Here is a 139,715-nt window from a genome sequence, read left to right on the forward strand (position 1 = left end):
AGGCCAAGCCTTTGCTGGTCCACATAATTGGAAGTCAAAGGTAAACCTACAATCATTGAGACCCCCCCTGCCCTCCTATTGTACACTCTGGCCTGTCACCTTGGCAGCAGAAAGTTCATGATGATTGTGCTTTTAATCAACCTGACCTGACACAGCAGTAAGCCAATTAAATGACACACACACACACACACACACACACACACACACACACACACACACACACACAAATTTGAAGCAATTTCACTGACTTACCATTACTCCACTGTGGCGTGATGTCCTTGAATAATTTTTTTGGGTGTGTATTCTGACAAGCACCCCCCCTCAATCGTCTGCTAAGGTCTTGTATCACGATGCTTCATAATTCTCTTCAATCATATACTCATGTCTGGGGAATCATTGCTGACAAAGCATCCTTTGATTCCAGCTCTGTTCAGTAATTCCAGGTAGGGGAAAGGAACATCAGATCAACGTGAATATGCAAGCACAGCATTTAATGACTCATCACGTTATTATGCAGTATATGTCAGTATCTATGCCCCTAAATCTTAAACATGTTTGCTACAATAATCCCCTTACAAGTCACTCATTACTCCAAGGATAAAGACAAGTTAAATAGATACTCACTGATGCACTAAGGATCACTCTTCTTCCTACTTCCTAAATTTCCTCTGTCATGGTGAAATGTATTTAATGTAGTTTCATAGGTTTTTCCAGTACAAAGCTTCCAATGTTACTCATTCCAGCTCTGCAAACCCCTGAAGGAAAAGGATAGTTGGTTAACAGGAGACGTGGGAGGCACAAACGGTACATTATCTATTTCGGTATTATCTATTTCCAGACATTCATAGTCCTAGATATTGGTGAGAAGACCACCATTTTAGACAAAGGGACATTTTTCTAAAACATGCGGTTCCCTTACCCTCCGCTCTTCAGTTCACCAGAATGAAGTGAACTTCTTCCCAAGTCCAGACAAAGCTTTGAGAACAAGAATAGGAGAGAGGAGAATATAAGAAAACAACCTAACCTAAGGAAGTGGCCAGAATTTCCAGTATTATATATATTACATTTTTGCCAAGGTAAGTCCTTTTACACTTTTGACACATTTGACACATTTGAACCAAAAGATAATCTGTAATTCATCAGTATGTATTCATGGCATTACCATCTCCCAGTTTTCCAGCCTGTTCCGCTGCCCCGCCTTGTAGAATTTTGCTGAGAACCGTATCCCCTTCAGCGGGCACCTGTCCTGCTGCAGCACTGCCAATACCTCCAGGTTTGCTACCGATCCCAACAGGGGCCGCCTTGGAGCCTGCCAACAACAAAACACATGGCTGTGACATGTTTGCTTGTGTGTGGTTTTATGTAATGGCGGAAGTGAATACTTACCGATGCCTGTGAGGGGTGGTGTAGCTATTTTGGGAGGCTGAGCTGCTGTTGAGACTGATGGTGTCGGCTTTACTCCTGTAGGAACTGCTGCAGGCGTAGCCTCAGTTTTTGCCTAGCAGAGCGAGACAGGGACAAATTTAGAGTTATGCATGGTTTTATTATTTTAGTGTTAGAATCCAAGTTACTTTAATGTGGATTACATTCTATATGTTCCTGTCAAAATAAGTATCCCTGTAATATTCTGTGTCCTAAGATTATTTCGATGATCAAAAGTGAATTTTTGATGGAGACAGATTATTAAATCAAACAGCAACAGCTTTCTTGTAGAAATAACAGCATTTTCAAGACTTCTTCCATAGACTTCTGAAGTTGCAGATCCTTTGGTTGGTGAAAAAAAACAAACGAACAGCAAGTACATTTTGTCCATGCAGGCACAGTAGTACGTAGTCTACTAACCACTGCGGCAGCTGGTGGCCCTGCTGCAGGCCCTCCTACTGGCTGGCGTCCTGGTGGTGGAGTTTGACCAGATCTGGGCAGCTGCTGTGCAGACGCTGGTCCTGCTGTGGCTGTTGGGGGCTGGTTGCTCTGCGAGAGCTGGCTGTGTTGTGGTGGTTGTTGCTGCTGCTGTTGTGCACTCTGCTGATGATGCTGTTGGGCCTGCTGAGTTCCATCCAGTGGCTCAGAGCCTGGATGTCTCACTGACTGGGCATGACCGCCTGAGCGCTGTTGCCCTCCATGGCCCTGAGGTGGATGCTGCTGCTGTTGTGGTGGTGGCTGCTGCTGCTGCTGTTGTGGTTGCTGCGGTTGCTGCTGCTGCTGCGACGGCTGCTGCGGCTGCTGCTGCTGCTGCTGCTGCTGCTGCTGCTGCTGCTGCTGCGGCTGCTGCTGTTGCTGCTGCGGTGGCGGCTTAGACGCTGCAGAGGGATCCTGTCTCCTGGAGGACGTGCGATCTCCCTGTGGCCTCTGGCTCCTTCCCCCAGTGCCATGGTGGTGGCCAGACACTGTTTCACGAGAGAAGTCGCCTGAGTTTCGGGGGCTTCCCTGGGAGGTACGTGAGTCTGGGCCACCTCTCCTCTGTGCAGATGAGGTGCCTCTACCCTCGGGGCGGCCAGATGGGTCTTTGGGATGTGTCCTGGTCGAACGGGAGGACCTGGGATCCTCTGCAGCATGTCTTGAAGAGCTATGTCTTCCAGTGCTGCCAGCATGGTGACGGTGGTCCCGCGGTGATGTGGAGGAGGAGTGCCGTTGGTTGTACTCATCCTGGGCGGAGTATTCCTCAGGAGGTTCATCATAATCGTGGTATGTGTGTTTACTACGCCTACCTGTCGATGAGTGACTTCCACTACCATGATGTCTTGAGCGATCAGAACGGGCCTCTCGTGGCTTTTCAAACCAGTCAGTCTCCTCTTGGCCCAAATGATAGGCTTTTTGAAACCAAAACAAAGATTATCAGTCAATTCTTCATACAGTAATAGGTGGTGAGGAGTACCATGCAGATTGAAGCCATGCAATGTCAAACGGAAAAAAGTGATCCACATCCTTGAGCCATGCACATTTTTTGCCATGCAACAAAAACCTAGTTTTACATCACAAGATACAACGTCACGATTAAAAATGCATGCATGCAAAACAGGCATATTTGATTTCCTTTAGAAGAGGGAATATTAGGTTGGATATATCGCATGTAAAGAAATAAAGCAAGGGTGATTCCACACTTGACATGCAGTCTCTTTTCAGTGCAGATTGATGGAGGGACGAGCACATCTCAAGTAGCATAAATTATTCAGCACCAGTTACCTTCACTGTCAGATACAGCACAGTGCATGTCATCCACAAGGTAAGGGTCATCTGGCTTATAGACATGACTCCTTGGCAGGTCTTTCTTGTGGTGGTCCTGCACATCTGGCAGAGAATGACTGGATCCATACTGGTTCCTCACATCATGGGCCTCTGATATGCCAGGGCCTCCTCCCATGCCAACCGGCTTCCCCACAGGGCTCTGTGGGCTCTCCTCCTCAGAATTCTGGTTGCGCATGGGAGGCCTTCCATTCCGGTTGTTTCTCTGAGACCGCTCCATGGCGTCCCTCTCATAAGATTTACTCCTGTGGCCTGTGGAATCCCTCGAGGAAATCTTGTCCATACCGTATCCAGTCGACCTGGACCTACCAGAGCTGTACATGCGGTCCTCCTCCTCAAGGCCCTCACGACTGGTGCTGTAATATTTCTGTTGGTCATAAGTGTTCTTCTTCATCCCATATGAACCATCATCTTGAAGCCTCTTGGTCCTTGACACAACTGTGCAGCTGCCACCTGTCGACGTTGTCATTGTGTAAGAAGCAAGGTCAGACTCCACATCACGTGCTTCCTCAATAGGGGAGAATTTAGAAATCTTCTGCTCCATTCCCTGCTTTCTGTGCTTACTACGTTTGGAGGAGACTACCGCAGGGGCAAGATTCTTGGAGGAGACTTTGTGAGTGCCAGAACCACTCCGTGTTGTGTGTTTGTAATCATCATAGTAATATGAAGATCCTCCACTCACTGTGGTGCTGGGGCCCTGGTAGCCTGTTGGGCCTGTAGGTCTACCATAAGCATCCACAGGCTCATCTTCAGGCCGGCCATAAGCAGTAGCACGTGCAGGTCCATTCTCACCGCCATAACGACCTCCCACAGGATGACCTAATGCATCTGTGGGTTGGCTAGTGCTGTCTTTTGTCAACTCACTTATGTCATCAATCATAACGTAGTTCCTGGGGATATTCTGCTCCAGGTTAGAGGTGTAGAGTCCATCTGCTGCATAAGCAGAGGTGGGGCTGTCAACAGAGTGATTCAGGCCAGGCTCAGGGGGTCGGTATTGCCCATATGCATTGCTGTAGACTGAGCCAAAGCTATTATCTGGAACTGATGTGGCCACTGACACGGCTGGGTTGCTGATCACCTCATAATTGGTGGGGAGTTTTTGCTCAAGGTCAGCCAGAGAGGTTTGCCGAGGTCTTTGGTGAACTGTAAGAATATCTGCCTGTGGTGGGTATGGGAGGCCAGGCTGGTAAGTGCTGTGGCTGGGGTAAGGAAGGCTCTGACCTGGCATAGGCTGACTAGGTGGATGGAAGCCTTGGTGACCATGCTGCTGCATACCAAGGTCTGGCTGATATGAGGACTGTGAATAAATTCGGGAGGTGTAGGATCCCTGGGTCTGGTAGCCAGGGCCGGGTGGGGGGTGGGGCTGGAATGTACCTGGCTGGGGTGCAGAGGATGAAGGGTACTGAGGAGGCTGGAAACCAATCTGTTGGTAAGCAGAGCCTGGCTGTTGTGGTGCTGTTTGGCTTTGGGGGTATGGGTAGGACATGTAAGATGAGGTTGATGGATACTGGGATGTTGCATTGATGTCATTGGTAAATTGGCTCAATGGTGCAGTGCTGGGCCTTGTCAGCAGACCATTAGCATCAAAGGTTGCTGTTGCAGCTGCCATTCGGAGGTTATTGAGCTCACTATCTGACATGTAGTCCCGTGCATCACCCATACATCGCAAATAAGCGAGTTCCCTCCTCTCTCTATCCTTCACCATGGTCTCCTTGCGCTGAGTGATGCCAAGCTCCAAATAACGCAACTTGGCATCAATCTCTTTTTCCTCCTCCTCCAGTTCAGCCTGCTGCTTACGCAGCTTAGATGACTCTTGTTCAACTGCTTTCAGCTCACTTAGTAGCCCTGCCTTGGTGACTCCCTGGTTAGGCCTGGGTAGGACCCTCTGGGGCATGCCAGGAGAGCTGTACATTTGAGCTGGAGTAACAATGGGGAGTGGACTCTCTTCTGGTGGGGGGCTGGGGAGCGTCCTCTTTACCTTTCTCATGAGAGAGTTCTGCTGCTGCAGGGAAACCATCTGCTAGGAGAGAGAAACAAAGATCAGCAAATGCTGAACTATAAACAGAATGTGTTTATGCAAATTAGACTCATTACTGTACACTGGGAACTTATAGAGAGGCTGCGATTTTCTTCATCCATAAACCATAGTAGAGAGCTGTGCAATTCAATCCACTGTCAGGCTGCCTCATGATAGTTAACAATGTATTACTATTACTTCATAATCGGTTCACATCACACAACAACAACAACACATGATTTAAATCCATTGAGGAAAATGCTGAACACTGAAGCCAAAGATACTAAATTACTTTTCCACTTCATTTTCTGTATTAGAGGTAGGTCACTGTGTGTTAATGCACTTCTGTAAAATGATAATCTTGCAAACAATATGTATTTGGGAAAACAGTTAACCCATGGTAGTGGAGAAACTTCGAGTGATTCTAAACTGTCTAAACAAAACAAAACTATGCAAAACATAGTCAACACATAATCAAACAGCAACATCTCAAATATTGAGCAAATATGTACCATTGCCAAACATGAGCTTGATCAAGCACTGTTTGTAAATATGCAATATATGAATATCAAAGTGAAACAAATAATACTGAAATACACTGCAAAATGTACTTTTGGTAGATAAGATGAAAGTTTATTATCCCGAGGGAAATATAGGTAAGTGTAGCATCAAATCTTTTTTTCCATATTGCTAATTTCATATTGCTAATTTCCATATGAATGTAATAAAGAAGATATGCACTTTTAGAAATATACAAGATTTTCTCTTAGCAAATTTGATAAATTATTCACAATAAATTACATTTAAGAATTTTTTTTAAATTGCCATTACTTACAAATGAGCTGTTTTGAGAAGTTCCATGGTGCCTTTAATTAGTATCCATGAGAGAGCACTAAAGCTTAGTGTTACTGCTACAGAGTATAGCTGAAATCTGAGCTCTGTTTGTTCCGAAAGCACAATTTTACACTAAGAGCCAAGCAATGTTAATTTACTTTGACCAGCTGCTAACAATCAGGAAGACAACAAAGCAATGCAAGTATTTCTCTACATAGTGTGTCCCTCTGGCATGTCTAAAGGGTTTGACAGATATAGAAGACGTGACAGAGAGCGAGGGAGAGAGCGAGGGAGAGAGAGAGAGAGAGAGAGAGAGAGAGAGAGAGAGACAGAGAGACAGAGAGACAGAGAGAGAGCTAGAGAGAGAGAGTATAATAAGGAAAAAATAAATAGGGGGAAAAAAAGCAGAAAGGGATGATGGGAAATGCTTTCCTGCCTTTGCCAGCTGCTCTCAGGAGAACATTCTGTCACTCCCTCAGTGCCAGATTCTGTGTGATTATTTGTCTCTCTCCACATAAAGCGTATCCTAAAAAATTGTTTTATATTTTACACTCTCATACAATAAAGAGACAACTAGTTCATTGTCTCGAAAAAAGTTCATTATTTCTGACACTTGTGAAATAATTATTAATTTAAAAGCTACCTATTGCTTTTTAATCTAAATTAAATCTAATAAAAATCCCAGAGCATTATTTGATTATATTTCACAATGCCCAGTTAAAAAAACAACTATGAGTCATAGACTGTCCGGAAAAACTTCAAGTTATGTTGTGTTTTAGATTTTGAAAAAATTAAGAGGTGTCAGGTGTCAGGAGACACTGGCTAACGAGCTGATGGTTTTCAGGGAAATGCAACATTTTAAGTACATGAATAACCAGGGTTACGATAGCCAGAAGAATAACTGACGATTATTTATCTAATAAATTATGAATAAAATAAGTAGCTCATACCTGACTGTTGGACATAGCTTGTTGATATGGAGAGAACCTGTTCTTCACAGGGTCTTCTGACGTGGGACTAAGAGGTTTAGGATCCGACATGGAGCGCTGGACACTTTTTATGGGTCTTGGCAGTGTCTGGTGGCGCTGAGGTGATTCAGCAGTAAAGGCCTTCTGCTGGGGTGTGACATGTGCCTTGTTAAGTTTCTCTTGGGAGGCAAATGTTGTCTCCAGCATGCGATGAGGAGATAGTGGGGATACTGGTGAGTACAGAACCTGGGGAGATTTGGGGGTCTGGCGGCACAGAGATTCATTTTGTTGCTGTGGATAGCCAATTTCCAGGGGATCTGGTTTCCTCCTCTCAAACTTGGCAACTCCTTGGAGTCTAGTAGAGGATGGATCACATGTGTTAGCACCCACCATATGTAGACTTGTGGAGTATGGACTGATTGTTGTAGGTACACAAAGCTGAGGGGCAACCACACCCTGAGATTGGGCCTCTGGTTCTGTCTGACAAGCCAAACTCTCTCCTTTCTGGGTCCTCTCAGGGGCTGCTATATAATGCAATAGGTCAACCTTCGAAGTCTCTGCCATAGTTATGTGGATGGCAGGTGATACTCTGCCAAGCTGGTCAGGCTCTGTCTGGCATGATGAATCATTAATGGTTTGAATAGCTATACTTGCAGAAGATACTTTTGACGACCCATCTGGTTTATTCTCAACCGTAGATTCAGAGTGCTTGGATCCTCGTGAACGCCTGCGGCGTACTGGTTGCTGGTCCCATTCACCCTGATCTTCCTCATCTGTCTGCACACTGCAGTCTGCAATTCGTCTTGTTCTCCTGCGCCTGTTCATAAATCTATCCTCCCCGTCTTCATCATCTGTTTGCACACAACTGTCTGCAATCCTCTTTACTGAGTCTTCCTCTTCACCATCCCTTAGCCGGGGCATGGAATTCTGCTTTTTCATTAGCTTAGGATCAGCCTGTTTGTCACTGTTTCTCAAAGACATTTCAGAAGAAGAACTATGAATGGGCCTAGCAGCCACCACTGCTTGGACCACCTGTCCATCCTGCCAAAACTGAACACTTTGTCCATCTTGCTGAATTACTCTTCCACTCTGATCACATATAATAAACCCTTGAGGGCTCCCACCTCCAACAACTACACCTTGCATAGCACCCTGTGCTGATGTTGCTGCTGCAACTGCTGCTGATGCTGCTGCTGCCTCTGCTGCTACTGCTGCTGCCTCTGCTGCTGCTGTCTTTTGCCTTTTTTGCTCCTCCAACTGCTGCTGTAGCTGATGCTGCAAAGACTGAATCTGTTCAAGTTGCATTCGCTGTTGGGCCAATTGTTCCCTTTGCATAATGAGCTGAGTCTCTCGCTCCGCTTGCTGTTGTTGTATGACTTGCTGTTTAATTGTTTGCAGCTCTTGAATCTCACGCTGGACAAGTAGTTGTTCTTTTTCCCTGTGTCGCTGGAGCTCCATACGATCTCTTTCAAGTTCATCTTGAAGTCGCAACTGCCGTAATTTCTCAAGTTCAACTCGCTCTCTTTCTACTTGCAACATGTGCTCTTGTTGCTGACTCAGCCTCTCTTCTTCATTACCTTTTGGTACATCCATTGGAGGGGAAAGTTTGGAGGTTGGTGCTGCTATAGCAGTGATGTGGGGGGCTGTTGGTAGCTGGGCTTGTGGCAGTACTGTCAGTGGTTGAGAGTGAGGGATGGGTTGGACTTGAAGCTGGGTATGAGTCAATGACAAAGGTTCAGTTTGGGGAGGAAACTGCTGAGACTGCATTTGGGCCTGCATTGGCTGGATAGAAGGCTGGCAGAGAGCTTGGGGGAGGGATGTGGCACTCTTTGAGGTAATATGAGTGTGGTCTTGTTGTTCTGCAGCTGTTTGCATTCCAGATGCTAATACATTTTGTGCCCCTACATTTTCTACAGACTGATTTGGTTGTATGGTTGCAGATGTATGTACAGCATCACTTGTTAAAGACCTGCCAAGGTACACAGGAGTGTCCTGCAGTGAGCTGCTTGTAGCAGATACACTTTCTGGTGGTGGAACCGAAGTAGGATATTGGTTTGAAGGGGGGTAGGGGTATGGTCCCTGTGTTGACAGGGTCATTCTAGGAGTCACTTGAGGCAACCTGGTAAGGCTAACTAATGGTACAGGAGTTACACTGGTAGGATATGGTCTATATATTCCTCTTGGCATTGGTCGCAACACAGAGGAAGGCTGGGTTGTAATTGGCAAGGTAGAGGCTATCGGAGTGTTTATAGTGGAATATATCATGCCATCACCTCCTCTCATAGTAGCAGGGTATAAGGCGCGTATACTTGCTTGTCTAGCATTTATTAGGTTAGTTAGGGTTTGGCCATTTGCTGTTGGTCTTCCATCAGGGCCATAGAGTAGATTTGCTCTCACTGTTGCTAGGCTTTGCTGTAGATTTAGCCTACCTAAAGATCCACCCCTCCCTGCCCCATATGGTATATATTCAGGATTATTTCCATACCGGCTTCCAAACTGGTCCACTGAATTAAGAGCTGCACACATTCGACTAATCTCCCTGGCAGTAGTTGCACTGTACTGTGCCAGATTAGAATCCTGTGATCCTGTGATCCCGTATTCAGAATTTATATTTGACATGGAGCCATATCGACGCATGGGTAATGGAGAACCTGAAATGTCTCCTTGGTGACGCAAGTCAGTGTAAGATCCATACTGTGCTCCGATACCAAGGTATCCACCATCATAAGCCTGATTCAAACTGTCAACTTCAGTTGCCATACCCGCATGGACATTAGTCTGATAGTGCTGTGGACCAGCATCAGTTATGGAGGGAAGATTAGTTTCCGACATTGAAGACTGCATTCTTCCTGAGGGAAGTAAGGGTGGTTGGTAGGTTGTATGCTCCTCTGATTGTCCTTGTGTAGCTGGTGCTTGATGTTGCTGCTGTTGCCCGGTATTGTAGTTTGGTGGATGGGGAGGGTGGGCAACCTGAGTGTCGGAGGCTGGGATTTTTTCAGATGATGCTGTTGGAGTCTTCTGCGTGACTGACCCTGAACAAGAACCAGCAAAGGGTAATTTGTAAACGACATCACAACAAGCCACTTGGTTTTCTGGTTTTATCTGCCCAGTAAGATCCAGGACATGGGGAGTAGGAAGAGGGTCCTCACGCTTTACCAATTGAGTCATTGTGCCCCCTTGGGATGTACTATTCTCTTCAAGTTGCACCACCATGACATGGGGCCTACCTGTGGACAGGTTCATTGCTGTGGGCTTATTCTTTAGCTCTATAGCCGATCCACCATAGGTCTCATGAGGGGAATTCAAAACCTGAGCCACAGACTCTGACTGTGGAGTCAGTAGGGGCACTCTTGGAATGGCACTAGCAGTCACAACAGGCTGGGCACCGATTGTCTGACTCACTACAAGGTCTTTTTTCAACAGCAATGGCTGCACCTGATTAGCCAAGTTGTAACGAGCAAAAGAGGATTGTTGTTGATGTTGCTGAAGCTGCTCCTCAAGGAGCTGCTGCTGATGCAGGAGCTTCTGCTGTTGTAACTGCAGCTGTTGCTGTTGTATACCCAGGTTTTCAAGGCAGGCATCAATTTTAGGTATAGATGGGTCTGAAATTGGTGGCTTATTCTGGGTTAAACACACAGGTGCTCCAAGCTGGCCCAGATCTACACGATTTTGCTTAGGATCTCCATATATCACTGGTTGCTTGGTTTGGGACATGAACATAGAGCCTGCAACTGTGACACTAACTGTGGTTGGTGTTGATACAGACACATGTGGTTGCTCTTGTGCATTCAGGTTCATGATAAGAGGTTGCACAGCTGTATGACGACCAGATGACTGCTCTGTTCCAAAAGAGTATCTCCTTGTGTCAGATGCCAGGGAGGTTAGGTCCATCCCATGATCTGTCATTATAATTGGGGCAGCTCTCGGTGGAGCTCTCAAATCCACCACATTACTGCTTGAATGCGTTTGCCCCTGTCCGACAACATTTGAAGTGCCTGGAACATTTGAGATTTTACACAGAGATATATTTTCCATAGGCAGTGATCCACCACTATGAGTGGTTGTTGTCACTGTGCTCATACCAACATTTACTTTTTCTACCTTTTGAGTCTTATGCAAGGAATGCTTAGGAGAATGCTGTGGGGACGTTGGGGAACCTGTCAAAGAGGGATGTGAGCTATACAAGGTTTTACAGTTGCCCTGTGTAGGTGATGACAAAGGAGAAGTGGATGAATTTACAGTGAGGGGCTTGGCAGGACTAGTTGTTTCAGAACCCAGTGTTATCACCATTATTGGTGAATCTTGAGAGGACTGTTGTCGAGTGAGACGTGGTGAATTTGCCCTATGAGGTGCATGAGCTCCATGAGATGTTGCAGCAGATGGACCACCAGGCAATGATGGCAGATGTCGACCACTAGTAACACCACTGGGCCGCACCGGTGACGCGTGTGTCGGGCTTTGTGCTGGAGAAGTACTAGGGGAGACTGGGGGGCTAGGACCTTTGAAAAGGGAGAAGACTTTGGAAGTGAGTGAAGATGCTCCAGCTTCCGGGGATGCTGTCTGTGCTTGTCTCTGGGAGCCTGTTCTGGTGGTGGTAGGCACAGCACTACCCGTTTGTCGAGTTGTGGCAGTCTGACTAACTTGGCCTTTAGTTGTGGCAACCCCAACAACACCTTCAATTTTGGCACTCTGTGTCATCATCCTGTTCTGGGTTTCTTTTGATAAATGCTGTGCTGCATGAATTCCTGGGATTCTAGGGTCACTTCCAGTTGTGGAGAAAGTCATAGGTGCACTGATCTGGGTGGGGCTTGAGCCAGGGGTTAAGACAGTTCCTGCTTCCAGATGATGTGTACCATCAGGCAGAGGGGCACCTTTGTGCTGACTGCTAGTTGGTTGTCCTTGCTTCTGCATGAGCTGTGCTTTTCGCATCATCTCCTCATAGACTTCCTCTGCACTTTTTAGTGTTTTATCAGGTGGTGATATTGCTGATGTCTTTTCTGTAGGAGAGTAGAGTGAAGTGAAGGTAGGAAGGTTATATTCATTTCCTGTCTTGTACAGCTTTCCACCAATCATCTCAAACCCTTCTGCCTCAGAGTCCATGGAAGGTGAATATTCAGAACATGATGACCTGTGAAGTTCCTCCATCTCTGCTGCCTGTCTCAGCTCTTCTGTTGGAGATGCATCCTCAATTGGGGAAAGGTTACTAGGAGGAGTTTTGGATCTTTCCCTGCGCCTCTGTGCACGTAGCTCCTCTTTATCTCTCTTTGTTTTCCGAGCTGTGCTTCGAATCCTCTGTTGCTCTAGATCTCTCATCTGTTCCTGTTCTCTAAGTAGCTCTTCCTCCTCTCTTAGTTCATCTTCTTCAGATGAGTCCTCAATAGTGGGTAGCAGTGGTCCATGGGACCGGTGTCGAGCCTTCCTCTGCTGTTTTGCCTCCTCTAGTCTCGCCCTACGACTAGGGCTGCTGTCACTGTCATCTTCCATAGAGGATACAGATGTGGGGGATGTTCCAGAGGTGTAGCTGGGAGTGGTGGCAGGTAATGTGGATGAATATTCCCCCTTGGACCTCTCCTCTGGAGAACCAGTAAGGCTCTCCATCTCCAGCTCTGGTTCTCTTAGGTCATGCTCAGTACTGACCTCCATGTCCCGATTATAGCTGTTGGTGTTGTTCAGCTCAATGGTCTTAAATCGACGAAGGCCTCCTTGGGAAGCCATTGAAACATCCTCCTCTTCATTTGCTTTATAAGCACCTTCTGTTGCCTTAGTGTCCTCCTCAAAACTACTAGAATGTTGAGAAAGTCGCCGTCTCTCCTTCCCCAAATCTCCAGTTGTTTTATGTATCCTTTTAGTTTTCTGGTTACCATATTCTTCTTGTTCTTCTTCATCTGCGCTCATCTCCAGAATTTGCCTCCTCATGAACTCCTCATCTGAAACATCTTTATGTGACTTCTTCTGTCTGAGGGGCAATGGTGATAGACCACTTTCACTGCTGTCTTCAACATAGTCATGGCGCAGTTTGCAGCTGAGGTCATCCTCTGATTCTTCCCTTGCTGCATCATCATCAGGATTATACTCCCGTTCATGTCCAACAGACAGTGAATGTGGCCTCTGTTTCGGGTCTAAGGTAGCCTTTGACTCCAGTAGAGGCTTCATGGAGCTCTCCAGCTGTGTGATTTCAGAGGAGATAGAAGAACCTCGTTCATTGAGCTTGATTCCCTCCTCACGGATGTGGCCTATGATCTCCCCCTGAGAGCTAGATATCCCATCAGAGGAGTAGCCAGTATCACTTAAACTCTGTGTACTTGATTTTTTGCAGTCCTGAGGAAAGAAAGGAAGAAAAAGGATAAGGTCAGAAACAAGAAAATTCATGGCAAGCTATTACAAGCCTCAGTGCACACCTTGTATGTGACTACTTCACACGATTCATCAGCAGTGACATTTCAATGAGCATTTCTTGCAGATAATAGGGATTCAAATTAAAGCACTAGACCTAACACAGACGTTATACAGTCCCTAGTACTGAGATATTGGCAAATCATTACATTGTGAAGAACAAAATCTTACTCAAAGCATCCAATATATATAATATAGAACAACTCAAAAGTAAAATCAACCCAAAACGTTTTTATGGTAGGTGATTTGGTTGTAGATATTGCAGAGCTTTAACTTTGCCTGCAGTTATTATGCAGCAATATACAGTATCTATAATTGATGAAAAGGTGACAAAATTTATTTCAGGGTTGTATATTACTTTACAAAAATCACAACAAGAATACACTGATCAGAATTTTGGTGGTGACTTGCATATTTATAAATGGGATTTGTTTTGAATTTGTATTCTTTCTTCCTACACTTTTATTATTTGGGTTTGGGTTGATTTTGCATTCATATTATGTACACACAAATGGATAAATAAACGGATACAGAAAGTGAATATAACAGACAGTTGAACAACATTAACAGACAAATGTGGTTTGTTTACATGCTCGATAGCCATCTTTGATGCATTCTCCCTTGCATTCTTCGAACCGTTGAAGAATAAAGAGAATTCATGAACATGCTCAGAATGTTACAAATGCATACAAATAAAATAAATGAGTATAAAATAAGGTGTCAAAATGGGGCAACAGGCTGATGAGAGGGGGCCATTGGGACAACAAAAGATGTAAATATGGTGATGATGATGATCATGAAGATGGGGGGAGGGTTAGGATGAACATGGGGATTATATAAAATATTTTACTCAAAAAAGATAGACGCTAAAAATTAACTGACAACTGGATAAAAATGATGATGTGGTGGAGATAATGAGAAGTGAGAAGATCAAGAAGTAGGACAACAACAAGACTTTGAAAGTAATACAAACGCAATGATGACAAAGTAAGTGCAATAATTATGACGTGATGAAGAATTCAAGCAGAAACGAAAAGAGATGGAGATTATAAACAAGATGATGGGGATGATGATGATGATGATGATGATGATGATGAGAAATGGATACAATTATTAGAATGGAACGATAAATCAAATTGATGATTCAAGAGTAACAGGTGAAGGCGAAGAAGTTGCAGGTAGCTCACTTCGAGGTGTCTTGACTTCTGCATATCTTCAGCTATCTTCATGTCTGTCTCTGAAAGTGCCTTCTTTGGTGTGGTCTTGATGTCTTCTTTTTGAGATTTCGTTGGGACTTTAGTCTTCTCCTGGCTCTGCTGCTGTTTGCGGGTCTGGTTGTTACCTGAGGGTTTAGACTGGGGAGGTGTTGTTTTCAAAGGGGTGGGAGAAGCCTTGGCATGGTTCAGGGCTACTTTACCAGGTGTAGATGATGTCTTGTTGCCAGAGGGATGTGAGGCTCCCTTAGTCTGACCAGTGATCTGAGCAGACCCCTTTGTCTGAGATGGCCCTTTGGCCTGGCTAGCGCCCTTCATTTGATTAACAGACTGAGCGGGGCCTTTATTTTGAGCATGCGACTGGTTAGGACCTTTTATCTGACCAGGTCCCTTACTCTGAGGAGTGGGTTGTGTTGGACCCTTTGTTTGAGAAAAGGGTTGGGCAGAACCCTTGGTTTGAGGGGAAGTTTGACTGAGCCCCTTGATTTGAGATGGTGGTCCAGCCTGTTTCACAGGAGAGAGAGGGCCACTTACTTGGGGACCCGTTGGTTTCTGTAGCTGCTGAGGACCGGTTGGCCTAGGCCCTGAAAGCTGATTGGGCCCTTTCTGCTGAGGTGCTAGTTGATTGACTGGAGCAGGTGGGCGGGGGGATCCCACTGGTTGTGTAGCAGGGGAAGGAGTATCTCCCAAGCCTCCTGACAGAGCTCTCTGGGTCTGGCAGTTTAAACACAGCCATTCTTTCTTCTGAAAAACAAGAACCAAAAAAATAGTTATTTAGGTTTAAAAAATATTCATGAAACAACAAATTGTTTTTTGCAACAAACTAATTAATTATGCAATGAACACCAGCAAGAACACCATCAAACCAAAAAGATTCCCTGGGGTCGTTTGAAGTTCTTCTACAGTATATAGTACTGCAGTCTTATAGCTATTACATGGACTTGATGTGATCAAAGGTGATGTGGTTGGTCTCTGCTATCAAGTACACAGGGCCAGCAATAACAACAAATCAAATCATTTAATTATGAGTGATCTGACATCTAAATACACAAAAGGATTGTAAGCATTGGTTTTTGCTGATATTGACAGTGGAACACGTCATTTATCTGGTCTGTCAATGAGGTAATAATGGAAAGTTACAGAACCATAAATGAATACATAAATTCTAAAATGTGTGCTTCATTAGCATGAAATGCCAAGGTATAATAAGTGGGTATTTGAAATCCTCTTACAACATACATCATCTCAAGGCCTAATCGTTTCAATATTAAGCAGTTTCAAAGAGACAACACAGAGAAACGGTGCTATGTGAGAAAAAATGAACACGATTGACTTGGAGGAGTCCAACTACCATAAGACCTTGAGAGTCGCACCAATATGCAGGATTTGTCCTTTGACAAATGTCCTCACTGAGCCCCATCTTAGGCAGTGGTTATAGATCCTGATGCTGCTAAAAATCGAGACAAAAACCTATCAAAGACAGGATATTAGTATGAACAGATTCAATTTCAAGTCTATGCAGCAGATCAATGAGACTGCTCAATGGAATGAAATGGTTATATTACAGGTTATGAAAGCTGAAATGAGAGGTGGTGGAACCATGTTTGTAACCCAGCCCTCGGTTTCTATGATAATCATCTGTGGCTCAGGCCCGGAGATGTGGCATTCTTGTGTCGCAGTCTCATACAATAAAACAAATCACCTCATAAAAACCTCTATTGCTGATTATCATCTGTCCAATAAATACTTTCTTTCATTGATGCCATACTTCAAAAGCGCAAATACAGTCCCAGAAACAGCTGATGAATAAACACAATGCAGGTGTTTGATGATGGTATCAGAGGACATCTTTACTGCAGTCTAACAACTCATTCAAGATCCCAGTGAGGGTCACAAACATGTTATTTACTTTTTCATTATTTTTTCATTTCCCCTCAGATTGCAGCCATCACATATAATCAAATATATATCTGTCAAGGATAATCAAGTATTTTTCACTTTTCTTTCAAAAATTCACACATGGAAGTCACAAGGACATAATTGACTCAGGAAGGAAAACCCACATCATGAGCAGGAGAAGAGAGATGGACAATCTACAGATGCCAGAGGCCGGCATTTGACAAACAAGTCTTCAGTGATAAGGCCAGACTGCAAGCCACAGCATGCCTTCTTTTCATCTTAATGCCAACTGTGTGTCGAGAACTTGATCAGGTTCTGTGAGTGCAAGATTGATTATTTGTTCCTCTGCAGGCAGAGCTCATTGTGTGGGCTTTCTTAAACAAAAACCTTTTTTTGTGGTTGCTGGCTCAATGTGTACAGTCAATGCAGAAACTCACGGGCCGCTTCTACTAATCTTTCCACAGAAGCTGATTTTTGGATACAAAGGAATGCACGACAGTTGATGGTGTGAGTGGTGTGGGTGGCGGGGTAAAAAAACAAAATTCAAAACCTAAGAGCTAAAACTGAGTGATAAAATGATGAGGGAGGTTGAAAAAGAGGAAGGAGAAGACAGAAAGTGGTGGGTTGTGGTGGGATGGGTGGTGATGATGTGGAGGCGGAGAACAGCGAGGAAGAAGAAAAGTGAGGAGGAAGGTGATGCTCACAACCAATGTAACATTAATTACTGCATACTAATAACATTGCCAAAAAGTCTGTTCGGAAAGTTCTGAAACAGGCTCATATGGTGTAATTTTTGTAATTGTTTAGTTCAACTCACAACAATATAAGTCAAGTCATCAAGAATACAACGCTTTTTAAATAGTTTTTGATATTTCTTCAAGACACTAAGCAGCAGATTTCAACAACTACATTCACATATTCAAATAAAGCTTTTGTACAGAGTTGCTCCATCTTATGACTGTTAATGTTTATGGATAAGTAAATATTTCTGGGTTACATTGCCTTTACACTGCAATGGCAATATCTACTTTTGATACAGGCAGTCTACATCACTGTCAATCTGTGTATAATAGAGCAGAACATTAATTAATTCAGAACTCATGTAGTGTTTATTCAGCTGAGTTCATGGCAACATAGAGCAATGTCACTAAATGATGTATTACAGAATATTTATGTCGCCCTTATGCCACATGAATGATCAAATATGCAGCTCATGCAAATTATGAAACAGCATAATTCTATATGCAGAGACATTCTGAGCATCCGCTTACTGTGTAAGATAAAGTTATATGGTAGAAACCAAACATATACCACAGCTCACTAAAGAAGTTACATTATAATTACTGAACTGATTATTTTTAGTGATGCTATTTTTTGGAGTTCAAGATAAAACGCTTCATCATCGTGGCCAAATCCTGCAGGAATCTGTCGTCTCAAGTGAAACAACAACGTGCGGATGGAGCCAAACAAAACAGCCTCGATTTGTTTGCATCTCTCTCAATTGCTCTACTGAGAAGCTATATATAAATGGGTACAGTACTCCGAGAAGTACTAGAACTACCATCTGTGCTGGTCCTTTCATGTGTAAAAAATCGTTTGCAGAAAAAATAAGTATAACCAAATGCACACACTTTTATAAACATATGCATGCATGCATAAGATAAGACATTGTTCTAAAAAAAGAACAACCCCAAACTCAAGAACATCCTTGCCCCTGAACTCTGGCCTCCCAGCTAACACTTTAAAACAGACAGTATTATTTAAGCATGTCCATAAAAGAAACACCTAAAGAAGATATTTTACGAAACAGAGCAGCTTTCTTCCTGCCATGCCGGCCTTGCCAAACTCCCCTCTTTGCTCCTGAATCAGCACAACATCCCTGCATGGGTGAACGGCAGAGAGGACCAAGGCCAAATCGGAGCTGGTAGCATCAAATTATTCATGTAGAGTACTTTTGCTCGTACAGCAGCGAGCAACGTGGGCTGTGCTTTCCACCACCACCCACACTGTGTGCAAAAAATCTGGTCTGTGTACACGACTGAAAAACAGGCAAACCCTCCACTTTGCCACTGTCTTCTAAAGAACAGCAGTTAACAGCTCTGTGATAAAAATACAAAAGAAGCTAAAGAAAAAAATAAGAAAGCAATTTAATTAAAGCTGAAAACAATTATTTACTCTTTCTGTTCTCGTCTTACTGCAGCACAAAATCAATCGACAGAGGCGGTCTCTCTCGAACATGTTACAGATGCACATTGGCTACTGTGTGAGGACTGAACCTGCATCACTCACAGACCTGCTGGCCTCAGCATTTATTGTCACCAACCAAAAGCAAAGCAAAGCAAACCAAATCACCAACCGCAAATTTGATATGTGATCTCTTGAGTTTTCTCTACGACCAGATGAAGCGTACAGTACAGAGCTGTTTCATCAACTATACTATGGTGTTTCAGAAGCTTATCCAAGGTCAGTGTGTATCTGTGAGAAAAAATAATTCCACAGAAAAAGAACGTGTGTCATTTAAAGTCAACAACCATTATGTAATACTTGTGTTATCTTTACATCATATTTTACAGCAGCAAATAATGCCATAATTAAACTGTAAAAGAAAAGTTAATCATGTATGGTGTGCATTTAGCATATAGCATGCTTCTTGTTTTTGTAACCTGTATATGTGCACAGATCTTGAACCAAGATGAGCAAATAAAATAGCAACTTCTAAGGATTTTTGGATTATAAGTTTGTTGCGTACTTCAGAAGGTGAAGGTGATTCTGACAAGAGAGACAAAAGTGAATACTGTGTCAGTGGTAATGTCCATAACCGGAAAAGCTACCCTTTCACTGTCAGAGTAATGAGAGATTGAACACGGCAGGTTACCACAAGGAAAAGGTCAGAGAGATTGATCCTATTCTCACAGATTGATCACGCTCTCAGCGGAGCTCGCTGAGACATTACAGCCCTGATCGTTCACATTGTTAAGTGTGGGTCTGTGTTCACATGAATACAGTCACAAGACAATGCAAGTCTGTGCAGGATTTGTTTCATATTTAAAACTAAATGTGGTACAGCCTCCTTTATAGCATTGTCAACAAATTAACTATCCTGAATGTAAAGTCCTTATAACAGACAAAACTAAAATAAAAAGACAGTGAAACAACAACAACTGAACAACTACAGTGAAAGACAGAGTAGAGGTGCTCAATCTGACCATCCTGGTGGTTTGTTATAAAAATCCACCATCATCCATCTACAACCACCACTAACATGACCTGCTTCATATTTATGTGGCATGTTATGTACTGGTCTAACTATGCATCTGTCTCTATTTGTAAATGTTAAAGACAAAAAGTCTGAAAATCGGATGTAAAAAGAAGCCAAATGCTTAGAGGCAGCAGATGGCAAACTCCAGGCTATAAAGGGTGTTCTTGAAGAAAAAAATAACAATGATATTAAAAAAAAAGGAGCCGACAGCTTTTGACTTCAGGCAAATATGCACAGAGCAGGAAAAGTATTAATAGGAAAATATTTATTTGAAACGGGAGTAATGAACACTCGAAGTGTGACTAGATGAGTCTACATTCACATACTAGTCAATCAGTATAAGACTACACACAAGATATAAAATCAACAAACACATTTCTGTCTGTTACGATTATCTAAGACAGTGGTTCTAACACTGTGGTATGTGTTCCGTCAGAGGTACTTGCAGCCCTTCCTGGTGGCCTACAAGATAACTGTAGACATTTTTAAATCTTTGGAAATTCTGTTATTGTGGCAAATTATTCAGTTACGATACAAAAAGTGGGAGAAAAACTTGAATATACTATTTAACTAACTAACTAACTAACTAACTAACTAACTATTTAATTAAGAATGAAATCACTGTTAATAGTGCATATAGTATACATAATGGTGTTCTGTACGGCAAATATGATGTATTTGTGTTGTTTTATGGTGAGGTGGCACCATTGGTTTGAGTAACGACCGTTCAACAGATCAATTTTCCAAAACAAGTCACTGCTGTCCTGGCTTTCCTTGTAATAACGCGACATACGTTAGTCACCTCTGCAAATTTTAATTCAGCCATCAGGCTTTGAAATGCCTCTGTGCACATCACATATAAATAATCGTATCAACACATTATACTCTATGTGTTGTGCTGCAGTTATTTAATGAAATGTAAATGCCAATGATTCTTCTATGTGAGGAAGAGTCATAAATATACCGTACACTCCGTGGATGTTTTATTCTTTACGCAGCATGGATAATAGTCACATTACCTCTGGCCTTATTGTATTGAGCAATAGATGATAGTTATGTGACACTTTGTCTTTCTAAAAATCCTTTGTGCACGTATTGTACCTCTCCACTGTATGTTCAGCTCTGAACACTGAGCCCAGCTCCTTCTCAGGAAAAGCTTTAACACTTCCTACCCATAGAGGGAGCCAGAGAGAGAAGAATTTCACAGAGAGAAGTGCAACCCTGTGGGAGCATACACACCCACACATGCACACCATAACATGAGCGCGCAGGACAGAAAAACAAACTGCACACATGGGATGTCAGATTCAGGCACCATGTATATATTATATTTATATTATTGCATAGGGGTGGGCTGCATATCAATAATCTTTAACCCTTTCAATAGCTGTCTTAGCGCTCATATATAACAAATATCAAGTCATATATGTTACACCCAGTAGGCCCCTGATCCAGTTTACCTCTGCACACACATAGATGTGAACGCACATACACGTGTCAGTATATCTAAATATGTTGATCACCTAAGCCATTGTTACTGACAATGTTACCTACGCAACTTCACTCTTGCCCTCTCACTGTCAGTCAACTCAGCAAGACTCTGGCTCCCACAAGGTTTCTCTGTCAGAAACCAGAGCACCAAGCTGTGAGCAAGAAATGTCAGCTGTCATTAAATGCATCATATACTTCAGGTGCAAGGTAAAATGATCAAAAGCAGCATAACGTTTCATTGTGAAGTCAAAATATAGCACGGAATTACTGTTAATGTGCCACATTAAATATCACCTATTGTAAGGGGTAATTAAAGCCATACAAATAGAATTTTTCATCAATGCACAGCTACAATAAACATACACACTCCATACGTCATCCTTCATAAGTAATCCTATCAATCCTTTGCTGATTTAACTACAGTTTTACTTCTAATGGACAAACTCAATCTATTCTGCCTATAATGTGATAACTTTCCTATCCAAACAGCTTCAGACTGAACCCACCTGGCTATAAAACGTGCAATAAAAGTGATGCAGCAACCATGTCCAACGTTCAAGGTACGGACAAACAACTCCAATAGAGGATAACAACAAAGGCAGAAATCATAATAATAATACTTCAAGTTGTGGGTCTCACAGAGATTAATGAGGCGCACAACAGGGGAGGTCATAATTAATTAGCAAGGTCAGGGGAGCAGAGGGTCAGAGTGAATTATTAACTACCACACACACACACACACACATGCTGCCTGTTCTGAACAGGTGAGAACAGAGTGAGAATTACGTTAAGGGTGAACTTAAGGTGAGTGGGGAATTGTGTCATGCATGAGTTCGTGGCTTTCTCTCTATCTCATACACACACACACACACACACACACACACACACACACACACACACACGTATATTATATTATATTATATTATATTATATTATATTACTCACAAACCAGTCATATGTTATGTAGAAGTCATATAAGATATCATTTTGGTTGAAGAGAATAGCTTTTCATTTCTACATTCACCTCACTCTACTCTCTTAAGTTGACATGACCAAGACTCAATCCAACAACTACTTGGCGAATACATTAATGGGATTCAGACTTTAGTTTCTGCCAAAGTAGCAATAAATGCTCATCACATAATCCCATAGCTGTAACTGACATTGTCATTCACTTCAACCCTTGCATGGCATTTTGGCATCGTAAAATGACAAACAGATCATTAAATGTTGCTGATTAAAAGGGATTCATCCCTGCATTAATGATGGAGAATCTAGCTACTTTGTGACTGTTCGCTGTACTTAAAGCGCTTCATATCCCTCCACTGTTGCTCACAGTAAGTGAACAGTAGTTAAAGACGAGCAGGAGCACACTGCAAAGCGCGGGAGAGAGTACCAGGCTACTGCCACGCCATGCTGCGGCTGTGACAGGCTCGTAAAAGTCAGCAGGTATATATAGGTTAATCCTTTGGGACTCCTTCAATAGGTGCCACGTGGTCTGGCCTGTGGATTAGAGAGAAAATGAAGGATCATCCACCGCGCAAGCAGGACTCAACCAGAGTCACTCATTCACAGATCAGTGTCCCCTCTACTCAAGATAAGTGTACCAATTACAGTTTGATTGTTTTCACCTCACCCTTGTGTGTTTTCACATAGAGCAGCACAACCAGCAGGAGATAGAAACAGTAATTTATGAGTGGTGGTTGATATTTTTAGCCTTCTCTACAACAAACAACAACAATAATCCAAACAAAGTTGAATTAAACACATTTAGCAACAACACTGTTGTGAACTGGAGGAGGATCATTATCACTCGGACCAGCTGGGACAGATCACATGTCTCACTTTACTGTCCAGTTAAGCACAGCAGCTGTCTGTATGTGAAATAATTGCTTTGTCAGGCTGGACTTGGGTTATCCATTAGAGTGTGTTGCTACAGGACAGCTGTGTGTCATCTGCCATTAAGTGTGTCTCCGCTGTCACTCCTGGGGCTGAATGGCCGAGGTCGGGTAACGTTTCTTCTTTTTATTTACTGATTCTGTCTGTTTCTGTTTGTTTGTTACACACATTACCTGCCTCAGTGTGCAGCTTCAAAAAGGATCCCACAAGACCTTTTTGTCATAACGCTTTTAGTTCTGACACAGATATGAACAAAAATCATACCCAGTCATTTGTACTGTTAAATCAGGTGATGTCAATGTGCCATGCAGGAGCCATTTTTGTAGCTTATTCTATCGGAGGCTGCACGGAGCTGAAACATATCCCAGGATCCATTAGAGGGCAGAGCAATCACCTACTTGTTTCTCAACTACAGTGAAGGGTCCAAGGCTGTGGTTGGTAAAATGAAAATGTTGTAATTCTTTCTCTTGTGAAGGATATTGGTTGTATAGTTAAGGCTCCATAACCCGACACCAGGTCCTAACCATAACTGTAACCCTGATGTTTGAGTATTCATCAGTTTTCTTAACTAAATTAATGTTTATCTTCCTCCATATTGGCTGTGGAAAAATGATGCAGTGCACTGATTCATAAGTGATGCTAGTCACCAGTGTATCACAGGACTGTAAAGGATGTGAGACAAACACATTCACACCTTTGTCTAACCTGCATGTGTTTGGACAGGAGGAATCCAGCATAGGCACTGGGCACATGTGCACAAACACGCTGGAGTAATGTATGTTTTGTAATGTTAAAGTGCAATTAATGTACTTACATCACTAATGGATCACTTTTAATACATTTTAAAGTAAAGTATAAAGTACAGGTAAAATATGAAATATATCAAATTTAGACATTGGTTGTGTATACTTGCACATAATTGCAGTATACTGTGTGTTGTGTATATAGTGGTTAAACATACAGTGTTGTATTTTATGATTCTGACTACACAGATTTAGATGAATTGAATTTCAAACATACTAAGGAATACTGTTTGACATATACACCATATACATCCACACAGACAAAGGCTATCTTTAGTGTATTATACATTGTTATGTAAATAACTGTAAGAGCATTGTAATGTGTGGGGTGTGTTCTCTTTGTGTCTGCGTGTGTTTCCTCTGCATTCTCCTGTAGGTGAGTGTTTGTGACACACACTGGCATAGGTTCCTGCCGCCCCATTATGTTGCACAGGATTGGATTGGGTGGATTAATCTTTATGGGACATTCTACAGTGGCAGTTGTGGAATAAATTCCCTCCACACCCCCTACCCAACCACCTTCATCGCTCAAAGGGCTGAAATCTTTACAAGAAGATGGGAACAATCCAATATCCGGCTTCACACACTTCAGGAATTCTAAGATAGCATTCAAAGGAGGGCTAAAGCTGATTCATAGTTTTTTAGGTCAGTCATTTTGCCTAACACTGCCTCTGATTTGCCCTGGAAATATGTGGGATGTGCTGCAGTGTTTAGTCTTCTGCAGTCTGGCTATAAGACAGCAGCATTCTGCTCAGCTTAGTGTATCAGTGAAAGCACCTGCAGTGTCTCTGTTAATGCACTGACTATCTCTATAACTCCAACACTTAGATTCTCAAGCTACCTGCCTCCTTAATTGCACTTCATTGTCATATTTCCTGCCTCGTTCTGCCTTTCTCCACTGTTGAAGTCTTTAATCAAAATACAGGCTTCATTTCAGATTACATTAGTAAGATTACATTCCTCTGTGGCTAAATGAGATTTAGTCAAATATATGCACTCGTCAGCATCAGTGTGGTTTGTCAGAGGGGGATAGAAACATGGAAAGATACAGGAAAAAAAGGCCGCAGCAAAAGCAACTTTAATATCTAGGCCTATCCGTATTCCCAAAACGTTAAATGAGCTACAGCCAAACTTTTTTTACTCTGGACTTGGCAGCTAATATCAAAACAAGCCTTGTGTTTGGTAGCATATGTCTATCTCCAGGACAAGTTAATCAGCCTGTCTACTCGGCCCTATTTCATTTTAGATGAGTTTCTCAACACTCCAGCCAAACAAATCTGCAGCAAGCAGCCAAACAAACACAATGAACGCAACTCACATTTATCTTTCAGACAAGTTAGTCAAGCCGTGCTCTATCACACATGTAAGGGCAGTTGGGTTACTTAAATGAATTAAGTTTGGACAAACAACTTTACAGAAAGAAGTCCAGCCGAAATGGCCTAACTGCTGCATTCATCTTCCAGACAGCTTGTTTGCTGCGGCTGATTCAAAGCATACATGTTTAAACTGGGTAAGTGAGTCTGAAAAGCCGCAGAGCATCATCAACTTTGACTTGTTTGCATGGAATGAATAAGTAGGAAATTCGACAACAGGAAAATACATTTATTTTAGATGCATTTTTAGAAGGAAATGACAAACCGTTATTAATATTCAATGCCCGATCAGTGACATTTCATGGATAGAGTGCGGATATTAGGACGAGCTGGGCGCAGCTGTTGTGGGCAAACTCTTGTTTTCTCGTTTGTTGATGTTTCAAGCAACAACTCATCTAGATGTAAATGACTTTCCACTGATCATAAAAGCTACATTAACTTGGTTGAGGGCTATCTGAGCCATTTACGGGGCTGAGATGTCTGTGAAACACATTCAATCTCCCTTTCTGGTCATTCAACCCATTATAGCTATTAATTGAAGGAATGGAATTAGAGTTATATGTTTTCTTTAAGGAGAGATTCTCAGCTAGTAGATTTATCAGATGTTGCTGTGGTACCAAAATATTAGATTATGAAGTGAGTGCAGAATTGTCATGTAAAACAACCAGTTAAGAAAAGCTCTACGTACACCATATGTGGGTTTGTTTATACGAATGTGACTAAGTGAGGCCATTAAGAGTTGTTTCAAAGTGATTACTCCTCCTTGGATTGTTGTGTCATGGCCCCAGCATCAACCTGCACTGGGAATGGAGCCCTGGCGTCTTTACTAATGGAGGCAGTGGGAGGACTGTCTCTCTGAGAGCCATCACCCTCACGCTGCTTTTTTTCCTATTGTTGTCCAATTGTGCCCACTGAGCAGCAGAGCCTGACTCTCAGATCTGATCATCATGTCTGCTGCTGCCTGACAGCTGCAGTGTTGAGAAGATTAGTAAGGGGTTAAATGTAATATCTGAGCCATGGTGTTTTTCATCTTTCATTTTGACTCTCAGTCTCCCGCTCTCTCATTACAGCTCTCCATCTTGCTGACTGGGCTTTCGTTGCACCGCCGGACAACCACAAGTCTCCATTCTAAAAAAAAATCTCACATTTGTGAAGCCGGCATTGTAGTATTGCAGTCTCTAAGCATAGCACACACTCAACTAACCCCCTCCGTCTTTCTTAATGCCAGCATTAGGGAGCAGTCGGATGCCTGGGGTGCTCTGGGGACGAAAGAGCAGGAGAGACGATGAGGCGAATGAAATGATGTGTTGAGACAGGAAGGCTCAGTCACAGGGGTTGGAGGACCGCGCTGCCCCACCTCTGCAGCTCCGACTGCAAGGATGGACATGGCACTTTCGCTGCCCCTGGAGCAGGGCTAAACCTTGTTAGCATAGCCACCAGGCTTTGAGGATGATGAGTTCTGAAGAGGTGATTAAGTCGATGCTCAGGTCCCTTGCAGATTTCAAAGCACGCATTACTAGAAGAGGAAAGCCAATTGAAGAAAGAAGAAGAAGGGGAGAAAGAACTGCAGGGGCAATACCTGCTCAATATGGTCACTGTGACTGTGAGATAGTCGTCCATCAAAAGAGCTGATATTGCTGTTGGGCCAGGCAGAGCTCTGAGCAGGTTCAGCTTGACCTCAAAGACATCTTGTGTAAGAATACTTAGTGTGCACAGTGTAATAAGGCTCAGACTGTGCAATGTCAAAGGTCAGGCAGTCATTGCAAATGTTCATATTTGAAATTTTCTTTCCTAAATCAACTTGGGAATCGAAGAAGGCATAGCTGGTGCCATATCTCAACATTTGAGATATTTTTCAGAATGTATCCTCTGTTGTGTCTTGAGAGTTTAACACCGAATCCATTGGATGATACTTTGTTGATATTGCAGCGTTGATGAAAGAGAGACAGGGTGGAGATTTTGGAAAAATGCTATGCTCAAACTGGACGTACAAATCTTCAGGTACAAGATGTATATCAAATTTTACATTCATACACATGACCTTATGTAATAACTAGTTTAAAATATTAATTGAGAAGTAGCAGCAGCCGTTGCATAAACGTCATGGCATTTCCCCCTGAAATGAGGTGGGGGCAGGACAAAATGATAATACTTAAGTAAAGTAAAAGAACCTCCAAATGAGCTTTCAACCCCTTTAAAATACACTATAGATGAGACGGGTGTGTGAGCCTACACGCTTGCTTTCCAAACACAAAGGACCCAGAGAGAAGTGAGTGAGAGTAGAGCGTTTGAGCCTTCAAACCAGTGAGCCATCTGTGCCGTCTGTCACATTAATCTCAAACAGGTCTGTCATCGCTGTACATCACATCATCTTCCTACTGTCAAAATTGCAGCGCTGGTCGCAGCTCAAATCTGATGGCTGAGTATCAGCGGTGCGGCGACTATAGTATAGATTTCCCTTCAGTAATTGAAACTTTGTGTATTTCAGTGAAACCCTTTGTTTCCCCATCACAGTCTCTCCGCCGCTAAGGCTGTTATCAGATGGAGCCAAGACGCCATTGTCTCCGTTTAATCATCCAGCACGGCTTACTATTCTCACATGGCACTTATTTGTGTGGGTGGCTCTTTACAGTGGTGTGTTGGGGTTAAGCACTATACTCAAGGGGATCAAACACTCCCTCAACATGGATTAACAACACTCTCAACTATTAGATCCTTACACAACACCCTCTCTACACACCTCCCATGACATCTTTCTCCTCCTGTCTCTCCTTCTCGCTCTCTCTCTGTTAAACAGAATGCAGGATGCCTCGTGAGGGCCGAGCGCACCATGTTGCAATGTCAACTGTGCAAGCAAATCAAGCCAGATGTAATTGCCAATTCGATCAATGTGTCCAATAGCAAATAGCCCCTAACGAAGGCATGCAGACGGAGGAAAGCAAACGAGGGAGGGGGAGCAGTGAACCTTGCTAGGAGGAGAGCAGCCCAGGTGGAGAAACAAAGAACCAAACAATGATAATGGCTTACAAAAGAGTCCAAATTAAAGGCAGATACATTCAGAGAATTTAAATGAAGTAAATAATCCTATCCTATCAATCCTATCTGTGTGTTGACATAAGATTACTTGAATTCCAATGCACCCAATCCGTCTGTAACCCCCAGCATTATGTTTTATGTTGGCATGTGTTGTGATGCAAATGAAGGACCGGTGCGCCTGAACCTGTTTGTATAAGCACATTAAGCACATGAACTGAAAAGGAATACGGAGGTATATTAAAACGCAGCGAGCAGCTTGATTGAGCTGGGTGGGTGTTTGGATCTGTGATGGTGTAGCGTAATCACTTTGGGAGAGGCCAGGCTCAGCATAGCAGGCTTGGATGCGTGATGCCGGTAGCCATCTGGCTTTGGATGGGACTCCTGAGGGAGACGCAGGCTGGTGCCAACCTTCAGAAACACTTCCAGCGTGTTTGAGAATGTTCTGACATGTTCATCATACAGTAACTCTGCATTAGATCTGCAAGTGTGCGACTGAAGAGCTGTGACATGTTCGCAGGTTCTGTGCATGTTATGTCAGGTATTTGATCAACTGCCTTATACATTCTTTAAGATTATTCTCCATGCAGGATTGCTAAAATGCAAGTTGATGTAATCGGTGCCAGTGCCACATTTTTGAGCTTATTGCTATGGAGTTGCTTCAGGTGAGTTCGAGGAAATGTTTTAAAAATAGATACATTTAAAGGGCAAGTTTCATTCTACACAATGAGAGATCAGCTATTCTTCACAATCACCTTTTTCTCCTGCCTGTTATTACATCATGTGTTCTTTGCACACACACACACACCTGAGAGACACTAGCATCTTTTCAGGCATTATTACAGATTTTTAAAAGGTCCCTCTCTCTTTCTTTCTCTCTCTCTCTCTCTCTCTCTCAGCCGTAACCTGTAAGACGTCCAAGGCCTGCTTGCAGGAAACCAGGCCAGTAAGCATCAGCCAGAGCTTATTAAACTGAAGCTTCTCTGATCCATCTCAGTATTCAAAGAAGATAAGAGGGAGTCAGAAGCTGAAGAAGCACAGAAAAGAACAAATGTCTTATCTGTTATGAGCTGCCAGAGGATTCTTAAGGATATATTAGACATGGATAGTATAAGGCTTGAAAATGGCTGATATGGGTGACGCAATACGATATCCGTTTCAACAAATATGCGTTCTGTTCGATCAACGACACCATCGACAAGCTCGAAACCTCACGGCGATCACAATTTTCTGAATCAATTGTATTATGACATTAGATCCTGAAAACTACATGAGACGCCACATACAATACAAACAGGCTCACACACAGTTCTGCACATACTGTACATCATCACGCCATCTTTGTCCGACGTAAGGCATCAAACACAGCACTCTTACTGTTCCACACTGCATGAACTATTTATAATGTTCTCCCTCGTTGAATTATTGATGAGCTATGTTTTCTGTTTCTCCTGCACGTTTTTGAACAGTTTGATGAGAAACTCAGTCCTCTTCACTAATGATCCACTCAGGGCCTCCATCTCATTATAAACAGTAAGATGCCCGCTTATATCATAACATCTTACAGAGTCACATCAAACCTGCCCAACCGTGGGAACAAAAATTCAGGCATATGGGAAAACTCATAATGGCAATATTACATCACAATGAGACTGCTGAGAGCCGTAACCTCACATGATGTGTCAAGCACACCTCTAACTATATTTATAGTCAAGACAGAGCTAAGGTAGAGTACGCTGCAATAACCCGTCTTAACTGTAGGAAAGAGATTGGAGAACGAGAACTGACATGTTGAGTAAATCAGATTGAGCAGCGAACACTGCAGTAAAAACATTTTATGTTCTATTTAAAACCAAACTGCGGAGACTACAACATCGAAAGGATGATTTCTACATTATCGAGAGGCAGAATGGAGGAGGCATGTTTACAGAGTACCTTACATGGTTTTCTGTACTAATTGATGTGAAAATTTCTGCCACATAACAAACAGTTGGCCTCCTCTCACTCATTATCTCTGATTCTCACTCTCTCCACCTCCTCCGTCTCAATTTATCACCTCTTTCCTCTCCCTCCTCCAATGTTCTTTGACTCATTTTCACTCATGCTCACCCGTGTCTCATCACAGATTAAAAAGGGGGCTGAATATTTTTTGTGAAACAGCATAGCCTAATTTGCTTCTATGTCATGTCTATATTATGCCACTCATATCATTCCTGCTGTTACACAAGATTCACAAGTTAGATGGTAAACGACACATGTAAACAGTGTAATTTCAACAAAAAAAGATAATGTACATAATGTGTATTCAGCTGTATGATGATGTCCTGTTTAGCTTAGTAAAGACAGTATTCTTGGTGGGATGTTGTCGTTATTAGCATAAGATTGCAGTGTTTGTGACAATGTCTCCCATACCTGTCTGTTGTCCAAAAGTAAAGTAATCTGACAATGGCGTCAGATTTCCTCCGTTTTGATAAAATGTGTGTGATGTGGGAAATATGTTATGTAGCATTCCTGGAATGATAGATTTTTCAGTTTGAACATACCAGTAACTGAAAGTAAAAGACATTACTCAGGCACTGCATTCAGTTTCGCAAAACCTACAGGCAGACAGATATATTCACCAATTTTACAAAGTGATTTCTCAGAATATAACCCTTTAAACCTGAAAAAATTGATTGTTTGGTTGCTGAGTAAAGATTCAACTCAAAAGACTTTCAGACCCAGATGCTCTCTAAGAACACACAGTGGAAAAGACCAGCACCAACAATTCAGACATGATTAGTCATCTTGCCCTAATGAAAAGAGAGAGGGTTGATGACAACAACGCCTGCAACAGGAAAAGATGGAGAGAAAGCAGAAATGGAGGAACCGCAATGTTTTTAGAGCGATTAGGCTAAGGATGAGGAGTAATATGCCAAAAAGCGGTGAAAATGAAGCTGAAAAAAGCTCATTTCAAAATACAAAAGGCACATGTCCAAATGGTTCTCACCCACTCTGCTGCGACCAACCTGCCAACTGAAACGGAATAAAAACAAAAGCCTTCACAGGTTTGAAGCGAACGCAGCTTACTTGCAGCCAGCGGAGCAGAAATACAGCACAACTAATAACTGAGTCTGTCATGAAAACAGCAGTCTGAAAGTTTTCGGGGACTCTCAGCATCTCTGAGCCAACCATGAAAGGGATGTCTGACAAACAAATTATCTTTCTGTTTCCATAGCGATCTATGAATGGCCTGTGCTCGTGCCTTTGACAACCAGATGCCTAGGAAGACAAGGCTTGCCCATAAAAAGCCAGAGCTCTGTAGAAAGCCTGTTATTACTGCTATCATTCAATTGGACTTGATTTGCATAATTAAACTTTGTTATTGCCTGGCTGTAGAAGGCATTGCAAGCCCCCTGCTGGATTCCCACCATGACGGTGGACAAGAGGGCGCTTAAAGGAGCTATTGGACTCAGCCGACCTCTGGACGAGACTGATTAATATTAAGAGCATCCATTAAATATGACTTGCTAAGACTCGGTTTCCCATATTAGCCAAATAATTGTGTGCAGCCAGAGGGTAGACTTCTCACTAAAGAGGTGAGTCACAGTCAGGGCTTAAGCCTGCTTCCTAAAAGACCATGACCACCACAGACAAAGACCACCTGACTGAGAATCACAGTGAGACAGAGAAGAAAAAGCTCACTTCTACGCACGTCCATAATCTAATAACTGATATCTGAATTAATTCAGAATCACTCAGCAAATGTCATGTAACCAATAACTGGTAGTTAGCAGTTATATTATGTACATATTAATAACAGAATGAATAATACCTGATTGAAAATTCCATCATACTGAGTTGCTACCAGGAATCTTCATGACTTCATGATTACATCACCATTTTTTAAACCCTCAAGAAAAATAGTATATCAAATTACTTGAGCATACCATTTTTTTCTATTGCTTAACTTCAGGGTACGCACAATCTTAACTATTATGTACAAAATAACAAAGCAATTTGTTGCATTTGATTGTATTTATTGGAGCGCCTCAAAGGGTCTTGTTTGTTGGTTTGTTTGTTTGTTATGCACTGATCAGAATCAGAATTGCTTTATTCATTAGCTGGTAAATTTAGAACAATCTGGCATTCCGTTCCTAGAAAACTTAGTATTACCTTTGATACGGTTCTTGATTCTTAATTATTCTTCAGCTTCTTGTTGATTATTCATTAAAGAGTTAGTTCATTGTTTGTCCCATCGAGAACTTGGAAACGACTCAGCTCCCTTGTGCTGGATGACAATACTTGATGAACCACTATTCAAAATTACACGGAAAAAACAGAACCAGTACAGAAGTAAATGAATCTTAAAGACTTTTATGAACAGTGCAAACAGAAGCAGTTGTGGGCCATATGATAACTTCTTCAGCCAAATGCTTGATTTGTGCCAACAGAGATACCCTGTGAACTCTAGGTTTTCAATCCAAAACCAGGCAGCCAGACATCAACACAACCCACTCAGATACACTGTGACACAGCATTTTTCACAGAAACACGTCAATAAATAATTTCATTTAGTGAATCTGTGGTCTGCAATTCTTTGTACGCTGACACTCAACCACTTCCTTGCACAGCTGAAAGACAAACAAATGAATTTAGATTCTTACCTCGACTAAGTGTGGAGTTGGGTTGAATCCACACATGTTGCACACTTGGGAGTGGCACTGGGTGCAGGTGTTGTAATTGGGTTGTTCTGCTGCGTTGCCTATGTTGAGGGCTGTCTTACAGAGTGGACAACAAGATTTGGGCTTGGAGGGGGCATCTGAATGAGTTTGCTGTTGTTGCTGCTGAGGTGGAGCTCGGGGACCCTGCTGGGCTGGTTGAGGTCCTGAAGGTTTACCTGCTCCAGGCCCTGGACCTTGAGGGCCTCCTGGTTTAGGGGCTGGTTTGGGGGGCTGTTGCTGGGGTTGAGTAGTCTCAGATATGAGTGTGCTTGCCTGGTTAAGGAGAGAAGCACCAAAGCCAAACAACTTCCCAAAAGTCTGCTCTGGGGGTGGAGGCTGTCTTGAAGGAGAGCTCCCTGCACTGCGTGTCTGGTCCTGCCGGGGATGCTGGGCTTGGTGGGCAGGGGAGCTGCGGGACAGATCGGGCTGGGACGGGGCCTTGGCCATGCCGGGGAGAGGGACGGCCCCAGGAGGGAGCTTGATTTGATGCTGACCTGGGCCAGCTGGGCCAGTCTGTTTGGTCTGTGCTTGAGGTTGTGTTTGAGGAGAAGGCTGTGTCTGGGGCGCTGGAGTCGCAGCATCAGGTGTGGGTTCTGGTTTGGCTGCGTGAGAAGGGGAGTGTATCTGTTGCTGACTCTTAGAGCGAGGTGTGGTCATGTCCATCCCCAATGCTCTCTGCATCTGACAGTTCAGACAGAGCCACTCCTGCACCTAGGAAGAGGAAAGACAGAAAGGCAAAACGATCATCATACAACTTTCACTGCAGTGTAAATGACAATGATATCCTGAGTCAATCATGTGTACGGATTAATAATAAATGAAAATTATTTATTTAGCTTTAGTTTCCAGATTGTTTTCACAGGCCAGAGAAATGCATGTAAGGTGAACAAAACACTCTGAACTGTCCATGGTTATGACTGTGAACATTAGTCTGCTGGTCTGTTTATGTGACAGATTGACTGCCGTGCTTCCTGGACAATGAAAATTATTACAGTCCACCTAGTGCATGCTGGGAGTGGCTCCAGCCTGCTCTGATGAACAAATGAACCAATAAGTGTGCATTAAATGTCTCGTTTGGGCCTTTATGTACCTCTTTATTAGCCCATATTGATAAACATGATGAGCAATAAACAATTTTGTAGAAAACAAATGAGGAACATGGACTTATTCTGTAAACAAGGCTGCCCCTTATATTTCAATGGCCCCTCACTTCTTCTTCTTCTTCTTCTTCTGTGTATTTCTTCCTTATTTTCTGTTACATTCCAACTCATTACACGCTGTGTTCCCTCCTCATTTAAATCCACCCACCTACCCCGCCCCCCTTCTTTCTCCTGCTGTTGTCATTTCCTTAATGTCTTCCCTCCTCACTTGCTTTCTGCTCCGTATAGGAATATAGGAGAGTGAAAATCAGAGGCCCTAGTGACAGCACATGACCATATGTGGTAATTGGCATCCTGGTGCTTTGACAGCTGCCACAATACTGTAGTTGTCTTGGATTCTTGGCCATTACATAAAGCCTTAATGCAGTACAAATGCCTTGAGAGAAAGGTAATGCAGAGGTTGGGGCAGGGTTGTAGTACTGGGACACAAAAGCAAGGTGGGAGTGGCGACCACTGGCTTTTACCATAGATTCTGTGGGGTTAAAATCACTTTGTCTGCCGTGGTGTGAGGTTGATTCATAAAGACTCTGTTTGGCTTTTGTCTGGAGCATTTAGTACTCAGAGAGCTGTGAAAGCTGAAATGCAGCAAAGATACGGCCTCTTCGCTTCTAATAAGGAATCAAATATCTCTGCAAGCCTGTGGCCACGGGAGACTGACTCACACACAAACCTGCACACTAGAAAGCTCACACACACACTTAACAGAACGCACTCATGCACATACAAAGGCACACACGTCCACCATTTATGCGCTCTATCAACAGAATTCATACATATATTATGATCCTTCTGTCATTCGTTTAAGATTGATGAAGTACAATAGTGTCCAACTGTACAATACTACACAACTTCAACAAGAGTAACATCAATATTAACAGTAATGTTAAGGTTCACAAAATACTTGTCCACATGATTGATCATTGCAGCTTGTCAATCACATAGTGGATCTTACATCAGTATCTTCTCAAATCAGTGTATGTCTCTTTAAATATCGTGGAAAAAAACCCGTACACATCCTCCAACCGTTAAAATGTAAATTTTAAGGGCTGGCCTTTCATTTGAAAATGGGCAGAGCACTTTAATGTGTGATCCATCTGACTGCCTTACGGTAAGTCTCTCAGTGAGTCAGTCAGTATATAGACAGAGCAGGCTCAGCAGCAGCTTAGCCTCGTATCTGGCTTGCTGCCAACCGTGTATACAAGAAGTGATGAGCCCATGGTTTTCACTGTCAGTCATGGGAACCTGAGAGGCTCGGAGCAGAGGTGAACCCTGGGGACAGTCAGCGTAATGTGGACAGTGAAATAAAGAGCAACCAGCCAATTACCACTTTAAGAGGCTCACAAGCAGGAACTCCTCTTTATCATTAGCATTAGAGCGTTATCCCTTTTTTCCTCTCGCAAAATTGATTTCTGGATTCATCGTGTTAGTACATTGGAAGAAACAAGAAAAACAACAAAATTATCTGGGGAAGGGCGAGCTGCTATTTATCAGTTTCATCATGTCTCAGCTTGCCTCTGCCTCATCTCTCCATCTCGTCCCTCTCTGTATACCCCTTGTTATGAGGCAATCATGTGGATCTTTATGAAATTTGATCTGTATCAGCAAGAATACAAGCACGCAGCGGACTCCCAGACTCCAGCTCAGCTCTTCCATCATGTCTCTGTTGCACCCTCCATCTTGTCCTCCTTCGACCATGCTTTACTTCTCCTCCTTAGCAGCGTCTGTCAGATTACTCGTCCTCACGCTCTTCCTCCATCTGCATCTCATCCTCACATTTTTCCATGGCACTCATCCAGCCGATGAATCCCTGCTAGGTATGTGTGCAAATTGGAACAATGCACATGAAAGGTCATGAGCTGGGACCGGAGCCCACAGCTCTGCAAGAACACAGCAGGGCCACAGGAAGCTCGAGCACAGTGGCTTCATGGGGAACAACAGCTTTCTGCCAAAAATAGCATCTTTTAGGAGCAAGGATCCATAGAGTATTGGATATTGGATACGGATCAAATAATGACAGAAAGGCACACACACACACACACGCGCACACACACACACACACACACACACACACACACACACACGCACGCACACGCACACACACACACACACACACACACGCATGCACACACACGCACATTGCGCTTATGAGACATTTATTCCATTGATCTTAGTACTGAAAATACTGTCTAACGGCTGCAGCATCTTGCAGAATGATACAAAGCATTCAGTTCATAAATGATTGAGTTGCTCATATCTTATCAAAAAAAAACAAGTACTTAGGGCTTTACACTTCATATTTGAGTACATACTACTGACAATGGTGATATCCATCCTCATCCACCTATTCTGTGCAGGGTCAAGGGAGACTGAAGGCTAAGGGTTGTTACAGCTCTGGCCTTGACCCTAAGTAGTCCTTGCTTGCGTGTTTGTTTGCTGTCTATTTTAATCTGATGATGACATCCATTCTGTCCTTTGACAGCTGGGTTCTCTGAGGGAACAGGAACCGCAGGGGTTTACGCAAAGTTTACGCAAAGCAGGAATATGTTCAAAAGGACATGAGCCAGCACAGGTGAAAGAAAACCATGAAGAGGTCCTGCTGGTGCTTATGGCTTATGCCCGTGAAGCTCCAGGGAGAACAAACCCATCGAATTAGCCCCAAGTTCAAAGAAACAATGAGGAAGAAGGTTTTTTTTCCACACACACATTAACGTGTTAGAAGATGTAACTGTACACTCAGCACATCACACAGGTGCACAGAGTTTGCCCCTCGTCTTGTTGCAGATTTTAGCAGGAGACCTTTTGCAGTCCATCATTGCCCAAGTTCGCTGGGTAAGCAGCACAGAGACAGGATCATATAAATAGTTGAACAGACATAGAAAGAAGCTCCATGTCACAGATCACAATGCAGTATCACCATGCAGCATGTAGAGCAGCTGAGCACTGCAGTTTTCAAATCAGGGTGCTTGGCATGCAGCAGTTTGTCAATTCCTTGCAAACTGGGTTAAAGGCATTGAAATTCTTCCCCGTGCAGTTTTGCCCACCAGGGAACTGAGTTCAAAAAGAGAAATACTGGTTGATATTATTAGCAGTTGTGGGGAAAATAGTGGTTAATATCCCATTTAAGCGGCCTTTATTGAATGTCTCTCAGCTGGTGTGCTGTGCAGTGACAGACACCGCAGGAGAACAACAATATGACTAAGACTGAAGAAGAAAGTACTGGAGCGTGGCGATGTCACGTAAACCTGTAGGCAAGTGAAAAATGGCAATTATAGAATCATCTAGACTTCTGATTGGTGACAAACCAAGCAGATAATGAAAAACTCTGAACATTCCAGTAGCACAATATACTGTATATGACACTGCACTTATTTATTTGATTCTATTTCATGTCATGCTACAGTTACTATAAAAATTAAGCCAACCATTTCCTTACTGCATAACAATCAAAAGCCTTTCACGACTACACTCCCAGGTCAACAATGTCAGGCGGAGGTCCAGTCAGCCAGAATGTGTCAATGTTAAATAATCTGCACTGAAAGCAGGAGAACAGCGTGTCATGTGATACACCATGTCTGCATCGGGCTAACAGTTCTATCATCAGGCATCAGAGCGTTGCAGCAACTCAATCGTGATGCAGCCCACAGGAAACAAGTCTCAATACTTCAAAAGACCCGTCTGCTCTCACTGTGTGATCTAATGCACTGCAATACAGCAGACCTGCATCAAATAGGTCAACACATTTGTGAAATTTGTCAGCGTGGATGCTGGTCTGTGATGTTAGAGGCGATATCTCTACATAATAACATACACGATCACATCCTGGCCACATATAAGGATATACAGTATGTCACCAGAAACACAATTTGACATGCTTAACAAGAACGTCCCTACCAAGAGTTTCATTTCAAGGGTTTCTGTATTAGATTGCAGCGGTTCACAATCCATCCCCTTTAGTTTTTGTTGTAGTAAAAGTGCCAAATAATAAAACAGGTCCAATAACAACAGAAAAGAACATGTGCAGTCCTAATCAAATCAAAACCAAATTGTTTAGCTCAATATCTCGTACAATGTCTCAAAGGGCTTCACGGGCCCACAAGACTAGACCGATCCAATTTAAAGAGAGACAAACTCTCCACGAAACGGCCAGATGTGCAATGAGGAACCGCAGGTGGGAAAATACAATAATACAGGGAAAAAATACAAAAGTACAACAAGGGATGAATAACATAATTCCTGAGAGAGAGAGAGAGAGAGAGAGAGAGAGAGAGAGAGAGAGAGAGAGAGAGAGAGAGAGAGAGTCAGCTGGATTTCAAACACTTATATGAAGGCTAATCAGAGTGATGAGACGTAAGCACATCTGACTAGAAAGAGAAAGCAGTACAGAAAAAAAACACACATTTATCCACACAAATCTCTTAAATACATCAGACAGGGATATAGAATATAAAAATGAAGCCTGTCGACACCCAAACAATGTGTCCAAAATGCAATATGGTTAACTGCATTTCCGTCTTGCCTAATACATTTTAAAGAGAGACGGAATGATTGCCTTATTATAATACTCAGTCAGGGTGACTGTCAGTGTGTCTCTCTCGTCTAATTGTATTATGGAAGCTATAGAAAAATAGATGAAAGACACTCATGTGAACCATCTAAAGTTTCACACAGGATGACAAGATAAGACGGCTGCTATTATTCCTTCCTGGAGAGCACCACTCCCTCACTCCCTCACTCGCTCCCTCACTCCCTCACTCACTCCCTCACTCCCTCACTCCCTCACTCTCTCACTCCCTCGCCCCCTCGTTCACAGTGAGTTCAGACTTTATGTTAGGAGTAATGAGTTACTGGGTAATAATTGAACCAGTGTCCCAGATTTAGTTTCTGGCAGTTCTCTGAGAAAAATATATTGGTATATGCAAAACTCAGCAGCATGTAGTGTCTCAGCTGGATTCTTGACCCAGTTCAATCTGCCCACTTAGAGTCCCGGATCTGTGATTACAGTCCATTGCTCTGTGCTGAAACAATACCACCCCAACACATTTTATATAGTGATAAAACATGCTGTATGAAGTGTTTCTGTCTTTATGTTGCTTTTTCATATTTGTATTAAATGACTCAAAGTGAAGAAGCTTTAGGTTTAAATAATAAGCCATGTTAATTCATTCTATTGTAATACACTTCAGAATTAAGGTCATTAAATAAAATAGCTTAAGTCATCTCTGAAACTATTCCTGTATATTGATCTAAAATATTTTCTGTACCATATGGAAAACAACATTTCTGAGGTGGCAAAACTACAGAGAAGTGTACTGACTGGAAACTACTTTCTTGAATTGGTGGTGAAACAACATATAGAACACTTATCTTGATGCATTCATCCATTCATCTATTCATGTTTTTACACACAGAACATCAGTCTGAAGACAGGAAGGCATGTCAGCATTTCAGAACCAATAAAATAAAACAGAGCAGAAACTGTCACTATTCACTCAATCATCCGACTTAGACTTGACAGAACCCAAACAATATTCCTCGACGCTTTCGTGAGGTTCATGCCATTCTCCTCCAACATTCACACCGTTTGAAACAGATCTCTGACTCAAGCTCATATACATCTGTATCAACCTCATTGTCTTACTCTCTATCAAAGCTGGATGTCATGGAATATCTTGTGTCACATAATGTTAAATTATGGAGGGATTAGAAATGTCTAATATTAAATATCTGTATCAGTAAAATTACATTATGAACTACACACAAATTCAGATGTATAATAAATGTGATATGTAATTTCCACCTACATGTATTCTTCTTTGCTGACTTGATTGACTTTGACCCTGAATTCTGACTGTGGCCACTTGTATAACAATATACACAGAAATAAGACTATTTTACTGATGACTGAACTCCATCATGCTTAAAGGCCTACAGTGTAATCAGAGTGTAAGGTTAGACGCTCTGGGAATTAGAGCCCACAGATCTAACAAAGTCACCTTTGAATTCACTTCACAAGATGTCATATACTGTATATACAGCCTATATGCAGTATACTGTACGGTGCATTGTATATATGACACCACGCTCGTTTATAATAGCTCCAGAAAATCAATGATGGGCCCCTTGGGTTTTGACTTCAACAGAAGTGGACAGACAGAAGGCATATAAAGAATTTACCACAGGCAGATACAAGCCAATCCAAATCCAAAATGTACTATTACAATTCAGTTTAAGACCCTATGTGAACACAGCATCCATGTGAGATAAAGCACCAGTGTGGCTCGGTTCATACTGTTATCTTGCAGCTACACATGTTCTGTTGTTTATTGGGACTAAAATATAATCTGACTAACTGACCCACAGAGTGAGTCATATATCTGCTGGACACTGCTAATAAAAACCTCTCTCAAAAAAGATTGCTCCTGGAAAACTATTTACAGAATACAATTCATAGTTGTAAAATTACACTTAGTGACTAACATTAATCGTAAAATACAGTATTTGGAAAAAGTATTCATATCATGTAAGAATAATGAATTTAATGAATAGTAGGTGGTAATGTTTTGGGATAGATTGTTGGATTTGTTGCTGAATTAATCTGTAGCCACCTCTGCCTAATATGTGTCAGTTAAAGGAAGGAGGTGCAAAGTTTTTGTGCAGAGTAATTTGGGTGGTTTGTTGAAACTACTCGTCTTGGGCTTATTGGTTAAATGAATAAGCAGCAGCTGTAAGGTGCTCTTCAAAGACAGCATAAAAAAGCCTGCATTTCATGACTTGTTCAGAAGAGAGGGTGTTTTGGCAATGCTCAAATCATTACCATGGAACAGTTTCTGTTTTTGTATCAAGAGTGTGTTGGTAGCCGCATTTAGGATGCCTTAAAATTCTGGAGCAAAGAGCAGAATCACTGTAGTGTCTCTCTCTCAGTCACTCTCTCTTAACATTATATATCCCTGAATAGAATCTAATCCTGAATAGGACAAACAATGCCAAAATGGAATAAGGTTATACGTCGCATAATATCCCTGCATTTATGCATAGATAAACTCAGAACTTGCTGCAACTCCTTTTGAATAAGATGAACGTCTCCTATCAAACGTCTCGACCAAGCTGCCGTCTCTTTACTGTTTCTTACCCTCTCATCAATTCACTATTGGTTTTTAAGGCAAGAGTCAGACTAAAGGTGGGGCTTTCATCTAAAGGGAATCATTTTTCATCCTCTGTATCATCTGTTCACCTCTCTCCTTCCCTCTGCCTCTCCCTCTCCCTCTCCCTCTCCCTCTCTCTCTCGGCTGTTGGCCATCATTACAGGCAGAGAGAGGGTGGAATCTATAAAAAGAAATTGAACCAATTATAAAGCAGATGTTCTCCTGTACGATGGAGGGAGCTCACTGTTGGGGGGTCTGGGGGTGTCCGTGTTGCTTTTATTTGACTGATCTTTCATTCTCTGTTGTTTCATTCTCTGCTTCTGTCGATGTGATTCTTTGACTCTCACTTCCTGAAACGCCTTGATCATTGTTTTCAGGGAGCTATTGAATATGGTGTTGTGTTACATCATACTGTGTCACATATACATTGCATGTATGCACACAGATACTGTTTTATTGTATCGATGTATGACAAAAGTCTTATTTCTTGCTTTATACACAACACTTTATCTTCCAAATGATTTATTGACAAGCATGAAATTCAACTCTGCCATAAAATATCCATTTGTTGCTCACTTTTAATCTCTCCAAATTACATTTACATCTTGGTGCCGTAACACATCTACATCTTTGATAGTTATTGCAATTGTATAAAATATTATATATATAACAAACCTATTGTAGATAATCAGAAATGTACATCATCAGACAATCAAAGTGTGGCTTCTTGATACATCTTATCAAACTGCCACAACTTGCTCTTTTGATTCTGTTCTGAAGATACCATTAGTGATTTTACGGTGAACAAGCATAATCTAAGTATATAAAAAATATGGCATAGCCTTTAGTTATCATTGCGTAAAATCAGCATTGAGAAGATTCTGCAAATCCTCTTGATTAACAGATTCTGCAGTTATTATCCCTATAATCTGTGAAAATTCTATCATAATTTGTAAACAGGCACACAATGTAGGATGTAAACCCTCACCGGGTTTGTGATATCATCAAGAAACTAATCCTGGAATTGCAATGAATGAACCATTTTCATTTTCACCAGGATACGCCACAGGTTGGCTTTTCTGTCACCACACTCAGACGCAGCTTGTTTGTCATTAATCTCGTGTAATATTCATTCTCAAAGGCTATCCAAGAGATTTTCATCAGGAACATAGTAATGAAATCATAGATATTTAACTTACAGAGCTCAGGATCTGCACAGAGTGGAGGCGCTAATGGCTACGATGATCAACAGTATGATTACACACAGCACAGGAAAGTGCTTCTCTTCAGGATGACGGACTTGAAAATCTCAGCCTGGCTAATAAGAAGTTCATGGAGGTCAGAGAGGAAATGTATAACACTTTCCTGGTCTTGGTAATTCTAGTCATCATCTTCATCATTATCGTCACCGTGGTTGGCAACATCATCGCTTTTCGCCTTTCGCTGATGGGCGATAACGCTGTATTAGATACGCTGCACTGAGGCACAGGCTGGATCCATGCTAAGTAGGTTAGGGGGTAAATCTTTGGGTCTCAAGAGGCAGAGAGTTTTCACTCCCCCGTCTCTCTCACTCTGTCGGGATCTGACAAGCTCACCAAGGCTCCGCTGAAAAACGCCCATAACATCAACCTCTGCATTTCTCTCAGCTGCCATCACTCACTGCCATCGTCTATTCTTCTCCACTTTGGTCTGCTCGTTCTGTTCGAGTCCGTCCATTTCCCCTCTCCTTTCATCTCCTCCGTCTTTCCTTTTTCCAACTTTTGATGAGTTTCATCCAACACTGCACTCTCATCTCATCCTCCTCACATACACACACAAGGAGTTTCTGAGGTCAATACCAATCAATTTTTGTGTCAAATATATCTAGAAGTGCAGCCTATAAAACCTTTGTGCGCTGTAATTTCATTTTCTGTATCTGCCAGCACATGCCCCAATCCCTAGTATACAGTTTACTGTATGATAAGCCAATATTGGCAGATAATATCAGTATGCCGTAGGTGTCAGCTATAATACGCGAACACGTTGTTCAACATTTTTACGTTCACATCTGTAAAGCTAAAGATGTATTCCTGAAACACTATCCATTAAGTCACCTTATAGCTCCTTTATGCAGTTTGCATCATGACTCACTGAAGTAGATGTTAAGCTTCTGTGACATTAGGCACCGCCTCATGTGACTCACATTAACAGTCGCTTTGGATAAAAGCGTCTGCCAAATGATCGTAATGTAATGTAATGTAACAGTGATGAGTGCTGAGTTGTTCAGATGAATCTTAATAATGGTGAATGTATACATATAATCAGAGTTCCTACAAAAGGTTATGGTTTGGAAGAATTCAATGGCTCCATGTATTCTGTTCAAGTGCAAATGTACATTTACTGTGTGAAAACATAGTTCTTGTCTCCAGATCATTCAGATGGGAGTGATAGTACATTTCTGGGTCACTTTGAGTAGAGCTGATCGCCCAATTCACTACGCGAGCCATTCAGATTTTCGATCACATTCAGCCAAGAACGAGAGGAATCATTACTCACAAATGACAATGAGGAATAATAACTACAAGAACGCAGTAATAAAAGAACAGGACTGTACACACTTTGTCCAGATATACACACTCACTGTAAGAGGCCGATCATTTCTGTTATGGCTAACTTGCACATACAGAACCCACACTTCTGTCCTCCTGATTAATGTAAATCCAATAATTACTCCTCTTTTGAGTTCTTTTTGGCCTTCACCAACTCCCGAGATTAATCTGTGTCTCTTTTTTTTGCTGGATGTTCCACTCCCTTTACCAGCAAGCTAAATCACGTCAGTTAATCACAGCATTTTAATGAAAACAGCTGCCATCTACTGCTGGGATCAGGGATGATGAGAGCGGCTGAGACAACTACACAGTCACTACACCTACAATGTTTTTTTTACATGATGCTTGATCAAAGTTTTAACTTGCATATGAACGCTGTGTGTGGATTTGGGTGGCATAAGGTTGGCAGTGAGCTTGAACTACAGAACTGTGAGACAACTTCAAGGGACCTTTACACATTAACCAGTTATTTAATTAATGTCAATATTCAAATGTAGAGTAATGCAGTTTGATAGAAATCATAGAGAGAACTTTTCCCTTTGCAGATAAATTACTTTGGTATGCTACGTGTCAATGTGTGTGTAAAAGTGCGCTGCGTACCTCTGTGAGGTGTGGGTTAGGGTTGAAGCCACACTGGTTGCACACCATGCAGCGACACTGTGTGCACGTGTTGAATTTCTTGTCGTCCCCGGTGACCGTTAAGTCAGCGGTTTTGCAGACAGGACACAGTTTACTGCTGGGCATGGGTGCGATTTGAGGCACAGAGTAGGGGGAAGTGGGGACGCTGCCTCGGTCCGGGGACACAGAAGGGGACCTCCCTGTCCTGTTGCCCCCCACATCCACCTGCAGACTCTTCCTGGACACATGACCCTGGCCCTGCTCTCCTTGATGCGTCGCAGACTGTGGGGTGTCATGGGAGGCCAGCCTGTCTCCAGTCCCATGACTGCTCTGGACCCCTGGTTTGGGTCCTGGATCTGTTAGAGGTGGCCTGCAAAAGATGGCAGAGAGAAGAGACGTTGAATCAGGTGGATATCAGACCCCAATATTTAACTGATTTAACTGGAAGACCATCAACTCTTAATTCCAGGCATCAAAGTGCTTCATTTTTGAGTATTGAATGCTTTGCACTGAGAGTTGGCATTGAAAATCTGGCCTGATTCTTGGGTAAATGTTTCCTGGATTATATCACTATTCATCTATATTTACATTGCATTTTATAAGAGCAAATGTCTGTGACTGAGTCAAGAGAATACACTCCTGAATTCATTTGGTATCAGTATAGAAACTCAAATTACTTGGTGACAGCTATAAAACAGCACCTAGATATATCTATTATATGAAACAACATAATTAACTGTCAAAGCTCCTCAGACAGCTGCACTTGGCGACTACTTATGTATCACTTTGGGTTATACTTTGTTAGACTGACAAACACATGAAAGTTTCTGTGCCTTACTTCCTTCATCCATTAATAGACACAATTCCATCCTGTATGGATCAGGCTGTCTAATTAAATGCACAATAAGTTCAAGGCGGAACACAAATTAATTCTATTGTATATAATTATATTAGTTGTGATAAATATAGCAGACACGCATTTATGTATACTTGGGCACAACATTTCAATGGGTCTATTCAACGCATTCACTCAGCCAGCATTCAAATCAGCAGAAACACTTGTCATAACCTCTTGAGGCAATTGAAGTAAGAGTGTGAAAGTGGAACAACTCAGTTAGTGAGTGAGTTAGTGAAAGAGGAAAATGATGAATTGGAAGGGACATAAGTCTTTTTTTCCCCCCTGAATGTTGTTTTCACCTGCCGATTCTGTAGGTCACATTGAATTTACAACATGCAGCCAATCAGGGCCAACATCATACAGAGTACAATTCAAATTATCAGCATATTTCCTAAGCAGAGTTGTATACTAGTAAGGACTGCAATAAAGCAGCAGTGCTTCTTTGTATATCTTTCCCCATTTGAGCAACGTAATTCTCTTCAGAGATGCACTAAATCCAAATACTCCTATAAGATTTTATTGTTGTCTGTGGTGATATCAGACTACTCAAAACGTTGGCCGACAGAGAGGCAAATGTTGAATATTTTATATTGCCTCGATCAGTTTCTGTGAAGTGCTCCTTGTGGCTTGTTTTCACTCTTTGAAGCTGCTCTGCTGGCCTCAGTGAAGCGAGTGGTGTGAAAGGCAGGTTATGTTTCACACAACGCTATTGTAAACTTTTGCTTTTCTTACTAATTACTCTCAGGCTTTAGTGCCCACAGTTAACAGAATGGAGGAGGTCCACTGTCACAACATCTTCGACCTTGTTTTGTCATGCCTTTCATTTTCACACAGTATCTCAACAGCATTCACCGTGAGAACGATGGGAATAAATGAGAAAATAAAAGAATGAAAAATAGAGGATGTTAGCAACTGTGAGTCACTCCTGCTACTGCACAACTCTGACCTCATTCTTCTCTCCACAGGACCCCTGTGTTCACTGTAGTGAGCACATCAGGAGCTGTACTTTTGAAGCCCTCAAGGGAATATTAATTTAACACAACAAGGCTAAGCTGCTGAACATCGATTCACACAATAGACAACTAAAGTCTCAACCTAATCAGTTGTCCTCTTAAGATAAAGGGTGTTTTCACAAAAACATTATGAGTGAATAGCAAAGAGTCTTCCGTGATTCTGTGAAGATTCGAAAAGCGTTTCAACTAGAAGCCACCTTTCGGAAAGTTTCTTAAGATGTTTCCATCAATCGGCTAACAGGATTCCCCTGAGAGCAACTTGAGGCTTTGTGTCTAAAGTACTACAAACCTCTTCATATTTCACAAAGTGTAAAGTGAAGTGCTTTAAGCTGTCTTTTCCCCTGTGGAACTTTTTGTCACAACGAAGCAGAGAGGTAGTTAGAGTTTCCACATAGACTCAATTACAAATGTGACAATATCCCCACATAAGAAAGTTAACCGCACAGATTAACACAACAGCTGCAGGACAACACCAAACTTTACAAGACGCTCCGTGAATAGTATGCATACAAGGACACAGTGAAAGAAATACACAGGGGAGATTATCAACCAGAACAGATGTGTCCCGGTAAGGCATGACAAGCTGAAAGTGTCTCAAAAAGCTGAGTAAAGAGACATCTACAAATTACTGTAAATATTGCAGTTTTTGTACTTTATGACACAGCAGTATACAGATGAGTGTATGACTGCTTTAATGAGCTTCAATGAGGCTTTAAGAACAAACAACGTATTTCCCTTTCGGTAAAGCACTTTCTGTTTTTAAGGGCCAGTGATTTGTGCAAGCTTGAGCGTTTCTTTTGCAAAACCTAATGTTCAAATCCATTTCTGGCATGAAGGAGACGAAAAAGTATTCTTCAAAGAACAAATCAGAGGTAAGGCGGGTAACATCTGAGCCACAGATCGTTGCTCTAATAGCTTCAATTCTCTTAAGAGGAGCCGGCACACAATAGTCTTAATAATTGCAATGATAATCTGAAGTCATCAATAGCATGTGAATACACAAATCGAAGCTGACCCAGTGTGGAAATCGCTGGTAAATACAATACTGACTGCAAAAATAAATACTCTTTAGTCATATAACTTAAATATAAAGTGTTTCTCAGGGCCATTTGGTGGATAAAAGTTTGCTGAAAACTCCTGATAGCGCTGTTACTTTATTTTACAGGCTTCATTATTACAGACCTGACCTATCTACATCAACACACCCACACTGGAGACATGTTTCTCTTCATTTATACATCTGTCGGCAGGAAATGAGCACTGGCGGTACAGAATATAGAGGGGGGGAAAAAACAACACCAAAACAACACAGCAGCTGTTGTTTAAAGGGCAACAAATAAAGGTGCTAAAAGCGTAACTCTGAAATCTCAGTTTATAAACGCTGGACTAGGATGGTTAGGACGGTGATTTTTCATAACGATTCTGCCGTCTCAGTAATCACTGCACAGGCAAAGCCATAATGATTTTTCTCCAAAGGAAATTAGGATAATTTTCATTTAAATTCCAAACAGTTTTCAGGTTTATTTAATTAGTTGTGTCATGTTTTGGTTGGTGGATACATCAGACAGGTTGGTTTGTTGTATGTATGCTCATTATAAGCTTCTACCAGCGAGCTCGGAAAACAACAAATGGGACTTGTCATATTGTCATACTCAAGTAATTTCCTCTAAATAACCACCAGAACATAGCACCTGCATTTGAAAGATAGTTTTGTGCTGAAGTGGGGTTTTGTGCTGCATTCAATCAGATAAAAGGAGAAACAATATGTCAGATGTGTCATTAATGTAATCACTTTGAACGGTTGGACAAAACCTCTTATTAAGCTGTGATAGATAGACTCAAGTTACAGCTGTTGTGTATGGATAAAAAGGGATTGGCAAGCTCTTCACTTTCTACTATGAACTAAGCTGAATATATTGTTCAAATGCAAATGGGGAAGATGTTATTCTGACTGATCTAAACCTCCTACATGCCGAGGTGACACGAGTACACACCAAATGCAGAACCTGATTCCAGCACAGTGATTACCAAAACAGCACACAGACAGCCAGATACTTTCTAGGTTTGGTTTCTCCCGAATGTTCAGGTGTCGTGCATTTCAGGCGCTCAGATGTGCAGAAGGTCATGACAGCATGTCTGCCACTGTGGTAACCGTGCCTACGCTGCCAAAGAACACACGCAGTACGGCACAGGGGACGTGAGCACAGATCAGCTCCAGCCAGAGCTTGTTGTAGACCACATTAGCCTAAGTATACGCGAGATGGACTGACTGTCGTCTGGATGCATTAAAAACAATGGGGGAGGGGTGTGTAGTAGTGTTTCAGCCACGTATAAATACATTCAGTGAGAGCGTTTCACATATAACTTTCATCCTCTAGCCTCTCTCCGCCAAAGTCTACACAAGGAAACAGTAATAGCAAAATTCAATAAAAACTAAATAAGATCAAAAGCTTTTACCTTTATATTTCACAATAACGTCCACTTTTGGAATGAGACAACAGAGCTATCAAACTCTCTTTGGTAGCAATTCATTTTCTGTAATTTATTGTTTTCATGCTGTCACAAGAAATAATAAACACAGTTTGTGCATTGTAATTGTTTGAACTGTGATGGAGATTTGGCATCTGTAGGCTGCACACAGACAAACAAGACACTGCTTTAGTTATCTGAATAAATTGGACTGCAATTGGTGTTAAGTCTGCTATTCAACTAGCTTATCTTTGAGAAGATCAGTATCCATTATTGATTATGACTAAATGTGTATGCAAACTTGATGTACTAGCATTTACATCACCACATTATTCATATTTTGGAAAAGAACAGATTGGTTCTTCATTAAATGTCATACACTCCAAAGACCAAACAGAGAAGCTGTCAGAGATTCGGAACATATCCCATTACGTGATAGAGCAAGTCCAGATCTTTATTAAATTAGCTGTTAATTCTGCTCTTATCTGAACAATGGGACAACAATCAGAAAAAAGCAGCCGAGCTAAACATGAACTGATGCCATTACAGCCTGTGCTCCACACATGGCAGCCTTATGAATGCCTGTCGCTTATGCTATTCTGCTTTCTGTCATTATGCAAGCAGAAGGGTAGGTCCACTCCCTTAGAATGGGGGATCCCTGCGTGGGTTAAGAGTTTGCTCTTTGATTGTTCTGAACAAATTATGCCCGGGCCCAACTTAGGTCAAGCAATACCAATATGGAATATGGTCATATATAGCATATTATGTCTCTGTGTATGTTTATCGACAAACTCATAACATCCTGCAACTTATTTTGAGTAATATCTCCAATCAAAGGTCTCCGCCTAGTCACGTCTTACCCTCTCAACAATTGGTTACGACTTTTTAAGGCCAGAGTCAGAGTAAAGGTGGGGCTATCATCTTAAAAGAGAACCATTTTTCATTCGCCATACGAGATACTCCGTCTCTCTCTGTCTTGCTCGCTCTCTCTCTTTATCCCTCTGTCTCTTGCCCTTTTTCTGTGTCTCTTAGTACACTTATTCTCACAGCACGAGTCATCACTTTATGACACACCTTAAGGTGGATACCACAGAACTCGACAATTACAGAGTCATGAGTTTACATGTGAAAATGTTCAAAACGTACCGACAGAGCTAAACATGCATAAGGAGGAGGAATTATTTTGTATTCACAGCAGCATATTGTTTACAACACAGCCTCACCATAGCTCATCATGTACGTATCTAAAATACAACAATGAAATTAATCAAGCAAGGGGGCAGTGAAAAAGCAGAGAATCTATGTTTTTCTAAATAGTAGCCTTAGAGAAAAGATTAGCAGCAAGAGGAAGTCAGACAATTTGGCTGGCAGGCTGATTGTGTGGCACTGAAAGAGTAAGAAGGTGTGGCACATTTAGAATCCTGCTGTGCTGCATATAGAATCCTGCTAATCTGGTATTTAACGTCAAAATGTGGAAATAATATGGAAGGGCAAATCCTGCTCTATAATGGATGTGTGGTTTAACATTAAGATTATGGACTATTGATTTAGTAATATTGTCAACCCACGTCGCCTTGTTACAGGCCAGTGGCGGAGTTTACAAATGTAAGTGTCGAACACAACACAGTGTAGATGTCTCTGGGCTCAGCGTCTGGGTCTCTTTTTGAAGTGATGCATCGCCCAGTTTCTACATGGAATTACCATTTTCTCTTCAGCTGATAGTGGTGGGGGAAAAAAATCTACTGCACATATTGATTTGGGATGGGAGCTGATGACTGATACAGCTGTGGTATTTCTGTTATAGTCTTCATGCTTGTCAAACCTCACAGTGATGCTGGTGATATCTGAAGGGAGCACTGTCATCCTATATAACGCCGCCACAAAAATACATATTTCCTCACTATGAGATGGTGATTGTAAAGAATGACTGTATTAACTGGTATTCATTTAATTGTACTGTGTTGAGAAAATTGATCTGCCATAGACTCGTCGGAAAAGCATTACACCTCCCATTCCTTATTTCTATTTCCAGATTCTTATTCTCACCTGCAGATACTGTAATATTGGTATTTCTGGGATCCATCTGTGCGTATTGCTATTAACTGGTCGTTGCCACACTAATGGGAAAAAGGGGTTCAGATCATTCTTGACACTCAAAGATGCCTCAGGACAGACGGGTGAATAAATTCCAATTCATATATTCGAAAGCTATATTTACGCGATATTGACTCCATCGTAAGCCACGCATATTTAAATCGAGTTCTATCCAAACTGACATCGATGAATTGCGTTGAAATGTCAAAAAGCAAACATTGATCTTAAAGGGGGTAGTGAATTGTGTCAACAAAGATATTGAAATAAATAATTAAGCGACCATTCAAGTCTACCTCCACGCAGTCGGATGATCCTATAGCACGGCTCAGCCTCGTACAGATAGTCGGGGCACGGCAGGCTAGCATGGAGCTTCAGTGATTTAGCTATGTGTACGGGTTTGCGGAGAAGCCTTGGATATTGCGGCTACCTGTTAATCCCCGGGCCGCCTCCAGCCCCGCTGCCTCCCCCGGCCGCTCCATTGCTGGGCTTGATGAGCTGTCCAGAGTCCGGTGGTGCTGAAATGGAAGCCGGAGCCCCCGCTGCAGGCACGGCGGCGCCGGGCTGTCCCGCCTGTGCCTCCCCCTCCTGACTGCCCTCGTTCCCCATCGCCTCGGGATAGAACTCGACGGAGAGTAAACGCTGTTGTAGGTGTTTCTACAGCTGTAATAAAAACTCCGCTGAAACTCAACGCTGCTCCCCTTCCGCCATCATCACCTACAATTCAGCATCCTGCACGGAGCACGCGCGCTGACGAAGGGCTGAGGGAGCGCGCTGACGCAATGGGTGGGATCAGAGGAGGCCCGTACGTGCGCGTGCACTGGCCTCATTTCTCTGTAGTCACCAAGCAAATACCGTAGCACATGACTGTACTCCACTGGGACTCCTGATGTATTCCGTCTTTCTCTACCACAGTATGTTTGTTCTTATACCTAAATGGTGTTATGGGCACAAGGAGAGGAACATAAGAAACACTGGGGGAAACAATTGATGATGAAAAAATAGAAGGTATGAATGAATAAGGCCAGAAAATTAGGTATGGGGGGAGCAAAGATGGACGAGATTAAAGATGGGCCTTAAAGTCGAAATATAACCTTGAAATGTATGTTAAGTGCAGTACTTGAGTTGACATACTTAGTTACTTTCAACTTCTGGAGATAAATGTCTGGGTGTTTTCTGCAAGAAAGAATTCAATTTGATAAGCAGATGGCTGTGTGGCTGAGGAGAAAATTTGGTTTGGCTAATGGGTTGTGGAAATGATGTCTTCCTAGTTTAAAACCCCCACCTGTACCTCAAATGCATCTTTTTCAAAGTGTTGCCTGATAAATAATAAGAAATATATCAGACTGTATTACACAACGGGTTTACCATTAAACTAATGCATTATCTTCCACAAGTATACCAATACAAAAGCACTAATAGCACTAAGGAACTTTGTTAAATATTGAGTGATGTTTTTATTCATGTGAATAAATATTTACGGCAAAGCTCCAGCGCTGTACAGTGGATCCAGAGCATATTTTATTGTTAATGTCAGTCTACCTACAGCAGAGTGCCTATTACACCCTCCTACCCCCACTCATCTCTGAATCGCTGCTCTCCCTAGTGTACACTCACTGGTACTACATTAACACGCCTGTGTTTATTTAATGAGATAGATTTCTTAAACGTTGTTGCACTGCAGTGTGGACTCCAACACAGTCAATTTACTGAATCCTAATTCAACCCGGCAAATATAAGAGAGCGAGATATTTTTTATTAAGTTTATTATGGAATGAATTGGCAAGAAGAAGGAATCAAGCGCTGTACAGAGGTGATGTTGAGCTGACCAACAAATACATATGTACAAAACACACAACTGCGCACACCCGCATTACCTCCATTGTCACATCCATTTCACGTACAAAAATAACATAAGAGCTTGTTATTCATATACAACAAGAGATCATACTTGCAATGACATACCACTCAAAAACAAAATCATCCATGACATTACACTGAGTTTAAAATTGTCCATTTTGTCAAAACGTGGAGGCGGGGGTGGGGGTACGGCTGGGGAATTGTAACTTGTGTAGTGATGTAAACAAAAATAATGACTTAGTCTAACCCTGACCACAAGACTGTAAAGAAAATCCTCCCATGAGAATAAATCCCCCAGAAGGCAAAAAAAAACATTCAGGTGCATTAATGGGACCAAGCGTTTTTCATATTTACAAACTAATTAGCAGATGCAAAGGAAGAAGGAACTTTACAATGAGGTTAAAATGGCAGTAGATACAGTATATACAGATATGATAAAAGAATTGACTTAACACAAATGTATGAAGACGAGGAGCCTCTGACTAAAATACAGTTAAGTGTTTATATACTGACTTAATGTGAGCATTTCGGCACTGCGGCAGCTTCTTTATTTCTCTGCAGCGATTGCTTGGTGGCTCACAGTGGTAAAGGAGAGGAGTAATAAAAAGATTGTTAGTAATCACTGGCGTTTGGCTTTGTAAGGTCGGGAGCGTTTCCTGCGATCGGGCTTCCTCTGTTTGTGCAAGCGGCCGATGCTCACGCCCTGCCGGCGACGGACTGAAATGTTTTGTTCCACAAGGCTGGCCAACATACCTGCAGACGACAACCAGTATAAATATGTAAATACTAATGCAGACCTTCAGGTCATCTTTAATGGATCGTTAGACGGCACAACAACATCCACAACAACAACCACAGACTATAACCATAGACTTTATCTTTATCACACCTTGAGATTTGGGGCCGTGTTATATGTAAAATAAAAACTTAGGATGAAGTTGTGACAAAGGGGCAAATACATTATGTTGAAAAGATTTACCTTCTTGGGCCAACATTGATATGAAGGTGCAGATGAACTCATCATAATTATGTGTCCTCCTCTGATCATCAATCTGAACATATGGAAACATAATTATAAACCAAAAAAACTCAACTCATCAAGGAAACTGAAATTGCTCTACTGTAGTAAGTAAACAAAATGTACCTTGTATTTCTTCCTCTTTTCCACTTCCTCCTTTAGAGACACCTCGTAATTGGCAATATCAGCTTCTACGCACTTGAGCAGAGCAAGCAATTCCTGCAAGAGACAGAATAAAATTACCAGCGTTGCCACAGTTTTTTACTACATGCACTATTTTTAGTAGTGTACAGACTCAGCAACTCACTAATTGGCAGTATGTGCTAAAATAACTTCGGGCACTGTGATTCTCAGAAACTCTAGACAGGCTGTTAAGGATAACAGGTACATAAATGCAAAAAAAACACACCGACATGTTTGGACTTACTTTTGGAGAGTACTTATCTCCAGCAGGTTTGTTGTCTCCTGCAGTTTCCACAGCGCTGCGCTTTTCCTTGGTAGCCTTCGCGTCTGCACCATCTCTGTTCTCCTCTACCTTCACCTCCGCAGATGGCCCCTCGTCCCCCTCATTACCTCCATCCTTTTCTCCTGCTGCCAGAGCTATTTGATCTTTGTCCTTTATCTTCTCAGGAGTGCAGGGCTGCTTAATGCCATCTGTAGCCAAATCTACAACACATGAAACAATCACAATCAATCTATCAAAATTACCAAAAGAAAATCTATTATTGATATAGTACATAAAGTTCTTTATGTCTGGTGAGTGATGTGTGAATCCCAAAAGTTAACTGATAAGCTCTTACTTCAGCAGAAGCTTTTAAACCACTGTTGTAAATAATATTGCTGACAGTGATGATCTTGTGTACTCACCAGATGGTGGGAGAGCATAAATGACACCATCCTCCTGCAGGTGTAACAAGGCAATGCTGACAGAAGGACCCAGTTCTCTTACAGCTCGATTGTGTCTGGAGTCTAGCCTCAACAACTCATCTTCTCCAAAGAGCACACGAGACAGATGGGACGCAACCGGACTGGAGGGCCGCGTGGCAGCTTGGGAGCGAGCTGGTGAGCGCAGCGGGGAGTTGAAAGCGCTGCCAATCTCAGAAGCGGTGTCGGTGCTTTCGTTGCTGGGTGTGGGGGATGGCTGTGAAGCGGATGTGATACAAATGCCACCGGTGCGGCCTTCGGTGCGTACAGACAAGGGTGTATTTAGCGCATCTTTCTTTTGGGCCTCCTTCTTTAGTTTCTCAGCAAGAACGCTGAGGGCAATCTGGCTCTCCATTCCACCTGCCACCCGTCCGGATCGGGTACGCAGACTCGCCTTCCGTCGAAACCTTAACATAGATTAAAGCATCAAACTTTACCTCAGCTGAATGGATTAAAGCACTAATTCAGGCGTTCAGCTCACGTTGGCGAGGTCACAGTGGTAAATGCGTGCTAACCTGTTGGATGTGCCTGCAGAACTGGTTACTTCTTCATCATCGTCTTCATAATCCTCATCATCAGAGTACGGGGCTTTCGGAGGAACCGGAATCCGGGATCTGCCAACTCCAGCAGCAAGGTCTTCCTCTTCCTGTCAATCAAAGTCAAAATCAAAGAAAAATGTTTTTGGCTACTGAAATGACCGTCTTGCAAACATAAGAAGGAAAAGCATTAAACCCCTCCAGTCTGCTGGATTTGCTCTACTTCACACAGACACACACGCAGACGGAGAGCGAGAGGGATCATGCAAAGCAAACTGATTTTAAAGTCAGATTCGTGAGAGATGGAGAGCAGGATGAGATTTGTTCTACTTGCTAGAATAGCAATGTGTTCTCGCTGCATATCGTTTTGGCTCTACTGCCTGACAGATCAAATGAATTACCATGGAAACAAAATTAGTGTGAGGAAAAAGATGCATTTTGAAGGAAAAATGCCAGAAACACAGTTTATGCTAAGTCATGATATTTTGCAAGTAGCCATGTAATAAATATGTGTGTTTCACCTTTTTATCCTTGTTGTTCTGTTTTCTTGCATGAATTTTGTGAATTATCTGTTGATTGACACGGTCAAATATATTGTTTATTAAAATATTTATATTATATAATGTCACCAATATTATTTGCCAGTCTCTAATTTTCTTTTTGTTGTTAAATGTTTTATTGAAGGCATTTGACATGATAATGAGCATGCAGTTATAACACACTTTGGAGATTTTTTTTATACAGAGAGAGGGGAAGGAGAAAAAGAAAGAGAAAAAGGAAAGAAATATTAATAAGACCTAGGAAATGTGATACACATGTGAACTTAATGCATAGGGAGACGAAGCAACAGTGTCTCTAATTATGTTGGCGAGCATCAAACATAGTGTGTAGTACCTAATGCCCTTTCTGAGCTGGGACATACTGACTCTGTCTCCCTTCTTACCTGCATCGGGGACTTGGCATAATTGTGGTTGTCCAGGAAGGCAGGCAGACGTTGGACAACAGGACTAGAGACTTGCTGAGGACCTCCAGTTGGTTGTTTTCCCATGCCTTTAGTGTTGCCTGCAGGGCTAGAGACCGTCTGGGCTTGACCTGTTAAATCATCCACTGAATCAAAAAACAAGTCATATGACAGGAATGTAAGAGGCGTACTTTCCCAAAAGGCTGGGGAACAGAGCCAGTTTCAGTACCTGAAGAGGCTTTATTGGCCCCCGGGGTTGTAATTGGTTCGGTGTCTACCTCTTTCTTGACACTGGCCGAGCCATCATCAGGAGCAGACGACTCCTGCTGCTTTTTGTCCTGAACAAGCTCAGGCTGCGTGAGCCGAATCATCTGGAGGTTTGAAAAATATTTAAGTGACACTTCAAAACAATCAATGACACGACAGTCATCTAGACACAGGGACATTTCATTAACTACAACTAAAGATCCACCAACACCATACCAACTGTGGCAAAAGTGTTCCTTTCAGTACTCAAATAGTTTACATGGATTATTTTAGTTTTAACATGATGTAACAATTTAATTCACATTCCTACCTAGTTCCTATAGCTCCACAATTTCATTACATAATCACACCATTTCCTCGTCAGTGGGAAGTGTGAAATTGAATGCTTTGCTCAGAAACACCCACAGATGCCCTAACCAACTCTTCTATGACTACAGAGTTGTGAAACACATTTTCTCATGACTCCTGCTGGTTGCTGACCTTCTGCAGACCCTCCAGGACAGTCTGTCGATTCCTCTTTAGAATTTCCAGTTTGGACTCGTACTTCATCCTGCGGTCAGGCACCACTGCCATTAGGTTGAAGCGGATATCATGATAAGGCTCACTGAAAAAGAGAGGAACAGCAACATGAGGCTTTGAAACATCCCCCTGATCCCACTGGAAGTTCCTATTGCACACCCGGCAATGGAGGGGGAATCTCTCATGGAATTGCCTCTCCTGAGGTTTCTTCCTTTTTCCTTATACATCAAGGTTTTCCTGTCTTCTTAGAGAGCTTTGGACGGCGTGAATTTCCTGATGTCGTGGGCCTGTAAAGCCCTTTGAGACATTGTATGTGCTACTGGACAATATAAATAAACTTGACTTAACTTAAAAGTCTGGACAAGCTGTTAAACTCTGAGTAAATAACTGGTTATGGACTCACCCTGCAGTGGCCAGTCCAATCCTCTCCATGATAACCCGTCGAGCCTTATCAGTCCATTCCTCCTCCTCTCCCCAAGGCCCTGGAATATAGAGCAATGTTCAACCTCAAGTGCAGTCGACTCACAGCAAAGGTAAGCAAAATGCATTATAACAATGTTTGAGACCTAAGAAATGTTGAATAGTAAGCACAATTGCAAGTAAAATGCTGTTAAAATGTTTCTTTAAAAGCGCTGTTTGCTTCTATACAAGTATGGAGTCTTACCATGGTCGATGGGATAAGCCTTGAGTCCATCAAGCTCAAAGAGACGGTCTTTAATGGGCACATAGCTGACAAAATGAAATGCTTCCATAGTCCGCACTGCACTGATCCCATTCTGTTTCTCTGGCAGGTGCCGAGGTTCCGGTCTCCATAGAAAAACCAAAAGAAATCATAAATATTGATGACTGCACAAAGCCTGCTGTCTGTATTTTAGTATAGTTAACCAATCACATTTCTCAAAAATATTTAATGGAACCAGATCCAACATTTGAAGAATAGGAGCTGCGGACTGTGACCTACCGGGCATGGCTATTATGTGCTCTGGCCAGTTCTGGAGCATTTCCTATTGCATAACCTTTACTCTGAAAAATATAAAAAAGGCAGTGATAGATAGATGATAAGACAAATGGATGGAGAATGAGCTGTTAATAAACATTGGGATGTGTTTGAGGTGCAATAAACAAATGAAAGTTTGGAAATACTGATACTGATACAGCTAACAGGAGGAAACAGACCCCAATGGGGCGGTCATGGGCAAGCTATCTATGGCTGCAGGATCCAATTCTGTTGTTGGAGACACCTGTCGAGGGCTACGAGCAGAACACATGGGGAAAAACCCCTGGAGTCTGCGAGAGTGCTGGCAAAAGATGACTCAAAAACTACGGGAAATAAGAGACAGTCCCAACATCAGCAGAAGACAACAAGCAGGGGTGCGCCTGTGGTTGCATGGGCTTGAAGATTCACCAAGGAAGGAAAATGTGATTCATTAACCCGTACTTCTTATAAAGTCGGCCAAATCAGTTGAGTGCTGCTCAGTGACTGAATGCAAATCAAAGCTTACAGAGCATCAGAGCACCTGTCATGGAGGTGGAAAACTGAAGCCCAGAGATGTCCAGCACAGTACAAGGATCCCAACAACCGCCAAGACCTCTAACAGCCAATCTTCGGATTACCAATTTATCTGTAGTTAACCGGTCCGTACATTTCAAATATTTGTAACCTCCAATTCTAATTACCTTGTTCAATCAATTAATATGAAACCAAAGTATGACTCCACTGGAGAATATGATGAAAAACAACATTTTGTAAGTGCATGAGTGAGGGCAAAAGCGGGGAGAAACAGAGAAACACCTTACCTCTGGGCTAAAGCCTTTTGTAAAAGCCTTAATGCGACTGAGGGTGGTGCCGAGCTCGACGCCGCTGCAGTTCAGAAGCACACTCAGCAGTGCATGGGTGGCACAGGAATTTGGTATCAACTGGATAGGAAAACGTATCAACAGCAAACAAGTCCTCATCAGCCAAAATATGAATCACTACTTAGTGTGCAATTAAAAATACACACAGCCATTCTGAAGGGCTTGGAGGAGCAACATTTCTAAATATTTTTAAGGAACTAGTGGGGTGAACGCTTCAACATTCTGTGACAGCGGTGTACAGTTCAAAGGTCAAATCTGAACTGCGAATTGTGAATGACTCAAGATTTCAAACACGCCTATAAGAAATTTGTCCAAACGTGCCTTTAAAAACAGACTCTTTAACAACGACTCTTACCTGATGAGCAAAGAACATATCATTTACTATGTCCTCATCGATGACAGAGGTCTCATCCACCAAAGTGTTTACTTTCCTCCTGGATCGGCGTTCCTCAATCCACTTGAACAAGAAGATGAAGCCATAGACAGGGCTGAGGAAACAAAGGTGGTCTATTAAAGCCACACAATTGTATCCACTAATGGCAAAGATCCAAAATAAGTACAATAATGTTGTCAGTCAGTAAGTAAGTACACAGTGTGACCAAATTAAAATTGTCCATCTCAAACAACTTAGAGCCTTGGGTACCTCTGGAACTTCATAGTTATAATCACTGAGATCAAATGGGGAAAAGGTGACTTCAACAATACCACAGCTCAGAACTTATCAATCATGCATCACACGTACCTTTGACATTTGCTCTGGAGATCATATATTTCCTCTACCTGGACACCTTTGACACCTACAGAGCGTGCACACGCACACACACAAGACACACACACATTTTCAAAAGGCGTAACAAAGCCCACAAGACTCCCAACAGGCTTTTATGATGAGCCCCAGCAAGGTTTCAATGGGTGCAATATCAACATTTCACGCGTCAGCTCTTATGTAATATATAATCTCAAATTGGGCAACTACTCACCAAAGTCTTCCACCAGCAGAGTGAACAGTCCTGAAAGGCAAAATCCTTTGTTTTACACACGAAAAGCGTAATTGTTTCTGCTAACATAGCTCCAAATGTTGCTCTCTATTTACTGTTGGGTAATGCTGCCATTTACTAACTAAATGGCGATTAAAACATCATCTACATAGCACTCTGTCATAGCTCTTTTGTTCAATTGATGGAACAGTAGATTCGGGAGTGTTAATATAATAAGACCTGCCGCTTTCGTAGCTAAACTATCCGGCGGAAGCTAACGTTAGCTGTGCTGTCAGTCCTGGCGACATTTCTCACCTGGGTCACTCTCGAGTTCCAGCCAGCCTTTGTTCATCTTTGCATCTGTGCACAGTTTTCTATGTTGTATTTAAGATGTTTTCCAGTCCATATCCAAATCAGGCGCTACAATATGCTGCGATAACGCGGCACCCATTCACGAAACACTGTGGAAAGCTCAAGATAAACACAAAGACGACGTGGACGCATAGACTGTGCGTCATCAAGACTCGACGTGCGGCCGAACAAAACAGTCCTACCTGCAACTTGTTGTCACAGACTGGATAAAGCGCACAGTGAATGACAAAATAAACAAACGACTGATAAATATAAGATATATATTTAGATAGATGTCAAAATAATATAATTATCTTGTCTCAAAAAGTACTGATTTGTATTTCTTGAAGCTATTGAACATGCAGAAATAATGTAGTTGTACTGTGGTGCCCGTTTCGTGTACTGGCTTGGTCAGTTACATATGTATGCGATAAATATCGCAATACTGCTTGGAGGAATATATATGTATGAATACAATCATAATACAATAATAATAATGATAATGATAAAACTAGTAATTATAATTGTTTTTTATATAGTAAAGTCAAATCAGAATTCAAACTACATTCTTGAGGGATAGTGAAACATGAAGGCTTCAGTTGATTTATTTCAAATTTGTATTTTATTGCCGCTATTCTACGTATATTCCACTCAAACTTCAGATGGAAGCTAAAGTTTGAAGGGTTAATAGGATTTTTATCCTCCGGAACCTTAGTCCAACTAACCAATTCTCAACGTTTGCAGGGACGGTGTTTATGGTCACACTGGAAAATTAGTAGCGTTTACCAGTTCATTTACACAATTACTGCATGTACTAATAGATGAACAAGCATTGTAGACATACAAAGTGAGGTTTCTTGAAGGGAATATCGCAGCCATACATTAAGGTAAGACCCGAAACAGCTTGGTGGATTGAGTTGAGCTAACGCGCCTTAGCTAGCCTGTGCTGTTAGCCCTGTTGTAACTTAGCTAACGTTAGCAACGCGTTACCCATACAATATTTAGATTGTTATCTAGTTACGACAGCCAACGATCCAATCTGTCACTAAAGGAAAGCATATTGCCTGTCAGCCAAGAACCAGTCCGCCACACGTTTTACAGCATTTCGTGAACAATGGACGCTACGTGGGTTTGGCAGTGGAAATTGCGTTCATTGTTGTGCAAATACCGAGCGTAGCGCCGTTGGTCTGAGCCAGAGAAATGTTTGTATTTATTTTCGGTTATCGGTTAGCCGGTGTAGGTTATACAACCGTACATGTGCGTTGCTCATTTTACGTTTAACACTCGGTAAGAACGTCCCAAAACAGACGAGTTGCGTAGAGGTAGCTTTTGGCTGCACGCTAGCTCTCCATCCTCTTCTAACAAGACAATTGAGAGAAAGAAATCCCTCCGTGTCTGTGTTTAATTATTCGGTCGGTGTTAATGCATTCATACAGAACGAACACTGTGGATTTCTGCCTCGCTGTTTCAGAACAATCGACTGTGTTGCAGTGTATAGACAATACAGAGTCTGTGGATAGTAAACGTCACGTGTATTAAAACTGATCATATTTCTTGTATGTTTTGTTGTTGTTGGTGTGGCGATGATTGTTAGTTGGCGCCATGTTGTGGTCCATTCCCATATCCAAATTTATATCTGCTTTAACAGTTGCCAATAACGTTCATAAGTGATATACTGTCGTTGTTAATTGAAGGTCGTTGTTGTTGTTGAAAGGCTCCTGATGAAGGTCTGTAGGTAATACTCTAAAAGCCCCATGGACACCATGTCTGAAGAGGCAATTTCAGAAAGTGACTTGGAGCCCAGCCTGAACAGCGAAGAAGAGTATGACGAAGAAGAGGAAGAAGAAGAAGATGAGGACGAGGAGGAAAACGAGGATGAAAATGATGGAGATGATGAAGATGATGCTGTTGGTAAGTGCAGATGTGGGGCTATTACTGTTAACTATTATTCAAAACCCTGTGAAATTGCAATATTCATCATAACTTTATTTCTTCTGAGGATTTTATTAATTTTATTGGCAATTAAGTCTGCCAATGAATAAGCTTTAAAAATGCAAAATAGTTGTGTGCACTGACCAAACCCTTAAGTACAAGGATGGACATAGAACCTAGAAAGTGAGAAGATTTTGATAAATCCTCATCATCTTTAATCAAATGGGTTTATATCTTATTAGTTGTCAAGATCTCATGCTGTGACAGAATTTGGCAACATTCTGCTAGTTTCTCATTCACACATGAAATCAGTGAGCTTCATATCTCAAAATAATGATGTAATATTATTTTGTCGCATTGGTTAAATTGAGAGGTGTTTAATTATAGTATTCCAATCTCACCATGTATTTTCCCTTGTCCCCATAGAGCGACCTGAAAGTGCCCAAGGTAGGGCAGAATCGGCTCAGGATGGTGGGGACTCCAATTCCTCTACCTCCAGAGAGGCTTCCCCTGGCCCTTCATCTCAGCCTGCTTCCAGGCCCCCCTCCAGAGCTCCCTCCAGACCCCCCTCGCGCTCTCAGTCTCCAGGAAGCCCAGAGAGCACGAGCCAGAGCAAGCCGCCGTCCAGCAAAACAAAGAAACAAAAGGCCTCTAAATCACTCAAATCCTCCAAGTCCTCCAAAGGTTCTAAACCTCCCAAGCCATCTAAGCCTACACACATGAGGAAGAATATCAGGTACATTCACTTATTTGATATTTACTCTCAGGTGTATTGTTTAATAAACATTTGACTAAACTTTGTAACGTGACCCATTTCCTCACCCATACAGAAAGCTTCTGAAAGAAGATCAGCTGGAGGCTGGAACCAAGGCTGCTCAGCAGGAAGAGATGGAGAGACTGAAACGTCTGGAGCAGCAGAGGAAAGACTTCCCTACACCAGCCCCTAGTGTATCAGACTGTCAATTAGGTAACTGTCACTCTGTCAATAAAGCACTTCCAGATGATGCTTTTCCTTATATTCTCCTTGATATTTCTGTTTATGGTCTTTTGAAAGGTTTTGCTTTCTATCCTAACTTTCCTACCTTCTCAGCAGCAGAAACTGCTTCAATTTTAGGGGAGGTCTCTCAGTTGGTACCTGGTCTCCTGAGCAAGCACGATGTGATCTGTCTGGACAGCAGTGGCGATGACGAGGAAAAAGAGGAGGCCAGCCTACCTTTGCTAGCCGTCAGAGATGGTAAGACAGTTGATAATACTGTGAAAGCTCTTTGCGCTTTGCTCGAAAATATACAAAGGAACGTGCACAGTTTCCAGTTGTTCTCATTACATCACTGTTACAGATGTAATTGAGCTCAGTTCTGGGGACGAGGACGCGCTGCAAATAAGCAGCGAGTCAGCTGACGAGGAAGCGGATGGGACCGCCGGCTCAGAGGAGAGCAGTGGGGCACATATCAACGATGATCTGAACCTGCCTGATGCCCAGGGCAGGGTGCTGGTCAATATCAACCACCCTGCAGAGGAGACTGACATTTATCTCGCTCCGCAACTGGCCAGAGCAGTGAAACCTCACCAGGTACGCTTACTTAAATGCCATTCACATTGTCAGTTATATGGATTTGTCCACACTAAACAATTGAGATTAAAGCCAGCTCGGGTTCTCAATGTTTGTCAGGTTGGTCTGCTAGATTTCTAACCAACATTCTTCTCCTCTCTTAGGTCGGAGGAATCCGGTTTCTGTACGATAACCTGATTGAGTCTCTGGAGAGATATAAGACCAGTAGTGGCTTTGGCTGCATCCTTGCTCACAGCATGGGGTTGGGCAAGACCCTGCAGATCATTTCCTTCATAGACATCCTACTGAGGAATACAGAGGCCCACACTGTGTTAGCCATTGTCCCTGTGAGTCATCGATGTCTATGTGTTGTGTCATTGGACGGTTTACACGTGGATGTATGCTGATCTTTGGTGAAATTTAACCACCAACTCTTTTACCTCAACTTGGCAGGTGAACACACTTCAGAACTGGCTGGCAGAGTTTAATCTTTGGCTTCCATCCCAAGAGGCCATTTCCCCTGACACTGACCCTGCACTTCTCACCGGCCGCAACTTCAAAGTTCACATTCTCAACGATGAGCACAAGTAAGTAGAGTGTCATATTGTGTGTCTATGTGTGTCAAGGGTTAGGCACTCATTAGCAAACATTTGAACTGTCAATCATACCGCCTGTGTTACCTGCAGAACAACAATGGCCAGAGCCAAGGTTGTTGAGGACTGGTCCAGAGATGGTGGAGTGTTGCTCATGGGGTATGAGATGTACCGCCTGCTGTCCATGAAGAAGAGCTTTGTCATGGGGAAGAAGAGGAAGTCCAAGAAACCTGCAGGACCAATCATCATTGACTTGGATGAAGAAGACAGACAGCAGGAACTCATGAACGGTCAGCAGAATCTATTAGTTTTAGGAAACCACATGCATACTGTACATTTCAAAGTTGCTGTGAATTCACACTTCCTTCCCTTCTTTGTTTTTTTAATGCAGGTATCGAAAAAGCCATTGCCCGGCCTGGGCCGGATGTGGTGATCTGTGATGAGGGTCACCGTATTAAGAACTACCACGCAAGCACATCACAGGCTCTAAAGAACATCCGCTCACGGCGCAGAGTGGTTCTGACGGGTTATCCCTTGCAAAACAACCTCATTGAGTACTGGTGCATGGTGGACTTTGTTAGGCCTGACTTCTTGGGAACCCGGCAAGAGTTCAGCAACATGTTTGAGCGGCCCATTCTGAATGGACAGTGTGTTGACAGCACACCTCAAGACGTGCGCCTCATGCGCTACCGCAGCCATGTTCTCCACAGCCTGCTGGAGGGTTTCGTTCAGAGGTAAGCTTACTGCCAAGGTCTGAATTTAGAAGTGAGATGTCGTGAAAGAAAACCACACTCGCCTCTCCTGTGTGGATTGTTCTGACTCTGTGCTTTTCTGGGTTGCAGACGTGGCCATGATGTGCTCAGAGATCATCTTCCTTTCAAGGGGGAACACGTTATCTTGGTGCGACTCTCTCCCGTCCAGAGGGCACTGTATACCGAGTTTATGAAACGTTTCAGAGAAGCTGGCAACAGCGGTTGGCTCGGTCTCAACCCTCTCAAAGCCTTCTGTGTGTGCTGCAAGGTGAGGCTGTTTTGTAATTGCATCCTTTTGGGTCATGTTATGCTGATAGGATATTTGATATAGGCGCCCACACATTTGCACCACAGAGATCCAGTTTTGGATTGTGGGTAAGGATTCGACATGGGAAGTGTGATATTGGCTGTGAGAGCACAGCAAAATTGTAAATCGCTCTGGAAATAATGACAAAACATTCTGCTTCTGTACGACTTAAGTGAGAACAATTTTGTTTCCACATCCCTCCAGATTTGGAATCACCCAGATGTCCTTTACGAGGCCCTGCAGAAGGAGAATCAGGCTAATGAGCAGGACCTGGACCTTGATGACATCACTTCAGCCAGTAACCCCCGCTGCACTGGTGGCCTTAAAGCCAAAGTAGCCGACTCGAGCAACAGCAAAGTCAACAACAACCTGCCAGCGCTTAATCCCTCACAGGAAAGAGCCAATCAAGTCATCACATATGAGTGGGTATGTCAGAACCGTAGACCAGCATTGGGAAAAGCCGTTTCTCTTTCATATCCATCACAATATCCATGTTAACTTCTATCCACACCATACAGCTGATGGTGGCACCAACCTGAGTCTGAAGTAGTCTCTTGTCAAACCAATGTCCTTCACCAACCTTTCTCGTTTGTCTCAGGCAAATGACATAATGTCAAACTACCATACAGGAGTTCTTGAGAACTCAGCCAAGATGCTTCTCCTCTTCCATTTGATTGATGAGAGTGTTAGCAGACGAGACAAGATTTTGGTCTTTAGGTAAGTCATTCAGCCAATTAATCATGTTTACTGGAGCTTTCTGAGCCTTTACAACAAGAAAATTGCAATGGAAAATGACACCGCTGTCTATTCTTACAATTTATGAAATGCATAAACTTGTATAACCCAATGTTCTCACACAGATATGCAATTTAATGAAGCACTAACCTTGTATATCCAAAATGTTTCCTGTTATAAATGTTATCACAAACTAGATATTGCAGATACATATTATATCCTTTCACTCCCCACGCTCACCCACAGCTACTCACCTGACCCCTACCTCCCTTCACCCTGAGCTGTGCCCATAACATATCTCCCTACTCCTTGTCTGTTCCTCCCAGAAATTGAGACAAAAAGATCAAGAAAAACAAAGATTGACTTCAATTCTTTGTTCACCTTCAGACGAATAATTTCCATGACAAAAATTATCTAATTTTTAAAAGAATTTCTTCTTTCAATCTTGTTGTAAGCCACATGTGATTTACTGTATATGATGATGTGACTATTTAAAGGTTGACTGATTGTTATTCATGTCATACTTCATCGCACCAATCTGTGTAATTCCTCATTTATGCGTTCCTGTTGTGTTCCCCATTAGCCAGAGCTTGTCCACCCTGTCTGTCATTGAGGACTTCTTATCGCAGAGACCCATGCCAGCAGCTGTAGTTTCCCCTGACAGCCCCAACCAGAACTGGGTCCGCAATCTCAACTACTACAGTAAGTCATCTCTCTAACCAGCTTACCGAGAAACCCCTACTGTGTTGTTGTCTTTATTGCGTTCAGTAGCCACGGCTGTGATGTGTAGCCACAGATCTCCCTATTCGCTTTTGTAATTTACACAGTCCTCTTGAAATGACATCAATTTATCTGCCAAAAATGTCATAAACACATACACCGAGTGAGATATGTGTATAGATCCAGATAATGGAACAGCTGTATTGAAAGTCTTTATTTAAGGGCAAGAAGAAATACACAAAACACTCCCACATTGAGACACCTGAACACCTGTGTGAACTTAACTATACAACCTGAACTATACATCAATTCTGAAGATGTATACACTTCTACCAAATCATTTTTCATTTTTTGTTTGATGCCCCCGCAGTTCCCACTGTTTGTATTTTCTTATTATGTCCCCTTGTGGAATACTTTGAGTGATTTGACTGTTTTTCAAATCTCTGTCTGTAGGACTGGATGGGAGTACATCTGCCTCAGAAAGAGAACGCCTTATCAATCAGTTTAATGACCCAGAGAACATCTCAACATGGGTCTTCCTGCTCTCTACCAGGTAGCTGTCTCAGCTCTTTATTCATTACAGTATTTCTCCCAATTTCACACACACACACAGACACACACACAGACACACACACACACACAGACACACACACACACACAGTAGGTGGTAGTGGTAGGTTTAATTTCCGGTGTTCCTCACAGAGCGGGCTGCTTGGGGGTAAACCTAATCGGAGCGAACCGTGTAGTTGTGTTCGACGCGTCCTGGAACCCGTGTCACGATGCCCAAGCAGTGTGCCGGGTGTATCGCTACGGTCAGAGGAAACCCTGCTACATATACCGCCTCGTCTGTGACTTCACTTTGGAGAAGAAGATCTATGACAGACAAGTCTCCAAACAGGGGATGTCCGGTAAGAAACTATGTGCTTGTTTGCATGTGCATGTCACAAGCAAGGCGTCTGTGAAGTGACTGTGTAGTAATGGAATACTCATACTGTGTTATTTAGGCTAGCAAAATTGAAAAGAATACAGAAAATGATCTGATAGCAGAAATCCCAGCTGTGACTTACCATCAAACAGTCAAGTTCAGTGTAACTATAACTACATTTGCAAATCAAAACAACCAAACAGAGGCAAACATTGGACCTTGGTCGCTTCCAGAAACACTGGTGGATGCTGCATGGAACAGATACACAGGACATTTTTTGGAGACATTACCCAAAACATAATTGCTAAACTAGCTTTTCAGGTTTTAGGAGGTTTTGACTACACACACGTAGTCAAAATGCAAAATGTATCGGTAAGATTGTGTAGCTTCTTTGCTATATAAGAAATCCAGCCAATCTGAAATGTGTTTTGTTTTGTTTGCAGACCGCGTGGTTGATGACCTGAACCCAGTGCTGAACTTCACTCGTAAAGAGGTGGAGTCACTGCTGCACTTCGTAGAGGAGGAGCCCGATGCTGAAAAACTCTTACATGACTCGAGAGAAGATCTGGAAGCAGTGATTCATCAAGCCTGTCAGCTTTACCCACACCTCATCACCAAGGTACAGGAGCATATGCCCAGTGTAGCTCAGTAGTGAGCAAAGACGGTTAGATGTTGAGTGGCATGTCAGAGTTCTACCTGTCTCTCACAGCAAAACTCACCATTGAACTGTGAATAAGATTTTCAAATGATTCCTTTTTCCATTTGTTCCAATAGCAACCTTTCCATCACGAGTCTCTGCTTGTAGACCGGAAGGAGTCCAAACTTACCAAAGCAGAGAAAAGAGCTGCCAAGAAGAGCTATGAAGATGAGAAGCGAGCCTCTGTGCCCTATTCTCGCCCATCATATGCCCACTATTACCCAAACAGTGATCAAACGCTCAGCAATATACCAGCATTTAGCCAACGCAGCTGGTGGGTACAGTTATCATGTTATATTTTAAGCTTTGATAAGGCTGTACAAAAGAATTACATCTCATTTCAAAACTTGTCTTAGAGTACAAGTGTGACCATCTGATGATTTTGATATTTCCAGGCGTCCCATAGCCCGTCCAGATGAGAAGCCTGTGGCAAGTGTCAGGCCCATCCAGTCCACCCCAATCCCGATGATGCCCCGGCAGGTCGGTATGGGCATTCCCGGTAGCCTTCCTTTGAACTTCCTGCAGAAAGCTGGGGTTCACGTACAGAGGATCGTCACCACAACTGGTACGAACTTCTGTGCTCCTGTTACACTCCAGTCTCTTTATTCCATGCTGGTGTGGAAATGAAATACTTTTTAAATATTTCGTGTATGACTCATTGTGGATTTTCTCCATCTACAGATATTTTGATTCCAGGAGCAAACAGTGCAACAGATGTACAAGCCCGAATTAGTGCAGGAGAGAGCATCCATGTTATCAGAGGCTCCAAAGGTAAGGGCAGCAACACAATAGATTGCCTGCATACATTCAGTGCACCGTTTCATTGCTTCATGCTATGTTCAACACAGGTACCTACATTAGGACAAATGATGGAAGGATATTTGCTATTCGTTCGGGAAAGATCAGTAGGCCAGCAGCTGGGTTGTCTGTTACTTCAAGAGGTAAAGTGCATTCTGTGCAATGCCTCTCAAAATGTTGTGTGTGCCGTTTTTTGTCAATACAACTTTTAATACCTTGATTTCACGATTGCATTCCTCTTCCTTCCACAGACGTCCAGGCTTCCCTTATACACCCGATCAGTAACGGCTGTTCATCCCCTGGGGAGCAGCAGCAACACTCTCCAAACGATGAGCAACAAGCCTCCTCTCCGTTAAGCTCTGAGATTCTACGAGAGCTCAGCCACTACACGTCACCCACAGGTAACACGGGAGATGACCTACCGTCACCTCCAGACATGTCCGTTGTCCCAGCAGGGGACGAAGGCAGTTCACAGAATAGTCAGACTGGCGACCTCGGTGGTCAATTTACCAATGACCTCTTAAGCTCAGCTTTACAGATGCGTGGCAACAAGCGCAAGAGTACTGAAAGCCATGGAAACACGCAGTTAGGAGGCAAACGCACTTCTGCTGCGGGACGTTTCCCTGGTATGTCCATGGGCCTCAACTTTCCTTCTGTGGGTCTGAACTCTTCATCCCTACTGGGCAACCTAGGGCACATGAGTCACCCGCTTTTGATGGGCAGCGGCGGCGGCGGTGGATCGTCATTCCTTCAGACACCAGGACAAACAATGTCTGACATACAAACCTTGTTCCCGTCAGCTACAGGGAACGGACACCTTCCTCCCTCTTCCTCCTCCTCCTCCTCATCTCTGTCCTCTGTTTTCTCCTCTGCGACTTCCACCATTCCCATGTCATCTCCCCCCTCGGCAGCAACTTCTTCTTCCCTGGCTTCAGGTTCTCTGCCTCCGTACATGATGAATCCCAACATGGCTGGTCTTCTGTCTTCAGGCTTCCCTCTCAACTACAGTCAGTCCCTGATCCCCGAGTCCAGGATGTTCTCTGCCCCTCTTCTCTCTGGCTCTGGGGGATTATCAGCGCCTAGCCCCAGCTCTGCAGCATCCGGCTTCCTCTCTCATTTTAACAATCCCACCTCCAGCCTTTTGGGGGCAGCTCTGACCCAACCTGACAGACATCAGATGGCAGAGAATGGGGGTAGCAGCTCTGATGACGATGTTATAGAGGTGACAGGACAGTAGAGACTCAAAGAGACTAGGAAGGCCAGTTCACACAGCTTCATGGTTAACCTGAAGTACATTAGGGATGGGAATGATGACATGTTTATATGAGTAACTGAACTGAAACCCAGAAAACATCAGGGAATCCTAATCCTAATGGAAAATCATTCTGTTCGGCAGAAAATAAATTTTAATTGTCAAACTAGGTGATGATCCCTTTTCAACTGTTTTACCTCTTACTCAAAAGATAAATGACATTTGAAAATAGATGCATATCAAATTGGTAGTGAATATCATCCTAGCAATCATTTGTGATTTGCATTCATTTTAAGCATTCTATCTTAAATTGCTTCATCGTTTCAGTGTTGGCAATTTGGTGTGTGGTTTATTTCTATTTCAAAGTTAGTCTTTGGTTTATTCTTTATATTGCATATCAAAACACCAACCACAATCTACATAATATGAAAACCTAGAAATAAAGTGTTTATCCAAATGAGTGAGGAGACAATGAAGTGGATGAAGGCTGTGATTTGTTTTAATTTAAGCAGGTTACATGATCTGATTCAATCTGAATTCCCATTCCTAATGATTTTATTTGAGTTCACACATACTGAGACACTCGTGTCTCATCCAAGTGAGAGAGTTAAGCTGTACCTTAATAGATTTATGAAGTCAGAGTAACAAATCCGTATGCTGAATGTCCCACAATTGTTCAGCTGGAACAACAGAGGCAACACAAGACTTTTTTGATATAGGGACCAGCTTAATCTTTCATGGGGGCTTCCCAAAACAAAGCCTCTCTGTTACATTTTTAAGTTCGAATGGAGAAATTTCATAAAAATCTGCTTCCAGTTGGATTTTCTCACAATATATTGCTGTGAAACTAATGAATTGTGTAGAATTGTCGTGTGAAAGAGACGAAGTCCAGTGCTTAAGATCAATTTTCTCTTCTGATCCAACAAAACTGGAAAACTAGCACAATCGAAAGGGACTGGAAATGCTTATGGAATGTTTTGTTATCTTTCCAAATTCACTTGACAATATATTTAGAGAGAATCCTTCAAGGATCAACTTTGAACTATTAAGCTGTCGAAGCATATTTTAGTCAGTAGCAGTTTGATAGATATTGTAGCGTCCCCTGTTGAAAAGGATTCTATGTGTGTTACTATAATGAATATGCTGATACTTTGTAAATAGTGATCATTATTATTGTTTATATTACACGTCAATACTGTGCATTCTGCAGGTTTTAGGTCAAGGAAAATGGTTTATTATTACAACTATAATCATGACGCCGGAGGAACAAATTTCGAGAGTCCTTCAACTAAAATGAATGTACTTTCACTCTAGCCTTTGATAACACAGGGGTTAGGACAAGGAATTGGACTTTTTGTTGTTTTATTTTTTAGCCTTAAATATCACAAAGGGGTCTTGAGTCTTGGTGTTCTGTCGGCAGTTTAAAGAACTACTGAGAATTTAGCCGGTTGGTGTCAAATGCATAACACAGGTTCAGTTTAAATAAGATGCTATTTCATTTGCAAAAAGTTTGTTGCATCTTTTTGTTGTACCTTACGTCATCAGTGTCCCCTCCACCTGTTCTTATAACACAGCTGCCCACATACAGCCTACAAGCAGGCTTTGAATGATTTTTGTCCAAAATCATTTTTATAAGGGCAGAAACCGTCGCATTCTTGCAGTCTTTTGATTGAATAATTCCATAGGTCAATGTAGTCCAAACCAGTCATCTGATCAGCTTTTCATTACAACCACCGAGGACTGTGAGGCAGAAGCAGGTCCGGTTGTGTGGTGGCCTTACCAAACTGACAGTGCCATTATGTAGTAGCGTTTCTCTGCGGTACATCTTTAAATGGGTGCAGTGTGAGTAGCTTCTGTCGGTCGTGTCAGTGTAGGTCTGCGGTGATTAGGGAGTTTAGATCTTCGCCGTTCTCTGTAGCCCTGTGTTTCATTGTTGTGATGACACATCAAAGTATTTAGATTTATAGGAGAGTCCTTTTCCTCCATTGATAAATAGACTAGATGCAAAGGTTATTTACTGTAAGGAAGCACTGGGTAATCTGAAACAACAGATCATAAGAAAGCCAGAAAAACTTTTTTTTCCCAAATGTTTGTGAACTAAGCAACGCCCCCCCAAAAAAGTCATTTGCTACTGGTCCTTCCTGTTTTGGATTAGTTTTCTCCCCCTAACAATGGATGTCCTGATTTGAAAAAGGATCAAGTCTCTTTCTGAGCTGTATGTACATGGTGCATCATACCTGAGCCCTAAGTTAGAAAAGTCTCCCATTGGAATCCTGGCATGGACATGATTTGTAAACAACCCCTGTCTGTCTGTCTCTCTTGTCAGTCATCTCTGTTTCATGGGCATATGTTTTTTTTATAACTTCTTGTTGGTGTTTGCTCACTTGGCAGTTTCCCCCTTTATTTCAATGTAAGTGTCTCTGAAATCTATTTATTTATGATGGAAAATATATTCTGTTTTTTGTAATTACATTTTTTAACCTTTTTGTTCACTTTGACCCATTGGTGGCTGATTCAGTAAAACTTTCGTACATGCAGCCTAGACTGAAGCAGAATGACTGTGTAATCAATGTTATTTTAACAATAAAACACTCTTCTATTGCAGTGTAAATACTTCTGAAATACTTTTATTTAGAATCTGTCACTCAACTAGCTAAGTCTTCATTCAAAGGCAGCATCATTTATCAAAAGGATGGACAAAATAAATAACCTGAATGAGTTTCTTGCATTTTCGGAAGGAAAAGCCTCCAAACAAATGATCCACACATGTGTGAAACCAGATCAGAGTCGTGTACAAATTGGTTCACTTGCATATGACTGAGCTTTACAAAAGAACAGAGGAACGATTTGGCTGAAGTGTCGTGCAGATATTAATGCCTTCAGCAGGACTGTAGGCGTTTTTTAGCCATGTAAGCACTGGAGACTTGGTTCATGACAGCGAGAGCGCTGAGAGCTGGGCAGAGTGCTGACAGGTACCAGCTGTAGTCCCTGACAGACGTTGTGAACCACGTGGAGCAGAGGCCCAGACACAGGCTGATGCTGCCCAGCAGGTATGTGACGAGTCCAGATGCTGCGTGGTAGCGTTTGAGTTTGGCGAGGGACCAGCCCTTAGCGAGGGAGTGGTAGATGAGAGGCAAAGCTGCCACAGACTGCACCGAAACCACACACACGGTGATCAGGCCCAGCAGACCGTGCCAGGAGGTGAAGTGGGCTTTGCCATTTAGGTGCTTGTTGTAGAAGATAGCTGCCAGGCCCAGGAGCGCACAGCACAGAGCCAGGGACTGCAGGATCCAGTGAAGTCGGACCTTAGTCTTGTGTAGACACTTTCTGATGGGAGAGCCATGCCGTGAGAAGATAAGGATGGCCTCTGTCATCAGCAGGGAGAACTGGTGGGAGGAGAAAATGAAATCTGGAGGGGATTGTTTGAACTTTTTGTAGGTTTGCTGTTTTAATTTGAACATTTTACACTTACAGCCAGTGTCATGAAGAAAGGGTGCCACGAAAACAAACCTGAAATGAAAGAGGTTATACAGTCATCGGAGAGGGCTGACACAGACATGGAAATGTATGAGAGGAACGGACACTCACTCGATCCCGGCCATGACATAACTGCCATGAACACCGTGAAGCCGATGCAGACACAGTGGGTCAATACCGAGGAGCCTATTCGGGCACAGCCGTAGATCCGAGCCTCGGATTCGGTCTCTTTGTTGTGAACCATGTGGAAGGTGTGTGGATGCTGTCGGGACTGAAAACACACCGTCACCTAAAGTGACCCCTTAGTCACAGCTAAGTCTTATCAGCAGCGGAACTAATGAAAGACTTTCTGCGTTACTCTATTAAACTTCTGGCTGTTTTAAAGCGGAAGCATTTACATTTAATCAAAAGCTTCCAACTGCCACACGTGCACGAAACTCTAGCTTGAAAGAATCATACATATAAGAGTTGTCCATAATAACAATTCCTCGTACATTACCGCTTTTCTAGTTGTGTCGCCAGACTTCTGGTCTGGGTCTGTCAACATAAAAGCGTTTTCAATCCACTCCCCCTATAAACTATGGAGGAACCCCTAAGGTCACGGTGGAATTTCTACATGTTAAATTGCGACAAGTTTAATGCGTTTGAAAGCTGGTGTTCGCTCATTAAGTTGTACTGGGCAAATGGGTTAATGTTTCCTGCTTTTATTTTGAAGCCGGAACTCATGACCGGATGTCTTCTTTTATGCTAATTCTTGCCAATGTGGTTGAAAGCTCCCAGCTGACGTGGAAAGTTGTTACTTATCCCCTGAGGTACTGAGAGGAAAGGAGAGATGATTCGTGGACGGATTGGTAGATGAACTGATGCCTGAAGCTGTCAGCACAAGTAGCATGTTTATGGATGAAATGTCAAGGAACAATAATAATAATAATAACAAGGATGAGTATGAATTCGAAGTCATTATAGTAATGGTTATTAGACGATGTGATATCGTTCAGTCTACCATCCATCCAACATCTCAATGGACACTCAGTCCTTGTTGCTCGCTGCTAATTGTGCTCAAATTCCTCTCTAATAGGCCTGTGACTCCACAATAACAAACACCCACATGACAAACGAGATCATTCAGGTCTCCCTCTCTCTCTCTTTTACCCTCCTTTTCATCATTAATGAAATTTATAATTTATACTTTTACTTATACGTTTTATTTTCTTTTTAGTAGAATATACTGCAGTCTTGACTTGAGTAGCGGGTTTGTGGCCGAATAAACATCCCCTCTGTACAACTAACACTAACACTTACAACTGTGTAAATATGGCCTGTCTTTGTTTGATTTTCCCAGAGAAACCACAGAGCAGCTTTCTGTCAGGGGAGGAAATCACTTATGGTGGATAAGGAATGCTAAAATATAAAACCAGAATGGTAATGACTAATGTGACTCAATTTGACAATGTATTTTTGTCAGTTTCTGGTTTCTGATATCCACAAATGCATTTATAACCTATAATGGTTCCTCAACAACAGACAAATGAAAACAAATAGAAATATCTCTTGGGATATGTTGCTGAAATATTTCGTCTGTATTTCACCACCATGTGACCCCTGGCCAAAGATAAGGGCTCAGGTTGGAACTCATAGTTCTGTCCTTCACACTCCCTTCCTGTAAGATCTTGCTGTACTCTTTTCAGGGGGGAAAGCCTCATAAAACCTGGCTGCTAATTAAAGAAAGTGATACTGGTACTTATTCTGAAGACTCGTGATATTCCAACATTCATGCATGACATAACACTGAGTCACTATAAGACACCATATTTCAGCCTGGAGCCTTGGCTGAGTCCATATGGCCCTTAATTAAAGATTAAAGCCTGTATTTACTACAAACTGAGATACCCATTTGTGTAAAAGGAGATATTCTTCTTCAATTTTGAAAAGTAGTCTATCAATCATATAATACAATATAATATATAATCAAGATATGACACTTTATTGGACTGTGATAATTCCTCTTTAACAGTGTCACACACTAACAGACTATGTCGTTTACATTCATTTTGGACCAACATTATATTCATTACATCTTGTTTTTCCCCTCCGCTGTGTGATCCGTGATCTCTGGATGGCGGATTAGACGCTAATCCACCTCAGTCTGAGTCTCTATGGTCATGCGCAAATTGAAGAGTGAGCGGTCCCGTTTGTGGGCGGACGGCTCGGAATTATCTCAACGACTAACTGCTTTCACTCTCATCTGTGATAAAGTGGTGCCGGTAAACCAAACAAGGTAAGGTTTGTAACGGTTATTTGTTTAAATCTTTGCTCCACTTGTTTAGTCTAAATAGCGATTGTTCGCTCTGTCGTCACTGCCTGTGAGTTTTCGTCCCGTTTCAGACTGCGGGATTAACTTCGACTGTCCCGTTAATGGCTGTGATGCATTTGATAAACTACAGCAAATGCATATCGAGACCAGATCAACCAAACATGCAGGTTTACGGGGAAATATCCCACCCGATACAGACACTAAACATATGGAATGTACGTTTACTGGGCGCTCCTGGTCACAATGTGCTCTTGTGTGAATAACTGGTGACCCACTTGGCCAATAGAGCCCCGGCTTGTTCATATTCTAGTCACAATGCAGCTCCACAGCCAAACTCATGAAACTTGGTTTAGATGCACCTGTAAACATTTTGCCACATTCAACCTACTAACATGCAAAGAGTTTTGTTTTTTTAATCAGTTTTATTTTTCATGGCCCTACAGTGTTTGCATATCAAGTGCATCCTGCATGATCTATTTCATCCTCTTTTGGTCTAACAGGATGTTAAACATGTTAAAATTAGACTGGAGGATTTGACTCTTTGCATGGTGTCAGAGTTCTCAGTTACTCAGATTTTACGTGAAAGCTCCTTTTTGTCAGAAACATGCAGCTTTTATATCACTGTCATTACCAGCTTTCACAGGATTACACATATAATTGTATGTGAATACTGGCCTGAGATAAAGGTTAATCTTTAGTTTTTCCATTTGTGAAGCCCAGACTGGAAAGATGCGGATATTATAGTTTATGATTGAATGAATTGAACTTCATTTAAAGATGGTAAATTGTTGTTTATTATGTTGAGTAAGGGCAAACCTTGTTAATGCTCTGCAAATATCATCTATTGTTACAGCTCCAAAGGACTTGGTGGTCACCTGTTTATCTACACACACTAGCCCCATTACATATGTGGAGGTGCACACTATGTTGCTCAGGACCAACCAAGCAAATCCATGAGCAGGAAGTGCTCACTTGAGATGTCAGGCTCCGTATCAGGGACAGGATGGCCAAATGTGAGCTGATCGAACTAAAGGACCTCAGTGTAAATGATCCTATTGAGCTGGCGGCCCCTGTGACCCGCACAGCCACACCACCCATAAAGCCAGTCCAGCCCAGCCAGTCCCATGTGGTCCGTCTGATTGGAGACAGCGTCAGCATCGAGACACCTTCCTGTCATAAAGGAGCTGCTGCTGTGGGACATGATTTCCAGCCTTACAGTTATACTCATCTTACCTGGTGTGACCTGTGCGGAGAATTCATCTGGGGACTTTATAAGCAATGTTTACGCTGCACCAGTAAGTGCACATGAATCAATGTTATTTGGAAGTGTGTCCATGTTAACCATACTAAGTACTTCAGTACATGTAGAGTGTGCCAGTGTATGGATTCACTTAAAAATTAGTTTTCAGTGTTCAGAGGAAAACTGCAGAGATTAAAAAACATACCCCCAAATTAAAGCCTAAATTTGCTATGCAACCCCAAAATCCTTTCAACCTACAGCTCCATGAGCTTTGACAAAGTCATCACTTTCCATTTGATAAAATGCAGGATGCTCATGTTATGTTTTCCATGTACGAGACTTGTTATCACAGAGTATTTGCCAATGTGTAGGAAGCTCTGTGGAGCTTCATGTTTGAACAGTGGGGGCCTGGGAACATTTATGTTATCCCTATCATTTGACCTCAGGCATTCCTGTGGTAAGTTAGGGGCTCCGTTCAGTGAAGACAGAGGCTGTGGTAACACAATGAAAGAAGTAAATGATAAGATCTCTGAATAAAAAGGTTGACTGGTGTGTTCTGAACCTAAAACATCAGGGAGTGGTCATGTGCTGTGATCATTTTGTGAAATGAATGTTATTTCTTAGATGTTTTTGTACATTGTTCATTTAAACATTTAGAGTAAATGGGTGTAACCTAGTTCCAGGGGTTCCCAAGGCTCTGTGAGTTGTACAAGATGGTCAAACAAGGTAATCATTACCTACCTCTTAGTTGTTACCCACTGTTGTGGCTTTGAAATAGGTTATGCATTCTGTTCAGTTTACCCCTCAGGCTTTGACCTCTGAATATGAGTTCTAGGGAGCTGTGACAAAATCTCTTCCTCTCTTGTTGGAAAAGTATGTTGCAGGTGAAAGAGATTGTGCTGAAAAATGAATCAGTGTAACACCTCTGAGTTTAATGATCCTCTGCTGGGTTCAGAACTTATCAAGCAACACTTGTTTGTTTTTTATTGACCACAGAATGCATGACTACCCCTCACTCTCTCTGTTTCAGACTGCAGGTATACATGTCACTACCGCTGTGAACCATTCATCCAACTGGACTGCCACACAGAGGAACGTTTAATAGACCTGACAGGTTTGACTGAGGAGCCCATAGAGTCAGACACAAATGTGGTGAGAACCAATATTGAAGATATACAGATTAATGTAAAGGTTTCATTTGTCTTTCTGTCATTTTTTGTCACTTTCTGCCTGTGCTGATATTGTGTGTGGGTAGGAGAAAGCAGATGGATGCTACCAGATTGTCCACTGCTATCCACAGAGTGTCAGTGTGCCATCTGTCCTCGGAGACACTGATTTTATTACCGTCTCAAATGTCAATTGATCTATACAGCAAGTAATTTAGGAGAGAGCTGAGGGGAGAGGGGGTTACTTAACAACATCACAATAAAACAGCTATTCAGGCTCAGTCAAGGGCCGAGCCAAAACTGATCAAATACTGAAGTTAATATGCAACACACGTGAAGAATTTCATACGACATCTTTACAAAAACATAACCAACAGCATCAGCTGTCAATTCTGTTCACTTAAGATGAATAAAAAATCGATCAGGCTGACAGCAGTTTGACCCTTTCAACACCTTAGATTTATTGGCAGGGAGGAGCAAATGCAAATGCTGGTATATAAAGAGCTTTCATAGGAGTCTGTGTTCTCCAGACAGAGGAGAGAGAGAGAGACGCAGGAGAGTGTGTAATGTTATGGATGACAATTTCTGACACGCAACCACAGAGATCATTTGTTGTCAGGCGATGTGAGAAATCTGAAAAGGAGATGACTCGGGGAAGTACAGCCAGCAGTACATTCTGCAGTCAGGGAGGCGGCGGCTCAGAGCTGGAGTTATTTTTCACTGCGTATACATCTTTCTTTCAAAAGGTCAGGAGGTCAACGGTAAGGCTTTGTCGTAGCTCAGCATTCCAACAGACACACAGCTGTTTGCACTTTCTTTTTGGTGGAAGATAGTTTTGTTTGGCTTTTGACTGTGTTTGTTGCCTGGCAGTCATTTTCTCTTTGAATCATATCTTTAGAAGCTAAGTTTGAAGACATCATCTGTGGTCCTTCTGCTTTTCAGGATGAACAGATTGATTTGGGTAAACAGCAGCTGACTGTTGGTGAGATTCAGCAAAAGGTTAAGGACTATAATGCTCAGATCAACAGTAATCTCTACATGGTGGTTGTGAGTAAATAATAAAACCTTTTTCTCTGAAGATTCATGCTTAAACTTTTCACAATTTTGAGAATATTATATTATTTAAAACCAATTCTCTTCCCACCCTATGGCACATCTGTCTGCAGAGTAAAGACGGGTCCTACACTGGCTTCATCAAGGTCCATTTTAAGCTCGTTCGACCGATCTCCCTCCCGTCTCCTCAGGCTGTGTGCTCCACAGAGGAGGGAGATCAGCGGTGTGGTCCGATGAAACGCCGGACCTCATTCTACCTCCCCAAAGACGCCGCCAAGCACCTGCACATAAGCTCGAAAACACGGGTACGGGAAGTAATCGAAGCTCTGCTCAACAAGTTCACAGTGGTGGACAACCCAGCAAAGTTTGCCTTGTTTGAGCGCAGCGAGCGACAAAGTCAAGGTAAAAATCTTATATGCTGTTGAATTACATTAAAATGGAGGTATTACACAACCTAAAGTACTGATTGTTGTTTCCCTCAGTGTACCTGCGCAAACTCTCTGATGATGAGTGTCCCCTCTTCCTGCGCCTCTGTGCTGGCCCCAATGAAAAACTCCTGAGTCTGGTTTTAAAAGAGAACGAAACAGGGGATGTTAATGTAAGTTTTGTATTTGTCACAGAAAGTGAGGAATTGTTTGTACTGTATATGGAAATCTGTTTAATTTGAAATGGCTCTCCTCCACAGTGGCACGCATTTAGTTTTCCAGAGTTGTGCAACTTCCTACGAATCCTGAAGCGGGAGGAAGAAGAGCACGTGCGGCAGATAGTAAAGCGCTATGCTGTTGCTAGAGACAAGATGAAGCAAGCCATGGAAAGGATTACTACCCCTGGTTAACCAGAGACATGGGAGTCCACACACTGAAATATGGAGAAGAACTATCGGCTATTTTAAACAATGTCATGGTTGGATAAGGAATTTTACAGTAGGATAAAAGGGAAGGAAAAAGCTCAGATAGTAAACATATTTGAGAAGAAGAAATAAGCTTAATCCTGTTGATTGATTGATTGATTGATTGATTGTGAACTTACTGTCAATATTGTGACTTTTCTGTAAAAAGATTCATGATTGGATGGAAGTGACTGAACATACAAATTTGAGATCATCAAGGATTTAGTTTGATGCAACTTACTGGGGTAAACTCACGCTGCTTCATTTGATTATTTATAGTGGTTTAAAAAACACTCTTGAGTCCTGCTGGTCATTTTTTTTATTGTCCCCCATCAAAGAGCAGTTTTACTCATATTCTGTGAAGCTGTTTGTATTTTGGCACTTAAATGAACATGTTTGGTGAAGTTGAAATGTGAAACAAATTATCTAATAAACTCATAATTATAAACCAAAGTTTGTTTGTAGTGATCATGTGTTCATTTTGAATAAGTAATTATTTTGAGAGTGTGTGTTAGACTAACAATAGATGGTCCACATTCAAGATAAAGTAACACTTTCATATATTTTTTTGTATATATTTTATATATTTTTTAAAAATTGAACTTCATGATATTGGGAATATAATACTTTAGATAGAATATAATACTATAGATTTTAATATAATATATAATATAGATTTTCGCTACTTGAGTAGCGCAGTTAGCAAATATAACCTCATGGCATTACACCTGACAAACCATCTGATCTAAAAACCTAGACTGAAGACAACATTTTTATAGTGCTATATGCAAGAAATATTAAAGAAACACAAACCATGATTAAATGTGGAGGTTGTGAGAAGAAGGCAGTGTTCTGGTGATATTAAGTTTATGGGAATTTAAATCGATTACTGAAACTAGAGAAACTAAAAAACACGGACAATGAAGGGCACAGTCAATTCCACAAGATGGCAGTATTGCAACATTAAAGACAGCCAGCTGCTGGGAAAGCACGATGAAGGCGAGTTATATTTTTATTAAGATTTTATTGAGTGACGACATGGAATTACGTAGAAAAATGATATTGCTATTCACCAGAACGGAATAAATAAACAAATCATAGACATACAGATGGAACATTATAGAACATATAGCACACATTTGGATATGTTTTTGTAGAGGCCAAAAATAACAATGATTGTGCGCAGCTGTAATGTTTATAGATACCTACGAAAAATAATGTAAAAAATAGTTTGTTTCAATATTGAAATGTGTCCATTAGAATGGCAGCTGTTGCAGTTTTACTCCTAACCGCACGGTGGCGATAGCGGGTACAATTTTCTAATCCGACGTCACAGAAAGACAGAGGAGATCATTAGCATGTAGCACAAACAGCTCTTTTCGATCCAGATTTAGCAATTCATCAAACAACAGCACTCACCAACGTAAGTGACATTGCTACGGACAGAACAAATCTCCCTTTCGGTACGTTGACAGCCACACAGAAAACCATGAACCAAACAGCTAACGGTAACTTTGCCATCGTTTGTGAACGTTGTGCTCCATTTGTGGCCACGGCTAACCTGGCTAATGCTACTGTCACTACTTCCAACGGTCATGTCAGCAGCTAGGGGACAATATCAGGCGAGTTTGGACTTAGCAGGCGAGCTAACAGGGTAACATGGAGGGCGATTGAAGCAATACACGCAGCTTTACATAAACAGGTTGCCGCTTCGGTCTAGTAGCCCAACAAATATAAACAGAGCGTCCTAATTCTGCGTTTGTAAATGTCAACACTTATAACTCGTTAGTTGGCGTCTAATGGAAGCTTAGTCGGGTCTGTGGTGAAGGCAGAGCGGTTGTCTGGATTGTAAAATCACAGAGCTGCACTGTCATGGAACATGCGTGCTAGCTGGCTAACACTTAAATGGCAACATGCTGATTGTGTTTGATAATGCTGCCCCTTTAGAGACAAAAGAAATAAGAATTACATTAGTAAAGCTGTATATAGAGTAGTAGTCATGTACATGTCAGGCTAGATTTGCCTGTCTGTACTAATACTCATTTCATCTGTTTGACCTAGATTAACTTCAAATCCATGCCTTCACTATTTTGCCTGTGACTTAAAATGAATTCTACCTCTCCCTGTGCCTCTCTTCCCAGGAGCCCTATCCCTGTGCATTGTAGCTGCCCTGGCTGTCCTGTGACCCAAGAAAATAATGTGCTGCAGCTGAAGATGGGTGGTAGCGGCTCCAAATCCAAAGGATTTTGGCCTTTCTCTGGCTCAGGTAGCGTTGAAGAACCAACCAAAGATGGGAACGGGAATGAACAGCCGCTGGCAAGAGCCCGAAGTTTCCCAAATGCGACACCTTTCGTGTTCACTAGACGAAGGTAAATATCAGACTTGGAAGCATGTAGAGGCTTCCTCATGTGTGTTGTGAGACTTTTAACTGTTACCATGTAGTGTGATACTGTTATTTTTGCTCAAAGTAAATAACAAAGTCTTCTATTACTGACACCCGTGTGTATCCTCTGCAGCTCATTGTACTTGGACGAAGATGGTGACTTGGCCCACGAGTTCTACGAAGAGACAGTTGTGACAAAAAATGGACGTAAAAAAGCAAAGCTGAAAAGGATTCAAAGGAATCTAACGCCTCAGGTGAGGAAACAACCGTCCACTGTCTCTATATCCTGTACTATGGCTTTAATTCCCAACATGAGCTCTCTGTGTTACCGGTTGAAATAAATGTCCTCTTCTCTGTCCATCCAGGGAATTATAAAGCTGGACCACCCTTGCATACATGTAGATTTCCCAGTTGTCCTTTGTGAAGTTTGACAATATCGGAGGAGCATTCTCAGATTTGCCACTGTGTCAACTCCGTCCTGCGGTTTCCCTGCAGCTGGAAGCCTGAACGCTCTTTTGAGAAAAAAAATAAAATCAAGATCTCTTGACATGTCGATGCCGTATGTGGACAGGCTGATGTAATCTGTGCTGAGCCTATGCATGTGATCTGTTTATGGCTTGTGTGCACTTATAGAAACAGAATAGGTCACTGAAGGAGATCTAGAAGGGTGCCAAGCTGGCAAACATACTCAGTTTACAGTTCATGGTTTGTGTGCATGTCAGTCAGTGCGTGTCTGCGAACATAAAACACAATATAACGCAGTCCTGGTCCATTGCAGCCAAAATGCTCCGATGTGAATCATTGAACTCTAGGATGTAAAGTTCTTCACTCGAGTCACGGCCAAAGCCAGAGAAGGATGAAGCGCACACTTTTTCAGTACCAACATGATTTGCTCTATTATGCATGAAACAATATCTGCTGCTTGATAACATCCACAGGGAGCTGACAATCAGTGGCCATCGTAATCTTAATGGATTATTGTCATATGTTAACGTGGAAATACCGGCTTGAGTGACCTTGGTGTGACGAGACCTCAGAGCCACACACGTACACAGCAAGCAGCAGTGAGTCTGATAAGAGATCCTGTTGGTTCCTTTGCTGCTTTGGCATATTATGTTTCATTTTTAATTTATTATAACTGTTGAAATTGCATTGTTTTATATTACAATTTGAAATGCTGAACTGTGTCGTGGTCTCTCTCTTTTTTTTTTCTGTATAATTCATCACATTTCATCACGAGAAGACGATATATTACAGTTCCATCATATCATTCTGAGCCCACAAGTTGTAGTAACACATATTGAAATGTCTGTCTTATTTTTTTTTGCATAAAGGTTTTTCATAAAGTTATCAGGGTCTGGATATTCAGTGTGTCATGATGAGAGAAAAGGGTGTTGATTCTTGGAGTAAATTAGTTTTTTTAAAGCCAGATTCAGCCAGACTGAACAACTTGTCAAGTAGTATCTTCCAACCAGACGTCTTGGTCGTAAAGTAAAAGTTTATAACATGGAAGAGGCCTCTTCACCCCTGCAGTTCCCCTGTGTTGTACCTACAGTAACAAGCTGCCAGCACAGGAAATTGGGATGCCGAGCCATGGCTACGGGCATGTCTGCCAGCTAATTGGGGGTTGATGGAGGGAGGAATGGTAGAAGTGAACGTCTTAAAAGGTCACCAATACAAACTCATGGGAACAGACTTTCCGAATAAACATTCCTGATATTGTTCTTCTTTGAGGATAAAGTCCACTTTGCCAAAATCCACTCCACTTAATTGTTTTCATGAAAAGCTCCTTTGATGCTCCCCGAAGGCCAAATACCATTTGGAGCTGTGGGGAGACATAAAACTACTATTACTTTTTTGTTCACAAAGCTACAATAATACGCAAGGCCGTGACACCAAAGTGTGATTTGACTCAGCAAACCACCTTCAATCCAGTTTGACCACAAAAAATTGTAAGCAAATTTTCTCACATATAAAGTAGACTTATAAACATAGGCGTTCTTGAATTATTGTAATCTGAACCTCTATGTAGGTCATGTCCTTTTCTCCACATCTTATACACTGCAGAGAATCCAAGAATAACTTATTGTGAATATCAGTGATCATAGCTCAGTGGATGTTTAAATAGTAAGTAGTCATATGAACTGCTGTATATTTTAAGATAAACCTGCTGTCAATGGGCCAAAGAGGTCAACTAAGTGGGGAAAAACAGTGTATAGTAGCACTTTTTTAAGTGTTTTTGCGTAAATGCAGTTAATTATTAACTCAGAGAAGACCCCTTGCACAATAACATCATTCAGCTAGAAATAATGTTTACATTCTCAGCTCTTATACATGGTACTTTGTGATCTGTAATATTTAACACTAATACAAACCATCAAGATAACGTGACCGAGTGACCTGAATAATGTGATCCAGCAGAACAAACAAGCAGTATTTGTCCATAGAGAGTTTCTGTGCTTTTACAGTAAACCACCTGCACCACTGCACCAGCTGTGTAAATTCTAGGCTTTACACTTGTGCTTATAAGTTCCTCTAATTCTGCCAAGTCACCAGTGAGCAATTTAGGGGTTTTGGCAAAGCCTTTGTTGAATTGCACATCTGTGGTCATAACCTGTAGAGGTCAGTTCTCAGCCCTTGTGTAACAACATGCTTCAGATTAAACTAATAAATAACACACAGTCCCTTATCAGAATTACAAGGGAACACAGTTTCTAGGAAAATACGTGGTAACTTTTGTAGATACAGTAGATACAAACATAAACATACAACTAGGGGCACCAGAGCCTTACTGTTCTTACATTAGGTAGTGAATTAAATGGAGTTACATATATATATGTCTCTTCCATTTCAAAGCATACAGTATATCATTTTCTCTGTGTGTGTGTGTGTGTGCACACGTGTGCCTGTGTGTGTGTGTGTGAGAGAGAGAGAGAGAGAGAGAGAGAGAGAGAGAGAGAGAGAGAGAGAGACCACAAAATCACAAGTAAGCCAAGGTTTTGCTTGTGACCAACTTCTTCCATAACCCATGTCTAACCACTTCTAGTCTAGTCATGAAATACTTAAAATTCTTTTAGATATTCTGGTTACCATTTGTCTTGCTTTGCATTTATTTGCCTTGTGCAGTGGGGGAAGGCCACTCTTGAACCAATAAAGCATTTGGAAGTACTTTCAAGTATATTCAATCACTATGGTGTCAATACTTTGTTGCCATCTTGGAAAACAAAATCTAGGAAACTCAGTTCACAGCGTGAAACAGCCTCTTATGTTGGAAAAAATAGTTGACAGAAGGATGTGTTGAGGGAATTTTCCACATGTTATTCCAACATCATCCATCAAAGGATCAAAACAGACTTTGATGTTTCTCAAGTCACCAGTGTCTGAGTTCAGCACAGAATGAACAAAAACTTTCCTATAATGGGATTCAAGAGGAGGACACAGCAGGTAAGAGATCAACAAATTACCAATTTGGAAAGTAGACATGAAAACAGCCATCATTCAGAGAAAAATGTCCTGAATCTTCAATCTCTGGCAGAGCTTAAGGCAAGATGTCTCATTGTTCCACCCAGAAATGTCTCAGACTATCTGCCAGATAGGAACAAAACACACATATTAATCTTAGAATTGTTTTTTAGGGGTAAAGTTCAACTGTAGGTCACTTATTAGTTTCTATAACGACAATGTCCTGCATTATAAATACTGCACAATATGTATCCTGCTAATTTAGTTTTTGCCAAATATATGTATAATTACAACAACAATAACAATAATGAAAATAATGCAATAATAATTTTTATGTGCAAAATCTGTGGAGCCCCTTAAAAAAACACTAGAATGAAGACTGACGATATGATTACGTGAATGCATTGCCTAAACGACGTCAACAAATGGAGCAGCAGTGGGTATACAACGTTTAAGGGAACTACAGAGATATTGGCTCTGCTGGCTCGTGGAACAGACCATTCTGTCTTTTTCACACAGGGGAGGTCACAGAATCTGAATGTTGTTGCATAGTCGAATTTATCCAAAATCCATCACATACTAATACAATCTTTAATATTAACATCACACAAGTGTAGAACTTCGTGTTATCTGGATATAAATTGCAAAACCGAGCAAATCAATTCTCTAATAATTTCGCAACCCCCCTCTGAAACAGATGTAGAGGAACCCCATAATAACGCCAGAGTATTTCTTCCATCGTCGCTTCTGCCTGCAGTGTCTCACAGCTAGGACTGGCATAGTTGCCAAACATGTAGTATGGACTGATGGACCATGATTACTGTTATTTGTATTATTATTCACATGGCAGGGAATTGGAACCGTGCTGCTTGGTGTAATTTAACAGAAAGTCACATGAGAGGAACAAAGCAGAGTCTTCAGCATCAACCCGAGCCTCGTCGGAACAGGTCAGACGGGCAGGAGGTCGATAGCTACCGTTAGCTCATTTAGCACGTTCACGTCCATTGAAATTGTAGGCAAATGTGTAGAGTTTACTTTAGCCCGTGGACAGAATAACTTAATTGTGACCGAGGTACAGAGATAAGTCAGACATTTTGTGTCATTTTCCCGCGTAACAACTTTTAAACTTACTCCAAAATGTAGCTTTACTGTTACAGGGAGTTGACTGCTGCTAACCATACTCAGCTGTATTGGCTGTTTGTTTATGTACCACGTATATATGTTTTTCAAAATACATTCTGACTATGATTTTCTACTAATCGACACTCCCCTTTCCTCGGGATTCGCGTTCCTTTCCCCACACATGCAGTCCACACAGTGTGTTGAACTATTTAATTTGTAACACGTGTAATGTGAGTGACAGTCTGAACGTGTTTGAATCAGTCGTCAGCCAGCTGTGATAAATATTAAGAGTAATCAGATTATAACCACACCCTCATTTGACAGATGAAACTGCTGCTGTCACTGCTTCCACAAGTTCTGCTACTATTACTCTACTACTGGTTCAGTCACACAGCTATCACTACTGCCACATAAACGAGTATGAAGTCTGCTGCTTCCATTATTATTGCTGCCAATTCATCATAATTCATTTGCTTCTCTGTTTAAAAGCAGCTGCCTAGTTTGACAAAGCAATATCACTCAATTCAACAAAATGATACTAAGATGCCCCTTGTCTTATTTTAGAATAATGATATAATTCTGGTGCCTTGTAGGAGACGGTTAAAGAAAGGATCGGATATATTATTACATCTATTTGAATACACTTGTTTTGTCGTCTGTGACTGAATGCAATGAAAAACTCTAGAATAAGTATTTGAGTTGAAATTCAGCTCACCAGTGATTCACCCTTCTCATATTCAAACATTGTGGTTTCATATTGAACAGATTTTAACAAAAGTGCTTTGTTGTTGTTTTGTTTAGAGTAAGAGGAGAGAAGGTGACAGGTGATCATGGGGGCTGTGTTTCACTCTCTCTTCAGCCTGGTCGGTCTGCTGCCTTGGTTACTGGTGACTCAGTTTACACCATGGACAGTCTTTTGTTCAACAGACATAAAGCAGACAAGTTGGCCATTATTTTCCCAGAAGCCTGTTCTTCTAGCCTGGAATGCCCCAACCGAGGACTGTGGCCCACGACATGGTATACGTTTCAATCTGGACCTCTTCAATATTGTGGCATCCCCCAATGAGGGCTTTGTCCGGCAGAACCTCACAATTTTCTATAAGGAACGCCTTGGATTGTATCCCTATTATGAGCGTGATGGCACTGCAGTGAACGGAGGCCTTCCGCAGGTTGCCAGCCTGACGCAACACTATGAAAAGATGCCTGAAGGTGTGCAAAAGTATATACGGGAGCCAGATGCAAAAGGTCTGGCTGTTATTGACTGGGAGGAGTGGCGGCCTCTCTGGATCCGCAATTGGGATATTAAAGATATGTATCGAAATAAATCACGTGAAATGGTGGCCAAAAAGAACTCTCGTTGGTCCTCAGAACAGGTGGGAAAAGTTGCACAACAGGAATTTGAGCTGTCAGCTCGCAAATTTATGCTAGAGACTCTGAAATATGCCAAAAGTTTGAGGCCCAATCAACTTTGGGGCTTCTACTTGTTCCCAGATTGTTATAACCATGACTACAGGGGCGGCCTGAAGAACTACGCAGGTCGCTGCCCTGATGTGGAGGTGGACCGTAACGACCAACTGAACTGGTTGTGGACAGAAAGCACCGCTCTCTTTCCATCTGTATATATTGGTACTGTACTACGATCGACAACTCACGGGCGGCTCTTTGTCCGACACCGGGTAAAGGAGGCGATGCGCCTCGCATCCGTCGGGAATGGATCAGCACGCCCCGTATTTGTCTATACCCGGCCTACCTACATCAACCAGATGACCCTCCTAACTGAGGTTAGTTGACAAAAGTAGCAATTCATCAGGAATATGAGGCTTATGTGTTTATTATCAGGTTTCCAGGACTGCAAATATAATTTAGTATCATGACACATAACTAGAAGTCAATGGGATGTTTCACTTGAATTTGAATCAAAAGTTTTAATGTATTTAATTCATACATTTCTTCAGAATTGAAATGACTGATTATTTTGATACTGTGTGAATAAAAAGTGTCTAAAAGCCTTCAGCACCTGTACAAGCCTCACATTTAGTAAGATCTTCATGCTTTTTGTATTTGGTTGTTGGAATCTTGTCAAATGCTTTCCAAGTCTTTGCCCCAAAACATATTGTTGCAGGATGCATAATCAGTATGTGTGCATGTGTGTGGGTAGCATTCAGTTTAACATTGACATGGCAGCAACAGTTATCGTTTCAAGCTTGGATCGGGTATGACACTCAATCATAAAGTTGTATCACAGCTGATGTGTTTGTGTAAATGTACTGCAGACAGACCTGGTGTCCACCATTGGTGAGAGTGTTGCACTAGGAGCTGCAGGTGTGATCTTCTGGGGCGACACCTCCTACGCAAGTAACAGCGTAAGTGACACGTCATGCGTTGTGTGTTTGATAGCCCAAGTGTTCTGTGCTTTTGGTTGAACATCTTTGTACCCCACAGGCCAGTTGCTCCAGCTTGAATCAGTATCTCCAGGGACCGCTGGGCCGGTACCTACTCAACGTGTCTACGGCAGCAGAACTGTGCAGTCAGACGCTGTGTAGGTCCCATGGCCGCTGTCTGCGAAGGATATCGGACAGTGACACCTACCTGCATCTCAGCCCCCAGAGCCACAGCATCACCAGTCAGGGTGGCCAGTTGAAGGTTTCAGGCAAGACTGGCCAAGCAGACCTGTCTCTTTTCCGTACACATTTCCAGTGCCAGTGCTACAGTGGGTACAGGGGTGAGGCCTGTGCTCAGAAAGAAAAAGGGCAGAATAGAGCCCCCTCTGTCCTTGGGACTTGGCCCCTTTGCCTTATACTCCCACTAGTACTCCTCTCTCTACTACACTGAGGAAACTGTGAGGCCCAAACTATGCAACGCTTCTGCCACCCTTTAAAGGGACAGTTCAGATTTTTGACCTATGGTGGTATGAGTTTCCTGACCACTGCTAAATGGGATGTGGGCTCAGGCAGACAATCCTGTGGTCAAATGTCTCCAGGTGAGTAGCTTGTCCTCCACATACAGGGTATGGTCCATCAACACTAAGCCACACAATGGCCTCTTTGTCAGGTACACCTTTATAACCCAATGCAATCCAGTGTAACTGAAATAAATCAAAGCTTTATTTACGGTGATCACTTTGTTGACACTGTCAGGGAGCTGTGGTCATTTTAAAGACCATATTTGTTGTGTTTAAAAGAGGATCACAGCCACTAGATTATTTTTCTTTTTTCAGTGACATCTATACTTCAGAACCTTTCGCCATCAGCCATTTGTGTGCTGGAGATGGAAGTAGTTCACCATTTCAATGCTTTCTCCCATTTAATCCACCATCAGGCGCTTTCAAAAGAGCGTCCATCTCCAGTGGATACTAATGTGCTTACATACTTCAACATGCAACATAGTTCCAACATTAAAGAGTCCTGAGGAGAGCAGCAATATTATACAAATTCAGTGTATTGTAATGTGGGTGGTTTAGAGGTTTTGTGTTTGTCAGCGAGTCTGTTGCCTCATGTGGGAGATTATGATCTCAGGACTGCCTGCTCGGTCAGTAACTCATACCACCATACTTCAAAATGAAGAAGTATCCTTTTAAGGACTTTGCCACCGTCCGTGTTGACATCAACCTCCAGATGAGGACACACACTGTCACTCCACGCCCAGCAGGACTTCAGTGTGTGTCATTGTGGGATTGTCTTATATAAGAAAGCTTTCTAACTTAAAGGGAACCTTTTAGGAGTGTGCTTTTAAATCATGAACACATGATTTAAAAGCCACAAAATGAGGCTGAAGCAAGAAAAAGGATTGAGTTAAGTTACATAAATGTTCATCTTAACACTGTATTGACAGATTGTTGCATTGCAGTGGAACTAATTTTTTCTGCTCCCACCCAACACTACAGTGTGCATCGGGATGAATCAAGCTGTTCAGATTTATGGCCTTAATATTGAGTTCTAACTATGACACTCTGACGTTAATTGTTATCTTTGGCTCACAGAAACACAATGGCTGGAACTGCCTGTTTCAGTTATACCAGGGCTAGAAAACACTCTTTTTAAAGCTGTTTTTTGAAGTGATTGTCTCACTGCAGTGTTCATCTCAGACCTCAGAGCATTTTTAAAAAGAGGATGTGTAAAAGGCAAAAGATGGACAGATGGGAGAAGGTATCTGCTATTATTTAGACCAAAATCACTGTGAAATAACAGCGTTTGTCACACAGGACATTTGCCAATTTGTGGTTGCACGTTGCAGAGAAGTAATAGGCAGGGAATTTATTACCAACTAGAAGCATAAATGGCCAACTACACAATAACCCGATTTTGGTGGAGGCGCTTACAATTGCAAGCTATACATTTGAAATGAAAAGGTAATAAAAGGAGGAAGTGCTTTACGTCTACTGCAACACTACCATTGTTTTTGCTTGTTTTAGCTCACATGCTCCTTGCAGATAATTTACACAACCACCAACCATTTTATAAGACATATCAGTATATTGCATTTTTTGGATACAAGTTTCTAATCCAGGCAGCCATTAGTTTCCATTCATTTCACAACAGTATGAAAATCAACAGGAAAAGACTTGAAACTTGACATAAGAATTTCATCACAGTGATCCTCAGGTTTGCATCTTCCACCTGCATCACCGTGCACACAGACAGAAAACTGCAGCTGTTTGTGTTTGATGCAGGAGGTCAATGCTAATTTCCACCAGAATCACTGTGAAGAGAAGTGGTGTCAGCATCTGTGATGCAGGAAATGTCGCACTATTTTTTGCTGGAATGAATTGCAATGAATGGTTGCACTGCAGATTGTATCAGTGGCCCTGCTGTTGAGTTATTGTTAAGTATGTTAAGTATGACTGCTTAGGTGAACCTCAGCTGACAAGCAGGCAGATGTACAGTGATGTTCACAAACTCAAACTGGAAAAAGAAAGAAATACACAAATTGCATTGTGATCAAACAAGAATGCTGCAAACTTTTGCAATTCTGCACTTTAGCTCATTTTCTGTTAAGAGTGTATCTGACTCCACTTGCACCAAGAAGAGAATCACTGTTCTCTTGCTGGATACAAAGGCCTGTGTAGGCATATAGTCATTACTGTACAGAGTTCTTTCTTTTAAAGCTTTGTGCTTCTGTAGGATGCAGATCCTTAGAGATGTGTGCCAATGTGAATCTTGTGCAAAGAAATGGGTTTTCCGTGGTTTGTATACCTCCCTTACCGCATCAGTTGTATTATGAAAACAGTTTGTCTGTTTTGTATGTCATTTGTACTTAATGTTTTAAAGGAAAAACTGCTGAAGTGTCATCTTTCTGAGCTTTGAAATATGTCAGTGCTTCTCAGAGTATCAATCCTGTTTAACCAAAGTTGCTGTTAATAGCAGAAAGCAAAGTCTGAAAAAGTCTTGATAACATTGGTGTCTTTGGTATACATGTGGAGGAAATACAGTACATGTAATGGAGATGGGGTATCAATTGAAAAATAAAGGGTAATGAAAGAGGAAGTGCTTTAACAACACTAGCACTGTTTTGGCATGTTTGGCCCATAACTGAGTGAACTGCTAAGCATTTTTAAGACACATCTGTGTGTTTTAGATTGTTGAGTGTTTGCTGGATTGTTCTGGTTTCTATTCCACAACACTTGAAAATCAAATTCATTAAAATAAGGTTTGAAAGATAGATAACCCATCACGATGATCATCTACTCTACATGGTCACATTCTACATTTGATAAAAGAATGGACTTTTTTACTCAGATTCCAAGTTTGCAAAATGACTTCAATATAATTTGTAAATGAATGGAAACCAGTGGATACAGTGAAGGTGAAACAATCAAAAATGTAGAACAATTACATACAGTATTTTTAAAATAAGAAATGCAAAGCAATGGATTAAAACGCGAAAAGAACGGTAAGGCCCCTTCAAGACTTCTTTAAAAAGTATAGAATATATTTCAAGAGTATTTCTAGTGTATCTACAAAATAAATTAAGTACTATTTTGGCTTTGTTGCATCCAACATAGCAGCTGCTTTGCTTAAGTATTACTGAGGGAAAAGCTTAATTTCAAAGCCTCCCTTTGCCAAAACAATATATCCTATTGTGTGAAACCAAATCTAAAAACATTCCAAGGGTTGCACAGGTTGTAAAGATTTATTTCATATCCACCTTTTACAGTTACATGTTAAGTTTATGGAATAAAATTGATTTAAAAGCCATCCTGTTTATTATTTGTGTTGTGTGTGTTATTTACTTTAATGAAACGTAAATTACCAAGATACTTCTTCGTGGAGATTAGCAGTTATTTCCTACATCAGTCGGGGTATATTTTTTTGGATGAAAAGACAAACGTAGAAAAGGCTGAAGAGATGTCAGAGAGAAGGCATGACTTGATGAATGACGGTTGTTTGACGAATGACGAATGTTTGAATTCTCAGGAGGAACTAAAATATCCAGAGGGCTCGTGTCAAGATATTACATTTGTTTTACTTTTGTTATTCTCCCTCTGTTTATACATCTTTATATTTTTAATAACTGTCATATATGGATTTGTAAAATACTTGCCCTTTTCAGCTGCCTTAACAGGAAATGACGCAGTTATTACTGTTGTTGTGTGCGACTTTTAATGCGCTCCGACAACCAACAGTTGCTTTACGCATAGCTTTAGTAGATACAGAGGGATAACAGATTTATTTATATCTGAATAACATTGCCCAACTTCCTCATCTTAATCAACATTTCACATTCACTTTTTAGGATCTTCTGTCGAATGTAAATGTGACATCGTTTCTCGCTTAAGAATGTAAATCTAGCTCCAGTTTGTGTTGTCAGTTTAATCCACAGCTAGTTCGGCTACTACCATCGCTGACCGATGGTTGTCAGCAGCGTTCCCCACTGGACACCGTCATCTCAGCGGTTATTACAGACGCGTAGCTGGCCACTAGCGATTCAGAGGACATGGCGATAAAGCAGTCACCCACCTCCTGCTGTCAGTGAACGCGTTAAACCATTTTCTTCCCTGTATTGGTATGTCTGCCCATCCACACAGTCCAGTCCAGTCCTGCATCGTGTCATTGTGCTAAGATGGAGCTAACGTTAGCTGCCTTGCTTGTTTCGTTAAATTATCTAAGCTAATAATTACAATGATGGGGCTGCAGTACTATAGATTTCTGTGCTTCATTCATGAGGTTTAACTTTAATTGAATACACCTATTGTGTATTTAGGCGTCATTGCTATTCCTATAGATTGTAAATGTACACAAGATGACATTATCATCAAACAGTGCATCTATTTACGGCTTATCTAAACAAGCACACGCAACTGGCAAAACGGGAACTAGATCACTTCATTTATCCAAGGCCAACCGAGGTCTTTAGTTTGGGTTAATTATATTTTTTCAAGGTAGACACCACATTTTTCATCAATTTGTTTTTACCATATGTATATATTGACCAAAAAGATCCACAGTGGTGGCGGTGGTAAAGATGTATTTACCTACATGCATATTTATACTGTCAAACAGTAAAAAAAAGTAACTCCATTTATTGAATGAACTGTAATGCAAAACAGGGAAGTCTTGCACTGTTGCTAGGCAGATGTAGGCAAACTTGGATAAGGGTGACACTGATGATGACACAAAATGACCAAGCACTCTGTCTCTGGTGGAAGAATTGTGTATGAACTCTTAAGCCTCATCGAGATTTGTTTCAAATTATTGTTTACTTTTAAGAGATAGACTTTTCCAAGGTATTTGTCTTTATTTGTCATTGATTGACGTCATAGCTAATCTACCTTGCTGTCTACTGTCTTCTTCCTAGTTTGGTCATCTTGGCAAAATGAATTTCTTGCGTAATCGTCTTGTTGTTCTGGGCCTGGTGTTGTTGGCCACTGTCTTGCTGTACCTGCTGCTGCCATCCATTCGCCAGGGCAGCATGGAACCGTCCCTTGAAGCTCAAAGAATGAGCCTGGGGGCTGCCTCCCCGCCTCCTCCACTTCCAACCATCAATGTGTCTATTCGGACAGGACAACTTCCTGGGGACCCCCCACTGTTCTTCAGAGAGGCTTTACCTGTTGATGGAGCTGGACGCCAGATATTGCCAAGGTGAGTTGTGGCAACACAAGCTTAAACTGACTTTAAACATTCTGCAAATATGAATATATTTTGTAATGGTAAGCATTTAATCCAAAGAGTTTTATGAGTCAGTTTAAATCCATACAGAAACAGCTCAGACACAGCACAGTTTGGTGTAAACTCTTGAAATGATTTCTCTGTTCAGGCTCCAGGTGGTGCTTCTGCATGGCCAAGCCTTCACATCCAAAACCTGGGAAGAAATAGGCACGCTGGCCTTGCTGGCGACTAATGGATACCAGGCTTTAGCAATGGATCTGCCAGGTAGAACTAAAAAACCTGCTGACATGATCGTTTCTATCGTTATGTACTGTAATGATTGTATCTGAATGTTCAGTGTACACCTAAGCAGCACAAGTTGTTTTGTTTAGAGCGCAGTGGTAATCAGAACACAGTCACATGTGAGACCTGAGCTTGTGTACTAGGAGTGAATTCAACCCAAGGAATAAGAATATGTTAAAACACACATTTATACAGATTTCCATTTTGCCCTGATGTTGTTGTTGTGTTGTGGAGTGTTGTTCATTTGTGGATGGCGCCCTCTTGTGGTTAAAATAAATTAATGCGGTCGGGGTTGTGGGCTGGATTCAGTGACATAAAATCACCAAATCCTCTTAGTTGTTATTTGATGTTCTGTGAACAACGACGCATTCTCCTATCTACACTAAATTCTGCTTGTATCACCATCGATGCACACATGCCAATGACGATGCAAAAAGGTGTAAATATCTGTAAAATACGCTGTATGCTGTATTTAAAACTAACTTCTGCTTTTTTCACATATTCTTCTTGGAGGTTATGGAAAGTCACCAGACTCAGAGGGTTTGAAGACTGATCAGAGTCGGGTGGACCTTCTCTCAAGGTTCATGGAGGCCCTGGGTGTCCGGGCAGCTGTACTTTTGAGTCCCTCCATGAGTGGACATTACTCCATCCCCTTCCTGATGAAGAACACTGCTCAGCTACACGGCTATGTTCCCATAGCACCAGTTGGTACCCGAAGTTACACTCCACAACAGTACCAAAGTATTCAGGTGAGAGATGTTTTGAATACGCTGCTTTACATTATGTAGGGATTAGGAGAGAAAATAGAGAAATGTCTATACATGGGTTTAAATTTTGACTTTGTATGTTCTCTTTGACGGCCCTGTTTGTGTTTTGCAGACTCCCACTCTCATTGTGTATGGAGCCCTCGACACAAACCTTGGTGCGCAGTCCCACAAGAACCTCATACAACTTGCACATCACACCGTGCTGAAGTTGGAGGGGGCTCGCCACGCCTGTTACATTGACAAACCCCGGGAATTTCACCAAGGCTTGATGGAATTCCTGAGCAAATTGAAGTGAGATGTGTTTGGGAGGAGAAGTGATGGAAGCAAAGGAAAGACTCTGTTACACTGAATGTTGATGGACGAACACAAGTCCTCTGAACAACGATTCATCTCCCCGACTTCTGAAGCAAAGAACATATCAACATGAAAGTATTATCAGTAAACAGAAACAGGCATGTAAACTCGTCTTTGTACATGTGACACTTAACCATACTCACATGTTTGAAAATGTGTACATATTTTAAGATTTCATTAATGCCACCTATAAAAAAGCCTGTTACTAAAAACTGTTGACAGCTATCATTCTAAACTGTATCTGCAAGCACACATCAGCAGAATATTATTATCAGGAAGTGCTATACGCATATAGTGTTTCCTCCTAGATACTATTCCAGTTTATTTTGACAATTCATTTTGTGCGTCTTATCCCAATGCTGCCCAAGTAAAGGAAAAAAAAAGTTTTCCAATTTATACATAATCATAACACAACGTATCAGGAGCAACAGTGTTATTGGTATAATGCCACAGAACGCACACCACTGCTGTGTGAACATCTGTTTGTGCTGCTTTCATCTTGTATAGGTGTGAGTTTAATTTCTTGTGTTTCATGCCTTTGTTTGCACGTGAACATGGAATGTCTTTGCTTCATTGTTACCATTTTTGAGTGTGACATGCACCATACTGTAAATATTCTAATAGTGTAGCCAGTGTTTGTGTTTAAATGGCTTCATCTTTTCTGTTTACTGTTTACATTTGACAAATGTATTATATTCTTTAGGATCTGGTAACCATCTCAGCTTCAATCAGACCTAATGTGTGCTCTTCTCACTATCAGCAAAAGTATTTGGTGCATATTGTAATTTAAAACAAATGTACAAAAGATTATGGACTGTATTAAAATGCTAAATATAGCTCATGTTAATTTATATTATGATGATAAAAAAATCTCTATAATATATTTGCAATGAGTTTGTTTGGGCAATCCTGTATAAAACAAACTTAAAATGAGATATGTGCATAGCTTACAATAAAAAATTGCAACAGTGTGTTCTTGATATTTTTCCAGCTGGCAAGGTCCCATACCAGGAAGAGATGGTTGTAGTTGTTATTGCATTTATGTAACATACTTGTTCTGAGAGATAAAAGCCTTTACATAGTTGCTAAAGGTCCAGAGTGTTCACAGTGAGTGGACATGAAACTGTTCATTTCCACCCAGCACAGTGCGTACATGAGCTGTCGGTTTAAATTGGAGAGTTAACACCAGATGAAGCGGAAAAGTGCACCTCTTGTACTAAAGAACAGCACTTCATGTCCTGTTATCACTGTGGATGAATGACTACCAAGTTATAGACTTACCCGCTGAGATCATGACCTCATTCACACAATGGATCCAGCAATAACTCATTTACAGAGTTAAAAAAGGACAGGAGGGTTTGTGAAAGATAAAGTGATCCGTCCACAATTGTCATATAAATGCAATAAATAATATAACTGAACACAAGAAGTGCTCCTTCACAGAGATTAAGATGGCTATTATAAATAAGAAAGCACATGCTATGTGAAGTGACTTGCTTTTTTCCTCTTTGTGCTCAGAAACTCAGTCTTTATGGAGGACTAAAAGTGCCAAAATTAAATGAATAAATACGCTATTAAAGATTAATTAAAAGTGTCATTAATTAATTAAATGTGTCAAAAATTAATTAAATGTGTCATTAAATGTGAAATAATTGATTAAATAAAACAAGTCATACAATTTAAAAAAAAACATTTAATCATTTCAGTGCACATTTAATTATTTCATAGTGCGGTGTTACAGCGAACCATGAATTCATTTTATCCGTCAACCTCGCCCATCAAAGTCGGTGGGCGGGGCTAACGCGAATCTAGTCTAATCCACTGCTTTGGTCTGCCTTGAAACAGAGAGTAGAAGAAGTTTTTCTAAACATGGCGGCTGTGTTGATGGAGGATCTCCGTGAACTTTCTAGCGAGTTGGTGAGAGATATTTTAGACCTTGCACAGTATGTGGAAGCAGGACCTGCTGACCCCAAGCATGTAGCGTGTAAAGCATTTATTAAAGCTTTGCATTAATCCATTATTTGGAATCGATTTGCCTTGACTTGATGTGCAGGGTAACCAATCAGGTGTAAGAACCCGCCCTCTAACTTTGACGGGTAAATTTGACAGATAAAATTAATTCATGGTTAGCTGTAACACCGAACTATGAAAAATTAAATGTGCACTGAAATAATTAAATGTGCACTGAAATAATTAAATGTTTTTTCTTTAAATTGTATGACTTGTTTTATTTAATCAATTATTTCACATTTAATGACACATTTAATTAATTATTGACACATTTAATTAATTAATGAGACTTTTAATTAATTATTTAATGGCGTATTTATTTGTTTAATTTTGGCACTTTTATTAGTCCTTCATAAGTCTTATCCTGAATTTTGCGAATGTAATCATACCGAAGGTTAGAGTTAACTACTTCACGTCCACTAGAATTTGTTTTACATTTTATTTTTTACTCTTATTTCTTGTTATCTAGTCCATGATGTAAATTACAAAACTAAATGTAATTTACATCTTATTGATTACTGTATATGTATTAAACAAAACAAAAAACGCCGTGCGTCACTAGGCTTTTATTGTGAAGTGCCGGAAGCAGCGTGCTGCTCGGGTCAGCTGACTGCGTGATGAGACAGCAGTGTGAGCTCAGGTGTCCGCACTGGGTGAGTGTTTGGACTCCTATTCCATGTAAGGGCCTTTAGTAAGCGCTGTAAACAGAGATTAAGTGAATCTGTGCCGTTAGTAGGCCCGTCGAGCTTTATTACGACCTCTCGTATTATTAACACCTGAACAAGTTGTACTTTACATGCGTCCGCTACTTAAATCTGCCTTATGTAGGCTAGATAAGCACATATTTGATCCTGGGCTCTTTGTGTGCACACAAAACGACCCTGTTGTTATTTTGTAATGATGACATTAAGAGAAAGCATGTACGTAGCTTTGTATTACGATGCTATTTAAAGATGGACCGGCACAGTCCAGTACAGCCCAGATCATGCAGCCATGCATTAAAGGATGTCTTACAGAGATGATAATGTTCAGGTTTGACCGTCAGAGACATGGTTGCTTCTATTGCATTACATTGTGTGGTGTTGGTAATTTTGTATAATGGATGTGCATGTGAAACAGCCGCAAATATGAACACATTATTAATGCAAAAGCTCTCAGACAACACCTGATTAAGTATAAGCCTGAGAGCAAACATACCATTTACACCAGGGGTATTTTCTAAATGAATTTCAATGCATGTTTTGCTGCTTTTGTCTGTGTCCATGAAGGAACATATCTTACCATGTTGCCTGACAAAGATGGTCCAGCTGTTGGAGGGTTCCAGAGCTCTCCAGAGGGAGAGGATCCCTCTGTGAGTCTGCTCAGAGAATACCTCCGCCTCAAAACTGTCCACCCCGAGCCCGACTATGGTGAGATGCTTCTGTCACAACACATTCCTTATGGTTTCAAGTTGTACCCACTTGGGATGTCATATTTGGATATCTGGGATTTACCTTTTATGAGCCTAACCCACCTTTTAAGGACTTGAGACCTCAAATACAATAATAAAAGTGGATTCTCTCCCAGTGGCTCTTATAGGCCAGGCATTGCTGCAGCACATCACATGCATACACTCCCACAAAAAGGTTAGTGAGGATTATGATTCAGATGTTAGATGATGTTAAGAGAAAAATAATGTTACAATAATGTTGCACGTTGCTGTTCCTAGACTCTAAACTAGACTTTATCTGCTTGCCATATCAAGTTTGTATCTAATGTGGCGTGATTTAGTCAACAAATAAAGTAAGTAAAGTCCATGTCGTATCATCACACTTGTCTCTGTCGGTTGGACTTTAATTAGCTGTAAGTTTATCTTGAGTCTCAAACGTTGGGCTCTGAGAAGCAGTAGTGGCAGAGAAAAGGATCAACAATTGGACTAACAATGATCTATTCACAAAATATCAATATTTATGTAGCTGATAATATGAAGGTGTTTCAGAGTATTGTATTTTCAAAGCAAAGTACAATGCTTCACTCAAAATCAGACCTTATTCATTACAGTGCAGTATCTCCTCTACTTGCATGTTGACATACAGCACATGCATGTTGCAGATTATCATCAGCAATGCAGATACAACATTCATCACTGTCACTATCCCTGCTAGCAGGCATTGTGTTGTGCACTAAGACGGTCACTTCTTTGTGGTATCTCTCTGTCCACCCTGGGGGTAAAACATGAGTCTGTCGTGGCTTCACCGCTCTCTGCAGGGACAATGTTTCCCAGTGAGCCTGGATGCACTTTGGAGATCTGATTACAAGGAGATCTGAAGGAGGCCACTGGGTAAAGGACGTCTGTGCTGCTCTACCCTGCTGGTTGCTTCCACACATCTGAATAAATGGCTGAAAAAATACAGTTTGATAGATAACAGCGGCAACAAAAGGCTCACTGTGTTGAATTTTGGTGACTATCCCAGCAGATGGCAACAGGATTTTCAACTATGTAGTGTTCTCAGTAGTTTCAAACAAGCGTTCATATTTAAATAGTTTGTTTTGATATATGCTCATTCATTTATAGATGCTGCTCTTAGGTTCCTGGACAGAATAGCAGAGGAGCTTGAGCTACCCATGAAAAAGATTGAGGTGTGTGCCAAATGATGGTAATTGAATCCAGGTAGCAAACATTTATGTACCTACTGTTAGTGCTGTGAACAACTGGTAATACTGTTCTCTGAAAGGAAAAGGCGATCTCTGTAGGAATAAAGGGTTAAACGTGACTAATCTCTGCCCTTCTCTCCCTTTAGGTCTTCCCAGGCAGAGTCGTGTCCATCATGACGTGGAAAGGGACAGACCCAACATTGAAATCCATCCTGTTGAATTCCCACACCGACGTCGTACCTGTTTTCCAGGTACGGCGTGAAAACGTCTGTGTTTATGGTGATATGATCCTGTTATTACCTTTAAATGACCTGAACTCGATCTCCTCTCATAGGAACATTGGAAGTACGATGCCTTCAGTGCTTTCAAGGATGCAGAGGGCAACATTTACGCCCGGGGATCACAGGACATGAAATGTGTAACTGTGCAGTGAGTATAAACTGTTATTTATTGGTATTATCTAAACCTAATACCTGTTTAACCCCGGATTACTGCCTGTTGCAGACGCGTGTCACAGTTGTACTGATGTGCTCTCGCTCCCTCTGTAGGTACATCCAGGCTGTCAGGAGACTGAAAGCAGAGGGGAAGAAGCTGCCGCGCACTGTGCACTTAATGTTCGTCCCCGGTAGGAGCTGTCATCCTTTCCATCATCTCTTCACTTCTTTCAATCTAAACGTTCTCCAACAAATGCACGCTAGTTTAGCAACACGAGGAGAAGGAAAATATTTCTGTATAATCTATTCATAAATACATCCTCCGCATTGTCTTCTGCCCTTCCAAATTTTATGTGGACCTCAGGGGATGAAGCTCATTATTTGAAATTAGGAAGTCTGCTTGTGTCTGTTACTATAATGATGCCATTTCCCAATAACGGCCATGATTGCCTCGTTAAAATCTGTTTAATTTGATTTGTTTAGTTTAATTGAATTGAATTTAGTTGATTCGCATTTGTTTGCAGCAGCTGGTGGTTTGTGTTAGACAACCAATCCAAATTTAGCAGCATGTCACGTCACTACAGTCTTAATTTGTACAATATTAATGTGATTTCATTGTGGTTGCCTAATGTTAACCCCCTTATCCGTATGTTTTGTTATGCCGTAGATGAAGAAGTTGGAGGTTACAAGGGAATGGAAACATTTGTGAAGCACCCAGAATTCCAGAACTTAAACATTGGCTTTGCACTTGATGAAGGTAAATGAAGGTCAAACCATTTCCAAAGTTAATGATTGCAAACCTGGATGATTGAGGGGTCAGTCAGTCCCTTAGTCAGGTGTGACTGTGTGTGTCACAGGAAACATCCTAGTGCTGGTTAATCTCAGAAGGGGAACAAAGGAGATAAGATTAAATATTTGGTTGATGTAAATGAAACAAAAAGGAGCAAAGGTATAATTAGAAAAGGAGGGCTGAACCATTTAGGGAAATGTCTAATTGTTTAATTCAAGTATTGTTTGATGATTTAAGTCAACTAAACTAAATTTCAATCCCTGGTTTTGGAAGTTGAGGAAGCCTGATGGAGACAAATGCAGTTGTCATCATAAACGTCTGTCCTCTGCGTCTCTGTTCAGCTCTTCATACAGTAGTTAATGTTACACACATGTTACACTACAGACCCATGTTGAGAATGGATATTATCTGTATGAATGTGTTCTGTAGGTCTGGCCAACCCTGGTGAGGCCTTTACTGTGTTCTATGGAGAAAGGAACCCCTGGTGTGAGTAACTCAAACATACTACACAAGATGGCCTCAGTCTGAATGCTTCACAAATATTCAAATGATGATAAATTAGTCCTCAAATACAAACATATACATTGGGTTATTGCAGGGATAACAATTCACTGCCCAGGCAGTCCTGGTCATGGCTCTCGCTTTGTGGAGAACACGGCTGCTGAGAAGCTGGTAAGCATCGCTGATTTGCCTCGAATTTTCAAGTGTTTATATTTATTTAGAGAAACAAAAGTTTTACAGATCCTGTGAAAAGTGATCACAATTCTCTTTTTCCTTTCTTGCAGCGCAACATCATAAACTCCTTCTTGGGCTTCAGAGAGAAAGAGAAACAAAGGTAGAGTTGTGAGAAAGCGCACATCTCCATTTGTATCACACACCTGTATGTGTCATGGCGGCAACACAAAGGTAGTTTAAGCCCCAGCACAGCGACAGCAACAGCTCTACCACCTGAGATCTGCTTTGTGCGCTCATTGTGTGCAGATCTGGAAGCTTTGGGTCTTTATTCCCTGCAGGAAGTCACTTTCATGTTGTTCCTCTTTATGAACAGCGGCATACAGCGGAAAACAATGTGCTCAAAACAAAATGCAAGGGCTGCAGATTTTAAATGCTGAGTGGTTGTTTTAATGGTTGTGGGACTGTTAATGATTGCTTTATTAACAGACCCAGAGGGCAATAGAAGAAGGTTTTCCTATTGACCACTGGCAAAAAATATTGATTATATTTCAGTGTTGCACAGAATACTTCCTAAAATTCTGAATAAGAATTCTAGAATAATGTAGAAATGTCATGAATGTGTGAATGAATTTCAGGTTAAACACCAGCGAGTGCTTCACGCTCGGCGATGTCACAACAGTGAATATGACCATGGTAAAAGGGGGTGTGGCCTACAACGTCATCCCAGCCGAAATGGACGTCAGCTTTGACCTGAGGATACCGCCCACAGTGAATCTACAGGTCAGTGCGTGCGCCACTGTCGCTCGCTCACACACATGTAGAGATTAAGTGTATGGCGCCCTCTAGCTGTTCCCGCTACGCTTACACCTTCATCGTTACTTCCCCCTCCCTAGGAGTTTGAAACGCAGATCCAGCAGTGGTGTAAGGCAGCGGGGGAGGGAATCACTTATGAATTTGCCCAGGTCAGTGCTCTGAGTACTGGGTATTAAATTGTTAAATAAGGTGCTGCGGCTGTCAAATGGTCAAAATGAATTAACTCCTGTCCTTTTACAGAAACACATGAACCAGAATGTGACATCGACGAACGAGGACGATCCGTGGTGGAAAGTGTTCAGCGCTGCCTGCAAAGCAATGTGAGGTTAACAGCAGGCGTTCATTTCCTCGCAGATCGAGAGGAAAATGTATTGTGTTATTTCTTTTCTTTTAGTTTCCTTTTGATTGTACTTATCGATTACACTTTGCATTTACTTGCTCTATAAGAACACTGATGAAGGCCGGGTTTGTTCAGTAAAGTGCACACTCTTACAGACAGTCGCTTAATGTTGCTTTACATTAAGGCTCTGTTTATCTTGCAGAGTAGTTTCACTGCACTGCATAGAAACTGTACACCTGTATAAGAATAGACGAGCAGTAAACCACCCAGGTTTCTTAAGGATAAAGCCTTTACTCGCTTGAGGACTTGAGTTTGTGCCATTTGTGCTTCAGCAGCCCTTTCATGTATGCAGCCTATGAGAGTCTTCACACCATTTTCACACACCTCCCACAGTCCTCTTTTTTTATTCAGGCGGTAGATGTTTCGTCTGTGATTCCTCATGGCAGCATCAGACAAGCCTATTGCATTCACTGTCCATGTGCAGTATTTTATAAGGTCATACAACTGCACCTAAGCAGAATTAATTTGGAATTGTTTAACCAGAGAGTTGTGACTGGAAAAGTGGCTCTTGTTGTGTTTCATAAACTTAAGAGTCTCAATCTCCACTACAGGAATTTGACTATAGAAAAGGAGATCTTTCCAGCGGCCACAGACAGCAGATTCATCCGTGCGGTGAGTATAAGAATTACATATGATGTCAGCCTGATTGAAAAGAATGAATATACATGTGCCTGATAGCGTGTTATTCTGATGAATCTAGGTGGGAATCCCAGCTATCGGCTTTTCCCCGATGAACCGAACACCAATCCTGCTGCATGATCACAACGAATACCTGAACGAGAAAGTCTTCCTCAAGGGCATAGAGGTGTACCAGAGACTCATCCCGGCTCTGGCCAGCGTTCCATCCTCACCCAGCGAGGCTTAGATTAAACCTCAGCTTTTGAGTTTACTGATGATATGATTGTTTAACTTGAACAATGTGCAGAGATTACCAAAGAATAACAACATGTACTGTACATACAGTATATCATCCAGACAAACTGAGTTCTTGGTACTATTGATTTTTTTTAATGATTCTCAGGATACAGATGCAGTAGCTTTGTATTACTCCATATTTCAGCAGCCTTTTAACAACATAATCGTGTCAGCATTGTTGGTTGATTGTGTGAGTATGTCTGCAGTCTAAACAGATTTATTCTTTAAAAAAATACATTTTCAAGTAGCATTCAAAATGTGATTATAAAATGTATTACATTTTAAGCATTTACTTTGTAAAATTCGATTTATTTTGAAACTCGGTTTACAAGGTAGAATTTTCTGTAAGTGAAATTGAATAAATATATTTGTTCAATACTTAGTGTTTGTGTTTATGTTTTCTTTTACATGACCGAGTACAAACGGTGCGATACAAGAGTGAGGAACATCTCAGAAAGAGATTACAAATGCTGATGTAGAACAAGCGAGAGAGAAATAACATTTATTACAACTACTGTCATCAATTTCCAAATGGTATTTAAGACGTGAGCCTCAGTTAAAATGCATAAATACGATATAAAGATGATTTGTAATATAGATGTTTTTTTATTATGTGGTAGATGAAAGGAATGTTTGAATATGTGCATCTGTGTGACCATTAGATGAACCAACATGCCATCTATATCCCACTACAATTACATGTGAACATCTGGTATCACTTAAAATCAAAATGTACGGCACGAGTTTATGTGCACATAGACGTGTATAAACTCAAAAACACATTTACTATGTGAACGTGACCAATCCCTTGATCAGACGTGCAAAATGACCTGTGCAGACTCTGGGAAATGGATTTAAAGGTGGCTGCATGTCATCGTGACCCATGCTAGGTCGAAATGTCTCAAGTGTCCAGACAGGGTTTGTAAGGAGATGGCAAGTTCCCTAGTCCCCAAAAGTGCAAATAAAACCTGCGTGTATTGAACTGCACTCAGTCTCTTCTATATTTTGTCCTCACATATTTCATAATTAATTAGGATTAATATTAAAAATAAGACAAAGAAGAGAAACAAAATCCACCACAAATATTTCTGCAGCAAACCAAGCGAACCAGTAAATTGATCTTTAAACATTTTGAGACATATACATTAAGTACAAAGATAGACCTTTGCTCTCTTCACTAACAGGATAATGCTCAGCAGCTGGACTAAAATGCATTTAAAAAAACTTGAAAACTTTTGTACGTGAGATGATCACATGACAAATGAGAATATGTAGAAAAAAGTGCAATGAAATAAATGGGATTGATGATGATTAATATTTTAATTTGATTTGTTATGTTATTTATATGAGTTAAAGGTCGGGCCTCCTCAGTTCAGCCTCCCTTTGGAGTTGTCGTCCAATTACCAGTGTTTGGCTCTCCGAGGGGGATTAGCAGGAAGACTGTGCAGTCAGTAATTAGTCTTCTCCCTCAGCGGGGCATGACAGCAGTATTAGCACATGGGGCTGTTAGGGAGACGGCTACAAGCTGAAACCACATCCTTCCTCCCAGAGGGTGCAGGAGTATGCGCAGCCATCCTGTCGGGTCAATGTGCTCATCCACAGCAATTCCTACATCTGCGGTATCATGGAAACACATGCTATCTTATTCAGCTTTTGAAAGAAACATTAACATTAACTAATCCACAGTTGGAAGAAAAATGAATTGCATTTCAGATCTCAAATGATGTATTTATGTGTTCTTCCTTTGATACTAACATGTTAATAATGCAATACTATATTGATTTGAAATGGTCCTTTTCTTACTCCCTCATCAGTGAAGTCAGGGGTCAGGATCAGTGAGATCAGAAATCAGTCTCAGTCAAGGTCATGTGAGCAAGTCCTGCATCTGACTCCTTCACTTTTACTTAACCAGTCTGCTGTGGTCTGGTTGGTATAACATTATTAGGTGCTTATGGCAGAGTCCGAATTGTAGTAGATGTATGTATTTTAAATATTTTGTTATATTTTTATGTAAGTTTAAAATAAATATATTTAATTAAACAAAATCTCTAATAGAACAAAAATCCCACAAAATGTAATTGAAATAAATCAATAAACCCTTACATTCAACACATTTGGAAGGGTTTCCATGTAAATGTTGGATAACATAGATAGATAGATAGATAGATAGATAGATAGATAGATAGATAGATAGATAGATAGATAGATAGATAGATAGATAGATAGATAGATAGATAGATAGATAGATAGATAGATAGATAGATAGATGGATGGATGGATAGCATTTCTGGACCATAAACGTTGCATGCACTGGGTTACAGTACCTCGTCCATACAAGTAGTGGTCAGCCTTGTATAAAACAAATCTCCAGTATCCAAACCACGTGGTTCTGCAGAGTTACATACAGAAAGGGAAAAAAACCACACACACACACATTCTAGATTCTGCTGTTGCCTGGTGAGCGTGAACGCGGGTCTGCTTGAGAGCGCCGTCGTGGACGCGCAGACCGTGGAAACAGGAGAGAGACTCTGCAGTGTCTTGGCAGCTGCATTAGTGCATCTCCCACTGTCCGTGATGCCTCCACGGCCAAAAGCTGCCTCCTCCTCCGCGTCCACCTGACAACACACGCCGAGAACATGAACTCTCCAGCGAACTGAGCCCGTCGATCCGGACTTATAGAGACCCGGAGACGGTCCCGGAGCACCCCCATCCACGCAGCGAAACACCCCGTTACGAGAATTGTTAATGGAAAATGGCGATAGGCAAAAGGTCTTGCAGCATCGTCTGCTTGGTATCTATCCAGATGATCTGGATTCTCGGCGCGTCGTGGCCTGGAGCAGAGGCTCTCACGTTCCCACAGCAATACACGTAAGTACGGATGGACTGATGGAAAACATACACAAACATAAATAAGGCTGCTCCCAGAGTGAACTTTGGCCAGCAGCTCTGACACTAAACAACACACACACACACAAAAACACACACAGATCACACTTTATTCACCTTGATTCATTTTCATCCTCTGCTGTTATGTAATTTGACAGTGTTGCCTTTGCATCCTCTTGTAAACGTTGGTTGACTTTCGGCTTAGAGCTGCATGATTTGTATCCACACTGTGATTGGATCATCAGCAGGGATTTATGAGCAATTACTATATCACTCTGTCTATCAATCATCTTATAGGACAACCAGTCTGTCTTTCAAACTTAATCTCGCAAATCTATGTCAGATTGAATTAGTATTTGTAGTTATAGAATAATAATCCTTTCTGTTACTCAATGGTGATTTAACCGCCTTTGTTTTGAGTCTGATAACACTCAAATGTGCTGGTTTCCGGGCGACGTTTGGTTTTTCACAGCCAGGATGGAGAAGTTGTCACACATTTCTATTTTGAGTTTCAAGGATATCAGTGAAGTTGTAGGTGAGGCCGACTGGGGTATTAATTACTTCAAGCAGACAGAATCGCCTGTGTGTAGTTGTAAAACGGTACAGGGAGTATTGAGTATTTGCTTTCATCCTGCTGTTGCTGTGTGCCAGGAATAGATTATTCCATATAAACTTGCAAATACGAGGTGAAACATTTATTTTCTGTAACACCAGTCGTCCTGCACGCTTTACGGCACTACCAGCGATTTTCTAAGGGGTTGCAACATGGTATATAGGAGATGGAGGGAACGCTGCACCAGAATGAACATTTCCTGTTTTTTTTCTAATTGATGCTGTGCTCAGATCTCAGTTCCCGACCTTTAATCTGTCACTGTTGAGAACAGCTGGCAATGAACTTGAGACTTCCAGTTATGTGGGCCCACCTCCAGGCTCTGCAATCAGCCTGCTCCGAAGGGAGGCACAGCCAGATGGTCCAGCCATCTTCAGGGGGGCAGAGTGAGAGATCTCTGGCCAATCGCCTCCTGGAGATGGGGAGGTGTGTTTACCAATTAGGAGCACGACTATAAATCAGGGAGGTGCGGATGTGTGTATGTATGTTCGTGGGTGTGTTTGTGATGAATTGGGTTGTTGCGATGGGGGGTCTAGCTGCTTCCTCCTCCTCCCCCTCTTCCTCTTCCACCTCCTCCTCTTCTCGGCTGTTTGTTCTTTCTGCTGAGTGGTTTGAAACAGAAACATCGCCCTCTGCCCCGGGTCTCCTCTTCCTGTAAGCTAAATGAAGCGGCGACGCTATGCCGAAAGAACAGCATCTCTTTCCAATTAAGAATTAATACTGCAGCAGTGAGGATTTATTCCCCTTCTCTCTCACTGGCTACGCCCCCTTTCCCTCCTCCCTCTAAGCCTCCCTGCTCCCTCTCCCCTCTGCTTAGATAGATAGATAGATAGAAAGATAGAGAGATAGATGGATAGACTGATGGATGGATAGATGGATAGATGGATAGATGGATAGATGGATAGATGGATAGAACGATAGGATCTGCTCCTTTTGCCCCATGTATCCCTGCTGCACCCTGTGAACCTCTCTCCTCTCCTCTCCCCTCTCTGTAAGTAAATATGGGTCACATAATCTAACGTCTCTTCCCCTCTCCCTCGTCCCAAGGGTGTTTGTGTGTTTGTATGTGTGTTGCAATACTGTTTTCTAATGTCCCGTTGGGTTCCAGAGGAGAGGAAATGGAGCACACAGTGAAAAACTTCAGACTGAGCCTCAGCTGCACTGACTCACTGGGCTCTGCAGCTCTGTGGGCTACAGTCGTGTTGTAAGGCTGGTTTATTCATACGTACATACAGCTGCATTTTACAGCGCTTTGTTTAAAGCATTCTTTAATCGTTTGCGACTGAAGTACTTAAAATATGATGAGACATTCTGTGGATTTAAATGATACGTTTCATTTTTGCCCGTTTGGATTTTAGGGCACACAAACGTGTATTACAACAGTTAATACCAAGCGGCAGATGTGGAATATAAAGTTTCCCGAAATCAGAGATGGCGCTTGGATGGGTTTCAGAGGGCCTGATGGACCTATAAACATACAGTACATTCCCTTAAAGGAGCAAAGGAATCAATGTCTCATATGACTATTAAACTATTAGGTGGAGTAATGGCTGTTGTATGCGACTTACACAGTGTATGTAAGTTCCGGTTCTAATCCTGATGTATGTGCAGCCTTTGCGTCTCTGCAGGGATGATTTGTGCTAAGGTCAAGATTTATTGCAGCTCTAAAGTCAGATTTGTTTTCCCAAGTATCGATTTAACGTTTGAGAACAGCTCCAAGGTTGCATTTGCTTGAATATTCCCCTAAAATATTTGTGTGTGTGTGTGTGTGCGTGTGTGTGTCTTTTATTTTTGCCAAATATGTGAAAATCACAACATGCTGACTCACCAATGTTCTGTGTAATGTTTTATATTTGGGAAAAGTGACCGTGTAGCGAAAAGAAACGCTGAGTATCATTTCATGGAGATTTTCATTTGATCACAACAAGGTGGTCCTGACTTCAGTTTTGCAGCACAATCAACTTAAAACTCACCTCGTAAAAACCTTCATATGTTTCTAAAGGTTTGCTGGATTGTTTTAAGGGTGTTTATGTAATAATAACAATCATTAGACTTCTTTTCTGGATGGTCGGCACTTTTGCAGCAGGAATGAAAAGTGCTGCCCTGCATTCTTTCCCCTGAACGCCTCATACTTTTATATGTAGAGCCTCCAGCTTCGAATGTTTTCACTTTGAAATATGGCCGTGCTTCATTTTTCAGTCATGGCTTCAGAGTGGTAGACTTGATGATGAAGATGAGAACTCAAATAGCTTGCAGGTTAAAGTTGATCCTTCCTTCAATCTCCTCCAGATGCTTTGAGGTTCGTTTCCACCACTTATCTTATTTCCACCACCATTTATCATCAGGTCAATATCAAATAAAGCATCAAATTAAATTAATAAGGAAACTTTAAGGAAGGTTGTGTTCCTATTAGATTGTATAAGTGAAAAATCCATCCTAGAGAACTGCATTTAGCCAGGATTTGTGTCTTCTTACGAGTGTCATGCCGCAGCAGAAACAAGCCCATCGAGACTCTAATCTGTGAAGCTGTCGTGTAATTCGTCTGGGTGCTGTCACGCTGATAATGAGGAGATCGACTGCTGGCACCGGCAGGATCCAGGGCCGTGTCCTGGGTATTCAGAGTGACGGCCATGATTGCTAAAAAAGGCTCAAACAAATCCACTAGGTCTTCATTCTATGTCTTCATCCCTGATCAGATCCAGGCTGCAGCAGAGATTATGAAAACACTGTAGTTCACTGTAGATTTACAATATCTGCATTGATTCTGCTTTGACCTTGACGCCATGTTTGTTAACGATTCTTTTTTTCATTTTCAGTGTCTGAAAAGCCACGTGATGCTTCAAAATGAACAATGAATGTCTCTGTCCAAATTTTTACTTTATGTGTTTTGGTATCAAATTGAGGTATTGTCTCTGCAAACATGCCTGTGATGCATTGTGGATGGTAGGTTAGAGTTTAAGGCTTGAATTGCTAGGGTGTGTTGTGTCAGATCCCCTTTGTTTGTTCCAGAACTCTCACATATGTGTCTGAAAAGTAAATCTAGTACAGATTCCACAGGTTAATGTCACTCCCAAGATCCAGAACAGTACGGGCAGGATGTGCAGGAGAGGGACTCAAAACAGGACGGCTGCAGCAGCCGTCAACAAAACTGACAAAATGTCAAAGCAGATGGGGCTAAAATGAAAGGCCAAAAAAATACTCTAGGGAGCAAAAGAGGCCGAGGCGGGTTCCAGAAAGTAACTGGCAAAACAAAAATCCAAATATGTCCAAATGAGGGCAAGACTGGTTGGGAATAGCCCAGCATGGGATACAAAGTAGAGCAGGAGTGGAGGGAGAAAACAGGAACAAAGTTGAAAAGGCCGGTGTTGGTGCTCATGATGTCAGACATGTTGTTTTTTGTTTCCAACTTGTTGCTGTCTTTCCTGTGTCATGATCAATTCTCTCTCAATATCCACACATCCAACCTTTCATCATTTCAGAAATGTTGACGTTTGTTTGTGATTTGTCACAGTGGCAGCAGCAGCGCAGCATCTGGCGCAGTGGTTATTTTGTTTCTGCAGCTTGACTTTGATTTGTTGCCTTGACGTCGCAATCTGTTACACCTGCACCCACCAACCGCAAATCAGTTTGGGGGGATTTTCTCCATCAAAGCAGCTCACAGCATTCGTTTTCTGTTCATGTGTCTTCAGGTGTTCTGCTTTTGTCAGGATGATGTGCCATATGTCTGTTTGTCTGTGTTTGACATGAGATTTTGCTGCATTTCATAGGTAATCCCACATAAACAGAACTGATAGGATGAAAAGTGAGGCGAATAGTTATTGTCTAGAATGTGAGAGTATCCAGTGTCCAGGTTTGACATTAAATGCAATTTGATTCCTTCTCACTCTTTAGCAGCGTCTCAATATGAGTGAATGTGTTTAACTATTGCAGCAGGAAACCTAAAGTTAAACCTGAAATAACTTGTTTAAAAAAAGAATAACCTGGCATTATTTGGGGTTTCACACAAACACGCACACACAGAAGCAAACATTTGGGTATTTGTCCTCCACAGAAGCAATCTTAAAATGTCTATTTTCTGTCTGAGGAGAAGCGTCACAGTTTATGTTCAGGACGTCACTCACAGCTCCAGGTCACATTCTCTGGTTTCTGACAGTGATGGAGACAGTTGCTCATCTTCTCACATATCGATCTATATGTCCTTTGAGTCAGACTACAAGTTGTTCAGCTCAGAAATCATCGATCAGTGAAGTTACCATCGTCTGGAGTCACGCACACATCCTTCCCCTCACTGTGCAGCGCAGTCATTGCACGATAAATACACGTAGAAAAGTATTTTTAGCTGCTGTTAGATGAAAGCTTATTCAGTGATGTGTTGTTTCAACCTAAAATAGCTTTAATTTCAGCTATTTGTGTTTCAGAATAGGCTGTGTGATCCTCTGAAAGCACAAAAACACACACACACACGCCTGAGAGTTGACCTCTGACCTCTCTCCACAGGATAATGCACTGGGCCCGGCGCATCGAGCAGGAGATCGACAGAGTGTTTCAGCACATCACTGGAGCTCAGCAGTTGAAAGGGGTGAGTGAGTGTGTGTGTGTGTGTGTGTGTGTGTGTGTGTGTGTGTGTGTGTGTGTGTGTGTGTGTGTGTGAGTGTGTGTCGGCTCTCTTCTTTTTACACCACACAGGCCTTTTTCATTACCACAAAAATCAGACGCCGTAGTGCGCCGGGCAGAAGGTTTGGGTGTAAATCCATTAAGGTTAAGAGCTGAAGCTAAAAAGCAAGAGAAAAGAAGAAAACAATTACACCCTGCCTCCTGTGAACCATTTTGTGTTTCATTTCTTCCTTCATCATCATTCTCTGGAACTCTTTGCAGAGCCGTGAACACTCGGTAACACGCGGTTATGTTGTGTTAAGTTTCCCCCGGACAGACATAAAGCTTCATATTCTTTTACATTCTGCAGCTTTGAGGATGTATGTTGTAGTCAGATTTTGATGACAATTTCTGTTTTGTGTTGTGTAAATATGAACGTTACACTTGCACAATTTAAAAAGATTACAGTCGTCAAATGTATCACTCAATAGCTACATTTACTGATTCAGGTCATGTGTTTGTTATGAAACTATGAGGCAGTGTATGACAGCTCTCCTATCAAGCTCTGAGTCAGTACTGATGCCTTCACATGCATTTAATGTATTTTTCTGTCATTCAACTTGATTTCTGCAGTGTTGTGTTGACAAGAAGCCCAATTTTCGTGATCTGGTTAAGTGTTTCACATTTAACAAATGTAGATTAGTGCTGGAGAAACTGGATTATTTGGCTGTGTTTATGTTCAGCTGCTTTTCTAAAGGCTTTTGGGGGGGGCAAAGAATCACCGTGACAACAATGCATTTCCACTCGCAGCATCGTATCCAAATTAATTCAATCTGACTTAAACTGAACAAAGCTGTATTGATCTTTGTGTTATAAACCAAAAAGGTGAAACCAGTAAATAAACTGTTTCAAATACTGAGTATTTGATCCAATACAGTCCTAATGTAGAGGAGAACTGTGGAAGTCTTACTGCTCTTTCAATGCATAACAAAATGAATGCTGTAGTTACTGCCCGGAGGTGGACTTCATGTACAGCATGAGAAGAAAAAACCTTGTAAAAAAGGTAAAACCTTGTATCTTATCCTGTTAGCTCAGTGCCCCCGAGCCACTTTAGGTATTATCTCAAAGAGTCTCAGAGAGGAAAACAGGTCAGAGAAGTGCAGAGCCCAGACCCGAAAGAGGGAATGTCGCCCAAAAATTGAAGATGCTCAAAGGCTTTTCAGCTCATACGAGTATTTTCAGTTTTGGGTACAAACTGAGTCATAATTGTCTATTTTGGTTTCTTTCATGGCGTTGGAACAACATTGTATGAGCAGTTTTGGGGATTAGTTTGGGGATGCACTAACATGTAGCAGATGCCTTTTATGACATCAATAATGTAACACTATATTCTTCCCAATGAGGACTTGTGCTCTCCACACATCAACTTCAGTATACTGGCACCAATCTATAGTGACTCCTGTGATGTCATACAGGTCAATCTCTCAGATATTAAGTAAAAATGGAGCGCCTGTCAGGTCGATAATAGAGTTCCCCAAGAGCAGTAACCTAAATCTGATGTGTAAAAAAAATGGTGGCGTTCCCCTTTAATCCTCAACCACTGACTGCAATGCAAACTGTGGTTTTAGTGTAATCAGGTTATTGCAGTGGACATAATTGTGTTATCAAATTTCCTGCTTTAACCTGATTTCTCACCGTTATCTAACTTTTGTGTGCATGTTACAGCCACTTACCAGGAGTACATTTCACAGCACAGCCGTGTTAAATGTAATTACTCACGTGTCACATTGTGTTAGGTAGGATTGATGTAATCTGAGGCCCATTCTAACAGGGATTGTCCCTGAAAAGATGAATGCCAAATAAAGAAGGCTAAAGATCATCAGTCGGGGGCTCTGTGTGTGTGTGTGTGTGTGTGTGAGTGTGTGTGTGTGTGTGTGTGTGTGTGCGTGCGTGCGTGCGTGCGTGCATGCGTGCGTGCGTGTGCCTGAGTGTGTGTGCGTGTGTGTGCGTGTGTGTGTGTGCGTGTGTGTGTGTGTGTGTGTACGGGAGCAGAGGCACGTGTCCTCTCTGTTTGTGTCAGAGCAGAGCAGATGGTCAGGCAGCCTGCAGTAAAGCCTTCACTTTTTCATTCATTCCTCATTCATCCCTCCATCCGCAGTCTGGATCTGTTGGAGGTGTACAGCCCATAATGAATGGCACAATCGACGTTTACTTTGGAAACGCGTGCGATTTGAAAGAAAGCCACTACGGTTGGTGGTTCAATTCCGCACATTATCAAAAACTCAAGACAGAACTACAGTAGTACAGGTTATAATCTGACATAAGGTCTGTGCTCCTGATTGAAATGTTACATTGTCTGCACCCAAAGCCAGAGTGCATCAGCCTTGGTTCTGCTTCTTGTGTGGAGCAGCAAAGCTCTGGGTGAGGCGAGAGATGCATAAATCGCTTACTGCAGCACAATTTCACCTCTGCCGTTGTGAAACCAGCCATAACATCTAGTGTGGGGATCAATAGCTTGCTCCCGCCCGATGTTTTGGTCCTAAATCATTTATTTATGCATTATCTTCAGCTGCTCAAGCTTCGCCAATCTTATTCTGCACGGCTCTTACTGCTGCACAGACATACTCCCACACCCCCCACCCCCATCCCCCTACCCCCACACACACACACACACACACACACACACACACACACACACACACACACACACGCACACTGCGTGATCCTAAGGCAAAATGTCGACCTGGACTAAATGCAGCTAAAGTGACGTTGAGAAAACACAATTATCACCAGTTAGAGTTCATTCCAGCGAGCCTGTGCATCGATCGAGAGCTGTCCTACAGGAAATCAGGTTTGCTAAATTCACTCATCCAGAGTCACCGGGTGTCATCTGCTCTCTGACAGCCTTGCTCATGGGCTGGAATTAGTCTGCTGGCAGTAAGTGAGCCTTGTGTCTTTATATTCTCGAGAAGTGAAACAGGAACAAAACAGACAACACTTTAGATGAAATTGAAGATTAATATTATTAATAAAAACCTGGAATATGGAGTTTTCGAGGATTTTTTTAATGATTTAACTTTGCAAGAGAATTTGGCAATGTTTTGTTTATTTCTTCAAAAGTTACACACCAGTTTCAGTGAAATCAGGCATATTATTCTTTGTTATCTTTTAAGTATATAAGTAGAAGAGATGCTGCCAGCACCCTGCTACTTGCTTTCATCACAAACATAATTTCTTTTTTTCTAAAAGCAGTTTAGGAGTAACAATTAATCAACCTTATCTAAGATTGAGCTGTAAAGAGCCTAAGTAGACACAGTTTGTTATTACTATTATTAATGTTGCGTTTCTGACAATTGTTAATTCTTTGCAGATATACAATGAGAAGAGACGTCAGTTCAGCGTGGTGAAGAATCAGCCGCGGGAGATGGTGGAGAAGGTGGCGTCCGACATCGAGAAACTTCTGGCTAAGAAGCGCAAAGCCCTCGATGTGAGTCTGCTTCCTCTTCCTCTAAACCGAAAACATGGTTGATATGTTTATTCCATTTAATTTAATGACCCATTCACACTGCTGCTTTCCTTATTTTATGTATGCGCCAGTAAATGTGTGTGTGAGATTGTCCCTGTCACAGCTTTATGGCGCCGCAGTCTTCTTGTTGAGTTTTTTATTCATTTTAAATGTTCAATTTCATTAAGAACTCCCATGGTGATACTCACAAACAGAACTGGATTTCTTTAAATTGTACAAATGCCTGTTGTGTTTGCATTGCAAAGTTGCACGCATGCAGTTTCAGATACAGCACATGCACTTTCGTTCTGTGGACTCTGCATTCATTGAAAATATATTTGTTTTATCAGTGGCAATATTCAGGGCAGTTTTTGCTCACCGTGCAGAAAAGAAACTGCATATTTCAGAGATAGCCTAAGGAGTAAAACGTTTCTAGTTTTCTATTGTTGCAGGTGCAGGTCAGTTCAAAAATAAGAATAGATAATATTCTGCTTCTAACCGAGTGAGAAGTCATCTCTCTGTAACGTCGTCCTCTCTAACGTGTGTGTGGTTCTCTTGTCATCATGCAGAGGTTAGCCAGCGAAGCGGAGCGGCTACAGCGAGAGCACCTGTGGCAGGACGGCATCAAGGTACAACACCAAACACGATGTCAGCTGTTAAGAGGAGTGGAGAGGAACAATAATCACCTTAATTACAGCATTTCCATTTTGACCATCGACTGATCATCAAAACAATACACATTTAAACCGCGGTGTACATTTTCTATGCCAGGTGTCCGAAATATTTCCTACCTGGGCCGACCTGAGAGCAGCAGAGCTTCTCTCTGAGCAGGTCTGAGCACATTCAGCAGTGCATTTCTGCTGAGTCCTGCAGACACTGACGTCCCATTTCAGCTTCAGCAGCTTCATTAACCTGATGAAGAGAGACAGCTGATGAGATTCTAAAAGAACATCACTATGATTGTGCATGTTTTAAGAAAAACTTTTAGTTCATTTGATATTTTTCGGGTTTTTTTCTATTCGTTTCTTTGTGATAAGAAAATCAACTTTTAGAATCTTGGTGAATACATTTATAGTTAATGTGTTTAGTACATGGATGTTAGAATCTTTAAGTTGTCCTATACACCTGCGAATATAAACCAGTGCAGTAGTGAGGTGAGAATTCTTTGCTCCACTTAAACCTCTGGCAGCAGAGTTCTGTGCAGGCTGCAGTTGATTTATGGACTTTTGGGGGAAACGTGAGAGCCAATGGGACGAAAGCCAAAGTCGTTTATCCACCGGCAGAGCCTCGGCTGTAATTCACTCGCACGTACATGCTGATTGATTTTATTCAACATATCAATCCCCCAGAATTACGAAAAGTGACCTTACAGGGAAGGTCACTGCTGCAGCTTGGAATTCATAATGATGACGATCACTCAAGAGAATGTTTTAATCTCGTAAATCATCGTGTTATTCTCGCGTTATGGACATTGACTGTACCCACATCTCTGCTCTGTTACAGGAGTTGGACATGGCGTATTATGACTCCAAGGCAGAGTTAGATTATGTGAGTATGGGCGACAAACAAAAGTGTCTCTGCTGCTTTGGTTTTAAATCAGTGAAGCCTTTTGGAGAAGATTATTCACTGTGTTCTGGATGAATGCTTTCCCACGTTGCGACAGTACTCCATGGATGGAGATGGGGAGGTGGAGAATCCTTCCCACATCAAGCTGGAGTTTGTGTACGATCCAAACTTCAAAAACAATGTCAACTACTCCTACACGGCCGTTCAGATTCCCACGGACATTTACAAAGGAGGCGAGCTGATTTTCTTCAGATTCTGTCAGATGTTTTGTAATTTCCGTGGTGTTTATTTTTAGCATTTGACAGAAAGGCTTCCCTCTACTTTGTCCCCTCAGCTCCAGTTATTTTAAACGAGCTGAACTGGACGCAGGCGTTGGAGAAGGTTTTCATGGAGAACAGTCGGGAGGATCCGTCTCTGCTGTGGCAAGCGTTCGGGAGCGCCACCGGAGTCACACGCTACTACCCAGGTACCAAAGCCTTTCTGCTGCTATTTGTAGACGTGCAACAATGGACGGGACAAGGTCACAAACAACATGATGAAGATTTTACTGGATCCATTTTCTCTTTATTTTCCTAGCTACTCCATGGAGGGCGCCTGATAAGATTGACCTGTATGATGTCAGGAGGAGACCCTGGTACAGTGTGAAGCCAGATAAATGTTTCCATAATGTTCCTTGTTTGAATTCTCCAGTGGATTTACAGCATTTTTTGTTTCATAGGTACATCCAGGGTGCTTCCTCTCCCAAAGATATGGTCATCCTTGTCGATGTGTAAGTTGGCTAGAGATGATTGGTCAATTTCAGACCCGTGTCCCCTCACATACATACGAGCGAGAGATTCTTCACTAAATGTCACTATAAGCTAAAAAGAAACAACCCATCAGTGCTGTCAGTGTCACTGTGTGTGCTGTTGTCATGGTTGCCAAGCCTTGTGGTGGCGGTGGTTCAATCATCGCTGCTGTTGTACAAGGTTAATACTCGTCATTGAGTTGAGTTCAAGGTGAAATATGGCAATTCATACCTAATAATGTTACATTTTCTAAAAGTTGTAGCGACTGTGTGAGGAAATACATGTAAATCACTAATAGGCCAAAACCAACACAACATATTCAGACATTGCACGTGTTTGAACTTGGGATATTTACATTGTGTGCATGTGTGTGCGTTTGTGTGCGTGTTTGTGCATGTGTGTGCGTGTGTGTGTGTTTGACTTGGCAGGAGCGGGAGCGTCAGCGGGCTCACCCTCAAACTGATCAAGGCGTCAGTGATGGAAATGCTGGACACCCTGTCTGATGACGACTACGTCAACGTGGCCAGGGTCAGTACCTGAACGTCTCATCCTTTAGCTGTCTGTGAAGGTTCTCCAGTCATCCAGTCATCCAGGTTAACCATAGGCAACTGGACTCTGCTGAAGGCTTGAAGACGTTTGTCTGTGCTTTTTTGTAACTTATTCCCGTGTTTGACTCCCCTAACGTGCGTCTCTCTGCTGTGTTTCAGTTTAACGAGAAGGCAGAAGCCGTGGTTCCCTGTTTCAGACATCTTGTCCAGGCCAACGTGCGCAACAAGAAGATCTTTAAAGATGCGGTGCAGCAAATGCAAGCCAAAGGCACCACCGACTACAAGTCTGGGTTTCATTTTGCCTTTAACCAGCTGTTAAACGTGAGTAACATGTTGTTGTGGATCTATTTCATGTTCTGGAGCTGTTAATTCTCAGTGATTTCCCGTTTTTGTTTCAGAAGACAAATGTTCCTCGAGCGAACTGCAATAAGATAATCATGCTGTTCACTGACGGGGGAGAGGACAGAGCACAGGATGTCTTCCTGCAATACAACTGGCCCAACAAGACGGTGGGTGTTCTCTGAAAACAAACGTCACATCACAACAACACACACACAGCAGGCACTTACATTTGTTCTTCCTCTCTCCAAAGGTTCGAGTGTTTACGTTCTCTGTAGGTCAACACAACTATGATGTCACACCCTTACAATGGATCGCATGCACCAATAAAGGTGAGTTTATTTTTTTATTTATCAGCTTATGATTGAAATTGTTCCACCTAATATCACGTCCTGAAGGGTTACTGTATATGAAGTGAAATGATAATGATATAAAAGGTTTTCACAAGGGAACATTGCAGTGTTTTTTTACTTTTGCTGTCATGTGAAGGGATCATTGTTAAAAGTGACAAACATGTTTGTGAAGTGAGCGCAATGTATTTTTAGTCCTCACAGGCACACACATCTCTGTGAGTCACAGCACAGACAAAATAAACAAAGGGGAGCAGATAGAATAATGGAAACAGATGCTCCATTACAGGCCATATGTACAGCTTTATCAATTGCAGAATTGAATACATATTTATTTTTGTTACATATATTTTCATCGGTCATTATGTATTTGTGATTAGTCGACAGTTTGCATCTTATATAATCAGACTCGAGTGTCCTCACAGCGTTGCATACAGGAATGTGAGAGAAGGTGCCATGTTAGAATGCTGATATATTGTTGTATCTGTCATTTTCACAATTTGGTACTTGAATATGTTTATATGTTATGGCTCTGAACATCAAGATGATTCCGTACAGCAGCTTAATGGTGTTAGATCACACATGCACATGCATTTTAGCACCTAGAATGCTCTTACTGTCATATACGTTATTGTATCAAAAGATGTACTGTAGCTTTAAGACTGAGACCTACAGTATGTCATCAGGGAATCAGATGTCATTGTTGAAAGGTTTGGATTTTCTCATTTGAGCAGATGTGAGGGCTCACTGTGTAAATATGAATGACACATAGGTTTTAAAACCGAGCAATATTCCACATAAAAATAATGAAATGGCTGAGTCATTGGTGTAGTAACATTAAACAAAATATGGAATATTCATGAGCACCATCTCTCTTGCTCTCTTTCTCTCTCTCTCTCTCTCTCTCACTCTCTCTCTCACTCTCTCTCTCTGCCAGGTTACTATTTTGAGATTCGTTCCATCTGTGCAATAAAGATTAACACCCAGGTGGGTTTGTCTAGTGCCTCTGACACAGCTGATCCCCTTCCAATGTTTTCTACTCCCCCTTGTGGAAAACATTCTCTCTGTGGAAACGATCAGTTCCATTAGTCTGCATACCTTTTCTCCCTGCGGCTCGTTGTTGTGCGCTGTAATGAAGCTGCTGCCTGTGCTTTATTGGTTGTGCGTTTTCAGGAGTACCTTGACGTGCTGGGTCGCCCCATGGTTCTAGCTGGCAGTGATGCCAAGCAGGTTCAGTGGACCAATGTGTATCAGGATGCACTGGTGAGACAGCACGGTCCCTTACTGGCGGGACTTTATTTAACATTAAACACACTGCACATTCATATGCAACTTCTCTGTCCTCGGACTCTCTAGGGTCTTGGGATGGTGGTAACTGGGACGTTGCCTGTATTTAATCTCACCATGGATGGAAACTCTCAGGTGAGAGTTGTAGTGAAGACTTCAAAGGGCATGCCTCCAGTAATGAAATGCGTTATTGGTTAGATTTGCATATTGTTCCTGCAGAGCAGTGGTGTGTATATGCTCTGGGTGGGAAGATGCAGCGATGCCATTTGAATATTGTTCCTCATAACACTCCTAGATTGATTTTAAAGTTTCAATAGTCCTTTTTGTAAATTCGGTAAAGTTTAAAAAGGTTTGTAATGAAAGTGCATCAAAATAATCAAAGCACTCAAATTGTGGTGGAAATGTAAGATTTCTGATAGATTGTTCAACGTGATGGAGCATTAAGATTATACGTCCACTGTGTGTGTTTCCATCTCATGTCTGCCCCTCACAAGCTGTTTGTGTCTCTGCTGTTGTCGTACCAGAATCAGCTGATATTAGGTGTCATGGGAGTTGACGTTCATCTGGATGAGATCAAGCAACTGACGCCACGGTACAACGTGCGTATATCACGTCACTGTAAATCTCAGCAGTTCGGACTCTGTGTACTCTGCCACGCCTCACCTTTCTGTTTGTCCGTGTCTTAAACAGCTTGGAGCTAATGGATACATCTTTGCCATCGATCCAAATGGATATCTCCTCCTGCACCCTAACCTTCAGCCAAAGGTGACTTATATTTGATCCCAAAGAAGAACCTTGTATTTCTGCTGTGGGGGGGAAAGGCGTGGGTTTAAAAATAAAGATTTCAAGATTAAGATACTGTTGGTTCTTTGCATTTATTGTCACATGTAAAAGTTGTTTTTTATCTGTAGATCGATGACCTACCGGAGCCCGTGACGCTGGACTTCCTTGACGCAGAGGTTGACGACAGCAATAAAGAGGAGGTGAGCTGCTTTAGTAGTCTGAGCCTGATAGGAGTGTGATAATCTGAGTAGGTCAATGAAGATTTTTGTCATGTTATGTGTCATTGTTGTTGTTCAACTCAAGATACGGAGACAAATGATCGATGGGAGGCCAGGAGAAATGCAGATCAAAACCCTGATCAAGTCGATTGATGAGGCAAGTCGAGTCCAGTCAAGTCTCTGCACTGACAGGATTTTAATTATTTAAAATTCAATAGCAAGAATTTACCTGGAATTTGAAGAATTTAAGGAAACAAATATCTTAGTGTTGAGTTGTGTCGGCTTTTACTCATCTGCTTCACTTGATGACAAACGCCCTCATTATTCTTCCCTCTCACTGGAGATCTGCTCTCTTATTTGTTTTTGACCTCCCTACTTAAGAATGCAATGTGTGCACTCTGTTATGTTTACTTTACATAAGCTATTTATAACTAACTTCATTTCCTGGAAAACATACAGACTCATTCAGCCCCGGCTGAATCGTTATTCAGCTCATTACTGCAAAGTGAACCAAAACAGTAGCTCGCAGAAAACTTCAGTGGGAATAATTTGTAACTCTAACTTGTCACTCACAATTGTAGGGTTTTAATGTACAGAGTCTGGATTAATTTACATATTTTCTTTCTTGTAGCAATACATTGATGAGGTGTACAGAGGTTACACATGGACTCCTATCAATGGCACAGATTACAGGTGAGTGTCTGCTGTAATATGAATTATAAATAACCTGTGTTCTTATGAGGTTAGAGATGGATTCAGTCCCTTCCTCTCTCTCATGGTCCCTCACTCATGCATTTGGGTTACCGCCTCCGGCAGTCTTGGCTTGGTGTTGCCCCCCTACAATGAATTTTTCATCCAGGCAGACCTGAGCGACGTGATGCTGCAGCTGCAATGTGAGTAATCTCCAGAAGCATTTACAACTGCAAATTCACAAAAAGGAAATGCAGAGATTAAAATATGTGTGTGTGTGTATTACAGATCTGCAGTCGTTGCTGCCCAGCTCCTTTGAATCATCAGGACACGTATTTCTGGCTCCCAGGTCAGCAGACCTTCTTTCTTTCTCTCCCTCTTTTGTCGGCCTTTTCTCTTCCCTGTCTTGGGAACAAAGGTGAATGCCCTCATTTTCCGCTCTCTCTCTCCAGAGAATACTGCAAGCGTCTGCATCTCTCTGACAACAACACTCAGTTTTTGGAGAACTTCCTTTCTCTCATGGTGGACCTAACCCCAGAATCTGAAGACTGTGAGTTACGTGTGCTTCTGTGTTTGTTGTTTGTTAACGGCCTCTAGCAGGTCACGGCATCAACCACAGCTGCACAGATATGAGGTTGTTTTTTTGTTTTGTTTTTATTCAGGTGACCAAGGCCTCATTCACAATCTGATTTTGGATTCTGGCATTATTGGGCAGCTGGCATCCCGAGTGTGGAAGAACAAGGATCTGAATTCGTAAGTGAGCTTGTACTGAAATAACAAGAACTCAGACCCTCTATGAATAGAATATAATAGAATAGAATAGAATAGAATAGAATAGAATAGAATAGAATAGAATAGAAACTTTATTGGTTCAAATCACACATGAGAACACGTTACTATGCAAACACAGCAATCTGAAATGTGTCTTGCGTGCCCCTCTTACACACACACACATGCTTTACAGAGGGGTCAGTGCAGGTGGTCAGTGCAGTGTTGAGCAGTCTTGGGGATTCAGTGCCTTGCTCAAGGGCAATGCCCTGGAGGCAAACTGGCAACTCTCCAGCTGCCAGTCCACTTTCTTGGTCCAGTATAGTATAGTATAGTGTAGTGTAGTATAGTATAGTATAGTATAGTATAGTATAGTATAGTATAGTATTGTATGTTTAGTAAAGTATTTCTGACTTGTTGATATTTAGGACCAGATATGTTTGAAGCTCTAAACAAACGCTCCACTCTTACAGGTACGGCTTCCTGGCTGTGTTTGCATCCACAGATGGAGGAGTGACTCGAGTATTTCCAAACATGTAAGATTAATATAATGAATCAACAAATATGCCATCCATCTATACGCGACGCATTTGTGAAAACACGTATGTTAATTTGTCTGTCAGGGCTGCTGAGTCGTGGGAAGAAGACCCGGAGCCTTTCAACTCCAATTTCTATCGCCGGAGCCTCGACAACAAAGGCTACATGTTCAGAGCGCCGCCAAAGGCCTGTGAGTCTGCAGCACACACACCATTGATGTATTATGCATCACACTGGATTCAGAATAACACAACGAGACTGGAAAACTAAATGTGGATTGAAGTGATTGTGATAAAAAACGGTTCATTTCAAGATGGAGCACATTTCAATTTGCTTATCTATGAAAATGAAAAAAATATCATTTATATTTGCCTTAATCGTTTGCCATCTGATTGATGTGTTTTAGGCGCATGCTTCAGTATTTCATATTTATGTTATTATAGTTATTTGTTATTTGTAAATGTGTCAGAGTGACTTGTATTTGTAGTTATGTCAGATTTACTGTTGGACATCAGTTTATTTGTTGTTCTATAACTTATCCACTCTCGCTCACTCTTTAATAGAAGAGATTTGGGAAAATTATACAGTTATCAGGAGCATAAAGTATCAGTATTAGCTGCTTAAGGTTCTTTTCTCGATTCTTCCCTCTGAACAGCTTTGGATGAGACTGTAGGTGCAGAAAACGGCACTGTTGGGATTCTGGTTAGCTCGGCTGTAGAGGTCAATTTGGGAGGTAAACTCCTCAAACCTGCAGGTGAGGGAATGTGGGATTCCCACTATTATAATAGGCCTAAAATTGTAACTGCTTCTGCTTCATCCTAACGGATCCTCTCTCATCTTGTCAGTGGTCGGAGTGAAGCTCGACTTGGAAGCATGGGTGGACAAATTTAAGATCCTGGCCAGCAACGTGTCAGACAGCCGTCAGGGTTCACACAAGGTACAAGACAAAGCCTCACCGTGTATTCTAATGTCACCGATTGCTTTTTAAAGCTGAATTTACCCCAAACTAACTGTGACATTATTGTCTTATTTTGTGTGACAGTGTGGACCATCCAGAAGCTGTGAGATGGACTGTGAAGTGAACACAGACGTGAGGACTTTTCCTTGTTTCATTCTAATGCATCACAACACACGTCGCTGTTTCATACTGATGTTGGGCCTTGTTGTCTGCAGGACCTCCTCTGCTATCTCATCGACGATGGTGGTTTCCTGGTTATGTCTAATCAGAGGGATCATTGGAAAAAGGTACGAGCCGACTAAAGAGGCCATACAATTCATAAATCATGTTTGAGGATTCATTCTGCTCTGATTTGAAGCCTCACAGAGTCATTTTTGAAAATAGAATCTGACATTTGCAAACAGCTGTTTTGACCCAGAATCTGACCTCTTTTCCTATGAAAAGAGGTCAAAAACGCCTCTTGCAGGATCAATAAAGATTTAATTCAGCTATTTCAGTTGATTGAAAGTTTACTCAACTCCATGGCAGGTGGGCGTGTTCTTCGGTGACGTGGACCCCTTCTTGATGCATGCGCTCTACAACAACTCTATCTACGCCCGCCGCCAGTCCTTCCAGTTCCAGTCTGCATGTGAGCCAATCAGCAGCAGCCACACGGGGGCAGCACCCAGAGGAATCTTTGTGGTGAGAGACTGCAGTCAGGGCCATCAATGTTTACTGTCCTGACATCAGTTGGACTTCATCATGGGTAACTCCTCTTCTTCTTCTTCTTCTTCTTCTTGTTCTCCTCCTTTCATCTTGGTGTCTCAGCCCTCCATCGCAGACATCCTCAGCCTGGCCTGGTGGACGTCCACAGTGGCCTGGTAAGAGCAGATCAGAGGACATCAAAGCATGTGACATGCCCTTTAAAACCCATCTGTTCACTGTGTCCAGACTCACCACACATCAAAACAGGAAGGATTTTGTCTTTAACGTGCTGCCATCGCTAAGCTATGCTATTTTCAGTTCATCCCGTTGTGTGGTCATGACACGTGATTGCTGTTACTTACCAATCTTTCCTGAATGCCCTTCAATCTTTTCACGAGGTGTTATAATCTGATCTCTCCCTCAGGTCTGTGGTCCAGCAGCTGGTCTACGCGCTGGCCTACAGCAGCTGGTTCTACCCAGGTTCATATGTGCATTTAAACATTTTTTGTGGCACTTTTGTGAATGATTTGACCTTGAATAAAAACTTTAAATGTGCATTGGTTCCAGGCGATACTGTCGTTGAAGGTTTTGAGGCGAGGGAAAGCAGCTGTGTGACCATCCAAAGCCAGTTCTACTTCACAAACACCACCAACTCTTACAACGTGCTGCAGGACTGTGGAAACTGCTCCAGGTGTGTGTTCTTTTATTTTGTGTGCGTGTGCGTGTGCGTGTGCGTGTGCGTGTGTGTTTGCGTGTGCATGTGCGTGTGTGTGTGTGTCAGTGTGTATGTGTGTGTTTGTACTTGTCAGCCAAGAAGCTGCTTCTGTTCCCCTACAGGCTGTTCCATGCAAAGCGGATAGAGAACACCAACCTCCTGTTTGTAGTTGCCGAGACGTTGCCCTGCAGCTCCTGTGAGATTGAGAGGTTGACCCAGGTCAGGACGGAGTGTATCCAACTTGTTACGCTGCTCATATATCTGCCAAAGGTCTGAATCTCTATATGTTGCAATTTTCTATGCGGTAAGCTCCCTGTTACCTCCCTTAACCAAGAGCAAACAGTTCAGGAGGAGAATCCCTGTGAGGTGCTGAGTAACGCCAGATATCGTAAAGGCCCGGCGACCTGCTTTGACTACAGTGCCTTAGTGAGTAGATATGAAATGCAAATCTCTGCCTTCCACTTAACGCTCAGCCATTCTAAGCCGTTTGCTCTTTGCTCTCGTTGCAGGAGAACACGTCAGAGTGTGGGCGAGCTCATTCCCTGCAGTCCTCTATAGGAATCCTTCTCTTTATTCAGTTTTTCCTGCCTCTCTTTCATCTCTGACACGTGCACATCCCCTAAACCACATCCTTCATCTCCTGCCACGTCGTTTTTTAGGGGGTTTAGGCTCGGATCTACCTTAAAGGTCAGCGATCGACGCGTTCTCCTTTTTGATCTGCCAAAAGCACACAGTGGATTTGTGATACAGTACGTGGATCAGCGTAGGTGTCACTGTGCTTTTAGTGTTTTATTTTTTTTTGCTGTTTTGTCGATGCATTTGTTGTTTCTTTGGACTAGAGAGCAAAATATTTTTCACAACAAACTATTCAAAAGACAGAAATCTGAGTTCTTTGCAAAGGCCACGATTTCAATTGAAAATACAGATGGCATCCAATACAGCTGCTGGCCAAAACAAACCAGGGCATTAATCCATCAGTGACAAGTTTACACTGCATCAAGAGTAGAATGTTTTGTAAAATGACTGTGAATAACAATGCAAATCTGCTCCAAATGAATTTAAATCTTTTAAAGCCTGAGCTCAGCAGGCTGCTTGTGCCAATTTTAGTGTTTTGTCTTGAATTCAAATGATTTTAGGAGTCTGGAGTTTTGTCTTTAGGAGTTTTGCATGAGAGCAGGGAGATCTGGGCCTCAATCCCACATTCACTTCAGTGTCTTTCACCTTTGACCTTTGCCAAGACAATTTCACCACCATTTGCTTTCACCAGATCATCGGTGTTCAACATCTAAACTCCACAACATCCAGCCAGATTTCAGCTCAGATTTGGATGAAAAACGTTAAAAGCCTTGATTAGTATGTTCCTCATGTTTTATCTCAAAGTACTTTGATGAATAGACACTTAGGAAACATTGTTTCACAGTCATAATTTTAACGATTACTTTTACGAGACACTTTGTGTGAAGTGCTTTTACTAGTCGAATAAGAAAAAACAAAAAGATGAAATCAAAGAACAAAGAGACCAAAATCATTACATGTTAACACTAATGTAAACTATTCGTGTTGTAGTACATTTAGTACTCGATTGACTACAGTATTTAGAAACATGTAATGCTGCACGGTGTTCAGTGCAATAGTGCTATGATAATTGGACCTATTTTAATTTAGCAGTAATTATCAGTGACCATATATTTATGGTAAAATTATAAAGACTTCAATTGATCTACATACAGTGTTGTTTGTGTCAATGTGTGGCAAACATTGCTTTACATGTATTGCATCAGCTGCCAGATCGATGGTTGAGCTTTTAGTCTCTGTTTTGATCTTGTATCGCCACTATTTGTCCAATCTGAATTTATGCACTTATGTATGCTTCTGTATGGGGAATGTAGCTTCTGATCAGCTTTAGGTGTAATCAATATGTGATGTAGTTTGACCCTCCGTTGATGTTTTCCTGTCGTATCATTGAAAGTGACATTTGGCACAATATTCACATTTTAGCGTGCGTACTGTCACCAAGGCTCAGACCACAGTGGCAGATTCTATTGAGACTCTGTGACTCTTATTTTGAAGGGGCACATGGAGCTCTATGTGTCAATGATATATCTGCTGTATGCCCCTTGATACAGAAGTACTGCCCTGAAAAGTTTTATGTCATTTAATGCAGTACATTTTAAATGAATATCTTATGATTTGATTCGTAAAAAGACGCGTAAACACAAATGATAACAAGAGAAAGCACACAGGAAGAAACTTCTGTGGGTCCTTTTATTACATATTTAGGTCGGTGTGTAACACGACCAGAAAGTATGAGGCTTGTGAGGGAGTGTTCTGGGGAGAGACAGTACCTGAAACAGCTTGTTGTTAGTCAGTGTGCATAGCGGCGCTGCAGCAAGGGAGAGTCGAAGTTGTAGACACATCGAAGCATCGCAAAGGTTTTGAAGCACAAATGAAGCCCTCTAATGTTACGGTAATGAATATTATGTATTGATGATTCCAATATTCTGAGTGACACTGGGCCGTGTCAAAACGTTTGGGTGGTGGACGCACGGTAAAAGAGTGAAAATATTTGACCATAGTGATTCATCAGCTCCTACTGTCGCTTTTTATTAGGTTTATGGAGTTAAAACGAGATTTTTAAAAAGCTTTTTTTTGACAAAGTATTTGTAAAATGTTGCTCATATCTGTCCGCCTGGGGTTCCACACAGCAGTGCCTTGGTGCACTAAAATTCCAAATGGCAGGAACACGTGGACGGTTCATCCTGCAGGCCCTGCTAAGGCACACTTGAATTTTAAGAGTTGTAGCGGTACAACTCGACCGGAAATGGACTTCTGGGTCAGGAGACAATAACACACACACACACAGACACAAACTCACATACAAGCCAAGACGCTCTTAATGAACAAGCACTACCAAGAACAGCCCGTTTCTGTCTCTGTCTGCACCTTTTTAAAGAAGATATGGACGGACGAGAGAACAAACCCCGCTGCCCTTCCTGCTTCGTGTTGTTTATCTCTACACTGTAGTTAAGCACTGGACTCTAAGCACACGCAGGCCCCGTCCGTTTCCAGAGATTTCTCCTCTGTCCCATCTTCACACCGCACTGTAAATCAAACTGTGTGTTCTGTGATCGATCGATCGTTGTTTTCCTTTAGGATCGACCGAAACGAGTGAATGTTTATGTATAGTACCAACAGTTGTGCATCTCTGCTGTACCCAAGCATGGGGGGACTCGGTGAAGCAGAATAAAGCTCAACACTTGTTTGAAGACCTCGGCATTTAAAAAAACAAACAAAAACAAAACAAAATATCGCTTTTACTGCAGTATTTACTTTAGGTGATATTGCATTGTTAAGCACTACTGTACATTGAAAACGCTTTTTGTGAGACTTTATAGCCCTATGATATACAGTATATTACTACAGTTGAGGTCAGTGTTGTAGTTTGGTTTTAAACAACTTATTTGCATGATATTTTGAAGAATTTACAGGTGCGTGTACATAGTCTGATGATATTTTACATTCCTTGTCTCATCCATGCTGTGGGGAGAAGCTTGACGCCCTCAGTGGATAGTTTGAGTGATGATGTAAAAAGAACAAACCGCGAAAGAAAGCGAAAAGTTTGACTTCAGTGAAGCCTTAAGTTGTGATCAGTATGTGCGATTAAGGGTTTTTCGCAGCGAGTGAAAGCACAGAAGTGTTCAAGAGTTACGAGCAACCTACTGCCTGTTTAAATTTATATCGTTTATTTAAGAGACATGCGGAAAAGTGATATGATACTGAGAATGAAGTATGATTATGAAGGTTAATATAGAGGGGAAGAAATGTAGTAGTGGCATGTATGGGCAAACTCTTTTATTTGTTTGTTTATTTATTAAAAAAACGTATTCCTCTATTTATTTCATGATTTATTGGTTGGTTATTGTGAATAATATTTGTATTGAGTGGAAAGGAATTGAATGTTTTTGGAGCTTGCGTGGGCACAGTAAGCAGTTTACAAAAAAGCAGAACAAAATATTTGTCCGTGTTATTTTATTTATTGGGTATTCAAAACAGTAACAACAACAACTACAGGAATGTTAATGTTTTGCTGTAATTTTGTTTTTGTTTTTTGCTGACCTTGTGGTTTAGTTGGGAGCGTTTCCTCCGTTTGTGCCAGTCTCTGATGCCACACCTCGTTTTTTGTACAGACGTGACGCTGTCTGCAGAAGAAGGAACACTTTGTAAAGATTTTGTCAGCCACATTACAAAATGGATATTTAAATGTTTATATCTTTGGTGATTAAATGCTATTGATATTTTTCACTTCAGCTCAGTATTGTCGTTGTCTTTGACTCTGGGTGTGAATATTATGGTCATCACTGAATACAACATGGAAAACAAATGATTGAACACATCCTCACATTAATCAGTGTGTCGCCATATGATGTAACCGCAACCGCTCAGTGTATCTCTTTGTACGCATTACAGAGGTTCTCAAAGTCTGTAATATTCTATCGGTGTGTGTGTGAGAGAGGTCGACCACTTTACTGACTGACACTTTAATTAGTGTTAATTATACACTGATAGGTAAAAAAATATATAAATGAATTAAAGTGTTATCTGCAGTCATCTGGCTTACCACCAGGGGGCGCCGTAAGTACAACAAGTGCCTGTCCATTGTTACCAATGTCATAATTTAGACAACAGAAACAGTTCATTAGATAATAAAGAAGTTTAGCTGCTGTTTGCTTCTATAAACTGCAGATGAATTAAATATTTGCAGTATTCCAGTATTCCACAAAACAGACTTGTGCCAAAATTCACTGCTTTATCTTTATATCTGAAGGAAGAAACTATGGAACCAAAGCATCAAACATTTGAAAACACTGTGTGTAGTTGAAGAGGACAGGAAGCATCTCAGCATTTGTGTGGCCTAAAGAACAAACAGGTGCTGATAATTTCACTTACTTCCTGAAAGACAGTCAGACGTCTGGGTCGAAAACAAAACATTGATTTCTGCTGACATACCGTATGGTTCTAGGTTTTCAGTAAAAATAAGAACATAATTCACTTACATCTTCAGGTCGAATGAATGAATGATTAATAATCTTATAATTCAAACAAAAGCAATCATTCAACTGCTTGCATTTGTATTCACCACATGCCCAAATGTCTAGAATTGATTAAATTCTTCATTACATCTTATAAATAGTAGTAAGGAACTTGCACTTGTAATTGGAATAGAGTAGATTTACGGAGTTATATTACTACTTTAGTCAAGAGTGCTTCTTGCACTGCTATGTACTGCATATGTACTGATCCTATAGGCTTACAACATGATGTAATTTGAAATAAGCTCCAGCATATTTGTCAAATATAGAGACACTATGCTCCTTTGACAGCTGCCAGGGATTAAAACGTGAATTTTGGGAGGCTTGAAGAGGAGCAGAGGAGAAATCCAAGAGAGGAGCAGCTTGCATTGTAGTCATTTGCATGTGCTCACAATGTCAGTCAGTAAACATATCTCAAAGAGTGGGATGATGTCTTCAGGGGAAAGATGATATAGGTCCGGCTGTCTGCTTCAGCAGACATTGAAAGCTCTGGAGGCAGTTTGGGATGTTTTGGGCCTGTATGCCAGCTGCTGTCAATGTCTTTGTTTAGATATTGACACCTTATATCCAGCAGGTCAGGAGGCCACAATACTTATAATCAGGAGAAATACAAAATGTATGTGAGGTATAGTACATCCACCAAAGCACACAGATGATCAAAATAGAGCCACGTAAAAGAGGAAGTGTTAGGCAAATTACTAAACTACTCTCCTGCCATCAAATGATTTGTCTGACAGTGATTTTGTTGTCTGATAAAATGTTTCTGCACTAAGAAATTAATTGATGTTTTATTGTTCACATGGAAACATAGTTGTTTTTGAGGTTGAAGTGTGTTCTGTGCATAACAACTTTCGACACTACAGGATCAGATCAAATAAGGGATTCTGTGAATGTTCTATGCACAGTGATGTTCTCTATTCTACTGGAATGAAGGACTCAATGTCCACCCTGGGGCCATGTCTTTCTATGAATTTTTTACAACTTCAATACTTTTTTCTCTTTGTTGAATAGAAAGAGAAAGCATTTTCCAGAGAGATTTTTGAGATTGTTTTTTATACAGAGAGAGGGGGAGAAACGAGAAAAATGGATTGGAACCTAGGAAATGTGATACACATGTGGACATGCATGCAGGAGACGAAGAGAGATTGACAGAGACCTAATGACTTATACAGACGGGATGTATAGGTGGTGGAAAATAGCATTGTGGGTGATAAACGATTGTGTTCTGTACCAGAGTGATATTAGTGAAGCCACATTGTCATGGTCTAGTTAGTTGGGTCAATGTGTGTAACACAGAATGTAATCGCAGAGTTTTAGATGACATCAGTGTTGTTTGTTTGATGATCTTGTAGGTGCAGTCCTTACAGTATGACATCATGCAACTCTTCAAGCAGCTTCAGATCACATCATGGGTTGTAGAGAGAGGGAAAAAGGAAAACACGGGGAGAAACAAAAAAGAAAATGGGAAAAAATCCCACCCAAACAGCCACACAATCCCACATTCACACACCACCATCCTTGCCCGCCTAAAGACAGTATCTGGTGTTCATGTTTCCAGTCATTAGGCTGGCATAGTCTGTAGATCTGTTAAGTAGGAAAGAAATGGTTGCCATTTATGACAGAACTTATCAGTCTGTCCCTTCATTGTGAATTTAAGTTTATTTTAAGATTAAACATGGTGTCCTTCAGCCATTGTGAGACAGAGGGAGAGGTGAGGGATGATCACCCCTCCCTCTGTCTGATCATTTCTTTTTGCACAGGTTTAAGATGACATGAGTTGAGTGGAGTGCCGCAGATGGCAGTATGAGGGGAAGGTTGAAAAAGCGTTCCCAATATGGTGGACATTGTGTTTAAGTAACCAGACCATCACAAGTTCAATACTTTCTTGACATGAGTCCAGAAAGTGGAGCTTTGAGCAGAATTGCATCCCAGTACTGCATCCCTGACTGTTTGTTTATATAAAACTACTACTATAAATATTAGTAGATAACACAGACAAACTGTTATTTTTTCTTTCCATTGTTGTTAGAGACGTGTGTGCTTTTTGTAGCCCCACAGGCGGGGGATGAGGGTTGGTTTATTCATATATGTTGTCAGAAATATGTTCCCTCAGACTCACACAGCATTTAAGATGAGAGAAACCGTGTGCAGGTATAATCATTGGTATTGTGAACAATTTGTAGGGTAGGGAGTCACTGTATTATTCAGATAAATGTGTGGATATCTGCTTTGTGTGGTGCTTTTGGTTCATGTATAAGACCTGAACTTCACTGTGACACCCTGTTTGAAGTGTGCATGGTGCAGGAATTTGATTATGTAAGAACCCATTTGAAACCCGAGCTGAAATTGAATCCCAACCTACACTTCTCCACTTAAGCTCCACACTGAAAGCATAACAACATTGTTTTTATTAATGGTTTATGGTTGTGGAGTTTTTATGGTTGTTTTTATCCAATGAAGATGTTTTTGGTCACTGAAGAGACTTACTCAAAGACATCCAGACTGACAACATAATTTATTTCATCTACAAAGATCTACAATATTCAGTGAGAGCATTTTAATGACAAATCATATTTTATGATTCTCATTTATGACTCTCCTTGGGGTTATAGGTTATTCCTCAGCCTCCTTTCCCTAAAGGACAAAGAGAAGGAGATGGTAATCAATATCATGCTGCAGGACTGATGTACAAACATTGGTGCCACAGTTAAAGGTGAACAGTCTTATTAAATGTGTTATGTACCTTGCCAATCTCCCGACTCTTGGCCCTCAGCTTGTTGACCTGCGACTCGGCGATGTCGGCTCGCTCTTGAGCTTCCTCCAGCTCGTGCTGAACCTTCCTCAGTCTGGACATGTGAGTGTTGGCCTGCTCCTCCTGGGAAGTAAAGTTCAAATTGAATATGTGAAGACAGTAAGACATTGGACTGTGATTGTATTGTACTGAAAAAGAGCAACATTGTTAGCAATAAGTCTCTAAATATAAATGCAGTTTAATAGTAATTCACTTACAGCCTCCTCAGACTGTCTCTTGTAGGCTTTCACTTTCAGCTGCAGCTTGTCCACTAGGTCCTGCAGCCTGGTGACGTTCTTTCTATCCTCTTCAGTCTGCAGTTAACATGAATTCATAACAATTCATTGATTTGGAGCTTTACCAGACAACTGAATGAATCCATTGATGAAAACTCTACCTGGTAGGTGAGCTCCTTCACTCTCCTCTCAAACTTCCGAACACCTTTGACAGCATCAGCCCCACGTCTCTGCTCACCCTCAACCTCAGACTCAAGCTCACGGACCTGAAACATGAATGATGCTTTTACTTCCAGGGGAGATAATAAATATCTAATCTAGACTTGAAGAGAAGTTGGCAAGAAAACGGGTCTTTACCCTGGCCTCCAGTTTCTGGAGCTGCTTCTTGCCGCCCTTCATGGCCAGATTCTCAGCTTCATCCAGGCGATGCTGCAGGTCCTTCACGGTGACCTCCAGGTTCTTCTTCATTCTCTCCAGATGAGCACTGGTGTCCTGCTCCTTCTTCAGCTCTTCTGCCATCATGGCAGCCTACAATACGACAATCAGGACTTCAGCAAATCATGTCTAGTCAGATATTAAAACTCGAAAGAAGAAAATATTTATTTTTAATCCCCGACTCACATCAGTGATGGCCTTCTTGGCCTTCTCTTCAGCATTTCGTGCTTCCTGAACAGAGTCTTCCACTTCACCTTGGATTGAGACAAAGTCAGCCTCCAGCTTCTTCTTGCTGTTGATGAGGCTGGTGTTCTGTTACAAAGAAAGGCATGATGAATTTCCATAATTTGACGTACAGAACAATGTTAAACTTCTTTCTAACGTAAGCTCTAATATTACCTGAGAGTGCAGCAGCCCCACTCGCTCACTGGCATCAACCAGCTCCTGTTCAGCCACTTTGCGGCTTCTCTCCGTCTGCTCCAGAGCAGCTCTCAGCTCCTCGATCTCAGCCATCATCAGGTTGTTCCGGCGCTCCACCATAGCTACCTGCTCCTTCATGTCTTCATGACCTCTTATGGCATCATCAAGATGCAGTTGAGCATCCTGAGTAAAAAATATAGAAAGACTTTTCAGCAGACACCTTCAACCGCTTTTTCAGTAAGGGAACACTGCCATAAACCCTTCATTGGCTGTACCTTGAGCTGTCCTTGGACGTTCCTCAGCTGTTTCTGGGCTTCAGCAGCCTGGCGGTTGGCGTGACTGAGCTGAATCTCCATCTCATTGAGGTCTCCCTCCATCTTCTTCTTGACTCTCAGGGCATCGTTCCTGCTCCTGATCTCAGCATCCAGAGTGCTCTGCATGGACTCAATAACTCTCTGGCTGTTCCTCTTGATCTGCTCCATCTCTTCGTCCTTCTCTGCAATTTTCCGGTCAATCTCACTTTTGACCTGCGTGAGCTCCAGTTGAACACGGAGAATCTTTGATTCTTCATGTTCCAGTGTAGCCTGAAAAAATGTTTAACTTTAATTAGTCACTGACCAGAACAGAGTTTTTGTTGTTATTGTGTTGTGTAAGACCAAGACCTTTGCAATCTAGTATATAAAGAAATACTCCAAGATATTATTATATATCCAAACATCTCTTTCTCTTGCGCAGTGCTAAAGTGATGTCATAGTATCTCAACATTAATGTCAGTGATTTCTCAGTGTTTTACCTCTGCTTCCTCCAGGGCAGTCTGGATTTCTGACTTCTCGCTCTCTACTGCCTTCTTCCCCTTCTCAAGCTCATGAATCGTCTTACCAGTCTCTCCAAGTTGTTCACTCAGGTCAGAGATTTCCTCTGTTGGAGCAGAGTACAAGGCGTTGTTGATTAGGCTATAGAGTATATAGTAAAATAAATACCCAATAAGAATTTACTGCTGGTATTCAGGGTGTGTTTGTTTGAGAAGGAAAGTTCCCAAACACAAACAGCAATTACAGTGTTATCTTACGTTGCAGGTTCTTGTTCTCCCTCTTCAGAGTCTCCAGATGGTCCAGAGCTTCTTCATATGAATTCTTCAGCTTAAACATCTCAGTGCTGAGAGAGCGAGCCTCTTTCTGAGCTCCTTCCAGCTCTGCCTGGCTCTCCTCGTACTTCTGTTTCCACTCTGCAAGAACCTGAAACCACGATGAAGAAATTTGTATTTCTTCCTTCTCATTGTATGGACATTTATTTAGACAAAGCATAACTGAAAATGTAACCTTGTCAAAGTTCCTTTGCTTCTTGTCGAGGGTAGCAGCCAGAGAATTAGCTCTCTCCACGTCGATCATCAGGTCCTCCACCTCACCCAGCAGTCTCTGTTTAGTCTTTTCCAGAGAGGCACATTTTGCGTTCACAGCCTCAATGGACTCCTCAGCATCCTGGAGACGCTGGGCAAGCTTTTTCCTGTTAAGAATATGTTGTTTAGGAACATGAGTACATTACTGGTCTGTAACTTAATCTACACATTGACTTTGACTTACTTGGCCTCTTCCAGCTCCTCAGTGCGCTGGATGGCATCAGTCTCATATTTGGTTCTCCACTGAGCCACCTCGCTGTTGGCCTTGGACATTGAACGCTGCAGCTCAGCTTTGGCCTCCTGCTCCTCCTCATACTGCTCTCGCAGCAGGTCACAGTCATGACGAGATGACTGGACAGCATGAGCCAGGGCGTTCTTGGCCTTAAAGCAAAACACGATCCTGATTAACGGTTGACACTGACAGTGTTTCCCATGCAAGTATTGTGACAATTCCATGTTCTGTTACCTTAATCTCCTCCTCGATGTGTCTTTTCAGCTCTTCAATCTGCTGGGTGTAAGCCTGCTTGCCTCTTGTTAGCTGAGAAACAAGAGCTTCTTTCTCTTCCATCTGACGCCCAAATTCACCTTTTCAAAGACATTTATGAGTCAATCAAAAATTAATCGTGGGTAAGAATAGGTACTGCAGATGTTGCTGTGGCATTTTTAGAGTAACTATGTAAAAGTAGCGCTATGTCATTTTTAGACCGTTATTGCTGACTGCATCCATTTAGTTCTCTTGGTTTCACATTTGTTTTAGTCCCAGACACGCGCCTTGAAAACCGAAAGAAATGCTGACTGAATGTATGCAGTTAACAACAACAAACGCTAGGGGACTTTAAAGATCACACAGTGCTGCTTCAAAGTATTAAAGTAGTTTATACCATTTTCAGTTTGAAGTCTCGCTTTCTGTGCACTCAAGTCATTCAGCTGACGAACGTGTTCATCATTCTTGACTTTGAGTTCACTCAGTTGATCTTCCAAAGTCCTGGACAACTTCTCAAGGTTTGCCTGGCAAAATAATACATTACATTAAAACAACTGTACGAGTATTATTATTAGGATTATGCTCGCTCCAATGAAGATGGCGCATCTTACCTTTGACTTGGCAATAGTCTCCATATTGCTTGAGAGGTCATCGATCTCCATCTTGTATTCACTCTTCTCTTTCTCCAGCTTCTGCTTGACACGCTGAAGGTTATCCAGCTGTTCTCCCATTTCAGCCACGCTGTCAGCTTGCTTCTTTCGCAGAGCTGCAGCGGTGGCCTCATGCTGCAGAGTGGACTCCTCGAGATCACGACGCAGCTTCTGAAACTCAGCCTCACGCTTCTTGTTCATCTCGATCTGAACAGATGTTGCACCGCCAGCTTCTTCCAGCCTCTCGCTGATCTCCTCAAGTTCCCTGGCGAGATCAGCCCTCTGCTTCTCCACCTTAGCCCGAGCTGCACGCTCAGCCTCGATCTCCTCCTCCAGCTCCTCAATACGAGCCTGAAACACACATAGATTAACTCTAAAATTGTTAAAGACATTTTCTCTATCGCCTTGTTTCAGGCTTGAATAAATACCTGGAGTTCCTTTATCTTCTTCTGCAACTGGACTCCA

At 41.8% G+C, this 139,715-nt stretch overlaps 11 protein-coding genes across 21 annotated transcripts in view; 7 read left to right on the plus strand and 4 right to left on the minus strand.

Annotated features, from left to right (window-relative positions):
* Positions 1–666: 666 nt before the first annotated feature.
* Positions 667–51,717, minus strand: bsnb (bassoon (presynaptic cytomatrix protein) b). The gene is made up of 12 exons (XM_076156800.1): positions 51,539–51,717; positions 44,620–45,007; positions 33,073–33,840; positions 14,643–15,413; positions 7,045–13,380; positions 3,184–5,263; positions 2,234–2,810; positions 1,843–2,152; positions 1,387–1,498; positions 1,163–1,309; positions 920–975; positions 667–755 (listed from the first exon to the last, which is right to left on the minus strand). Exons 1-11 carry the CDS (start codon positions 51,715–51,717, stop codon positions 935–937), a joined length of 11,709 nt encoding a protein of 3,902 aa, XP_076012915.1. The 3' UTR covers positions 667–755; positions 920–934.
* Positions 51,718–53,124: 1,407 nt separating this feature from the next.
* bap1 (BRCA1 associated deubiquitinase 1) lies at positions 53,125–60,534 on the minus strand. Of its 2 annotated transcripts, XM_076156830.1 has the most exons (18): positions 60,343–60,534; positions 60,031–60,060; positions 59,793–59,847; positions 59,406–59,538; positions 58,991–59,110; positions 58,155–58,216; positions 57,858–58,000; positions 57,597–57,675; positions 57,155–57,278; positions 56,637–56,778; positions 56,390–56,538; positions 55,968–56,015; positions 55,426–55,556; positions 54,854–55,317; positions 54,414–54,652; positions 54,113–54,205; positions 53,948–54,020; positions 53,125–53,721 (listed from the first exon to the last, which is right to left on the minus strand). In XM_076156830.1, exons 1-18 carry the CDS (start codon positions 60,377–60,379, stop codon positions 53,588–53,590), a joined length of 2,256 nt encoding a protein of 751 aa, XP_076012945.1. In that variant the 5' UTR covers positions 60,380–60,534; the 3' UTR covers positions 53,125–53,587. The 2 variants fall into 2 exon arrangements, with proteins under 2 accessions (XP_076012945.1, XP_076012946.1); XM_076156831.1 differs by lacking the exon at positions 55,968–56,015.
* A 575-nt stretch (positions 60,535–61,109) lies between these two features.
* Positions 61,110–72,816, plus strand: rad54l2 (RAD54 like 2). Of its 2 annotated transcripts, none has more exons than XM_076156553.1 (22): positions 61,110–61,265; positions 62,093–62,289; positions 62,737–63,046; positions 63,141–63,277; positions 63,401–63,544; positions 63,648–63,880; positions 64,024–64,206; positions 64,313–64,446; positions 64,546–64,742; positions 64,844–65,186; positions 65,295–65,472; positions 65,716–65,937; positions 66,110–66,228; positions 66,830–66,948; positions 67,420–67,519; positions 67,669–67,874; positions 68,335–68,510; positions 68,666–68,862; positions 68,984–69,153; positions 69,270–69,359; positions 69,437–69,529; positions 69,638–72,816. In XM_076156553.1, exons 2-22 carry the CDS (start codon positions 62,133–62,135, stop codon positions 70,621–70,623), a joined length of 4,494 nt encoding a protein of 1,497 aa, XP_076012668.1. In that variant the 5' UTR covers positions 61,110–61,265; positions 62,093–62,132; the 3' UTR covers positions 70,624–72,816. The 2 variants fall into 2 exon arrangements, with proteins under 2 accessions (XP_076012668.1, XP_076012669.1); XM_076156554.1 differs by having other exon boundaries at positions 63,404–63,544.
* A 429-nt stretch (positions 72,817–73,245) lies between these two features.
* Positions 73,246–74,684, minus strand: cyb561d2 (cytochrome b561 family, member D2). Its single transcript, XM_076156556.1, has 3 exons — positions 74,227–74,684; positions 74,111–74,148; positions 73,246–74,024 (listed from the first exon to the last, which is right to left on the minus strand). Exons 1-3 carry the CDS (start codon positions 74,357–74,359, stop codon positions 73,518–73,520), a joined length of 678 nt encoding a protein of 225 aa, XP_076012671.1. The 5' UTR covers positions 74,360–74,684; the 3' UTR covers positions 73,246–73,517.
* Positions 74,685–76,228: 1,544 nt separating this feature from the next.
* Positions 76,229–81,208, plus strand: rassf1 (Ras association domain family member 1). Of its 2 annotated transcripts, XM_076156407.1 has the most exons (7): positions 76,229–76,393; positions 77,283–77,724; positions 78,700–78,821; positions 79,778–79,882; positions 80,002–80,290; positions 80,371–80,486; positions 80,574–81,208. In XM_076156407.1, the coding sequence occupies exons 2-7, from the start codon at positions 77,433–77,435 to the stop codon at positions 80,721–80,723; spliced, it is 1,074 nt and encodes a 357-aa protein (XP_076012522.1). In that variant the 5' UTR covers positions 76,229–76,393; positions 77,283–77,432; the 3' UTR covers positions 80,724–81,208. The 2 variants fall into 2 exon arrangements, with proteins under 2 accessions (XP_076012522.1, XP_076012523.1); XM_076156408.1 differs by lacking the exons at positions 76,229–76,393; positions 77,283–77,724; positions 78,700–78,821 and adding an exon at positions 78,838–79,617.
* Positions 81,209–82,111: 903 nt separating this feature from the next.
* Positions 82,112–84,342, plus strand: tusc2b (tumor suppressor 2, mitochondrial calcium regulator b). 4 transcript variants are annotated; one of them, XM_076156916.1, is made up of 4 exons: positions 82,112–82,285; positions 82,919–83,146; positions 83,294–83,414; positions 83,526–84,342. In XM_076156916.1, the coding sequence occupies exons 2-4, from the start codon at positions 82,992–82,994 to the stop codon at positions 83,589–83,591; spliced, it is 342 nt and encodes a 113-aa protein (XP_076013031.1). In that variant the 5' UTR covers positions 82,112–82,285; positions 82,919–82,991; the 3' UTR covers positions 83,592–84,342. The 4 variants fall into 4 exon arrangements, with proteins under 4 accessions (XP_076013031.1, XP_076013030.1, XP_076013029.1 ...); XM_076156915.1 differs by having other exon boundaries at positions 82,112–82,240; XM_076156914.1 differs by having other exon boundaries at positions 82,112–82,200.
* Positions 84,343–87,369: 3,027 nt separating this feature from the next.
* hyal2b (hyaluronidase 2b) lies at positions 87,370–93,934 on the plus strand. The gene is made up of 4 exons (XM_076156676.1): positions 87,370–87,569; positions 88,546–89,525; positions 90,018–90,107; positions 90,187–93,934. Exons 2-4 carry the CDS (start codon positions 88,575–88,577, stop codon positions 90,574–90,576), a joined length of 1,431 nt encoding a protein of 476 aa, XP_076012791.1. The 5' UTR covers positions 87,370–87,569; positions 88,546–88,574; the 3' UTR covers positions 90,577–93,934.
* Positions 93,935–94,350: 416 nt separating this feature from the next.
* On the plus strand, positions 94,351–98,223 carry abhd14a (abhydrolase domain containing 14A). Its single transcript, XM_076156982.1, has 5 exons — positions 94,351–94,746; positions 95,539–95,822; positions 95,998–96,113; positions 96,645–96,880; positions 97,011–98,223. The coding sequence occupies exons 2-5, from the start codon at positions 95,557–95,559 to the stop codon at positions 97,191–97,193; spliced, it is 801 nt and encodes a 266-aa protein (XP_076013097.1). The 5' UTR covers positions 94,351–94,746; positions 95,539–95,556; the 3' UTR covers positions 97,194–98,223.
* A 1,618-nt stretch (positions 98,224–99,841) lies between these two features.
* LOC143005400 (aminoacylase-1-like) lies at positions 99,842–106,290 on the plus strand. 4 transcript variants are annotated; one of them, XM_076156801.1, is made up of 15 exons: positions 99,842–99,915; positions 100,531–100,671; positions 101,817–101,881; positions 102,043–102,147; positions 102,231–102,325; positions 102,445–102,521; positions 102,998–103,087; positions 103,550–103,606; positions 103,719–103,792; positions 103,906–103,955; positions 104,431–104,575; positions 104,689–104,757; positions 104,849–104,928; positions 105,560–105,620; positions 105,709–106,290. In XM_076156801.1, the coding sequence occupies exons 2-15, from the start codon at positions 100,545–100,547 to the stop codon at positions 105,871–105,873; spliced, it is 1,260 nt and encodes a 419-aa protein (XP_076012916.1). In that variant the 5' UTR covers positions 99,842–99,915; positions 100,531–100,544; the 3' UTR covers positions 105,874–106,290. The 4 variants fall into 4 exon arrangements, with proteins under 4 accessions (XP_076012916.1, XP_076012917.1, XP_076012918.1 ...); XM_076156802.1 differs by having other exon boundaries at positions 99,869–99,940; XM_076156803.1 differs by lacking the exon at positions 99,842–99,915 and adding an exon at positions 100,829–100,887 and having other exon boundaries at positions 100,541–100,671.
* Positions 106,291–108,642: 2,352 nt separating this feature from the next.
* On the plus strand, positions 108,643–129,104 carry LOC143005351 (voltage-dependent calcium channel subunit alpha-2/delta-2-like). 2 transcript variants are annotated; one of them, XM_076156740.1, is made up of 38 exons: positions 108,643–108,791; positions 113,917–113,998; positions 117,383–117,499; positions 118,087–118,146; positions 119,021–119,071; positions 119,184–119,316; positions 119,418–119,549; positions 119,660–119,717; positions 119,802–119,852; positions 120,300–120,399; positions 120,579–120,740; positions 120,818–120,928; positions 121,012–121,090; positions 122,046–122,095; positions 122,282–122,371; positions 122,465–122,530; positions 122,920–122,994; positions 123,086–123,160; positions 123,307–123,378; positions 123,482–123,553; positions 124,028–124,089; positions 124,213–124,289; positions 124,375–124,435; positions 124,539–124,636; positions 124,749–124,839; positions 125,328–125,390; positions 125,478–125,581; positions 126,047–126,145; positions 126,237–126,328; positions 126,434–126,481; positions 126,565–126,636; positions 126,878–127,030; positions 127,157–127,209; positions 127,458–127,513; positions 127,601–127,724; positions 127,871–127,980; positions 128,092–128,174; positions 128,258–129,104. In XM_076156740.1, exons 1-38 carry the CDS (start codon positions 108,676–108,678, stop codon positions 128,351–128,353), a joined length of 3,294 nt encoding a protein of 1,097 aa, XP_076012855.1. In that variant the 5' UTR covers positions 108,643–108,675; the 3' UTR covers positions 128,354–129,104. The 2 variants fall into 2 exon arrangements, with proteins under 2 accessions (XP_076012855.1, XP_076012856.1); XM_076156741.1 differs by having other exon boundaries at positions 108,727–108,791; positions 119,021–119,069; positions 119,197–119,316; ... (2 more) ...; positions 127,871–127,991; positions 128,097–128,174.
* Positions 129,105–135,382: 6,278 nt separating this feature from the next.
* LOC143005252 (myosin heavy chain, fast skeletal muscle-like) overlaps positions 135,383–139,715 on the minus strand; it is an 11,105-nt gene continuing 6,772 nt past the window's right edge. The window contains exons 26-41 of the mRNA XM_076156525.1: positions 139,679–139,715; positions 139,212–139,601; positions 138,998–139,124; positions 138,583–138,701; positions 138,301–138,497; positions 138,040–138,223; positions 137,790–137,955; positions 137,514–137,638; positions 136,996–137,304; positions 136,700–136,903; positions 136,487–136,612; positions 136,223–136,393; positions 136,027–136,131; positions 135,848–135,943; positions 135,582–135,713; positions 135,383–135,472 (exon numbers count right to left, since the gene is read on the minus strand). The exon at positions 139,679–139,715 is cut by the window's right edge and continues 54 nt beyond it. Of these exons, the coding sequence (XP_076012640.1) occupies positions 135,452–135,472; positions 135,582–135,713; positions 135,848–135,943; positions 136,027–136,131; positions 136,223–136,393; positions 136,487–136,612; positions 136,700–136,903; positions 136,996–137,304; positions 137,514–137,638; positions 137,790–137,955; positions 138,040–138,223; positions 138,301–138,497; positions 138,583–138,701; positions 138,998–139,124; positions 139,212–139,601; positions 139,679–139,715 (2,509 nt within the window). The 3' untranslated portion in view covers positions 135,383–135,451. The remainder of the gene's footprint in view (positions 135,473–135,581; positions 135,714–135,847; positions 135,944–136,026; positions 136,132–136,222; positions 136,394–136,486; positions 136,613–136,699; positions 136,904–136,995; positions 137,305–137,513; positions 137,639–137,789; positions 137,956–138,039; positions 138,224–138,300; positions 138,498–138,582; positions 138,702–138,997; positions 139,125–139,211; positions 139,602–139,678) is intronic.

Source organism: Genypterus blacodes, unplaced genomic scaffold, assembly GCF_046128005.1.
Source record: "Genypterus blacodes isolate CSIRO-AG114 ecotype Tasmania unplaced genomic scaffold, CSIRO-AGI_Gbla_v1 ptg000070l_1, whole genome shotgun sequence".
In the NCBI taxonomy this organism is placed as follows: Eukaryota; Metazoa; Chordata; class Actinopteri; order Ophidiiformes; family Ophidiidae; genus Genypterus; species Genypterus blacodes.

Bases quoted from the DNA above. Each gene is read 5' to 3' on its own strand.
- bsnb (XM_076156800.1), bottom strand. From the start codon at position 51,717: ATGGGGAACGAGGGCAGTCAGGAGGGGGAGGCACAGGCGGGACAGCCC. The intron at 45,008-51,538 runs GTAGCCGCAATA...CATCTTTTGCAG, and splicing joins GGCGGCCCGGGGATTAACAG to GCCACCTCTAACAGATCCAG. The intron at 1,499-1,842 runs GTTAGTAGACTA...TCGCTCTGCTAG, and splicing joins GGCCACCAGCTGCCGCAGTG to GCAAAAACTGAGGCTACGCC.
- bap1 (XM_076156830.1), bottom strand. From the start codon at position 60,379: ATGAACAAAGGCTGGCTGGAACTCGAGAGTGACCCAG. The intron at 58,217-58,990 runs GTAAGGTGTTTC...TATATTTTTCAG, and splicing joins CAAAAGGCTTTAGCCCAGAG to AGTAAAGGTTATGCAATAGG. The intron at 54,653-54,853 runs GTGAGTACACAA...CATGTGTTGTAG, and splicing joins TTATGCTCTCCCACCATCTG to ATTTGGCTACAGATGGCATT.
- rad54l2 (XM_076156553.1), top strand. From the start codon at position 62,133: ATGGACACCATGTCTGAAGAGGCAATTTCAGAAAGTGACTTGGAGCCC. The intron at 68,863-68,983 runs GTGGGTACAGTT...TGATATTTCCAG, and splicing joins GCATTTAGCCAACGCAGCTG to GCGTCCCATAGCCCGTCCAG. The intron at 69,154-69,269 runs GTACGAACTTCT...CTCCATCTACAG, and splicing joins GAGGATCGTCACCACAACTG to ATATTTTGATTCCAGGAGCA.
- cyb561d2 (XM_076156556.1), bottom strand. From the start codon at position 74,359: ATGGTTCACAACAAAGAGACCGAATCCGAGGCTCGGATCTACGGCTGT. The intron at 74,149-74,226 runs GTGAGTGTCCGT...CTTTCATTTCAG, and splicing joins TATGTCATGGCCGGGATCGA to GTTTGTTTTCGTGGCACCCT. The intron at 74,025-74,110 runs GTAAGTGTAAAA...TCCTCCCACCAG, and splicing joins CTTTCTTCATGACACTGGCT to TTCTCCCTGCTGATGACAGA.
- rassf1 (XM_076156407.1), top strand. From the start codon at position 77,433: ATGGCCAAATGTGAGCTGATCGAACTAAAGGACCTCAGTGTAAATGAT. The intron at 77,725-78,699 runs GTAAGTGCACAT...TCTCTGTTTCAG, and splicing joins GCAATGTTTACGCTGCACCA to ACTGCAGGTATACATGTCAC. The intron at 80,291-80,370 runs GTAAAAATCTTA...TGTTTCCCTCAG, and splicing joins CAGCGAGCGACAAAGTCAAG to TGTACCTGCGCAAACTCTCT.
- tusc2b (XM_076156916.1), top strand. From the start codon at position 82,992: ATGGGTGGTAGCGGCTCCAAATCCAAAGGATTTTGGCCTTTCTCTGGC. The intron at 83,147-83,293 runs GTAAATATCAGA...TATCCTCTGCAG, and splicing joins TTCGTGTTCACTAGACGAAG to CTCATTGTACTTGGACGAAG. The intron at 83,415-83,525 runs GTGAGGAAACAA...CTGTCCATCCAG, and splicing joins AAAGGAATCTAACGCCTCAG to GGAATTATAAAGCTGGACCA.
- hyal2b (XM_076156676.1), top strand. From the start codon at position 88,575: ATGGGGGCTGTGTTTCACTCTCTCTTCAGCCTGGTCGGTCTGCTGCCT. The intron at 89,526-90,017 runs GTTAGTTGACAA...AATGTACTGCAG, and splicing joins AGATGACCCTCCTAACTGAG to ACAGACCTGGTGTCCACCAT. The intron at 90,108-90,186 runs GTAAGTGACACG...TGTACCCCACAG, and splicing joins CCTCCTACGCAAGTAACAGC to GCCAGTTGCTCCAGCTTGAA.
- abhd14a (XM_076156982.1), top strand. From the start codon at position 95,557: ATGAATTTCTTGCGTAATCGTCTTGTTGTTCTGGGCCTGGTGTTGTTG. The intron at 95,823-95,997 runs GTGAGTTGTGGC...TTCTCTGTTCAG, and splicing joins GGACGCCAGATATTGCCAAG to GCTCCAGGTGGTGCTTCTGC. The intron at 96,114-96,644 runs GTAGAACTAAAA...TTCTTCTTGGAG, and splicing joins TTTAGCAATGGATCTGCCAG to GTTATGGAAAGTCACCAGAC.
- LOC143005400 (XM_076156801.1), top strand. From the start codon at position 100,545: ATGTTGCCTGACAAAGATGGTCCAGCTGTTGGAGGGTTCCAGAGCTCT. The intron at 103,607-103,718 runs GTGAGTAACTCA...GGGTTATTGCAG, and splicing joins TGGAGAAAGGAACCCCTGGT to GGATAACAATTCACTGCCCA. The intron at 104,929-105,559 runs GTGAGGTTAACA...TCTCCACTACAG, and splicing joins AGCGCTGCCTGCAAAGCAAT to GAATTTGACTATAGAAAAGG.
- LOC143005351 (XM_076156740.1), top strand. From the start codon at position 108,676: ATGGCGATAGGCAAAAGGTCTTGCAGCATCGTCTGCTTGGTATCTATC. The intron at 119,550-119,659 runs GTACCAAAGCCT...TTATTTTCCTAG, and splicing joins AGTCACACGCTACTACCCAG to CTACTCCATGGAGGGCGCCT. The intron at 127,981-128,091 runs GTATCCAACTTG...AAGAGCAAACAG, and splicing joins GACCCAGGTCAGGACGGAGT to TTCAGGAGGAGAATCCCTGT.